Below are 130000 nucleotides of genomic sequence, written 5' to 3'. Positions count from 1 at the left end.
CTATAGCTAGCTGGTATGTGTATGGTGGAAAAGACCATGTAATTTAGGGGTGTATGCTATCTTTCAGTGGGAACTGTGCACAGGTCCAATACCTCATGTTTCTTATAAATTACAAGCATGCACAGTATCTCACTTAAAGAATTTATTAGTGCAATTCAACCATTATACAATTCACATTAGTGGAGCCTTACAAGGCATTTTAGCACCACAAGGCAGTGTCTCCCCCCCCCCCAGTCTGCCTACCTTGTGTCAAAGCCTCTTCCTCCTGACGTGTTGTACGCTATTGGGCGCTTCATCAGAGGAGGTGTGGCTAGTACTGGTCACATCCCTTAAATACCCATACGTTTTGTTTGATACATCCTGCGGGGTTAGTCATTTGGCCATTAATACGGAGACCCCGTCATATCAACAGACCTTCTTTTTGGCCCTTCAATTTGGAAACCTGGATAAATCAACTAATTACTATAATTACTATAGGAGTATTCTAATAAATGCATGTCCTGGGGGAAAAAACACAAAAATGTTAAGAAATGGTTTCAATTCAAAATGTCTATTCATTCCCTCAGGTATAATTGTCCCCAATCTAAAAATCCAGTTTGATTCTAATCTTAATAATTTTGTAGTTCAATTACCTCCACTTTTTTCGTTAATACTATCAATCCCAAACATCTTAAACTCTTGAATTAGTCCCCCCATGAGCTGCCTCAAAATGTTTAAATATTGGACTATCTTTATTATTGATGTCTTAGATGTTCTCCCAATCTAACTCGCAATTGTCTGACCAACATATAAGGCACCGCACTGACATTGTACAGCATAAACTACATATTTTGTAAAGCAAGTTATAGTTTTTCTTATTGTAAATTCTTGATTACTCTTTATTACAGAATTCATTTACCTTTTTGCGGTCGTTATTTTTACATACTACACAACATTTACAGGGAAAAAAATCCTTTTAACTCCAATCAGTATTTTTCTTTTTTAAATCCTTATTTAATCAATTAGGGGTGATTTGACTTGTAATAGAGATCTGGAACCTAGATAGAAATCTTATGGCACATATGCACTTTCTTGCTCATGAAATTTTAAGTAGGAATAATATCCATTTTTTTTTTTTTTCTCTTCAGTCTGTTGTCCATGAAGGTGCCACCACATTTACACACACACACAGAACAGAACATGGAAATATATTCTGAATTGCTTTTTCTTTTGCTTGTTTCCCCAGTCAGATAATGAAGAGAACCTTGTTTGGTAATGTTGTTACTTTTGTTTTGTAGCCTCTGGGAGCAAGTGACTATTTGGAAATGTGTAAAAGTTTTGACACCGTTTTCATTCGATGCATTCCACATCTGGACATGTCAAAGAGGTCTCAGGCTCGACGGTTCATTACTCTCATTGATGCCTTTTATGACCACAAGGTTTGTCTTTACATGGGATTTGTGCTCACATTACCGGCACATAGGTTCAATATATTGGTTTAAATAGTTGAATGGCAACGTGAATTGATTTATAAAGTGTTTGTCCTATGTATGTGTATATCTATCAACACCAATGACTCAAACTCACAGGACTTGCTTAAAAAAATACTGTGCAAAACCAATTTTTAAGCAAGTCCTTTTTGTATCCTTTTGTTGTTGATATATATATATTTTTTAAGGAATAAAGAGAAAAGCAGGTATTGTATTTCTCCAAGCAAATAACTCTTTTTACTTATTTAGGAACTGATGCAAAGACACTGCCTTCACAGGCGCGTCAGCTTATGCATACTTTGTACAAACCACATAACTTCAATGTGTTCAACAATAGGTTATAGTTTTCTCAAAGAAATATATTGAAGTTCTGGGGTAAGGTGTATATTATATGATACAAGCCACAACTGGTTTTAATTGAATCATGGGATGAGCAACGTTTTTGTTTGGTATATCCTAGATAGATGTAACATTCTGAGTATAGCCATCTGATTTTCGTGTTCATTATTAGCATGACTGGCTACATACAAGCATGCACAGGAACAATATAGTTCAGTCTGTTATTCTTGTAGAAGCAGCTGAACCCCCTTTAGCGGAGAAGGCTTTCATATTGTTCCCACTAAGATGTGCAAGAAGTTGCATTCTGTATAGTTATTGTATCATTTCTACAGAATGTATCTCTTAGAATAATTTTGCAAGGAATATAATTTCTTATTCTTAGGGTAAACCTGCTGTGTATGCTGCCTGCCGACTCTCTTTAGTGCTTTTGATTGTCTTTGTGACCTTTATTGTTCAGTTCCAAATAAGAGGATTTATATTGTCGAGTTCCTATTGTGATTTATCAAAACCGCATAGTTGTGTAATTAACAGAGAATTGGCCATTACAAACCTGGATGGACATCTGCAATTCAGAAATATACAATTATATTCTCTTTTATGGAGATGTTTTCAGCAGATGCTCCACCGGGGAATGGAATCTGTGTGAAATTATGTTATCAACCGAGAGACAATAAATACTATCCGCTCAGTCTAATATCCAAAATGTGCAATTTGCTGAATTTTTACCAATTGCAATGATCCTTAAGTAGAAAGGAATTAGTTGGGAGTCAGTGGGTTTTTAAGGGTAGATCATGTCCAAGTAACCCACTTATTTTGTAAGGGATACATCTAAGGCACGGGTAAAATATTACATTGTCTCTATATAAGCAGCTGAACTGTGAAATGTAAGTAATGCTGGTTATGAGTATGTAAGTTAGTTAGTATATATGCAGTGTCAGTGCTGCAGTTAATAGCATTATGTGACATCAGACGTAGACAGTCAGCAGAAGCCACGGAGTGTTAATGACTTGGAGCAGTGGCAGGTGGATGGTGCAAAACAACAGGCACACAAGCTAGGGAGCACCAGTTGGTATAAAGTGCTGCAGAGTCCTGGACCTGCGTTGTGTCCACAGCACCTTGTGGGAAACTCTATTAGCAAACAGTTAGTTAAATATGGTTTATCTAATGCATATGGACACAAAAGATTTAATTATGATTGATAGAACAGTATCATAGCAGATGGATGTAGAATGTTGGCAAATTGTCACAAAATGCTGTTATACTAGAAACAGCTAATCTGCTGGCCTCCACTCGCTCCTCTGCATTTTTGCCACAAAATCTGTTCCGACTGCAGGAGTGAGCACTAGCCTAAAGCTGGACATACACATTAACACTCACTTTGTTTGACAAGGTCAACAAACAAACTGATCTTTGTCCAACAAGCTGGAGCAATTCAGGCTAATCCTACCCTTTAACCCTTGGTCCAACAATCAGATCATAATGCACTGGTAGGCGACCATAAAAACAGGCCAATGTGATTCTTGCCCAAAGGGGAGTAGATTTAGGGCTAGTGGGCTCGGTTCTAAAATCCTATTTCGCTGCTGTTTCCTATTTCTCCATTATTCTCTAACAATTGTTACATTTTCCAGAATTGTGCTCAATAAAGGACAATACTTAATATAAAACTGTCCAGGCTATGCACAGACTAAAGAGGCTGTATTAACGCTAAGATTTGATGTCCATCTTAGTCATGGAATTATAACACAATAGACAATATGTTTTTTTTCTTCTAGTGTAATTCCCACGCATGTGTTTATTTCCAGGTTCGGGTTATCTGTTCTGCTGACAAACCTTTGCAGAGTTTATTTCTTCAGAAAGTTCCTGAAGTAGAAGGAGGAAACACAATTCTCCTGGATGATCTCGGTCTGAATGAGGTAGATCATTCCCCCCTACTTAATGATTGTTTTGGTTTTTACCTTCTGAACAGTTAATAGATGGTGAAAGGAGGTTCTGTGTTTATAGAATGGTTTAAATGGGGTTCCTTATGATCCTCTCAGTATTAAAATGGGTCGGGAATTCCCCAGTACTTTACCTGCTTTTTTTATGTAAATGTTTCTTGCTCCAGCATTGGTCCTGCAGTTCAGCACTACCACTAATGTGACTATTGCACACTGGGCTGGGACAAGGACCTTGCAACAATAGGGCTGTTAAAATAGGTATAATTAGGTTCATTTAGCAACACTGAACAGATTTGCACATGGGTAGTAACCATAGTAATGAATGAGTGATTAGGTTCGTTCAGCCAGCTGCAGGTAGAACAATAAAATAAAAATGTGCTTGGCTGCCAAGGGTTACTGCCCAGGTGCAGATTTGCTTGGTGTTGATAAATGAGCCCAGTGTGTTTTTCTAGGAAACAATGTATGGCAGTATTCTGATCTGTATATTTCTTTCTTTACAGGAGTTATCTGGGGGCCTCTCTATATTTACAGGGGAGGAGGAGATATTTGCGTTCCAGCGTACTTTATCTCGACTGACACAGATGCAGACTGAACAGTATTGGAGAGATGGCGACAGAAGTCAGATATAGTAAATGCTGCTTAAGACTAACAGAGGGGCACATCCCTGAGGAAAGGCATTTTATTTATCAGAAGTGTTTTATTTTGCACTCATCTCTCAGGACCAATCCAGGATTGATTTAAATCAACTGCAGACAATGGCAGAGCCAGAGACTGCAAGCCTCAATCTCATTTCACTGTAGGAGCACATGCTGACTGCTTGGTGTAACTATATTTACCTTGTACCCAGATTAACCTATGGAACACGGCACATTGCTGGTGCTTTGCCTAATGCATTTTCCACTATGTGGTAATCATATAAAAACACTGACACAGGATGACTGCTACCTGAACACTCTCTCATTTGGGGATTTAGCCTGCAGTCACACAAGTACTTGTAATATATTCCTCATACTGTACTGATTTTGTGGCGAGAGCCTCATTGGCTAAGACTAAGTTAATCTTAATCAGATGTTTTTACATACATACAGCGTGCAACAAGGCACAGCACAATATACATTAGGCACATGGGTGGGTACGGTGATGATCTTAGCCTCATGTGCCAATTAGGTTTGCTCCATCTATACAATGAGCGGCTTTTAGATTAACATTTTAAACTCTCCATGTTCTATAAAGGAATTAGCATTGCCATATTCGTTATCGATAGAGATGAAACAATTTACTCAAAACTCTCCCCCAAGTCCTATAGGAAGTAAAAAGAAAATAGTCTTCTACTCCAAGACTAATTGCTATGTACTGTATACTGGGGCATAGTGGCACTCCTTTAGTCTGTGCAAGACCGGAAATAAACCCACGCGTCATGTTATTGCTCCTGTTATATCAGCAGGATGGAGCATTCTCAGATATATGTCTCCAATCAAATATTTTTAAATAAATTAGTACATTGTATTAAATGCACAGAAAGGAGAAGAAAGAAGGTCTTTAATTGAGTTATGAACACCTCATTGATTTAATTTACATTATTATTTCCTTTTAAGTTAGTTTTATTCAAAAAAGCTACTTTAGCATAAATTGAAAAGAAAGGGTCATGGAAGTTATACCATAACATTCTTTCTTTTAATTTGAAACTCTCTTAAGCCAAAAGTACAATTCTGTTCACTAAATATTATATGCACAATGTGTAAAGCTTTAAATATGTATGAATACGATACATATCCATAGATGTGCTCAATTACTTCTGCTGCGTAGGTGCTACAGTGACACTAAGTGCAATATTTTTTTAAACCTCCTGAAAGTAGTGTTTGCAGAAGTGCACACTGTTGATGATATTGTATGATATACGTATATCATATTATTTATTAGCACAATATATCTTAAATAGTATTAGCACCAACCTGTTCATAGCCCCAGCAATCTCTTAGAAATGCAGGAAAGTGCCTGGGAAGAAAAATGTAGAACATAAAAAGCAGAGATAAACTACAGTAAAAGACTGAATCCAGCATTTGCACTCGGCATCAACCTGCTCGTTCCTTCTGATGATCAAGTGATGGTGCTGTGTTTTATTAAATTGATTCTGTATTGCTGTGTATTTATTTAATCTGTCAGACCTCTGTTAAGTACAATATCAAACATTTCCAATAAAATAAACCAGCAACAATCAATGCCCAGCCAAGTTGTATTGGCACCCTGACAATCCTCCTTCTCCTCTGCCAGTCCTTTTATTGCACCGACCCCCCACTGCGGGTTGCTCAATTATTTCCTCCTCCTCAGTCATTAGCTCACTGCTCCCCACCAGTTGCACCCCCATTCTGCTCTAGTGAGCTGTCTCTGTATTCTACCCCTGGCAACAATTATTGTAAATCTTTCCATAGTTTAAAAATCATACGCCTTGTTTTACTTTCCATAAATAAACTGCTAATCTGACTGTTCACCATCTTCATAATTTGTTTCAAATTTCCTTTCAATACAATTTATATTGACAAGCATTTGTCCTATTTTTGCATGTCCAATAGTGAAAAAGAAAAGTATTCTATTGTTCATTTTGCTCTGGAGTTGGCAATAATAATTGGAGACCTCTCATTTACAGCTTATAACAATCTTCTCATTCCCACTCAGTGTTTAGGATAGATAACCATATAACAGGCATAGACTGAGGATAAGAGGTCACTACATTGTACAAGGTATCTATATCATTTAATCCAACACACCATGGTATATTCTTGTAACTGCTGTACACTTGATGGGCTAAAGATTAATCGGAAAGATTAGCGACTTGCCATGATTCACTCTGGGCCCAGAGAAAGTGCCAAATTGTGCAATTATTCTAAGAATATGTTGAAAGAAGTCTTTGGGTTTGTAAAATATAATAGCATGTCATCAACATAAAGTGCAACATAGTTGCCCTTAAAGGAACAGTTCAGTATAAAAATAAAAACTGGGTAAATAGCTGTGCAAAATAAAAAATGTTTTCAATATAGTATAGTTAGCCAAAAATGTAATCGATAAAGGCGGAAGTGACTGGATGTCTAACATAATAACCAGAACACTACTTCCTGCTTTGCAGCTGGGTTCTGTTAGACATCTGCAAATGTAATCCCACTGTCATGGTCTGTATGCTATATTGCAAGAGAAAATATAAGCGGTAAGAGAGGACACACCTATCTCGTACCTCTTGTAAAATGGATGATTAGGTGAGCCTTACCGTCTGAACCCTAGCTTGTGGGGATGCATACAGGCTCTAAACCAGGGTCCTGGTCCATAATGATACAGTAATAAATATATATATATATATATATATACTGTGTGTGTGTGTGTGTGTGTGTGTGTATATATATATATATATATATATATATATATATATATATATATATATATATATATCCAAAGGAATGGTGCACTCCGTAGACAAAATTAATACCTGGGTGCCAGCATGGGAAATAAGCAGTGAACAAGGATTGCGGCACTCACAGGGTTTTAGTGAAAAAACAAAAAAATATGTATTAAGTCTTAAGAGGCTTAATTAAGAGGCTTAATAATAAAACATTTTTTCCCAAGCCACCCATGGCAGCATATCACCAACATGAGTATTCCCCGCCCCTCAGGTCACTGGACAGGAAAGGGTTAACTCCCAACCCTATAACATCCGCTCTGCACCGCCCCCACCTTGTCTTTTTCCTGTCCAGGTCACTTGTGTAGCTTACCGCTTCCAGGGTCTCTCTGCTCTCTCTCTGCCCTGATGCCTCCCATATGCTCCCCGGAGGGGATCGCGGTGGAGAAGGACCAATGGCTGGGTCACATTCCACCTATCGGGCCCACAGTTCATACTGGCCGTGTTGTTGGTGGCGAAGTGCGGATCCTCTGAAAACCGCTTCTAACAGACGCAGGAAGTACGTAATTTTCCTCCCAGAGCCAGGCAATCTTGCGTTCCACCGGCCGGATGTACGCGTCATTTCCGGTCGCGCGTAATTTTTTTGGTCGCACGTCATTTCCGGTCGCGCGTTATTTCTGGAGTGACGGACGCGTGCGCCGGCGTCTGACGTTGGAAGTGGAGCGTGGTGTGTCGGTGAGCATGGAGGAACATAAATTCTCATTTTTCTTTTGGACGCAAGGGTGCTTACTATTGCCTGTCTCATAGGTTACAGACAAGATGGATCAGTCTGGCTCTGGGAGAGGAGTGCAGCCAAAAGTTTCTAGGTAAGCGAATGATAACGGAGTTATTGTTGGGGAGAGAGTGGAGGCTAATGGTGCTTGTTTCTTTCCTGTTTAGCCTCTCTGCCTCTACTGAAGCACAGAAGGTGGAAAGTCAACAAGCAAGAAAGCAGTCGGTTGCAGAACAACCCTTAACGGCTGAGCCTCAAACTTCTTCAGCACCCCAATTGGATGCCTTAGAGTCCCTAATTAAGCAAGCAGTGGTGCAGGAAGCATCTTCTTCAAGCAGGAGGCCTAAGAGGTCTTGGGAAATGCTGTATGAGTCCCTTTCGGACATTTCAGAAGATGAATATTATGATCCTGCGGATGTTCAGTCGGATTTATCAGAAGAAGGTGAAATTTTCTCTGAGGATGAGTCCGCCTTTGATGCCTCGACAATAGAGGGTCTAGTGAAGGCAGTTAGGAAGACATTAAGCTTAACTGAAGAGACACCAAAGAGTTCTTCTGCAGACAAGTTGTTTCCGTCTGTGAAAAAGCGTTCCTCTACTTTTCCGGTTCATGGTTCAATTAAGGAGCTAATTAGCTCAGAGTGGAAGAAGACGGAAAAGAGAGTGGTTATTCAAGGTAAATTTGCAAAGAAATACCCTGTGGATGAGCCTAATGCAAAGTTGTGGGATAATCCACCTAAGGTTGATGCGGCAGTGGTTCGACTGGCTCGGAAAACTACCTTACCGGTTGATGATGCGGGTGCATTTAGAGATCCGATGGAAAAGCGGATGGAGTTGGATCTGAAGAAAGCATTTGTCTCTGCCGGGGCATCCTGCAGGCCTGCAGTTGCACTAACTTCAACCTCTAGGGCGATGAAGATCTGGGTAAATAATCTAGAAGATGCCATTTCGTCAAATGTCAAGAGATCTGTCTTGCGAGATATGTTGTCTGATCTAAAAGTGGCTACTGATTTCATGGCAGAAGCTTCCATCGATTTAGTCAGGTTGGCAGCGAGGTCAATGGCTCTTTCAGTAGCATCAAGGAGAGCACTATGGCTGAAGTCCTGGTCAGCAGACACTGCCTCTAAAGCCAATTTGTGTCAGTTGCCTTTTGAAGGAGACAGATTGTTCGGTGAAAGTCTGGATTCAATTATTAAAAAGGTGTCTGGTGGGAAAAGTGTTTTTCTTCCACAGGAGAGAAAATTCAGACGTCATGGGCCAAGAGCTGAATCGCCTAAGAATAGGAATTTTCGGAACTCAAGGCAGTACAGGCCTGGGAGGTCTCAAGGCAGACAGTCTCCATGGAGATCTTCTAGAGGGGAGCCACGACAACCGGCGAAGAAGGCAACTGGGTTTGGCTCCTCTTCACACAGAACACAATGAGATCAGGCCGGCTCAAACCTGTGCAGTAGGAGCGCGTCTGGCACTCTTCAAGGAGGTTTGGGCCGAGAATATTCGGGATCGTTGGGTTTTAGAGATTATAAAGGAAGGTTATCATCTCGAATTCTCCAGGGTCCCAAGACACGATGTGTATCGAGTTTCTTTGGTGCCGAAGGTTCAAGGTGCAAAGGAAATAGTCCAAGAATATATGGATCAGTTGCTAGAAACCGGTGCTGTAGAACCAGTACCCCAGGAGCAACAAAGGAGAGGGTTTTACTCCAAACTCTTTCTAGTAAAAAAAATCCTCAGGGGCCTTCAGGCCTGTTCTGGATCTTCGACCCCTAAATCAATTTATACGTTGCAGGAAATTCAAGATGGAGTCCCTGACATACATAATTGCAGCAATTCCGCCTCGAGCATGGTTGGTAAATCTGGATCTCAAAGACACATACTTCCATGTTCCAGTGTGCGGTCGCACAGAAAATACCTGCAGGTTTGTGTTTCAGGAACAACACGTGCAGTTCACTTGCCTCCCGTTTGGCCTGTCCACGTCTCCAATGACTTTTTCAAAGGTCTTGGTAACAGTAATAGCTTTCCTGAGAGTGAAGGGGGTCCCAGCCTTCCATTATCTGGACGATATCCTTCTGGTATCCGACTCAGAAGAAGAAGCTGTAAAAAACAGAGACAAAGCAGTTGGAATTCTGCAACATTTCGGTTGGGTAATAAATTGGCAGAAGAGTCATCTGGTGCCAACTCAGAAGATAATTTTCTTAGGAGCCAGTTTGGACACTCTTCAAGGGATAGTGTCTCTTCCAGAACAGAAGGTCTCATACGTCATGGACCGAGTGAGATCCTTTCAACAACTTTTCAACAACTCAATCCTTGACCTTTCAGTCAAGGATTGCATGTCAATTCTGGGTCTGTTTTCCTCCACCATTCAGATGGTACGTTGGGCAAGATGGCACATGAGACCCCTTCAAATATATTTTCTGGGTTCAGGGTCGACCAATCCCTTAATCTAAAGAGGCTTCTTCATATTCCAAATCAGGTGATGGCGAGCCTAGACTGGTGGTTGATCCCGAGAAATCTAACCAGAGGAATGCCGTTAACAGAACCAGACTACGTCACGATTACAACAGACGCCTCTCAAACAGGCTGGGGAGCCATGTTAGACGATCTGTCAGCTCAAGGGCAGTGGGAAGTCTCATCTTCCTTCCAATGTATTGGAGTTGAGGGCAATAAGGATGGCTCTATTAGCCTTCTCGGAGAGGATAACACACAGGTGGGTGAAAATCCGGTCAGACAATGCCACGGCGGTGGCGTATGTACACAGACAAGGAGGCACCAAGAGTGCGCGGTTGATACAAGACTGTCAACTATCATGTCGTGGGCAGAATCAAACCTCAGAGGTTTAGTAGCCTTTTTTGTGCCAGGCAAAATGAATGTGCAGGCGGATTTCCTAAGCAGAAATTCCTTGGAGCCAGGAGAGTGGTCCCTGAATCCCGCTGTGTTCCAGACCATTACCAAGAGATTTGGCAATCCAGAGATAGACCTCATGGCCTCGGATCACAACCACAAGTGCAGGAGGTTCTTTTCAAGGTACCCGTCCCGAATGTCCAGTGGGGTGGATGCCCTAAATCAGAACTGGAGAGGGATGTTCGGGTATGTCTTTCCACCTTTTCCATTAATTTGGAGGGTGTTGAAGAAAATAGACAAAGAGGAGACACAGGTGATTGCTATAGTCCCATTCTGGCCCAGGCGTCCCTGGTTTCCACTTCTAAGGCAGATGTCAGTGGAGCCTCCAATGAAACTTCCAGTTGTGAAAGATCTGCTGATGCAGGGCCCAGTTCCATTTCAGGAGGTGTTCCACCTGTCTTTGAGGGCGTGGAAGTTGAAAGGCAGAGGTTATCAGGTATGGGCCTCAAGAAAGATCTGATAGAATTGCTGTTGAAATCTAGAAAGCACTCAACGTCAAGTCAGTATTATCGTGTCTGGTCCTGTTTTGTCAAGTTTGCGGAAGATAAAGGATTTGATCCCAGATGTCCTGGGGCGTCAGAGTTGGTGCAGTTTCTCTTTGCTGGGTACCAGAGGAGGCTTAGTGTCAGCACTTTGAGAGGACAAGTTTCGGCACTGTCGGCATTAACTGAAAAACCATGGGCTGAGGATCCATTGGTCATTCGCCTGTTTAATGCACTTAAAAGAGTGTGTCCAGTAAGACGACTAGGGATGCCTCCATGGGATTTGCCTTTGGTCCTAAAGGTTTTGATGGCAGCTCCTTTTGAACCGTTGGAAAAGGCTTCGGATTGGCATGTTACTCTGAAAGCTTTATTTCTGGTGGCGATCACTTCAGCCTGCAGAGTAGGGGAAATTCATTCTCTTTCGGCGAAGGAACCTGATACGGTTGTGTTCCCTGACAAAGTGGTCTTGAGACCAGCGTTTGAATTTCTTCCGAAAGTTGTTTCACAATTTCATATGAATTTGGAGATAACTCTACCCTCCTTTTGTCCGGATCCCAAAACAGAGCGTGAACAACAGTGGCATACGTTGGACCTAGTCCGAATAATATCATTATCTGACCCGTACACAGGCGTGGAGGAAGTCAGAAAGACTGTTTGTCATTCCGAGGGGTCCTAGAAGAGGTTGTGCTCCGTCTAAAGCGACTATCAGTCGATGGATCGTTGGATGCATAGTTTTCGCTTATCACAAAACAGGCAGAGAGGTACCTAGAGACTTGAAGGCTCACTCTACTCGAGCATTGGCTGCTTCCTGGGCGGCGGAAGCCAGAGCGCCGCCAGACGTAATTGCAAGGCTGCAAGATGGTCCTCCTTGCATACATTTATAAAACATTATAAGTTAAATGTTTTTCTTTCCCAAGAGGCTAAATTTGGGAGAGAGGTTTTGCAAGCTTTATTGCATTCATAATAAATATTAAGCATCAGTTGTTGTCCCTCCCTTCTTTTTGGCTTTGGAAATTCTCATGTTGGTGATATGCTGCCATGGGTGGCTTGGGAAATAGAGAAATTTAATTACTTACCGTAATTTCTATTTCCAAGTCACCTACCATGGCAGCACTCACCAACTTCCCTCCCTTCTGAAGCTAAGAAACATAGACAAGGTGGGGGCGGTGCAGAGCGGATGTTATAGGGTTGGGAGTTAACCCTTTCCTGTCCAGTGACCTGAGGGGCGGGGAATACTCATGTTGGTGAGTGCTGCCATGGTAGGTGACTTGGAAATAGAAATTACGGTAAGTAATTAAATTTCTCTATTTTGTTTTTTCACTAAAACCCTGTGAGTACCGCAATTCTTGTTCACTATGGCGCAATTAAGTAGTAAAATTGGCCTATTAGACTCAAACGCAAGCACGAACATTTGTTTCTTCTATACGTTTGTGGGCAGATGAAGTCATTGTGCAGCGCATATAGTGACGTCACCTTGATGGGAAAACTTGGCTATTTAAAGCAAGTTCCGCAGTATGTCAGTGCCTGTTGTACGTCTATGCTTCATAGTTTCTGGGTGCTCTCCTGTTCTTTGACTTTGTCTGAACTCTGCCTGGACCGACTCTTGCCTGTTTTTAGACCATGCTTCTTTATGAAACTGCCATTGAACTTTATTTTGTTTTCTCTAAGTTCCCAATCCGCTACAAATTGGCCTCTTTGCTTGCCCAGAACTTTTGTCCTGTTCCTTTCACACTAAGTTCTAGTGGCATCTGAGTAGCTGAGGGCTCCTCCCGAAGCCAAAGGCGGCTGCTATAGACAGAAAAGTGAGCTGAGACTGGGAACTTGACTTCAGTTCTGAGTTTAGGGTGCCATTCGTGACACTGAACCAACAAGTATACTTTTTTTACTTGTAATATTGGTGTGTAGGCAACCATCCCGGTTAATTTTACCTGGTTGTATTCTTTCAGAAAGAGCCAGTGCTGCACTATGGAACTGCTTTCTGACAGGCTATAATTTCTCCTACTTAATGTAACTAAAGGAGTTGCAGTGGGACATGAGTTTTTACTATTGAGTAACTTTCTTATATCTATCAGGGAGCTGTTTTCTTGTGTTAGAGAGCTATCTGGTTACCTTCCAATTTTTCTGCTGATGGAGGGTGATAACACTCCAACTTGCAGTACAGCAGCAAAGAGTTACTAAAGTTTATCAGAGCACAAGTCACATGAATGAACCAATATGAAACAATACGGACAGAGACACACAAGAAGATTCGGGGAGATTTAGTCGCCCGGCGACAAATCGCCTTTTCTTCAGGCGACTAATCTCCCTGAAAAGCCTTCCCGCCGGCTAGAATCTCAAGGGGGATGGCACACGGTGCACTTCATTTTCCGAAAGTCGCCTGAAGTTTCCTTGTGAGGCAACTTCGAAAAACGAAGCGCTCCGAAGCCATCCCGCCAGAGATTTACATTCTAGGTTAGGGTGTTAGTCTCTGTTAACCTGCTGTCTCTGGTGAAATGCTGCAAGTCACAATGGTTGCTCAGTAATTACATCAAAACATTCCCTCTCAGATCCAGCCCTCTCCTTTGTATTTTATGGCAAACAATGGGGCCATCGATGTTCGTGAGAAACATTCACAGTTGCCTGTCCCATGTTTGTGCTGTTCATCTGCTTAATCCTAATATAGATTATGGGGCCCATTCACTAAATTCGAGTGAAGGAATAGAGGAAAAATAGTTCGAATTTCGAGTGTTTTTTTTGGCTACTTCGACCATCGAATTGGCTCCTTCGACTACGACCTTCGAATCGAAAGATTCGAACTAAAAATCGCTCGAATATTCGACCATTCGATAATCGAAGTACTGTCTCTTTAAAAAATTTCTTCAACCCCCTAGTTCGCCACCTAAAACCTACCGAGGCTAATGTTAGCCTATGGGGAAGGTCCCCATAGGCTTCCTAACAATTTACTAATCGAAGGATAATGCTTCGATCGATGGATTTCAGTGCAGAATTCTGCTGGAGCAGCACTATTAACTGATTCATTTTGAAACAAATGTTTTTTCCCATGACAGTATCTCTTTAACTATACTGTACTATCCATGGACTGTTTATATTTTGTGAAAAGAAGTGAATTATTAATATAATGTGTTCAGTAGATGGAATATTTTACACAGTAAGCCGTTTGTAATTTGGTTTTAGATCTTTATCATAATGATATTATATTATAATTGTGTAGGACTGCATGGGCAAACAAATAGATCTTTAACATGTGTAGCTATTAGATTTAACAGAAATTGAGCTGCGCTGGAGGAAGAAGGAAACTTTGTGCTCTGCTACATATTATGCATTAACTATGAACACAGATTCTACTTTATTCAGCGTGTGCCTACAGCTAACACATTTTGGCTTTTTACAATAATCCATTTTCACATTTTGTCCCACGTTGGAGTTTGTTAGTGTTTCTTTATTATCATGCATGTAGTGCCACCAAGTGTTTGGAATTGTAAATTGCAAATATAGCAAAGAAAAGAAGCTGGAAAAGATAGCAGTTATTGACAAGGGTTTTAAAAAATACAAAGCAGTTTACATTCCCATGACAGTATCATTGGGGTACAGTATTAATCCCTTACAATCTTGCAGTAAAATTTGGATACAGATTGCTGTTTTTTATCCCAGTATAGTTTTCCCCCCAGAATTCCTGCGTAATTTCATCTACATAATTTGTATCTATTGCTATTGCTGGGCCAAGCCAGCCGGCATCCTAAACAACCCAGCCAGCCACCTTAGCCACTATATGCATGTGTTGATGGGAAGGCGAAAAATCCAAATTGTAGTTTGATGTAGGGACAAGGACACACACTAGACATAGGCTGCATAAGAGGTTCATGCCTAGTGCTCCTCAAGCTTTAGCTCTAGGCAAATGCCTCTTCTGCCTAACTCTAGTTCCAGCCCTGTGTATCCCAGCTTGTGCGTTATGCACCAATAGGGATGCAAAGTGATGCCAATTTTGGTGAATTACCCACAAGTTGCAGTATGATTTACAGTTTAATTTGTAGGTGGCAGCAACCCAAGGCTGTGCACTTGGTTAGGACTTCTGTAGAAGTTTCTATGTACTGGGAATGTCCTAGGGTTCATATGCTTTATAAAGTGGTGGTGATAACATCAAAATAGGCGTCTTTCAATAATAGCACTATCTTGTGCTGGGTATGTGAGTGGAGCTTACTTATAATGTGACAAACAGCTAGATTGGTCTGTATAGGAACCCCTTGCCCCAGCAATGAGATGTCGGTCACAAATAAATGATGAAGCCACAAATAGGGATATAGAATGCAGAGTTTAGGTTAGTCTTGGAGATGCAAAAATGGCAACTGAAGTTGTGCAGCATGTCTCAGCTGCCACTCAGCACATCTGGGATGTCCCACTTAATAACCTTGGGACATTTCTATGAGCTGTTTTTTTTGGGGGGGGGGGGTCAGCCAGAAACCTGCAGGAACCACGGGTCAGACAAGTTCAGGTCGACCGATTGTCCCTGCAGCAGGTTGGGGCAGGTGGTGATCCAGACTTACTGCAAGAAAGCCCCCTCTAACCTTCCCAGCCCACTTCTGTGACCCCTAAAACTGCTTTATATATATATATATATATATATATATATATATATATATATATATATATATATATATATATATATAAATACAAGATTCCTCTGCACTCAACCCATTATCAATATATTTAAGACAGCGACATTTTGTTACTGAAAAATGCCTTACCCTTTAAACAAAACAGGGATTGTTTGTCCATATATTGCAATATATTTAAGCTGGCCAACTACGTCAAAGTCATCCCATATCTGGCCAGTCCTATGCTCAATTTTCATCTGATTCATTAAGAATTCTATGGTTTAATTATACATTTTATAAAAGGGACGAATACGTTTTACCTGCAACTTACTAGCTGCTTTCAAAGTAAAACTCCCAAACTTGGCTGCCCTTTTATTAGACACCAGTGGGATCACCTGACTATAGCTGGGAAGGGTGGGAGCTACAACATGGAGCTGATCACTGCTCCTGTATAACTATAACAAACAAGGGAAAGTTGTGCTCACCACTAGTTTTTAAAATCATTAGGCGGGGGTGCAATGAGGGTGTGACCACAAAAAACATAGACAAATACAAGATTCCTCTGCACTCAACCCATTATCAATATATTTAAGACAGCGACATTTTGTTACTGAAAAATGCCTTACCCTTTACACAAAACAGGGATTGTTTGTCCATATATTGCAATATATTTAAGCTGGCCAACTACGTCAAAGTCATCCCATATCTGGCCAGTCCTATGCTCAATTTTCATCTGATTCATTAAGAATTCTATGGTTTTAAAAACTAGTGGTGAGCACAACTTTCCCTTGTTTGTTATAGTTATACAGGAGCAGTGACCAGCTCTATGTTGTAGCTCCCACCCCCTCCAGCTATAGTCAGGTGATCCCACTGGTGTCTAATAAAAGGGCAGCCAAGTATGGGGGTTTTACTTTGAAAGCAGCTAGTAAGTTGCAGGTAAAACGTATTCGTCCCTTTTATAAAATGTATAATGAAGCAATAGAATTCTTAATGAATCAGATGAAAATTGAGCATAGGACTGGCCAGATATGGGATGACTTTGACGTAGTTGACCAGCTTAAATATATTGCAATATATGGACAAACAATCCCTGTTTTGTGTAAAGGGTAAGGCATTTTTCAGTAACAAAATGTCGCTGTCTTAAATATATTGATAATGGGTTGAGTGCAGAGGAATCTTGTGTGTGTGTGTGTGTGTGTATATGTGTGTATATATATATATATATATATATATATATATATATATATATATTCCCATATCTGACATCTCTGCCCAGTGTTGCTTACAATATGGTGTCTGAAAAATGGAAATTCTAGCTGCTGAGTTGCTTGATCTTATAGTCATCTAATATATTTGAATCATAGATATCTTAGAATATCTAGAATTACAACACTCCACTGTCCCTTTTATGTTACCAAATTATAATTCCTATTCTCTTTATTTATAGTTTCATGTTGCTGAACTGTTATTCCTAACATTCTCCAGAATCTGTGCTTTTGCATCCATGGAATTGCTTCCTGTGTTCATAATTCTCACATTTGAATTTGTCGTGAGCTGCATATTGTGTCACACTAACTGCTGTTGAACTACATTTCCAAGTATCCCTATAAACTGCTCTGATTATCCAGATTTTGCAAAATGAATCTGGTGGGTTGGGGGAGGATTGAAAAAAAAGTGGGAATTTTCTTGGATATGGATATAGCTGCTACACTAAGGGGCAGATTTATCAAGGGACGAATTTAGAGTTTATGGGAGTTTAAAAAAACATTCAGGTGAATGGGATCTACCCGCAGACTCAAAACTAAATCAAATCAAATTTGATTTGTTTTTTCCCCCAAAAAACCCCCTTATTTTCAAGATGCCACCAAACAACTCCAAATTGACAGGATATCCCACCTAGGCTAAAACAGCAATTCGGTTTATAGTGGTGAATAGTTGAATTTGAATTTTTAAAGGGCCAGTACATGATGCATTTCAAAATTCAGATTTATTTAAAAACTCAAATCGAATTTTGACTATTCACTAGTCGAATTACACTAAAATAAACTCGAAAATCCAAACTTTTAAATTCAAAAGTCTAATTTGACCCTTGATAAATCTGCCCCTAAGAAATTATCCACATTATTAGTAATGATATTCTTCAAAAATATCCCCTTCTCAAAACTGGCCACTAGACGTCCTCCTAGGACCGCTTATCAACTACTTCCATATCTTGGCTTGAATTATAGATCTTTAAAGCTTGAAATTTACTTCATAATAGAAGAAATGTCAGTATGGGACATAGCCCATTTTCAGGTGTGTATTTGAGTGTACAGGTATAGGATCCATTATCTGGAAACCTATTATCCAGAAAGCTCAGAAAGGCAGTTTCCCGTAGAGTCCATCTCAGTCAAATAATTTTTTTAAAATGATTTCCCTTCTCTCTGTAGTAATGAAACATTATATTGTACTTGATCCCAATTATCTCATGTGTAAATCCTATTTTAGTAGACTTAGGGGCAGATTTATCAAGGGTCAAATTTCGAATTCAAAAAACTTAGAAATTCCGATTCTAAAAGACCAACCAAAATTTTTTAAAAAAATCAAAGGTATTTTTACAGATGAATAGTCCAAATTCAAATCGTATGAATCGAAGTACGGTAACGCATTTGAATCGCATGAATCAAAGTTTTTCCAAAAAAAATAACTTTGAAGTCCACCAATTGACTCTAAGAGGCTAAAACAGCAATTTGGCAGGTTTTAGATGGCGAATGGTTGGTCGAATTTCTAAAGAGACAGTACATGATAAATGTCGATATTCGAGTTTTCCAATTTTTTTCAAATTCAAATCGTATTTGGACGATCAGAAGTGCCGAAAAGCCGAAGCTGTGAAAAGACCCGAAGCCACGAAAACAGCTGAAGCTAAACTCCCGAATCGGCTAAGAGACCCGAAGCCATGAAAATAGCCGAAGCCAAACTCCCAAAGCGCCGAAAAAGTCACAAAAACAGTCAAAATTGAAGTCCTGAAGCGCTGAAAAGACCCAAAGTCACGAAAGGAGGCGAAGTTGAAGTCCTGAAGCCATGAGTTCAATTCTACTCCACACCAATTTGTGTTTTTTTTTTTTATTTAATCCCCTGGCCACCAATGTATTATTTTAATATAAAGGCCGCTGGGGCCCGAATTTCTTTTTAACTTGTTGGGGGGGGCCCTGGCGTCAATGTTTTTTTTTTAAAAAAATATTCTTTGGGGCCTCAATATTTTTTTAACTTGTAAGGGGGGGCCCTAGCGCCAATGTTTTTTTAAAAAAAAATATTCTTTGGGGCCTGAGCATTCTGGAAAACAGGTCCCATACCTGTACACTTACTATCAGAGAGGAAGCTTACTGCAGAGTGAAACCGACTTAACACTCCCCAAATAATTAAAGCATCAGAATGAAGTCAAAGTTGTATTAATCAAATCACCGTTCCATCCGTCTATAAGACACAGAGACTATAATAGGTCAAAGATACTTCCATATTACTGTCAGAATTGTGCAATGACTGGAATTACCCTGTAACAGAAATATTAGCACATATACTGTAGGTTAGTAAGCAGGACATAGGTTACTCCAAAAAATAAATATTTCAATCCTTTTTGTGAAACAATGTTACTTCTCTATATAATTATTTTATTTGTTTTTGTGTCCCACGTTCATACCCAATGCACTTGAGATCCAGGGGGATAATATTATTACTGGTCTGATACATAACTATACAAGGAACACAGCCTAGAAAGCAAGCCTGTGTATGAAAACAAAGGTTTAATCATTTCATCATTGCAATTTTTCTGTAGTAACTGAAATAAGGATATCATGGCACAACACCAAAAAACACACTTATTTGTTCACATATTGTTCCATCATAATGCAAGTGGCAGAAAAAGACATCATATACTCGTGTATTAGAACAAGAAAAACAAGAAGATTGTTGGACAGCATTTCTCCCCAGCTGTCTAGGGTCGGCGACACCATTAAAATGCAAAATAATCCTTCATGTTCTTTGTTCCTAAGACTGGAATACTATAAACCGTACATACTCTCTTCTGATATTTGACAATATTGCAAAGTCAAACATTTCACAGTAATCTCTATATGTAAGATAGCAGCAGGGTGCCTGACATTGTTCTGGTAGGCCCTTTTATTGTCAATGGTCAGGTCTCTTGGGCATCTTGGAAATTCTTGCAGCCTCCTATGGCTCAATCAAGTTTCCAGTACGAGACTGAGCAGGTTCTGAGATACAGCTGGTCAGTGCTCCCATGGTTAACACAGTGTGATGTGCCCAATCTTAGCTTGAGGAGAATAAGAGAAGTCCATTATCTAGAACAGTGGTCCCCAACCTTTTTTACCTGTGAGCCACATTCAAATGTAAAAAGAGTTGGGGAGCACCGGGTCAGAATGTTGCCCTTTTCCGGTGGTGGAGTTCTAGCAATATTCTTAGAATATATGACTGCTATAACGTTAGGGGCCCACTTACTATAGCTCTCCTCCAGTCCCAACGGGACCTTCCGCCATCAGAAATTTTTAGAGCATTACAGGTGTTTAATTACATATCTTCACTGAAAAACCACTGGGAAAGGTCACAACACAGTCTGACATTTTTTGAACGGTGGTGTCTCCGCCCCTCCCACCGCACGGGTATGATCTCGCTGTTGTATTCAGCCTTAAATAACCTGTCAAACCCAAGAGATCACACTTATGTTAGGGCATGGGAAAATGATGTCTCGTTTTCATATGATATGGAACACTGGGGAAAGTGTTGGGAAATCACTAAATCCAGCTCTATGAATACTGTTTTGCTGGAGGCCTCCTACAAGTATTAATTTCGATGGTATTTGACGCCTGATAGGATAGCGAAAGGTGTTGCTACGGCAATCCCAATTGCTTTAGAGGCTGCCAACTAATTGGTTCCATGTACCATATATGGTGGACGTGCCCTAGGTGGTTAGATTTTGGATCAGGATCCACACTATCATATTCTCTGTTTTTAACATTAATGTGAGGAGAGAACCCCATGCTAGCACTTTTGAATGGTAAATGTGAAGGTTTCTCTAAATACAAACACAAACTGTTGACGTGTATATTTTTAGCTGCAAAACAAACCATCGCTAAGGCGTGGAAAGCTGGATCTATTCCTATTCTAGCTTTCAAACGTAAAATGGATTGGATTATGGGAATGAAAAATTAGCTAGTTTTCTCAACAACACCATTGATAAATTCCTAAGGATTTGGCCAGCCCCTGGTTGGAGAACAGACGCAGTGATCCCAATGTTTATCAGCTCCTTTCCATTTGACTTTCCTACTATCACTCGATTTTATTTTTGTGATGTATTAATATTCCTGTGACTTATTTTGCTATTTATCAGTCTTTTCCATGCAATCTTACGTATACAGTAGGTAGCTCTTTGATTTCGCTGTTTCATAGTTGTGTAATGATTAAAGTTGATAACCAATGCATCATAACAGACTCACATGGTCTCATAATAATTTGCAACGATTTTATTTTGTCTGTTCACTGTTGATATCTTACGTTGTGTCAATGTGCACTGATATTTTAATTGTGTCCGCTTTCGACTGTTTGCATTACTTTTGATAACCTGTCAAACTTTTGTAACGTACACTTGGCATTTGTTTGTGAAACAATAAAAATATTGTTGAAAAAAAAAAAAAGAGTTGGGGAGCAACACAAACATGAAAAAGTCCCTTAGGGTGCCAAATAAGGGCTGTGATTGGCTATTCGGTAGCCCCTATGTTGACAGGCAGCCAACAAGGGGCTCTACTTGGCACTATACTTCGTTTTTTATGCAATTAAAACTTGCTTTCAAGCTTGAAATTCAAAATAAGCACCTGCTTTGAGGACCCTGAGAGCAACATCCAAGGGGTTGGAGAGCAACATGTTGCTCGCGAGCTACTGGTTGGGGACCACTGATCTAGAACATCCACCACTATGCCTACGTGTCTATTTCTGGGATTTCTCAAAGTCTTGTAATATCCAAATTATATTGCAAAACATTTTTGCAGAAGTCACTGGTTTCACAGTGACTGGTAAAACTATGAGAAAGGGTGATACTTCAGCCTGGCCTAATATGGAAGAAGCAAATATAGTATGCAGGCAAAGCTAGATGACAGAAGTTTGATGATTTTTTTTTTGAATACCACAATCAGCACCTACTTTAAAAGGAGCTCCTTCTGCAGGTTACAATGGACTTCTAGAATAGGAAGCAGGTCTGCAATTTGCTTGGGTATTAATGACCTTAATCTGTTCTGCATCTTCACAACCAAAATATTATTTGTTTTGTGGGTTTAAAAAAAATATTGATGAATATGTTGAATTGATTAAATAATCAATGATGTGACACTTTGTGAGGATTTTTATCATTTTCACTTAATTCTGAGGCATATGACTCACATATGGTTAATGGATATGGATAACTCATGATGCCCCAGAACTAGGGTTGTCACCTTTTCTAGATAAAAATAATACAGTCCTATATATTCATTTCTCTTCCCTTTTAACTCTAATAACATTGGGATCAAGCATTAACGGCCAGGATGCTAAAATACCAGCCAGGTGGCCTAAATCCCTTTATTTTGCACTTAATGCCACAGAACATACACTACATAATGTAACAATGTGTTACCAGTTCTGCTAAGGCTTAAGCCTCTGAAATACAAGCTTGAGCTGTACTTAGTCCTATTACTGTGAAAAACAATGTACACAAAGATCATGGGAAATGTTTAAGGGTCAGGGCACACGGGCAGATTCGGGGAGATTAGTCGTCTCCTCCTCTTCAGGGCGACTAATCTCCCCGAACTGCCACCCCTGCCTTCCTGCGGCTAAAATGTAAATCGCCAGCGGGATGACACTTGGAGAGATTCATTTTCCGAAGTTGCCCAAAATTGCCTGGCGACTAATCTCCCAGAATCTGCCTGTGTGCACAGACCCTAAAGGGGAACTATGGTGAAAATCTCATGAAAATAAGGAACTATTTAAAAATAATCAATTACAAACCCTGTTCCATTTCTGAAATAAACAAGATAATCTTGTATTTAGAGAGTTTCATATTTTCATGAGCCGAGGTTCATAATAATTCAAATTATTTTTGTAATAGTTTAACAACTTTAAGTTGTCCATCCAAATTTAACACCATACAGATGTGGAAGCTTCACTTAGTAGATTTGTGTGCTACTAGTGCAGACTGCGGCTAATGTAGTTATGATGTTCAGCTGCCCTGTAATTTATTAGAACTAATTCTTTTTCTTGCCACATCCATCTTTATTTTGTGCAAGGAAATTCTTAATCAATAAGAATGTTATGTATCATCATTTCAGTGTGCCACACCTTATAATTAGTTAAGTGGCCGCATCATGAATATCTTCAACATGTGTAGGTAAATAAGGGAAGTGACTGTAGCAATCCTGTAAAACCAGTTGAGCATCACTAGAGTTCCCTGGGTTAAAATGAGAAACCAAATCTTTCAAAAAGAGTTTGGACAAGGATAATTACAAATAGTTTGTTGCACCACAGGCCCTCCCCCCATCTATGGTGACTCCCGTGAGCCCTACAGGGTGGGGCAGATCTGGGTTGCACCCCTTTATAAAGACTGGTGTAAAAATTGGTCAGATCAATAAAGCAAAAAGAATAAAAGAAAAATTCCCTTTTAACAAGATTATCATAAAATAAAGATTTTATGTGTGGCAGAAAACGATCTATACTTCTAGGAACACTCAGGGCTGGAACTAGGGGTAGGCAGAGTAGGCACGTGCCTAGGGCGCAAAGCTAAGGGGGCGCCAGGCACGTACCTGCTCTGTCGCGTACCCCATGTCTGGACCTGTGTCTCCCTGACTGGCATCGGTAATTTCGGTTTCACGCATGCGCGCCGGTGCGTATTTTTGCGCATGCACGCCGGCGCACACTAAGCCGGCGCCGTGCCCTGGCCGGGTTGGCCCGGCTCTGGGAACACTGACATCAGAAAATGAAAGTGTTTTAAAGTAATAAAAATATAATGCAGTGTTGCCCTGCACTGCTAAAAACTGCTGTGTTTGCTTCAGAAACACTACTATTGTTTATATGAATAAAGAGGGCCATAGACGCAAAGATACTATCGTACGAAAATGAAGATTTGTAAGATTTTCTGACCATGTGTGGAGTATCCATAGCGATTTGCCATTCAATCAATCAGACAGGTTAAAAGATTATACACATACACATACACATACATGAATGTATATATTTGTCGGACATAACTTTTGTACAATTGCTGTCTGTCGATTAGTGGCCCGAGCTTTGTTCTCTTTACTACTTTATAATAATCTGAATGGTTAGTTGCAGGTCAGAAGATTGGAAGGAACGTTCATTCATCCTATATAGCCTAATAATCTGCACGTCTATGGCCATCTTCAACTGCTGTGTAGTCACGGGGGCAGCCAGTCAAAGGAGAAAAGGTTCAGGTTACACAGCAGATAAGCTCTGTAGTATATAATGGTGTTATCTGTTATCCATTATTTAACCTGTGCCATACAGCCCTTTTTAAATTTCTGCCATTGCTACATAGCTGCTTTTTTATGTAAACATTTTTTGGTGTTAACTTTAATAATGAAAAGTAACTGCACTAATTTATGCCTAAAATTCTAGCAATATTTACAAAACAGCCTTTAGTCCCAGATTTGTGGCGAGGCCACAAAGGGCCGGGCCCAGCACAGCAACATTTTGGGGGTGGCATGCTGTTGAGCCGCGTCGTAAGGAGCACTGGGGACTCAAAGCTCCTCAGTGGTCCTGTGCTTCAGAGAGCATGCGTGGAGGAGGGGTTGCGAGAGATAATCATATGGTGCTAGGACCATGTGGGCGAGGGGCCTGTGAGAGCGTATGCCCCGGTGCTGCGACTACCGGCCTCGGGGAGCCACACTATGGAATCCGGCCCTTGCCATTGGTCATAGTATATGACTGATTAGCCACACTGCATGCACTGAACTGATACTGCATGAATGGCCATACACAGGGATGAGAAAAAGCTATGGCCTGGACTGTCAAAGGGATCTGAATGAAACTGAAGAGGAGCTTGGCGTCCTTACAATTTCACACCTATCAATGCAACATGTAACTGCAATTTCATTTTTATTCTGGAACATTGGTTTGTTAAATGAATGTAAAGAACTGTGTAACTTGGTATACGATAGAGGGAGAGGGAGGGGGGATGGATAGATGATACCCCATATTTGTCTGTTAAATCACAAAACAGAGAAAGCAATAACTAAAACAAAGTGGTTTAGTGGTACAACAATATGCACAAAACTAGAATGTTAAAACAGAACATTGTGGGATGCAATTACCCCTTTCTACTATGAAGTGACTCTAGGTAGCATATTGTTTTGCTGTATGCATTAACTGAGTCTGATAAAGCAGTAGTAGTGTCAACCACCATGTTTGTTTCTCCACTGTATTTTTGACATTGCTAAGGCCAATGGTATTGAAATAGAATCCAGCTAATCGTATTGTGCGTTTTAAAGATTAATCTGCAAACATGGTTTTAATTTCCTGTACATAATTAGTTTGTTAAAATATAAACATCTACTCAACTACTAAGGACAAAGCCTGCTCTCAGTTTTCCTACTAAAGAATCGATATAGTCTCAGCATTGTATGTAGTTTATTGCATATGAAATATCAACTACTGTGTGAACTTTGTCAGCCTCTGACCCGGCTGACACCCACAGTCCCACTGGGTATAATGCACCTTAAAAACGTTTTATCTCTGATTGAGTTTGAATGCTGAAAAACTAGCATTATGCAAGGTATTGTATTATTATGGGGACTGGCTCTATGATACATTTAAGACAATTCCAGAATTTAATCCCTGTGACATAAATATTCCAATATATTTAATTTTGTGGAGCAGGAAGATGAAGCATCCTGGTTTTAAAGGGGGTCGTTCCCTTTCCAAACATTTTACTCTGTTCAGTTGTTTTCAGATTGTTACGTAGAAATAAAGACTTTTCAATTTGCTTTCCATTTTTTACTGTTTTTCCAGAATTGAAGTTTAAAGTGAACGTTCCTGTCTCTGGTGTTTGTCTGGCAGCTCAGTAATTTAGGGGCAGGCTTTCAACTGTTACAATTTTGCAACATTTAGTTGAAACATTTGGTTGATACATTTCCCAGCAGCATCTGTGGATTAGCAACTATTGTATCAGTTTTACAAAAAGTAGCAATACCAATACATTTGTAGCCTTACAGAGCACTGGATTTTCAGATGGGGTCAGTGACCTCCATTTGAAAGCTGGAAAGAGTCAGAAGAAGAAGGCAAATAATTAAACAAATAGACCAATAGAAAAGTTGCTTAGAACTGGCCATTCTATAAAATACTAAAAGTTAACTTAACGTTGAACCACCACTTTAATACCATCACAGCCTATTGTACTATTTCCTTACTTATCCACTTACTTATCCAGGAGGCTGACTCATATATATTAATAAATTAATCATGTGTACTGTTTGTCTGATGGGTGTAAGAAGTGCAAGTCTATAATTAAATGCCTTTTGGATTGCATGAATGGTCACATAAAATATGTGAGTTTTATGATTCACATACTGCAAATATGTAGTACTTTAGATTACTCCATTGCATGCTTATTATTATTTGGCTTGGAACACTGCAATTTGCATTCATCTGTATATACAGATGAATATGCACAGATGTATTCTAGGCAGTGGTTTTCAATGGAGTTGTCTGAAATTGGAACCAGCTGAGAGTATCCACTGGGAGTAAGGCGCATGGCCGTGTTGTTTTGACTGCTGGTGTGTATACACAAGTGGAGAAAATGACCCATGTGCCATTAGCCTAAGTTTACCTTCACCTTTGCAACTTTGTCAGACAGATTCAGCAGAATGACAATCTGATCAGACTAAAGGTGGCCATACATGGATAGATCCGCTCATTTGGCGATGTCGCCAAGCGAGCGGATCTCCCTCCGATATGCCCACCTTGAGGTGGGCAATATCGGGCAGATCCGATCGTGGGCCCTAGGGCCCAACGATCGGATCCTAGCATTCGCAAACGGGCGGTCGGATCGCGGGACCGCATCAACGAACAGATGCGCCCGCGATCCGACGGGATTTTTAATCCCATCCGATCGAAATCTGGCCGGCTTTCGGCCAGATCTCGATCGGGGAAGCCCGTCGGGGGCCCCCATACACGGGCCAATAAGATGCCGACTTGGTCTGTCGGCAGCTTTTATCGGCCCGTGTATGGCCACCTTTAATTACACAATGAAATGTTCCTACAGGTTTTACAAAATTCTTAGTGAAAGGAAATCTTTGAAAGAAAACCTTGTGTTGTATCACTGATGATCTGACATAGGTTGGTACTGTTATCTCAATTTTAATTTGCTTACTAGGTTTGTTCTTTGTTTCTCCATTACAACAGGACATTACAGGCTCATGACCTGCCTGCAAAGCAACAAGGTGGCTGAATAAGGGCCTGGACAGACAGAGCGTTGGTGGATCCGCTCTCTTCTACAGCTCCATATAGCTGTATTGACAGGCAAAGCTTCCAGAGCTACATGGAGCAGAGATCGGCCCAAACATGTCTGTTTTTGTGTTTTTTGGGCCAATCTCCTCTCTGCTAAGGAGATGCTATCATCCAAGCAGAAACAAGTTGCTCACATCAAGGGATGAAAATGAAAATCGCCTGGGGGAAGGCACACGCGGCGCTTCATTATCCGAAGTCGCACGAAGTTTCCTCGTGAGGCAAGTTCGGGCGACTTCGGAAAACGAATCGCCGCGTGTGCTTCCCCCAGGTGAAAGCGGAGGGCAGAGGGAAGGCAGTTCGGGGAGATTGTCACCTGAAGAAGAGGAAATTTGTCGCTGGGGTGACTAATCTTCCTAAATCTGCTTGTGTGGCCAGACCCTAAACCGACAGTTTTCAGATTTTGTCTTTTGTATAACATTTTAAAGACATTTTTTCTGAATTTGTCTTTAGCTCTTGCTACACTTGTCAGTCAGCCATCACATTGGAATTTTTCAGGGGAGGGGGTTTATTTTACCTAGGAAAATTATACATCATTTTTTTCAGGATAACCTGGGCTTTCTAAATCTGGCTACATGTCTGTGTAATTCCACTTCTGTAACAAGATATAAGGGTCTAAATACAACAAATGCTAATAATATAGGGATTTTTTATCAGTAATCGTTTTTATTATCTTAGGTCTAGTGTCTAATAGCTGCCAAAAACTAAAATTGGAGGCTTTACTTTTCCTTTAGATAATATATTCACTCAAACTGCTAATATTGCCTCAATTATTAAAACTAGTAAAATAATGCAAGTGTGAGTTATAAACTTTTTGCATTTGAAATTGTATAAAATACTCTTTTTGTTTTATCAGTGTATGAATTGTTTTGTTAATGAGGGTTTTACACCTGTAGGGTTAGACAGAAACTTGTTCCCTGACTATAAAATGCTAATCTCTACTAATAAAATAATTCTTCCCCAATGGGGCACCTACAAGAGGTGTAAAATGAAGATTGGGTGAACCAAAGCAAAACAGTTTATCTGACACACGAGGAAGAGTTTTACTGAGCTCTACTCCATTTTTAAAATGTCGGGAGAAAATGACATTTAAAATGACGTATTTGTGCCATTTTTATGTCTTTGAAACACAAATTCATAAAAGTGTCTGTAAACTGTCTTTCTTTCACTAAAATATGAAAAGTGTCGGTTGAGTCTGAATTTAGGCAGATTTCTGATTGTAAATATGGAGAAAGTATTTTACACCAGTTTACCACCACTTTTACTCCAAAAATGGGCTAATTCCCCCCCTAGGAGTTATATGACACATTGGATAATCCTATCTCAGTAACTACACAGAATCAACACCTCTGTAAATTCCATATGTCACCTCTTTGAAGAGTTACAATGTGCTGTTGTGATTGGATTAGTGGAAGAGTTTACATACCGAGAATTTCCCACACCAGTCAGTTGAACTGAAGAAGCTGCTCGGTTGAGTAGTGAAACGTCTTCATTGATTACTCACAAAGTCCAGTTGTTTAAGATCTACCTATACTTCATCAGTTGATATTGCTCCTCCAGCATAATCCTGCATTGAAATACATTTTTTAAAAGAGCAAACAGATTTTTTTAAATTGAAATTTGAAATCTGACATGTTAGTTTCCCAGATGCCACGTGAGTTGTGCTCTGATAAACTTCAGTCACTCTTTACTGCTGCACTGCAAGTTGGAGTGATATCACCCCATCCTTTTCCCCCCAGCAGCCTATCAACAGAACATTGGAAATGTAACAAGATAACCGCTCCCAGACACCTGCTTTGCTAAAAATGCTCCTATGCTCCTCCTAGTGGTAGATATGAGAACAGCATCAAATAGTAACAATCCATGTCCAGCTAATCCAAGACACAACTCCTTCAGTTACATTGAGTAGGAGAAACAATACCTGAAAGCAGTTCCATAGGCTCTTTCTGAAAGCACATAATCAAGCATAATGACCTATGATGGCTGCCTATATAACAATATTGCAACTAAAAAAATTGCATTTATCGGTTTAAGAATAAAATGGTAAGTGGTAAAATAAATTACTTCCAATGTACACAGTGTAAGTTAGTAATAAAAACTATACAATAAACATCCGCTTACTTAAAGGGAAAGCCAGGGAACAATAAGCAAAATCTTTGTGTTTCTGGGCTCTATTATTTTGTGGCTATAAAGCCACAATAAGCGGACACTTGCAACTAAAGAAAAAGACAAAAGAGGAACTGCATAAAGCACTCCAACAGTTAATAATAGTTGGAACAGCAGATTAAGCAACATCCAACATGAGAAATTTCAGAACCAATAGCAGAAATTAAGGAACAATAGAAGCAAACCGTTATTTATAACTTGCACGTGCAGACGGTACAAGTACAATTCAGATATACCAGTAGAGCAATAGGGTTACTGGCTTCTGTATGGTGTTCTGCAAGAAGTTAGGCTCCATAAAGAAAAGACAAACTCAAAATGGTACAATTAGATGAATTGATTTGATCCACATTGCTAGAGCCACACATTGGACACAAATGAAAAGCATTTGATAGGGTATGCTGACAATAAGTCCAGCTAACTCTACATGTGGCAATTAACTATTAATTAACCATGCACGCAATAAGTATTGTTATCCAGAGTGTCCGGGACCTGGGATTTTCCAGATAACAGATCTTTCCATAATGTGGATCTTCATACCTTAAGTCTACTAGAAAATCATGTAAGCATAAACCCAATAGGCTGGTTTTGCTTCCAATAAGGATTAATTATACCTTACTGTGGATCAATAACAAGGAACTGTTTTATTATTATAGAGAAAAGGGAAATCACTTTTAAAAATGTGGATTATTTGATTAAAATGGAGTCTATAGGAGATGGCCTTTCCGTAATGCTAAGCTTTCTGTATAACAAGTTTTCAGATAACGGATCCCATATCTGTATCAGGCAGACAAAAGAAATAAGTCATCCATCTGACCACAGAATGGGTCTGTTTGCCAACAAGAAAGTAACAAAGCTAATTAGCAGACCCCAAAACACTACTTACCTTCTTGCTTTTTTATGCCAAGGAAGCTATTGCTATTAACTGGAAAGAGGAACATCCATCCACGATTGCCTTCTGGATAACTTTGGTGGAACAAGGACTTCCGATACTTGAACAAGTTTATTTTGCTAGAGGATGCCCCTCTAAATTTCACACTATCTGGACCCTGTGGATATTACAAAATGAATCCTACTCTAATAGGAAACAGGACACATCTCAACCTTTGCTCGACTGGCTAATTGAGCCGGATTAAATGTGGACACTAAAAAGACACACTAAGGCATAAGTCAATGGACAAGGAGACATATAATTAAGGGGTTAAATGTAACATGCGCAGATAATAGAAATGGTCAATCTTCATCAAGGACTTATAAACTTGACTGTATTAAATGCCTGCCTCATTTATCTACTCTCCCTTTTCAATCTCTTTTCATTTCCTTCTTTAATTCTACTTCTTCTTTCCAATCTTTAGTCTTTCAAATCTTTTCCCAGGGTTAAAATGGAAATTTACCAGTGCAAAGTGTTTCTGTACAAAATTCTCTTTATTATTGCAAAAAAATAATGCACAATACTGTTTGCGGAAACATGAGCCGGTAATAAAAAACAAAAAACAAAACAAAACTAGCAGACCCCACAGAAGCTGTACCTGAAGCAATGACAACACTAGATGAATTTAGAAGTCTCAGTCTGTAAAACACAGGCAATTAGTTAATACTCCCAAGAACTGTAGAAACATGTTTCAATGTTTGATCAGATTTATGTACATTTTCAAAATTCTCTCCCAAAAGTTGTTCTTTGATTACTCCTGAATGATAAAATCCAAATGGAAGGCTAGCTACATTTCATGGCATAATTGAATAGGCGATATAAAAAAATGCAAATTCTGTATAAAAAAAAAATAATTTCAACGACCCTTACCCTTCTCTATACCTAAAGCCTTTTGATATACGTGGGAATGAAGCCTGTTTAGGGCTGAGATGACGTTAGGCACGGTCCCCTCCCTTCTCCCAGGTGTGTCACAGCCCCCCAGGCTAGAACAATAGAGTGGTGTGAAAAAAGAGGGGTGGGCCTGGGGGCAGAGCCAGGGGAGTTGGTTGCTGGAGCTGGGTTTTTAAGGGAAGGTTGGTAGTTTTGCAGACAGACTTACTCTTGTTTTTGGTTTCCCACCCTCCCTCCCTAGGTGAAGAAGGATCCCAATGAAGGTGCTCCAGGGTACTTTGTGACCGATCGCCATGAAGGGGTCAGGAAGAAATTTTCCTCATAGTGCTAATTGGCTTCAAAGCACTAGAGTTTTTGCTTTCCTCTGTGGTACCATTATCTGTGTTGGTCAACAGTACTTACCTGGCACAGCTGCAGCTCTTGGGTTGTCGATGTGAGATGGCATCAGTACTGCTCCATGAGAAAAAAGATGATTACAGTGCAGGCCTACCCTTGTTGAGTCAGTGGTGTGTATCAGACTTTGACTGCACAGCCTTGTCTGAGGCATGCAAGAGGCCCGGTTAGCGCCATTTACGCATAATGTTGGGTTTTATGGTATGGGCAGTGAGCCCACATTTGAGCCACAGCTGGGATCAGGGTGTACCTAGTCCTTTTTTTCTAAATTGTTAAATAAAGCTGTGACCAGATTTTGCCACCATATATGTCTTTGTGTCTTTCATTGGGTATAGTAGGGACACACTATGAGGGGATGGGGGGGGTCCTTTGCCTAAACACATAAGCTGTTCAACAGCCTCATAACTAAAGGAGAGAAATCACAGAACCACATTAACAATACTGCAAAGAAGTAGGGATATGGGTCGCATAGGATTCCCCAGTACTGTAAAACAATAAACCCAGTGCTACACTAGGGGTTCCCAAGTAAATCTCACATCTATAAGGCCAATTCCCGGCAACTTAATATTAACAATATACATGGCATCCGCTCACCATTCCCCCCGCCCGGACCTGGCGCTTATACTTTGGAGCAGTTAAATCTCCCCAAACTTGCAGAGTGCATAAACCATCTGTTAAGAATCTTACCCGGTTGGCGTTGTGACCCAGGTGCTGCCGCCCTGAGTCCGTCACTAAGAAGAACGTATCCACTGCACACACCGATCATTATAGCGGAGCACTCCAGGGTCTTCTCAAAAGAATCACTTAATTCCAAATTATAAGTAAAAAAAGGTTACTTTATTGATACATCGGTAAAAACAGTGTCCAAGGTCTGACACGTTTGGTGTCACTGCACTTCTTCAGAGACCTTAGAGACTTCCCCAGTACTGTAAAACGACAGCATGTATTCTAGATCCGTTAGCTCAAGGAATATAAAGGAGAACTAAAGCTTTACTAAAGAACTACAGTAGGCTAGAAATGTTGTACATTATGTTTTAGGCTTATATACCAGTCCAATGTAGCACAGCAGTAAAGATATGTGCCTCCAAAGATGCCCCAGTAGCTCGCCATCTTCTTTTCTGCTTATTCACTGCACATGCTCTGTGCTGCTGTCACTTACTGAGCTTAGGGACCCACTGACAATATACAGTACACATAGAATATAAATATCCCAGTATAAGGCTGATTATTAATTAATACAGATAAGTATTACATGGCAGGATATAAACTAGTGCAGCTAGCATCAGAATTTAATAATCAGCCCTGTAGCATCAGTTTATATTACAGGCCAACCTCATTTTCTGCTTGATAATTTACGACGACCCCTAATCTTAGATTCTCAACAGTTGCTCAGAGCCCACTGAGCATGTGAGTGTCGCAGACATTTTCCAAGATGGTGACCCCCTGTGACAAGTTTGAAGTCCTGAATCATTGCTGCTATTGAGAAGCTGAAACTTAAGGCTGGTGCAATAAATTCAGTATATAAAATAACATTAAGCAAGGCGTAACTACTGGGGGAGCAGTGGGCGCAATTGCACCAGGGCCCGCGCCCTGGTGGACTTAGTTACGTTACTGAAATTATATTTTCACTGGCAATTATATGTGCTGTGGCTCCTACATTATGCAAGTGTCTGAGACATCAGCGGACGCATTAGTTGATGCATTCTACGTTACAGGGATGTGCATAATGCAGAGCCCTCCACTACAGTAGCCTAGTTTGTTAGTGAAAATAATTTACTATTTTTAGTGTACGTTATTTACCTTTTCCAGTGCTCTTCTACCTCACTGTACACATTATTTTCAGACACACATGCTGTGCTTGCAGACTGTAATTACGGGGGGTATATATTTATTACAGGTGCAAGTGACTTTTACACTTCTAAACCAAAGCGATAATTTTACCAGAGGTGATGTCAGCAGCATTGAAAGCTCTGTATTATAGTTCCTACCAGAGTTCAAAAACATACTGGTAGGTTAATTGGTTTCTTATGACACTGACGTTATGTGTTCCTGTTGTAGGTATTAGATTGTAAACTCCACTGGGGTAATGACTAATGGGAATGAGTAAACATTCTCTGCAGAATATGCTGGTGCTTTTTATAATAAAGGATAGTATAATAAATCTGGTATGCATCTCATGGAAGTCAGTAGGGTAAAAATTACATGTATTTTTTCACCTACCAAACCCAGTTCTACATACAGTTCTCTCACACAGAAAAAAAGCTAAGGTAATCAGAATTGAAATAAAAACAGTTGCCTTCCTTCTCTCGTTTATGAATTCATAGTACATCATTTAATGTTCCCAGATGGCAGCTATAAATAAGCTCCACGTGTTGTTGTAAATAATAAGGAGTTGCCATCAATAGCCTGTTCGCTCCTTGCAGCATTCAAACACTCCCACTGAAATGTGTTGGGTTTTAGGAGGCGTAAAGGAATGAGAGGGGTGGAAAGAGAGAGCTCTTGCAAATGCACTAAGTCATCTTTCAAAAGTATCAAGTGTGTTTTGGGAATGTGAAATTGATTCTTGAACACGATGCAAAGGGTATTGTGCGTGTGTATCCAGTACTGCTGAGATCACATAAAAAAGGGGGTTGCCGGAGCAGCTGAGAGCTGTGTTGCTGTATGGCTCCCCTCCCACAACATGTAATATGTCAGCATGAGATAAAAGGGCAGTGGCCATTTCTGTTAGAAATCTATGTGAGCTGTGTGGGGGAAGGGAATCCAGCTTTATAACTGCTGCTGCTAATTCCAGACTGTTCTTTGTGCTCCTGGAATAGGAACCAAAGGCAGAACAGAGAAAAGACCCCACCCTCACAAGACAGAAATTATGAGAGTGAATATGTGAAGCACTAACTATTTAACCAGGGAAAAAATAGGCCCAAAACAACTTCATTTTTCTCTCTCTTTAACTGTGACACAGAGATGGGTTTTCATGAGCCAGTCAATGATTTGCATAGCTCTACTGGCACAAGCCTTCAGCACTAAAATCATGATAACAGTAACAGGCACTCACTGCTGGGTCACTGTCTGTGGCTCCACTTTCCTTTATTACTGAACATATCTTTTACAGACACAACCAACCTTAATCAATGGGAAGCCATGTTTTTTTCTTGTGAGCCAACATGTGAGCTCTGAAATAGCAATTGAAATAACGGTGATCTGAAATTCTTATGAAAGCTGACCATTAATAGGTCAAAGCAGGCCAAGAATCAGCCCCTATACTGATATCAGCCTGCTTCCTTGCCTGAACCTGGAACCATTGCGTTGGTCTCAGTGCAGGGGCACATGGCCAATTTCAGCTCCAAAACTCGAACTCTAGTGTTTTGGTGCCAAAAACCAAAGAAACAGCCAATATGCTTTTGTCAGCCAACTCCTGTATTTGCAGTAACAGGCACTGTGTCACCTAGATGCAGAAACACGGAGCTGATTTCAACACAGAAACACGCGAGTATATATGTTCCCACCAAACCCGGCCGGGAGGTCTGCACAAAGGGCGATGCAGTGCCCATTAGTGCAAATACAGGAGCACAGAAGAGCAGAATGGCTGTTTCATACACAGACCAAGAAATATTTTTATGGGGCTTTTCCTAGCCTAGAAACAGATTTAGTAGAGGCCACGTTAACAGGACATGCTTCCTATATAAAGTGTTAGTTACAGTATTCCTTGTAGGGATACCACAGATCTGGAACAGGCCAGGTGTATAGAGAAATTACTCATGAAACATCAACTTGAATTATAACATTCCACCCAAGATTACAGAATGAAAAATAGTAACAGTTTCGATTACAGATCAAAGTGGTGGTTTACCTTTAAGTTAACGTTTAGTATGTTATAGAATAATTCTAAGCAGATTTTCAGCCGGTCTTCTTTTTTTATTTTGTATAGCTATTGAATTATTTGCCTCATTCTTCTGACTCTTTCCATCTTTCAAATGGGGGTCCTTGACTATCTAAAAAAGAAATGCTCTGTAAAGCTGCAAATGTATTGTTACTTGTATTACTCATCTTTCTATTTACGCCCTCTCCTATTCATATTCCAGTCTCTTATTTAAATCAATGTATGGTTTCTAGGGTAATTTGGACCCTAGCAACCAGATTGCTGAAATTGCAAACTGGAGAGCTGCTTAAAAAAAAAAACAACTCAAAAAGCACAAATAATGAAAACCCAATTGTAAATTGTCTCAGAATATCACGCTCTATATCATAATACAAATTAAAAAGGTGAACAACCCCTTTAACTTTTAGTGTGTTATAAAATGGCTTATCCCTGTCTCTATGGTAACTTTCTATGGAACCATACAGCAGCCCCTCTGGCATTTGCCAGAACCCACAGATTGCCAGTCCGGGCCTGACTACAACTATGTACAGTGAAAGTTTTAAAAACAAAACGTTAAAAAAAAATCCTCTACAGTGACTGATACAGCAGTTGTGGTCAACTCTTTCTAGACTTCTGTCTGTTCCTAACATACTTGTCTGCACAGATCTATTCTCAGTTCTAATATATAGCATTGTGAAAAGGGTTATTTAATTTTGTACAGTAACGGTTGTAACCTGATTTCAAGAAAATAAACATACATATTAGAGCTAGGGTGTAGCTTTCACCCCTGGTAAATGTGCTGGTACAGTCCAAATAAGTTCCCATCATTTATGACTAATATTTTTACATCAGAAAATGAAAGCTGTTATACAATATCAAAATATCATCAATTTTGATAAGTAAATATATAAAATAAGGTGTGACCAAAAAAGGGTCTGCACTGCTTATGACCCCAGTGGTAGGTAGGGTTAAACAAAACATACATCTACACCATATAAACTGGCAGATGCATGAAATGCAGTCAATGGCTACCCAATGATCCAAAAAGGCCTTTTTTAGTGCTCATGTCAGGATGATGGTCAGATTATATTTGGACTTCCATTTTGGCTGAAGAATCTTTTTTTAGTGCTCATGTCAGGATGATGGTCAGATTGATGAACAACAGTTTTTAATCAAGAAAGATCACAATTAGAGGTCAACAGGCAAGTATTCTAGCAGGCAAAACAGCTAACCCACAGTTAATCCTATAACAGCTCTAACACACCAAACATCATATACAACAAACCTGTTCATGCGACAGAATTTCAGTTGGAAGCAAATTACTGTAAGGATAAACAAATATGAGGATTTCTGAAAAGAAAAACAATCAGGGGTTTTCAATACGGTTCTTACAATAACAAAAATTTCTACTGCTGACTTTTTTTGTTTTACTGCCAAACACTTTTGTGCAAATATTTAAGGGATACTGTCATGGGAAAAAAATATTTTTTCAAAATGAATCAGTTAATAGTGCTGCTCCAGCAGAATTCTGCACTGAAATCCATTTGTCAAAAGAGCAAACAGATTTTTTTATATTCAATTTTGAAATCTGACATGGGGCTAGACATATTGTCAATTTCCCAGCTGCCCCAAGTCATGTGACTTGTGCTCGGATAAACTTCAATCACTCTTTACTGCTGTACTGCAAGTTGGAGTGATATCACACCCCCCCCCCCCCAGCAGCCAAACAAAAGAACAATGGGAAGGTAACTAGATAGCAGCTCCCTAACACAAGATAACAGCTGCCTGGTAAATCTAAGAACAGCACTCAATAGTAAAAACCCATGTCCCACTGAGACACATTCAGTTACATTGAGAAGGAAAAACAGCAGCCTGCCAAAAAGCATTTCTCTCCTAAAGTGAAGGCACAAGTCACATGACTTGGGGCAGCTGGGAAATTGACAAAATGTCTAGCCCCGTGTCAGATTTTAAAATTGAATATAAAAAAATCTGTTTGCTCTTTTGAGAAATGGATTTCAGCGCAGAATTCTGCTGGAACAGCACTATTAACTGATTCATTTTGAAAATTTTTGGTTTATGCCACTGTAATTATTTAAAATACCCTATAAATATTTTGAATGGCTTTGCCTTGAAGAGTAAAAGAAGGTGTTTGTATAAGAGGTGTTTAGTTCAAATGTTATTGCTCAGTAAATGCAAGCATCCTTCCATTTTAAACAAGTGTAATATTCAGAGCAGCCATAACTCCCTATTTGAATAAATACGTTGATAAATAGGGAGTACAGGGAATAATACCAAACAGAGCTGTGGAGTCGGAAGCAACTTTGGGTATCTGGAATCAGAGTCTCCAAAACTGTACCGACTCAGATTCTTAATAACTTTAAATATACGCACTGAACATAATCAAATCAGATATACGTGCTTCTATGGCAGAAGCAATTCTGTTTCTAAGAACAATACTTTAGTTAATTTTGGATTATATTTAACAGCTATTCTACAGCTATATACCAGGTTGAATTAATATATCAGTTGTTTTTGGTTTTCCAATTGTTTTTGGTTTCTGTAGTTTAACTTTGACTTTGATTTAGAATAACCAAAGGATGCTGTTTATATTTTTGAGCTTTTGCTTGCCTTGTATGTTGCGTACTTAACATGGAAAATACATTAATATATTAAAGGAACAGTAACACCAAAATATGAGTGTTTTAAAGTAATTAACATATAATATGCTCTTAGCATGCACTGGGAAAGCTTTGTGTTTACACCGGTTACATAACAAATAGATAAAATATCATTGTATTGAACAGGGCTTATATGTGCTATTTAACCTGTGCCTTTTCTCCAGCTTGACGAGCTGCCCCCAACACAGCAACTTCTTTATATAAACTATAGTAGTCTTTCTGGAGCAAACATGCTAGTTTTACCAGTGTAAAGCAATAGTACATTATATTTTAATTACTTTGATACACTTTCAACTTTTGGTGCTGGAGTCGGAGTTACCATAAAATGAGGATTTGGAGTCAAAGGATTTATGTATGACTCCACAGCCCAGATACCAATTTTAGTGAACATGTAATTTAAATAAACAAAATGCAAACCTACTTATAGACATGGTTTATTTTCCTTTAAAGGGGAACTGTCACCCCAATAAATAATTCCAAATGTTATTTTATGATGTTAGTTAAGCAAAATAAATTTATTTACACTATATAAATTATTTAAATCTTGTTTCTTTTAGTCTTGGACTTCACAAACAAATTAAGCAGGCAGTTGTCATTTTGTGGACTATTACTAAAGCGTGCTTTAAATCACACCAGAATCTTGTTTATGCACCAGAACAGGGCACCTGATACCCATGCACTAGCTACACATTTATGGTGAGAAGGGAGGGGAAATATGAGGAGTGCAGTGACATCTGGGAAGTGAAAGTAATTGCCTGCCGCGCCTATAACAATTATGGGTGCTTTAATAAAAAAAGGAATTTGGGTTTCATATTCAATCTGAAAAGGACTTTTATTATACAGCATTTTATGTCTGGGTGACAGGCCCACTTTAAAGTACTATTTCACTTTTTGAAAAAAATCCTAGCGATGACAGTCCTAAATGCTGCACTGCAATTTTGCAATATTAAAACCTGTCAATACATAGATGGGCCAAAACTATGTTCTGTCCTGCAAATAAATGCCTGAAAACTGGATGGCATACTATTTAGGTAGAAAAATCCTATGACTCGAGGATTCTAATATGCTCAATATGACCTACCACCTGGGGGGGAGGGGATCAAGCAAAGATAAACTTGTTTGTTGACAAATATCATCATCATTTATTTATATAGCGCTGTCAAGATACGCAGTGGTTACTGCAGTTATAGCAAACAGGGAATAAATGGTGGATAACAAACAAGGATTACAGAATACAATAGGGTTAGAAGGGCCTAGAGATTAGAGTTTACAAACTAAAGGTTAGGGTACAATTGAGACATTAGGATTATATAAACACTTTGTCATTTTATATCTTTACATGTAATTTACAAGAGGGGACCATACACACAGCAGGTCTGTGATAGTTAACATTAATTCCACTGAACCTTTCTCGTATAGCTATTTCATTTTCTGATGATGCTGGACCCTCTCTGGACATGCTCAGTGCACTTTTGGCTGCTTGTTGCTTCCTTGCAGAACAGTACAGCCTTTGAATACCAAGTGATAAAATATACAGTGGTGCGGAACAAAGAATCTATGCAGATATGGAGGTGATATAACTACTTTTTAACCCATGATCCTTATTGTCTGAGGGCTTTTATACCTGTAAGCTGATATAGCATCCATGTGCATTAGGCACAGTTCATTATTCCTAGACTAATCATTTGTGATTTTGTTCCATTTAAATGAACATTAACCAAAAGAGGAGAATTGCTTTTTTTCCCCACAAAATTCTGTTCATTTAGGAACTTGTTTTCTGAGTTACACATGCCTTCTGAGGTTAGGTTAAAAGAAAAAGATCAGTTTTGATGCATGCACAGATACAGAATGTACTAGTAATGAAATACAGTACGCTGGTCATCATCATTTATTTATAAAGGGTCAACAAATTCTGCAGTGCTGTACAATAAAAATGTGAAGACAAATTTAATGGTATGGTAAAATATAAAAAAAAACTATTGCTTAGACATACATCATGCATACTGGCATCTGAGGTTGGCTGGTTGTGGTCTGTCACATGGTAGTTAGAACTATGTTGTCATTGACTCCTTTTATCAAATAATCTTTTAGTAGGATGCAGACAGTAGTATTCCAAGAAACTGGTCTTTATTTTTTGCTAAAATTTGCGCTGAAATTAGAATGGAAGATAGAGAATTTTACTTACCTACTTGACGTAAATTCCTTTTCTTCTAGTCCCGACATGTCAGTACACATGGCATTGCCCCTCCCAGACCTGGAGGTAGGACCTATAACATAGCCAATCAAAATGAATCATGACCTATCTATAAGACCACATGACTTCCTCCTCACCACAGTTATACTTTTGCCATGCCATAGCAGTACAGTAACCAAAATAAATAATTGGGATGGGAAACCCTGTACTGACATGTCGGGACTAGAAGAAAAGGAATTTACGTCAAGTAGGTAAGTAAAATTCTCTATTTCTTCTACGTCCCTCCATGTCAGTACACATGGGATCTACCAAGCCATGCACCGAAAACAAGGGGTGGGAATAACCAACATAATGCAAAAACCAAACTGATGCTAAGGAGGCCCTGAGAAAAGGCCAGCATCACATCCATCCAAGAGGGGAGCTGATAAAATGAATAACTCCTGAAAAGGGTAGATAAAAGGCACAAGAACATGTCCTAGGACATGGTAAACGATTAACAAGAGCTACAAAATCAACCACAAAATTACAGAGACCGGTACTTGAGGATCAAGCATTGCAGATTAAGAATAAACATATTCTGTTTAAAAAGGTTCCCTCAGTGACTAGAGGGATACCTGCAATATGGTTCTCTGACAAAACCCCCCCTGGGGAAGAACAAAAATCCTGCAACTGTTAAAACAAAAAAGGTGCCTTAGGACAAAACCAGAATGATGGCAATAGCCATCTCAGAACTAAAACACCCTAGAAACCACCAGGAAATCAATCAGATCAGAAACTAAACACAACTTGAATGCATCTATCACCAGTGCTGGAGAAATACACGATCCTCAGCAATAGCAAGTGGCCCTAAAAAGACTTGGCCCACATTAGCCTAGTCCTGCATCTTAATGGAAGCAGCTCAAACCAGTGCTGACTGGAGTCACCTCTACACCAGAGATCAGTCCAAGATCCACTAACTCCATGCTAATAATACCTAATGAAGACTTAACTAAATGAGCACCAACTCTGGGTTATCATAAATCAGCATATCATTGTAACCATTGTAGAGCCATGCTGGTACAGCCCAGTAGCTCCACCAACCACCAAATCTAAACTGGGTATACAACAGCACAAGGATAAGCTGCTGAACCAACCAATGTGACTTAAAGCCATCTACCAGTAAGCTATGCTGTTGCCCCAGCCAACTGCTACACAAGCAAGCAATGGGACCCAAGCCAATTACAGTTCTAGAAAAACACCCACAAAAGCCGAGGCCACTACAGCTCAAGCTGCACAATGCTACAGTTTATGCAAAAACTGAACCAAACCTGTGACCATACATAGAAGCTACTGAACCAGCCAACAGCTGGGATCACAATCCAAAATCAGGCATGCCAGAAGCTTATAGCCTACAAAAACTGGTACCAACCAGCAATGATGCACAATCTACTGGCAGAGAGCCAGCCACCATACATGCAACCAGTGGTGGACCAGCCAGCTATTATGTATTCCAACATAGATGTGCAAGGCCATTGTCACACTAGCAGGCCAAGATGCCAGTCAGCTGAAGTGTTTGCAAAAAACCAGAGTGGAATTCGAATACACAAGCATAGTAAATAAGCCAGCTATTGTGAATGCCACCCTTAGGGACAAGGTAACCAACTGCACTGGCACCTGACACAAAAGTCAATTTCCATACATGCAACAACAGAGCACGTCAGTTGTTGAACTTGCAAAACCCTGGTCCACAAGCCAGCCTTAATGATAATAAGCAGTGGCATACAAGACCAAAAACAATGCATGTAAGGCAGAAGAAAAGGTTAGCTGTAAGCCAACATATGACCAACATCAGCTGCTGAATACCAATCAGCAACAAAATTAGCTATGGGCTGTGAAACTCAGAGCAAACACCAACTGATGGTACAACCCATGCTAGATCCAACCAAATAGTCAATCATGCCTACTGCTGGTGTAACCAGAACCATACCTGCAAGGATTGCAGACAAGACAAAACCAATGGCTGTTGTCCTGCCAAGGATTGCCGCAAGGCAAACAGACATGCCCACCAAGGGCCACAGCAAGAATAGTAACCATGCCTATCAGCTGCCACAGCCTGGCTGGTGACCTATGCACTATAGGTCACAGCCAAGACTGGCAGCCACAAGCCCACAAGGACTATAATAAAAACTAGCGGCCACCTTAGCCAGGGGCCACAGAAAAGGCCAACAGCCCAAGAACCCTGGTAAAAGGCAAGCACCTAAGTTAAGGGCCATGAAAACAGGCTCGCAGCCATAATAACCCAGGTAAAAGGACAACCAAACAAACGTGCCAAGGGTAAAAGACCACATGAGCCAAAGGCTCATGCAACAGGCCAGCAGAACAAGGGCCCTTGTAAAAGGCCAGCAGACCCAGGAGCCGAGGACCATGGTAAAAAGCCATGGACCAAAACAAGGGCTCTAACCCAAGCCAAGGGCCATAATGAAAGCCAGGGCCACACAAACCCAGCTCCCTGGCAAGATGCCAGAGGCCACACAAAGGGCCATAGACTACAAGCATGTTAAGGTGCCAATAGACATAACAGTAAGTGCCCTTTAATCTACCAACAATTAAAGAAGGGAAACCTACAGTCACAAAAACTCAGTAGATGTAGTATAACTACAACTGAGCTCCCAACAAAAGCCACCAGATGGGAATAGAATATCTAAGAGAAGGCCTACATCACACAAAAAGACCATATAACTCGGAACACTGCCTGTTAAGTGTGGAAACATCATAGGAAAAAATGGGGCACAATGCTGCTACAGCAGAACAAACCCCTAGCCGGTCCTGGAAATACCAGGTGTAATAAGAGCACACTTGCCTCTGTGTCTGCGCAGAGAACTCGGGCTCACAAACCTAAGACCTCAGATGACAAGAAGTCAGAGGAATACAGGCACCTAACCAGATAATATGCGCTAGACAGTAGGAATAATCCAGACAGATCCTTGGTGGCAGACTGCTTCTAAGGAGCAGACTCAGGGGCGTAACTAAAGAGGAAGCAGACCCTGCGGCTGCAGGTGGGCCCAAAAGGTATAGGGACCCATGAGGCCCAAATAAAGAGCAATTTCAATACGTATTGGTAAAAAAGCACAACCTCTGGATATGTTAGGGGCCCTAAAATGAATTTGCTGTGGGGCCCAATGACATCAGGTTACAGCACTGAGCAGACTCAATGTAAGGAAGGAAGCGGCTACCATACTGCTTCAGCAGTGCAAGCCTCCAGCCAACCCTGCAAGCACCCAGTGTAATAAAAGGCAAATATAACCTCTGTGTCTGCACAGAGGACAATAGAAACAGTAGCAAACTGAGGAGTATCTGCACATTACCTGATAGCAATGAAAAGTCTGCAGGTTGGAAACTTCAGCTAGAACTCGGATAGGTTTCAGCAGAGGGACATAATTAGCTTATTAACATGCAGACTTAGTACCTTGTGTAACTGCATTTTGCACAGAGGACTCCAGCTCACAACATACGACTTCATATAACATAAGAAGGAACACAGGCAGCTTACCAGATAGCTCAGACTTGTCAGCAGGAATATCCAGTCCAGTGGAACACTGCTTGTTAAGAGCAGACTCATAAGAAAGGAAGGAGGTGCCATACTGCTTGAGCACATGAGCCAATATAACCACTGTGTCAGCCAAGAGGATGCAGGTTCACCCATACAAAACAGCAATAGCAAAGGGGCCAAAGGAACACCTGCACCTTACCAGATAGTGACTAGTTAGCTTGATGGAAACTCCAGCCAAAGCCCTGATAGCTTTCAGCTGAGGGACATATTAAGCATATTAACATGCAGACTTCCCAGTGAAATTAATGTTTCAAATACACAATGGATACTGAGAAATCAAAATCTCTGGATTCAGGTACCACACTGCTTAGGCAGAGGGATTCACCAGCCAGTACTTAAAGTGTAGCAAGAGCCAATACTGTATTTTGCACAGAGGACGCCAGCTCAAAACATAAGACTTCAGATAATACAAGAAGTCAGGGGAACACAGGCACCTTACCAGATAGCTCAGGCTTGTCAGCAGGAATATCCAGGTGGAACACTGCTTGTTAAGAGCAGACTCATAAGAAGGAAGGAGGTGCCATATTGCTTGATCAGTGCAACCTCTAGCCCTTCCTGCACAGAGGATGCAGGTTCACTCATACAAGGCTTAAAATATTAAACAGCAATAGCAACGGGGCGAAGGCACACCTGCACCTTATCAGAGTGGCTAATTAGCTGGATGGAAACTCCAGCCAAAGCCCCAATAGCTCTCAGCTGAGGGACATAATTAGCATGCAGACTTCCCAGTGCACTACACACAGTAGATAATGAAGGATCATACTCACCAGCTTCAGGCAGTTATAACTAGCCCATATGCATACCCACGGCCCTTTTGCAGAAGTTCTGTAGAGTTCTGTAAAGTCTCACATAACTCAAAAGAAAAGGGGAGTCCAAAAAGCTCACAGGTAACAATGTGGGAAGCCCACACCTGTGTCTGTTCCCAAAAAAGCACTAGATTGAATCTTGTGCCTCGCTGGGCATATAGCAGGGGGGCTATTTTAGCACAGGGCTAGGACCATGGATATGCCCACACCTGCATTTCCTCCCAATAAGCGATAATTTACAGATTATGCGTCTTGAGGCATCAGGTAAAATCTTCTCCATTACCTGGGAATCACCCCTCTGTGTCTACACAGAGGTAAAAAACATAAATAAATAAACAAAAAGAAAATACAAAAGAAAAACAAAAAACAAAAACTGTTTTTGATTTCTCTCAAAATTCAACAAAAAATTGAGGAGGAAGATCCTACCTCCCTGTCCAGTAGGACAAAAAATAACTGTGGTGAGAAGGAAATCATGTGGTCTTATAGGTCATGATTCATTTTGATTGGCTATGTTATAGGTCCTACCTCCAGGTCTAGGAGGGGCAATGCCATGTGTACTGACATGGAGGGACGTAGAAGAAAAAAGGTATACGGCCTTAATAAAAATATAAGCATTGAAAAAAAATAGTAAAATATCCAGAGCCCATCGGGCTGCACCCCCCCCCCCTCTCCATTACATACTCCTCCAGAATACTTGTTCAAAAATGATGGGGAGCAAGGTGGGCACAGTGATTCTGCCAGCAAGTAGAGTGTGACCCCACCAGACAGCAGCTCTGGATCGGCAGGGGCCCACCAGGTTTAATCCCGGCCCACTTTGACCTGATGGCATCTCAAATCTACTACATAGATCAATTTACAGCACAAAGAATAACTCAGAAGGGACAGTTTAAAATGCAAACTTTGCTGGGCATCCCTGCAAATCATTGTAGGTGTCCCCTACCTCCCACACGTGCAAATGCATGGAATGAATGGTGTGGAATGAATAATGCCAGGAGACCAGGTGCAGCTCCTTATATGCCCCCCTCAATCCCAGGTCTAATGACAGGCAGTTGCTCCACTGGTACAATGAAACAAGAGTGATCTCAACGCATCACGTGATGGTACAATTATGCAGCCAGTGTCAAACACGAATAGAAAATGTACAATGTTGCCTCCCGTTTTCATGGGGACGCAATGCAGATCAGTCATGCATGCCGCTGAACTCATTAACCAAAGAGGCGGAATCTCCGCACACTGCAGCAAAATCAACACAAAAACACGTGGGACTCTAGTCACGTGACCGCACTTATACATCAACCTGCGGCTCCACAGTAACACTTTGTACATGTGAGGGTGCGTGATTGCTGTGACATGCGCTAAATATGCACCATAACATGACAGAACATCTCTCCAGTTACTGACAACGCACCTCGCCTGCTAACCCGTAGCGTACGCACATGCATTACAGCATCTCTGTATATGTACTCGCCCCGCCCTCTACACGTCATCGCTGAGGCTTCGCTGCTTCCTTGCCTGTTACTAGATTGTTTATTATTTGGGACTTGGCGCGATGCTGTGGGCGCGGTTTAGCCCCCTCTCTCTTTCCCACCAATCGCAGCTGTCTATCCTATCCGTGGGCCGGGCAAAGCCATCCAATCTCTTAGAACCCCATGGGGGTCACGGGTTTATTAATAGAATGACATCATCTGCTTGGATCCGTCAGTCTAACTTTGGTAAGAGGGGGGTGGGCTAGGAGGGACGGACGAGCAGGGAGATAATCAGTTGACGTGAATAGAGTGACAGGCGAGAATGAGAACGAAAGGTGTGAGTTAAAGGTGCAAGGTACGATACTACGTGACAATGTTTCACTGCAGCTCGTTTACTAACACTGGGTAATAATCATCATAAACCTCACAGCATTTAGCTTTGTTCATATACCTGACCTAAGAAAAATAATAAGGAACATGTTATTGGTTATCACAGGTTCCTGCACCAATGTCCCAGTGTCATTTAAAAAATGAGCCTCACTAGCACTGCAGACCCTTTCCCCATAGCCTATAACTATCACTTTTAGGTTTCCAATACATTAACAGTATAAGCAGGGATAATATTTGCTATAAATAACAATAAAGCACTGTGTAACTTCTCTCTATATGAATACATTTGTGATGCTGATAAATATACACAGTAATAAAGCAAAATTATGTAATTGAATATATATAGTGCAGGCAGGGCCATCGGGGGGCATATTTGTACCAAGCCTGAAGGGGGCCCAGCTGTGCTGCCCTTTTCAAATTAGCAGGGCCCCCCTTGACAGCGCTGAACCGATGAAGTCCCGAATTGCTGAAGATCCGAAATCCCAAAGAGCTGAAGTCCAGAAAAGATAAAGTCCTGAAGACCCGAAGCCGCAAAAGGACCCAAAGACCTGAAGCCTTGAACAGAACCGAAGCCATGAAAAGATCCGAAGTTGAAGTCCTGAAGCCATGAAAAGAACCAAGGCCACAAAAGGAGCCAAAGCTGAAGCCACGGAATGGCCGAAGCCACGAAAGTAGCCTATTGATCGGCAATGTGTTTTTTTTATTTAAACCCTTGGCCACCAATGTAATATTTTAATACTATATAGGCCACTGGCCACTAATGTTTTTTTTTAAATATTCTATGGCGCCAGTGGTTTTTTTTATTTATAGGGGGGTCCTAGCCACCAATGTTTTTTTGAAAAATGTTATGGGGGGCCCTGGCGCCAATTTATTTTTTAACTTATAGGGGTCCCTGATAAACCAATGATTTTTTTTAACTTGTATGTGCGACTCTGGCCACCAATGTTTTTTTAAAAAACGTTTATGTGGGACCCTGGCAGTCAGTGCTTCTTTTTAACTTATAATGGGGTCTTTTTAATGACTTTTTATAACGTGTGTAGGGGTTTACCATTTTTAGCGATGTCATTGTGGCCTTTTTACTGTGGTGTCCGGTGGGCAGGATTCAGGGTGGGTCTTGGGGACTGGGCTGGGGTGGGTGGGGACTGTTGTATTTTCTGTAGATGTAGATTTCTTTTTTGGGTGCTGAGTGCAGGGGACCCTTGGTTTAAAGGTACCATTTGCTTATAATGGGCCTTAGCACACCCACTGCCAATGTAATCACATAGTCCAATAAAGGCGCATCTGCACAAGCAAAGTAGCGACTCTTTTTTGAATTGATCAGCGCCGGACTGTGGGTAATGTTTGGAGTTTAGTAATTCCTTAATCTTGGGCCTGCCCACTCCCGGCCATCAGTCCAGTAGTTCCTGAGGGGGAGGGGAAAATTGGCTGCAGTATGTGGCGGTGGGTGACAACTTCAGTATCAGTGGCCTTGCGATCCAGTTCTCCAGTGAGCCCAAGGTACCCTTGTGTAAATACAAGCAGGATGTTGAATACAACTGCTCTAATGCATTGCAAATATTGTATAAAATTTCAGTGTTAGGGCAATGACAATTGTCGCCCATAAAGAAGCAGCTGTACCCATGGTCAACACATTTCCTTAAATATTGGAATTTCCATATGCAAAACACTTTATATGTGGCGATTGGGAGATATTGTAGTAAAATGCCTTCTTCCAGATTTTTCCACAGTTACAATGGACTGCCACATATAAACTGTTTTACATGCAGCAATCACAATGTCAGTTAATGCCTGTGGGAAGTGCAGAAACAATTTTCTTGTGTGCAATCACCCGTAAGCATTGGGATACATTATAGGAAGTGTTTCCTTGTGCTCTTGCTGTGTGCCTTTTGCCTAGGGTTATACACATTACACTAAATTCACAGCACTTATATGTATAACTTTATTTATTTATTATTTATATGTCTAGAGGAAAGACTGGTCACAACTATTTCAATGCACATAACATGGTGGAAACCATAATCCTGCAAAATAAAATGCATATTCCTGTATGTAGACTTTGCAGCCCCTTAGTAAATTAGCCCCAGCAATCAGAATTGCAACCATTTCTAACCATTATGCTTCCTGTAGGCATAACTATAACTGTCAATGTATCTATTGCTATTCTACAACAAATGACTATAATTCCTTACCAAATAAGGAACCACTTTTTTAAGGGAAATAGGAATTGTGTCTACCATTTACACTCTCCACCCCCCTTACTGTAGACTTCTGCTTGAGAAAGAAATCTCTTGTGGGGGCCTGGGCCATCAAAGTTACAACCCTGACATAAGTAGAATATTTATCAAGGGTCAAAGGGAAAATTCAAATTAAAAAATTAGATTTTTCGAGCTATTTTCAGTGTACTTCAACTATCGAATAGTCCAAAATTTGATTTGAATTTAAACATTTTTTTGAATATCGAAATTTATCATGTACTGTCTCTTTAAAACTTCAACTTCGACCATTCGCCATCTAAAACCTGCCAAATTGCTGTTTTAGCCTATGGGGGGCTTCCTAAAATCTCAAAAAAAAATTGGAGTCATTTGGTGGACTCTGAAAAATCGAAGTTTTTTGTTGCAAATACTTTGTTTCAAATTTGATCGAATGCGCTAAAACTTCGATTTGAACTATTCGAATACGGCCTATTCACCCGAAGTTAAAAACGTAGATTTTTGAAAATAAATTTAGGTCTTAAAACTCCCATTACTTCGAAATTCGACCCTTGATAAATCTGCCCCTGAATGTAGTAATTTAACAGTAACAGATGAGGTTGCTCCATCGGGGCAAAGTATCAGGAAACACAGGCTTTTAGTACAATTTTTGTTAAATTTCACATTTTATATAATGGCAAATTATAATATGTAAACCCAAAATGAAAAAAATCCCACTTGCAGTCTACTACATGTGACAGACGGTATGCAATGTGTATCTATTTAAGCATCTAGACCTAAGGCCTGGCTTTGCAGAGGTTTTATATGTGAACAACCGTCAGAAAATGTTGCTTGGGGTTTATGGGAAATGATACATTTACCAATCAATGCAATTACCTTATTCTATTCTGTGTCACTAGTGTGCAGGAACCTTGGATGTAAAGTTATGAAGGGAAGCAAAGCAGTGATTTATAGTCCTGTCACTAACACAATTTATCTGCCCAGTTGGTTTTTCAATGCAGCAGACAAGTGATAATTTTAGCACTGAAGGTGGGTTTTCTAATTCTCACTCTGATTCTAACTCTCCATTTCCCACCCCTTCTCTAGGGATGGGAGTTGAAAATCAAAACCAGCTTTAAATTACATTTCTCTAATTCCCTAGAAAGCAGCTTTACTCCTTTATGACCTACATATTTGAGTATTGACTCAAGGGCTCCCTGCATGCATCTCATTCCCCACTAAAAGTTGCAATATAAATAAAACTGTTATAATCTGTATATTACTCTATTATCAACATAATGACTTATTTACAGTCAAGCCAATTTCTTCTAGAAGAGTGTTAAGATAATACATAGAATTATTAAAATAAAGAAATTTGAGATGCATCTTCCACTAGTCTAGACCTCTACAGGTATTGCATAAACAAAATGAAATAAATATCAATATTTACACCAATATAAAGAGAAAAGGGGTTTAAAGCTGCAGAGGTAGAGTGCTGCATAACTTCACGTGACAGGGAGATACCAAATTAATTTGCCATAAGGGGGATGATAATAAGTATAAATATTATTTTTTAAGAAAATAAATAAATCCAAGCAATTGTATAAATAACAAGTATGATGCTGTGTTTATATATATATAAATGTGAAATATGCCTTTACTTAGAACATAGGGGATTTAGTTTTTTGTAAAAATGCCCAAACTGATGTTTAAATAACCAATAGTTCCAGTTATTTTTGAACAGCATTAATATTTGTGTTACAAGGCAGTAATATAATACATAAGGCCTAATTTACTATTTTTGATGCATTAGCTGCTGGAGCTACAAGGGGTCTTTAATCTGAATGTGTTTCCCTCTGCACTTGATTTTTAATGCAGCATATTTTGTACTACTGGAACATGGTCCACTGTGACACCAAGCTTATTAAAACAAATGCAGCTTTATTAATACATTTAAAAACAATATGATTGGGCAGGGGAACAAGAAGCTTAACGCATTCAAAGTGACTACTGTGTCAGTTCATCATAAGCATGGGAGCCCCCTGCAGGCAACACCTATATATACCCTCACCAATAAGAGCACAAAAAACACCGGTTTAAAAAGTCACAATGAATAAGTTAGTACACAATCAATTTGTATAGATGTATATATACCACAGCTAGCCACACGAATTGATAAATAGCAACAGGTTATAATGTATATATATATAATATTGAATAATTATTATCAAATGATAAAATTACAAAGTTACAATAAATAAATAAATAGATATATGTTCATTTGTAATAAATTCATGTATGATAAAATCTAACAATAATTATATCACCATGTTAATAATGAATAGATATAGAATACATAAAGTGGTAATTACTAGCAGCCATAAATGAAATATAGATTCATGAAACAGAGTTGTGTTGTCAATCCTGAAACCTTACTAGTCAACAAAACAATTTAGTTCCCATTTTCTATTAAGACCATTTGGTGTAACAGTATTTAACTTCATTATATAGTATATATTATATATTATATTCAGTATATAAATCCAGAAGGCTTTTTTTCTTAGAAGAGACATCTCGGTGTCACCCTTCTGAACGCCTGATACTACCCTATCTATAATTTGGAAAGATTTACAAGGTTTGACCTCATACTGGTCAATCAGATGTTTTGCAAAGGCAGAACTTGTATCATGACAAGATGTTCCGTTATGCGTTTTCTAATGGGTCTTATAGTTTTACCTATGTATTGTAATCTGCAGTTGCAAGTAATTCAATGAATAAATAACATTGTTTGTACCACGGTTTGCATAAAAATGTATCCTATAACGCCTAGGGTTTTTATAACCTGCAAATTCTTTGGATGGTCTCATTAACCGCATGCCCCACAACGGAAATCCCCGCACCTGTAAGAACCTTTAACATCTAACCGATGCGTAGGTCTGGTGGAGTTGGAGTCCGTAAATAAACTTGGGGACAACATAGATCCCAAACTCGGTCCTCTTTCGTAAGTGAAATTGGGTTGTGAGGGAAAAATATCTTTCAATTTCGGATGCTGTTTTAGGACTTTCCAATATTTTTGAACAACCTTACTGACAAGAATACTGTCACAAAAATAGGTGGTTATAATCCGGGGAAAATCCTATTCGTATCCCTCCTATTTGTGTGGTTCTGTTAAGTCTACTGCTCTTATTCTTGAAACTCAAAAGATCCTCACAATTAGTGCCTACTGCCCTATCATAGGATCTTTTGTGTTTCGAGAATAAAAACAGTAGACAACAGAACCACACAAAATCTCCCCAAGTGCCCCTGCCCTTAGAAGCAAACTCCATTATAAAGGAAGTGAAATGGGTTCTAAGGTATTTTAATCCTTTAAATCGAAAAAAATGCCTCCTGCACATAATGACGTGTGACCTGCAACATGTGCGACACCCCCCCCCTCGTGCCCCCCCCCCACGACTGTGTGGTCTGCTTCCTTTATAGTTACGCTACTAAAAGCAAAGATCAAAATAGCTGCTAGGGGTAACTGGAATGGTGATATGTTAGACAATTAAAGGGGTGAGTCACCATCAAATTAATTTTTAGTATGTTATAGAATGGCTAATTGTAAGCAAATTTTCAGTTGGTCTTCATTATTTTCTTATGACTCTTTCCAGCCTTCAAATGGGGTTTACTAGCCCAGTTTAATAACAAATGCTCCATAAGGCTACAATGTATTGTTATTGCTACTCTTTATTACCCATCGTACTAGTCAGTCCCTCTCCTATTCATATTCCAGTCTTTTATTCAAACCAATGCAGGGCTGCATGTTTTTAAAAAATTAAAACCATTTGCAAATTGTCTCTGATTATCACTCTCTACATCATGCTAAAAGTTAATTTAAAGGTGAACAACCCCTTAACACCACTAGTGCATACTTATAAAGATTGGGCTAATTTGCACTTGAGCATTAAAATATAGAAGCCAATCAGTGGTTAGATTTGATATCTGATTGGTTGCTATGGGTTAGTGCCCAGGTACAACGCTATTGTAAACTAGCAATTAGGTAGCCAGATTGAAACAGGTCAGATTCGCCAATCACTAATTACAAGCAAAGACCTTGATCTTTAGGCTGACACTCCTCTTTGCTGAAAAATGCAGTTGCCCAGGGTATAGGGTGTCTGCCTCTGTGGCCAGTGGCATAACTAGACATTACTGGGCCCCACAGCAAACTATTTTTAAGGCCCCAAAAATGTTTAGAGTTCAACCTGTTTTACCAATATTTATTGAAATTGTATATGAATTTGGGACTCATAGGGCCCCTAGACCTCCTGGGCCCCCCTGCAGCCACCAGGTCTGCTTCCTCAGTAGTTACACCCGTTTGCTGCAAAACACAGATAAAAGGGGAGACAAAAAATTTATAAATATAAATGTATATGTCATATGCCCCAGTGGAACTTACAATCTAAGTTACCTACCATGCTCACACACACTAGTGCCAGTTTAAGAGCCAATTAACCTGCCTATATGTAGATTAATAGAGAATTGCACTAAGAAACCTAGTGCTATAATGCAGCAGTGCTAACCACATATCCATTAGGTAGACCCTTCAAGCTATACAAATGAAAGAAGTTCTAATGTGTTTGTGTACCCTGGGCGTGTCATGGCTTGTTTACCCAGACATACAGTAAGTGACATGTTGTGACTTCCAACTTGGTTGTTGGCCAGTGAAATGAAAAGGGTTTGCTAAATTAAGCAATGCCTTCAAATAGCCATGCCTAGTTTCAGCTTCAGCAAACTCTTCTTTGTATGTCCTTCTTGATAGCACTATTCATCTATTTTTAAGGCATGTCCACCCAAAAACATGTTTTTTTTTACATAATTAAAGAAATGTGCTTCTGAGCAACATAGGTAAAATATTTCAGTGGTTCTAAATGTAACTGCAACTGAAATCCAAAATCTGTCTGCCCACAGTCATGCTCTGATAAAGTTCAGTTACATTTTATTTTTATAGTTTTTATTTTTGCATTTTAAAATAATACAAAAAAATGGATAGTGGTTGAGAGGGGGGGTTGGATGGGCCACCAAGTGTCCAGTTTACTGTTATTTATTATACCAGGTGAGTTAGACGGAGTCCATATAAGTGGTGGTTTCCTGGCAAGAAGTCCATGCATCCCAGATTTTGGTGAATTTTTGTATGTATGTCAATCTGTACATGGGAAATGTGTTGTTGATTAATTTCTTCCATAACGTTGTTGTGGGGGGATCCTGCAGCTTCCATTTTATTGCAATGGATTTCCTTGCATAAAAGAAAACTAGGTGAAACAGTTGTCATTTATGTTGGTGTGGGAAAGTCAAGGTAGGTTTGCAGATAGGTGACAACATTGTCCCAATAAGGGAGGATCACAGTACGGGACCGTAAGGCATGAATGAAGGTGCCCGGACTAGTTGACATATGTAACACAGGTTGTCTGGGGTCAAACCCATGTTATGAAATTGCACTGGTGTATAGTAAATCCTATGTATCATCTTATATTGTATTAGTGTGTCCCTACTGCTGATCACTTTATGGACAAAGGTATCCGTTACTTTGTACACACCAAATTTACGGACAGCGCACTCTCAGGAACCACATCAAGGAATCGTATGCTCATCAATTCATCGATAAAAGAACTTCATTTTATTTATTAAACATATTGACAAACTGTTAACCCTGAGCCATGAGGTCTGACGCGTTCGTGTCACTGCACTTCATCATAGACCTCATTCCCCATTGGCAAACCCGCCATTTAAACCCCACTTGATCCCTCCCAGTAATTTACAAAGCTAACCCCTTGATTACATAATGTTTAAAAGCAATTCAGGTAAACCCTTAAAAACAATCAGTTCATCAATTCTGTATATGTTAATTCATTACATACTGTATATTTTCTAAAAACGTAAATTCTCCTTTTTGAGTAAATAAATCCATATTTCAGTACCTGAAAAGACTCTCCACGATCTCATTAAATGACTAGTGTTAAATAACTTTTGTTCAAATCGATACTATTGTGAATACATTACATCCAAATAAATTACAATCTTCATGCCAAAGTGGATACAAATATTTGTTAAATAGTTCAATTCATTTCCTTAAATTTCAGAACTTTTCTATATAGCTATTCCTTACACAAACTTAATGCTCCTACTCCATATTAGAAAAAGCAACTAATGTCAAAGACAGAGTTCAGGCCCCTAGGCTGTCTCGTACATAATTTAAAAATCCATTTTGCCTCCGCTTTCAACAATCTAGCCTGTAAATCTCCTCCTCTCTGGCCCAAAGTTACTCTCTCTATACCCTGAACTGAAACCAACCGCAGATCACCAGATCACCATTATTGCAATACCCTGTGCGTGGATTTAATAAAATTTTATTTATGAAAAGCCTATGATTAAGTGTTTGTTACACGAAACACGTAAGGCAGAGGACACAAACCTTTTCCATTTGATTTCTACTATTTGATGGAGGATTGCCTTTATCTGAGTGCCTGCTACAGACTTTTTCACGGTTGTCCGCTCCCCATGCTGAGGGCTCAGGGCGGTGCACCTGGGCCACTTCCAAAATGTGGTGAGTAAATACTCCACTCCATGAAGACCCCTCTTTACCTAATCACAACATTGTATACATTAGACAAAATTTTTTCTTCTCAGGTACCTTGAGCACTGTCTCTAAGGCTGGTGTTTCCAGTGTGAGCGCATACGGGTATTGAGCATTAGGGCATGCCGGACCTGGAGGCACCAGCAGAGCATGGTGCGTGGTAGTTGGAATTCCTGTAAATGATTTAAGTGTTTGGTACTTATATAGCTGGCCCAGATACTTGAGTTTGTGTTTTGCCCACAGGTGTGGGTCTGGAATTGTTTGTAAGTGCAGCAGGGTTGGATTAGGTGAGATTTTGGGGGTATCACACTTATTTAGAGCCAGAGCTTTCTTCCAGGCGAGCGTGCCTTCTCGAAATGTAGAAAGTGACCACCCATTCTGAGTGTTTCTAAGGAAGGGTAGATTAGCTAGTGATACAAAGGAACCTGCCACTGCGACAGCAGTTATGTTGGCGGTATCTTCTGCCGAATGGCTAAGCCACTGTGCAACATGGGTAAGTTGGGAGGCTAAATAATACACAAAAAGATGTGGCAGGGCTAGTCCACCCAGGGTCTTAGGTGTGGTTAGCACTGCAAGTTTAATTTGTGGTTGTTTGTTTTCCCATAGAAAGGATATCACCATGGAATCCAACTTAGAGAACAGTGCTGTAGGTAGTACAATGGGGGAATTCTGAAACATATACAACAGTTTCGGTAGGATAATCATTTTTATCATGTTAATTCTACCTATCTGGTTGAGCGGAAGTGGTGACCAGACCGACAACTTGTGGCTAATGACAGCCAGTAATGGGTCTATATTCAGAGTGCCAAATTGGGACAGGTCAGGGTGAACCACTATCCCTAGTCCACAACATGTAGCATCATGTTGAGTGATTGATTTGTGTCTTTTAAATAAACTAAGATGTCATCCGCGTAGAGGGATATTTTTTCCTCTAGTGCGTCCACTTTTCAGCCAAGGACATACCTGTACCAGCCATCCATCATACTGCCCCCCCCCAAACCAAGGCTGAGGCTGTGCAAGGCTAAGAGCAGTAAGTACAAGCCACACCAAACTGGCCGCCAGCTCTCTGCCTCTCTCTGCCACCCAACTGCATCAGTGTCGTCATTGACATCCGCAGAAGGAGCTATTACTTGCTGGCAAGAGGGAGAAGGAAGGGAGGTGGATTCCCCCTGACTGAGTGACCATGATTACTTAAACAAGTTATTAAATAAACACTTGAAAAAAACATTAAAAAAAATTCCCTTAAAAGTGCGCCCCTCAATGATGGCGCCCTAGGCAGCCCCTACAATGACTACCCCTAGTTCCGGCCCTGTTTCTATACATTCTGACATAGATAATACACTGAGATCTAGACTATAGAACTGCACTCTACTAAAACACGTCATCATGGCTTACTCACTGCAGGAAGAATGTTAATTCACAGCAATAGGTATCTTACTGACACTTTAATAACAGCTGAAGGCATCTCATTCACACCAAACTCATAGCTACAAGCATTTCATTCACACCTTAGAACATTGAATATTCACTCACATGAACTGGAAAGCACTCATGCATGAAGAATTCTCAGGGCCACCATCATGGGGATACAGAGGGTACAGCAGGCAGGGGCCCTGTGGCATAGAGGGGCCCAAGAGACCCCTCTAGACCTTGAGCCTGGGTGGATATCGGGTGGGAATTTAACATAATGGACATGGGGGAGATCAAGGGCATGACAATATGTCTTTCTGCCTTTTTTTTTTTCTTGGGGTCCCATTCAACTTGTTGGCAGGGCCCTCTAGCCAGGTGACTAATTGGAGTGAGAGCTCTACTTCTACAATGCAGGAATTTAAATTAAAAAGCCTTTATTGGGACATATGGCTTCTGACATACAACGTTTCAGGCCTAATCTCGGCCCTTTACCAAGCAATTACTGAATTAATATGTTGGTGAGTGCTGACTGAAGTACACTACTTACTTAGCCCTTACTTATGCCCTTCTGAGTTCTGCTTCTTGTTCAACACCTTTTACCAAGTTCGCTTACAGATAAAAAACATCTTATATTTTAAGGCCCGGACTGGCAATCTGTGGGTTCTGGCAAGTGCCCGATGGGCCGCTTGCTTTAATGTGTAAATGGACCGCTCACCTAAAAATGCAAATTATGTATGTCTTTAATATGTAAATGAGCCAATCACTTAAGAAATGTAAATGAGCTGTCCTTAAAGGAGAAGGAAACCTAGTCGGTGCAAAAACCCTCCCCCCCTCCCGTGTGTTGCCCACCCTCCCCCCTGGCCTACCCGTCCCGCTGGGCAAATGCCCCTAACTTGTTACTTACCCTTCTGCGCAGGCAACACATGGGAGGGGGGGGAGGGTTTTTGCGCCGCCTGGGTTTCCTTCTCCTTATCAGCCAGCCACAGCTAAGCCTATGCCTGCATTTGTTAGGGCACATGCCAGTACTCGCATATGGGTGGAATTAGGAATTCTGACCAACTTTAGTTATTAATATTAGAGTTGTTTGATGGCAGGTATTTTTTTCAGAAAAGGTGGCAACCCTACTTGCTATATATCCAATCCCTTATGCTTATGATAGGTATGTTGGCAACAGGAGGATCCATGCTCGCAACAATCACTTCGGCCTGTAAATGGAAAACTGTGATGTGTAGCATGTTGCCATGTGATATATTGCATGAGGCAGCCTAGTCTCTTCAAGTATGCCACACTTCGGCACACATGGTAAATAAAGTCCTCTTATCTGCCAGGGTGCATGGTCTAGCTGTTGGCACACAAAGGAAAATGTAGAATATGCTGTAAGTATAGGGCCACTAATCCATCTGATAAAATAGTTGTGATAGAAACTAGGGTGAGATATTTGTTGCAAGGGCCAGTTCCAGAACATAGGGTGTATAATATTGCTGGGAATTATATGGTAATGGACTCTTAAAATAGCTATTAATAAACACTAGTTCTAGTTAACCTTGGTGTTGGAAATATATATATCATGCTTTGCATGTGCGTGAATACATGGGCTGCTTTGATACTTTTGCCAGGGCTGCTTTTTTCTTCCAGTCTGGCCCTGTCTTAAGGACAAAGATGTATGATGCAGCCGTGAGTATTTAGCTGCCAACGTGATGGCAAGTGGGCAGCAAAACACTAGGAACTGTCCGTAAATAGATTTGCATGGTAATAGTCTGGACCCTTCTGATGCATGGTGGATAAGATTATAGTAAACGCTCACTGGTGCATTTTTGAGTGAAAATTTTTCAAATCCATTTACTCATACATTATAAATCAGGTAGGAATGTGAAGACCAGACTGTTTAATACGGATATAAGGTATACATAGGTAAGATACATAACGCTAAAGGTTGAGCTATATGGGTCAGTTATATGAGACTGAATACATTGTTATGATTTTTAGCAGGGGATCCAGTTGTAGCCAGGCCAGCTGGGGATAATACTATGAGAACTTTTAAGTAAGGTGTGAGGGGCCAAATTAAAGGTGCTGGGAAGGCAAGATTGCAGGTGGGGTTGCACCCACAACTGTCTGGCTATAGTGACACTGGAGTTCTGCAGCTGAAGTAGAAACATTTCCAACTGCTTATAAAATCAAAGTCTATCTTACTATGGTATGATGTATTTGCCAACATTTGAAAACATTTTTTAAGTGCAAAATGCACCATGCATCTACATGATATGTTATGGAATCATGCAAGATGTGAGTTTAATATGTGTCTTGGAATTATTATTAATATGTATCTCTCTAGTAGTAAGCATAGATGGCTGTCTGGCCAGCTATTCCCCCCCCCCCCGACAGCCGGGAAGGAGAAATAGATAAATAGTAACATTGTCCTTAATATAAAAGCAAGATTGATTTGGGAGGAAAATCCTATTGACAGTGGCGTAACTAGTTGTTACTGGGCCCCATAGCAAATTCAATTTAGGGCCCCAAAATATTTATAAGTTGGCCTATTTTACCAAGATATATTAAAATTAATTAGGGTCTCACTGGGCCCCCTACACTCCTGGGCCCCCCCGCAACCGCAGGGTCTGCTTACTCTATAGTTACGCCCCTGCGTATTGAACAAGGAGAGAGGCCCACATTAGCTGTGGATGCTCTCGTTGTCAGAGGGGTCTGTAGATCTTTGTGAGGTATGATTGTTGCCCACTTGGATTATATATTTGGATAAGCTTGTTTACATCCCCCCAAGTTGTTTGTGGACAAAAAGGGCAAAATATTTGTTTTAATAGGAAAGACCCAATCACATTAGTATTCAGTTTCAAGAGCTTCTTAGTTATATTTGTTAGCCAGAAGAGTACAAGCAGGTGTCTGTTGTAGTCTACCCTCTCAATCTAGAAAAATTTGCTGACATCTATACAATAGGATTATTTTGTATTTGGAAAAAAAACTAAAAGGCTTCTCTAGTGCTGCTAACCACATCTTTTTTTTCTGAAATAATTTCAGATTTGAGCAGTGAAAATATTCACATATAAATGTGTGTCTTCTTGAATGGTTAAATATTGTTCTGCACCAACAAATTCTCATTGTCACAGTGTGATAACATTATAAAGTATTTTTTCAGATGCTGCAAAGCAATTATCATTGATATTTGGTCCCATCAAAGTTTTAAAGATTACAGTCTATAAAAGGTTGTCTGTCCAAATATTTATGGACCTAACTGTAAATGTAACCTTTCACAAAACCTCCTTTGTTGCCGCTCATTCTGCAGGAAAAAAAAATATAGTACTTATTGCTCCAGGGGGGGCATTATTTTTTACCACATTCAGATTTTGCTCTCCTACACAGTCATTTTCCAGAGTGTTGGTCCATCTTTATATGTTATTCCATTTACTCACCTCTATATTGATGTTGGAGTGCTGTCTTGATTGACAGATGATAGACAGATTGATATACACACACACAGTGAGGGATAATATAAACCATACTATGATTTTTATTTATATAGTGCTACTTGTATGCAGTACTCTACAGCAGTTCATAGAACAAAAAGGGGTCAATACAATCATAACTAAACAGTACAGTTAAGGTGGCCATGGATGTAGAGATCTGCTCATTTGGCGACATTGAAGTGGGCAATATCAGGTTGATCCAGGGGTGATCCTGGTAATTTTGCCGCCTTAGATGACCTTCCTTTTGCTGCCCCCACCCCTCTCCACTGCACACACCTCTTCGGTGCCTGAGGGGGTCAGGGGCGGTCCACGTTGCACAGGAGGGGTCGGGGTGGTCTACGTCACTAGTGCAGAGAACGCGATTGCGCTCTCTGCACTAGAAGAGCCGAATTTCCGGGTTGAAAAGCAGAAATTTGGCTCTTCGTTACCATGAGAGCCATTTTTGCTGCCCCTGGCAAACAGGGGGGCGCTGCCGCCTGAGGCGAGTGCCTCAACTTGCCTCATTGGTGGAGCGCCCCTGGGCTGATCCGATCTTGGATCATAATGCATCCGATACAGGTGGTTGACTGAATACACGAACAGATACGGCTGTGATCCAATGTGATTTTTTATCCTGCCCTGGCCAGATATAGATCGGGAAAGCCCATCGGATGGCCCCACACAGGGGCCAATAAGCTGCCAACTCGTTCCGTCAGCAGATTTTATCAGCCCGTGTATGGGAGCTTTAACATTAAAGATAAGTGCTAAAAGTTAAGTCAAAAGGAAGGAGGATCCTGCCCCACAGAGCTTACAATCTAAGGTTGAAGTAAAAAAAAGCAAGTGAACAGAGAGCTCTGTATTTACATTCAGCATGTTAGTACTTCAGCTTCACTAAGCAAAATAACCTAAACATTCTGCTTTGCCTTTTAATAATTGTAGTAATGTGCGAGTTGGATTTTTGCTCTGTTCATTGTTTTCCTTCCCAAATAAAAACTGAAAATAAACCGACCTACTGACAAAGGCATGGCCGCAACTATGTACAGGCAGAAGAGGCACGGCGCAAACCTTGGGGGCGCCAGGCAGGTACATCATAATCAGCCTACCCCACTGAAATAGGATAAGCGGGTGCAGCTCTCTGACTACTAAGCGTGCTGACGCAGGCCAGTCCACGGCCGCGGGGCGTGGAGAGGGAGAGAGGGACGTGGCCGGCGGGGCAAGGAAAGTCACTAGAGAAAGCTATCCTGTGTCTTTAAACAGCGACCGAGTGGGCAGTGACAACAGTGCCGAGGCTCCTCCCCTTCCTCGCTGTCTCCTCCCATTGGGCAGTGGCCTGTTAGGTTAGGTTGCGTTCCCCTGCGTGTACCTATCTCAGTGTTACTGTAGGAGGAATGTTGAAGTGAGCAGTGGCGCGCAGGGTGACAGGCTTTTAGTAAATGCAACCCCCTCACTGTGCGCTGTCACTTTCCTCGCTCCTCTAAGCTTGCATTTCAGCCGCAGCCTTTCCGCTCCCTGGCTGTGTCCGGACAAGCTATGGAAGCGATAGTGCATGCTCGGCCAGCCTGGCTCCCTCTGGCGCGGTGAGCCTGGGATTCATTCGCTGCGCTGTGTGTGTCACTGAAGCTCCTTCCTCACTGCACCAAGGAAAAGGGACCTGGGAGAGGTGCGGGGGGATTGGCAAGATGGCAGCGGGAACAAGAGGGTTATGTGCTTAGAGCGGGAGACACCGCGAATGAACACGGGGATCGGCTGCTACGGGACACGCGAAGCCGCCTGTGTGAGCGCTGCTACTGCTGCCGGGAGAGCTGGGGGAATGCGGTGAGCGAGGAGGAACATCCAGCCGCTGAGAGGGGCGAATGTGTACTTAGGGCGCCGCCGGGACAGCTATGGAGAGGATCTAGAGGAGAAGTGTATGTTCCATGCACTGGGGGCCGGTGATTGTGTGAGCTCGCACACCAACTCATAGCCTAGCGAGGGGCACCCTTGTGCCAAGACCCTTCTCGCAGCATGGCAGAAGCACTGCCTCCCCGCTCCCCGCCTGACGACGTGGACATAGACCCGGACTTCGAGCCGCAGAGTCGACCTCGGTCTTGCACGTGGCCCCTGCAGAGACTAGACTCCCAAGGCAGCCCGGGCAAGCCGAATAGTGGCGCTGGGGAAGCCGCAGACACGTCCTCTATGATCCCGGAGGAGGAGGATGATGACTATGAGGGAGCTGCTAGTACAGCCACTGTGCTGGGGACAGCGGGGGACAAGGGCACGTTGGTGCTGCTGAGCGGCGGAGAATCGGGACAACTGGCCGTGCTGGCGTCACCTGTTGGGGGGGTGGAAACGCTGCAGGTTTCGCTCGGGGGTGAAGGAGCAGGGGGCGCCGTGAGCGGTGCAGGAGGAGGAGGACAGCAGCAGCAGCAGCAGAGGAAATGTTCATCCCGCAGAAATGCCTGGGGCAACATGTCCTACGCTGACCTTATCACTAGGGCCATCGAGAGCACCCAGGATAAACGGCTCACCCTGTCCCAGATCTATGATTGGATGGTCCGCTCCGTGCCCTACTTCAAGGATAAGGGAGACAGCAACAGCTCTGCAGGCTGGAAGGTGAGCACACTTCCCCAATCCCTTATTATATGTCGTGTATAGTTCCTACACCTTATTGCTTACTCCTTCACACATATCGCTCTGTGACTAGTTCTTATATAGTCCTGCACATCCATCAAACCAATACAGCTGCCAGTGTGTACTGCCCCATTAGTAGCAATGTGATATACTAGCAGCTTACAAAATACACCTTTAGCTCTATATGTGGAACCTGTGTCTTGTTGCCGGTTGAAGTACCTTATGCATGTATGAACTGACAAGGGATGCTGCTTGTTGAACAGGTGGAGACAATACTTTCTGAAGCCCACTGCAATTATATTACACCACTTACTGAGATTCCCAGACCTTACTGATCATTTCCCAGAAACAAATTCTTATCTGTGGTTGTGTGTTTAAGATTACAGCGATCCAACTAGACTGCAGAGCAAAGAGTGACAATGATCAGAGCCAAACCTATGGCTCAATAATTATCTTGTATACAGTGCCAACATTAAGGGTAAGGGTAAGGGTAGATTCAGGGAGATTAGTCGCCCTGGAGACAAATCGCCTCTTCTAAGAGGCAGCAATCTCTCTGAGGAAACTTCGGGCGACTTCGGAAAACAAAGCGCCACAAGTGCCATCCCGCTGGCCAATTTTTTATTATAGCCGATGGGAAGGCAGTTTGGGGAGATGTCACCTGAAGAAGAGGCAATTTGTCGCCTGGACGACTAATCTACCCGGATCTGCCCATGTGCCCTTACCCTAAAACATATATTTATTAATATACATACCCAATTACAAAGAAAACCAGTAAGTAAGACGAGGTAAAGGGACCCCTTCCCAAATGAGCTTACAATCTAAAAGAAGTTGTGGGGATGGGAATCAGTAAGTATGCAAGGTGAATGATGTGGCATTGAGCATTGTATTTAGTAGCAATGCTTTACAGATATGGTTCATCATTCACTTTGTGTTACTCTGAGGGTTTATATTTTTCTTTTTTTGTGTGGTGCCAGACTATTGGCATTTCATTCCCATATTATAGACTTAAGGAAAAGGAACAGATTTACACAGTTACAGTTTCGCACTATTGATAAAAGTGTAAGAATATACAATCTCACTTTGTCCCTTTTTAAAACATCATTCATAATTGCACAGAGTTTGTCTGTTAAATCAATTTGAAATGAAGATGGTATACACAAAGAGGCCTACATTTAAGGATGTGTTACCAACACCGCTTCATTAGGTATTTTATAATATATATATACAGGACTTTAATGTACTCATTCTGCTGCAAACCCCATGCAACTGTTGTATAGTAATTAGAAATTTAGTTGAGTACATTGAGCATACTAAAATTGACAAACCAAACACATTGCCTATGGATATCACACTTACAACATATATTTTGAACTATAGCAACTGGTTACTTGTTTGCGCATGGTGTGCATTTTGCAGAAGTTTTGTGTGAATTGTTGTTGTAAGGTAGTGTCTGTTGTGTTGTGCACATCAGTGAATTACTTTTTGCCTCTCATGTACAGCTGTATGTTTATCCTCTGACTTGGGGCAGGCATATAAATCATTCTGTAGGGTCTGTAGATAAAGGAACAGAACACTGACTTAATGGCAAAACAGATGAAAAAGTTTAGCCTTTTTACCAGTTCCCAATATTTGGTTTGCATCGTTTTCATGTATGTTTAGAAACACAGGAATTGCATGACCTTTTACTGCTGTTCAACTTCTACTATCTGGAAGGGTGACTTGGCAGAAGGTAAATGTTGCCTGATCTGTAGGCAGGCTTAGGGCTTGTTTGGACTTGTGTTTTGTGTCCAAATGCTGCTGGACAGGCTTCGAGTCAAATGCTACTCCGGTCCAGTGATATGGGTGGATGTGATTGAGATATATATATATATATATATATAAAACATATATATATATATATATATATAACAATCCTAGTCAGGTGCACTCTTTTCCAAAAAACATCCGCCTGGGTGCTGGTAAAATAATACTATCAAACCCTCTCACAAACCGCACTCCAAGGACTTGTAAGGTGTCAAAAATCAAAATGCCTTTATTTCAACGTTTCGGCTCTCACTCGTGAGCCGTCTTCAGGAAAGTCATATATATATATATATATATATATAATACACACACACACACCTGGGTGCACGATTAACAAACATCTCCATACAAGCGCAAAAAGGGGATCAGCACTACTCAGGTCTTAAAAATTAAACAGAATTTATTTGGTAAAATAGCAGCAGACTTGAGAAAGGCTGAGGAGTCAGCCGAAACGTCAGTCTGCTGCTATTTTACCAAATGAATTCTGTTTAATTTTTAAGAACTGAGTAGTGCTGATCCCCTTTTTGCGATTCTATCTATCTATCTATCTATCTATCTATCTATCTATCTATCTATATCTATCTAAAGCCTGAAGAAAGTAAGAAAGTTTGGTGTATGTTTTCACATGTAGTCTGGCTATAGCAAAGTTGCACTGTGGTGAAATTTTTCTGCAACAGTCTGAGTTAAATTTTTTTCTCCAAACTTGCACCTGACTAGGTCATTGGATACAAGATCTGCTGTAGCAGTAGTAGCATCAGGCTGACAATCATGTTTTGAAGCACAAGTCTGAACAAGCCCTAAAGCAGCAGGGAACCTGCATTTTTTAACTACACAAGTACATTTTCTTTCGCACTGCTGGGTGTAATCTACTGTGGCACTAGGGAGGAATGTAAAGGCCACACTAGGCGATAGCGCCGCGATTTGACTCGCGGCGACTTTTCGTCGCGACTTTTAAGCAATCGCTGGGGAAACTTTTGCGCTGGCGTCTATGGGGAATCGCGTAAAATTGCCAGCGTAAAAACACACGCGGCGATCTTTTCCCTACTGTCGCTCGAAATTGCCTCGCTCGCTGATCGCCGCGTGTGTTTTTACGCTGGCGATTTTACGCGATTCCCCATAGACGCCAGCGCAAAAGTTTCCCCAGCGATTGCGGCTTAAAAGTCGCGGCGAAAAGTCGCCGCGAGTCAAATTGCGGCGCTATCGTCTAGTGTGGCCTTAGCCTTAAGGACCCTTTAAGCACAGACAATATATTTGTTACTGTATGTCAACAATAGGCATCATTTTATTTATTTTGTTTCCAGAACAGAATTCTGAGCAAGCTTTCAGCTTTACAACCATTCCCCCCTAGTTAAAGAAAAAATTATTTAATTCTAGTTCTAATTTTACAACAGCTGTTAATACATTCTCTGGTTAGTATAGACCTCACAGTATTTGGCTTTTAAGCACAAATCATTCTACATGTACGATAGCACTGAATTGTTTCACCTGTATAAATAACTCTCATGCTAGAATATATGCAGTGTACTCCTCAGATTTTAACCTGGAAATTCACCTTACATGGCTGCACAGGCCTCCTTACAGAAAACTAAAGTAGTAAATCACATTGCAGCATCCAGCTGTGTATGTGTAGTGTAATTTGTGCCTGTTTTCACTTTGGCTGCTCTTTGCAGCTTGTTTAGTAAATTACGGAAGTGACAAGGGACACTAGATTTACATGGGGGCTCAGTGTGGGCTAATGCACCTGTATAATGTGTCTGTGTTGCTTTCTGGCAGACCAGATTTCATAACCAGTGGATCGTGTGTTGTGAGCCCACAGAAATTGACACTGTGCACCAGACATACATTAGAGAAAATGTACACTAGCACAATGGATAGTCTTTATATTAGAAGCATTTTATCAGTGCTCTCTAGTTTTGTCTTTTCTGCGAAAAGACCTGCTAATTTATTAATGTGAATTTTGGTCCGTTATCCTGCCACAATTCCCAACATTCAAGGCTGGAACACCTCAAATCACCCTGCATTGACTGTAGATGTATGATACACCAGACAATATCCAATGTTATCATTGCTTGCTGTTTAGGAATGGAAGACACTCTGCCGTGGCAGATGAAGATAGGGACATGCTGCAAATACAGTGTGCAGAAAGCAGATATCTTGTTCATGTGTTAAGCCTTGCCCTTTACTTCACTGTAAATTGCCTATGTAAATATTTAAACACTGATTTTCAGATATTAGCATGGGTGGTCAACAGGCATTCACTTTTGCTCTTTAATAGAGATAAAATACTGTCAAGTGCCCTTTCCTCATCTTCAGCTGACTCCCATTTATTTCAGTGAAAAGGACTCTGTCTGGCAGCTGGTGGTGATCCGAAATCTATTTCCTATTTATATGAATAAGGAGAAAGTTGCAGGCAGAAAAATGCATTTTTCATGACCATTGTTGATGGCAACTGTTTGTTTCTTACTAGTTAGAAGACCTCTCATGTATGTTGATAGAATGCAAATCTATTCTGTAGAATGCCCTATAAACCATGATATATGGTTGTCTAGTTTAGTAATTTCCTAAACACATGAGATGACCATTGCTCAAATTATGTGAGTAGTGAATGCTAGGTCAGCCTGAGCAGAGTTTATTGCTTTGACCTTGCATTCCAGACAGCTGAGGACCATTGTCATTGTGTGGGAGGCGCCTTGAATGTCCTAAAAGCTGGAAATGGTAGCTACCTGCCTGTTTTCTTTGCAATTTGGGAACTCTGTCTCCATGAACGGCATTATTGCATATAATTGGGTCTTTTTACTGGTGGGCCAGAGAACTGCACTACGTTCATATGGAAGAATGTAATAAAACGTGTATTGTTTACTCCGTTCTAGTCACCCATAGCAAGTGATCAATTGTTAATCATCAAAAATCAGTATCAGAGACACATGATTCTATTGTGCATGTTGAGTGAAAGGTGAAACATTGTACACGAGCATTTACACACTTGTGTTCGCCGCATACATGTGACATCCTGAGGATGGGCTCATACATCAGAATTGATTGCAACTGGGCCTGCGGTTGAACAAATTGAAATGGAAAGCAGGGGAGCGCAGCCCAAATGCTTGTTTGTAATACCTCTAAAGCTGGCCATAGATGCAAAGATTTTACCTCAACATCGGATGAACAATCGTACGTCCTCATCTCCCGACCTGCCACTAACCATTCAGACCAAATAAAGCAGTAAAAGAACAGATCAGCCGATGTTCTCACCCTACAGCAATCTTACGAAAGTTTATGTCTGACCAAGCTGGTGACAGTCTCCCACTGAAAATCGTCTGATCGGCAATACATACAGAGATATGATATGAACCGACAAAAATTTTCTAACCTGTCTGATTGACTGAACGACTGATAGGCATGGCAAGATAAATGTCGGGACACTCCACACACGATCCGAAAATCGTACGAATCGAGGATTCTTCGAGGTTTTTGCTGTTGTGCAAATGCACATGAAATGATGAACACATGTTTTGCATCTTATAGATGGGAGGCAATTTAGTTTCATTTTTACAATACAGTAGGAATTTATTCCTAGTCACACCATACTGAATTTAGAGGACAAGGATAAATGAACTGAAAGATTAAAAGTACACACGACTAATTGTACCTTTGCATAAATAGGGACAATTGAGGCAAAATTTACAATACCCATGCACTTGAATGCTGTCAAAGTAGTAATATGATTGACCTGGTTATTAGATCCCATTAATATGTTCTGTTTGTAGAATAACAACTTTGTCAACTACCTCACCCAGACATGACCGTTCATGAATACTGTGTGTAGTACACCTCTTCTTAAAAAGGCTATGGGTAGAAAGACACACTGGATGATTTTTATTCCTTTAAGGTAGTTTTATCAATATTGGATTTTTTTTTCTTGCAAAATTTCCCCATTGATAAATGTTGAAGAGCATTTCTTGCTGTTTTTTTGTTCTCGTTTATATATAATTTATGAAATTCTTGAGTAAGTGTAGTGATTTTCACTCAGACATGTGCCTATTGCATTTAATGGATGTTTGCAAATGTAAGCACCCAAATGAGTTTTAGTCACTCATAAGAGAAAAAGTTGATAAAAAAATAAAGAGTAGCTTCGGTTTCGCTTTGTGTCCTGTTTAGCTAAAGAATAACAAAAAGAATATATTTTGTTTGTGAAGAATCAATAAGCATAATGTAGGTTCAGCAACGAGTTTATTTATTTATTGCACTCGTGCTAAATTGTATAGAGCTTAAAGGAAAACTATACCCCCAAAATGAATACCTGAGCAACAGATAGTTTATATCAAATTAAGTGGCATATTAAAGAATCTTATCAAACTGGTATATATATTTAAGTAAATATTGCCCTTTGACATCTCCAGCCATCTACAGCCTTGAACCACCATTTTGTGATGGTCTGTGTGCTGCCTCAGAGATCACCTGACCAGAAATACTTTAGCTCTAACTGTAACAGGAAGAAGTGTGGAAGCAAAATACTGTCTGTTAATTGGCTCATGTGACCTAACAAGTATTGTTTGTTTGGTATGTTTGTGTGCACCGTGAATCGTACGATCCCATGGGGCGGCCCTTATTTTTTAAAATGGCAGTTTTCTATTTATGATTACCCAATGGCACATACTACTAAAAAAAAGTATATTATTATGAAAATGGTTTATTTACATGAAGCAGGGTTTTACATATGAGCTGGTTTAGGCAATATATTTTTATAGAGACCTACATTGTTTGAGGGTTATAGTTTTCCTTTAAGTAAGTTTCTTCGCTTTCTACCTGTTTTGATCTGTGATGTGAACAATGATTTTCTGGAGCCTCGCCAATCCCCATTTGGATCAAGCTGGAAAAGGCGCAGACACAAAAGGAAAATACTATATATTTGCATATTCATACTCCTAATCAGAATGCAGTCTTCTTAGTTGTTTTCAATGAGTGCCGATTCTAAAACTGCAATGTAATACAGGCCACATTGCCTCACAGGTTAGATTACAAATGTATGGAGACTGCCAGGGGCACTTTGTAGTGAGCATTTCTGAAGTATTACACAACTGTATAGACAGTAGCAAACTCATTCATGGACAGAAACATTACACCAATCCATGTGATTCATGCTGTAGGAAAATGGGGTAAAGTGATTTTGGGTGTGAGAAATGTTGACATCTATTTTAAAACTAAATATAGTAGCAAATGGTACAGATACACCTTCTGTGTCAACATATCTACGGTATTAAAGGAGCACTCCTCAAATATAATTTGTATTTGGACTGAGAAAGATGTGTAATATTAAGTAAAGTGACGCTATATCATTTCTTTATTACCTGCCCTGCTTTAGGCTTTGTCACACAAGGCAGAAATTGCTGCTATCGTCCCATGTGAGCAGTAACTGTCATGAATGGAATACTCATTTTTTGGGTTTCTGCCAGTTTATGCACAGTTGAGCCTTTGTCGCTGAAAATTCACCTTTTGTGTGCAATTCAAATTGCTGTATTGAAGTAGGAAAAATAACAAATCATACATGATGTTCTGGCCATTTAAAGGACAGACCACAATCGTATGAAAGCAGAAATGTCAAACCCCCCTTTATTTTTTTTCTAGAATCACTAGATTTGTGCTCCATCCCCCCGATCTCCAATCACTGGTAAGCATTCCCACAATTTCTGAAATTTTCTGTGATTTGTGGGCAAAAATCGGACATGCGCGTGTGTGCAGAATTTTAGTGTTGTCAGCAGAGCAATGTGCGTATGCGCAGTAGAGATGCACCGAATCCAGAATTCGGTTCGGGATTCGGCCTTTTTAAGCAGTATTCGGCCGAATCCTTCTGTCTGGCCGAACCAAATCCTAATTTACATATGCAAATTAGGGTGGGGAGGGAAATCGCATGACTTTTTGTCACAAAACAAGGAAGTAAAAAATTTCCTCCACCCACCCCTAATTTGCATATGCAAATTAGGGTTCTGGTTCGGTATTCGGCCAAATCTTTTCTGAAGGATTCGGGGGTTTGGCCGAATCCAAAATAGTGGATTCGGTGCATCCCTAATGCGCAGCATGGAATCTGTGGCTTCAGAAGAGATTGCTCATGTGAACATGTAATTTCCGCGTCAAAAAAAAACTTTGGCAAAGTCCCCTGTAACATGATTTGGAAAGTTTACCACTCTGCAAAATTATGTCCCAATGACAGTCACCCATGGATTGTGTCAGATGGGCATTACATGGAAATATATTATTATTATCCAACAGAAATGTTCTAACCTGTCCGATCAATTAAACAAAAATTGTGAGCCTACATATGTACGAAATTATATCTGTATATCGCTATCTTAATTCTCTTTCAGTGTTCTTCAGATAACGCTGTAATGTTCTGCAACCACTTCCCATTCTTTTGAGGTTTTGGCTAAAATGTTACTTGAGGAACAGGCCAGGGGAGGCATATAGGTGGCTCCCTCCTTACCCAAAGATTTGGGTGCAGATTTTTTTTTTAAATCTGGGGTGAGGTACGACTAATTGTACCTTTGCATAAAAAGGGACAACTGAGCCAAAATTGACAATACCCATGCACTTGAATGCTGTCAAAGTAGTTATATGATTGCTCTATGTTCTGTATGTGTAATGACAACTTTGTGAACCACCTTACCCAGACATGACCGTTCATGAATACTGTGTGTAGTACACCCTTTCTTAAAAAGGCTATGGGTAGAAAGACACACTTATTTTTCTGGCTAAAATGTTACAGATCCAGCTGTTGTGCTGCATTTCCATTTTGTCACCCAACAAGAAAACCAGAATGGACATGTCCTAGCATCTAATCAGAGCAGCAAATGAAACTCTCCATACCGGTACAACTCACTGTTGGGTGTTCTATCCTCTACAGATAAGATACTGCAAAATGACAGAATAGGCAGTATTCTTGTATGTAAGTACAATTCTGCTGGAATATATGAGGGTATGGTGGTCCAAGTACAGACCTTTAATAGTTTAAACTGAATATGCAATGGTTTTCTTTCAAGTTCTTCATACAAATATATTCTAGAGGGTCTTTACACGGTAAGAATTCTTCTGCAACATAAATTGTGAAAACTATTCTGCCTGGCAGTAGTTAAAATTAACTGAATATTATTGGCTGTCATTTGACCTTGTAATAATTAAAACACGAGAAGTTGGAATCAGGTAAGACTTGTTTCGTGCAGAGTTGTTTTGTTAAGTTACATTTCTGGAACAAAGACTATTATTAAAGAACATACCTACCTGTTATAAATGGTTACACTGCTGCTACCTGGTAGATTGTAATTTGTATAGTACATGTGCAGATAAACCCACAGCTTTTTCCCTTTCTTTAGATATAAGAAAAAGGCTACATGATGGCACTGTTGAATTTTAATGCAACATGTGTAAGGTATGAAAAAAAGGAGATGCACTTATGCTGGATATGGGTTCCAGTTTGAAACTTTCATCTCTGTCTGTGTACTCTTGGGGCAAAAGGAATTGATTTGCCCATTTTGCCCAGTCAGGCCACTCAAGTGGCAGACCAAAAATGTACTTATTTGCTGAGGTCGCCAATTGAGATCTAACCCGTATTGTACACCACTGGATCTTAAAATTTGTGGTCAATGCTTGACATATATTGTTTTATTAACACATTATTGCTAAGGATATTGCTAAAAATGTGCTCCTCTGACATAAACCTGCACTGTCAAGAAGTAAAGAAACCAAGGCTAGTCACATTGAGCAATGATCCGTTTCTGCTTAATTTCATTAGGGTGGTCTCAGTCAGCCTACATTAGTGTGAGAGTAGGAAAATAGATTGGGAATATTATAGACTTCATTTATGATAACTGTATATATGTACATTATGGCAGATGTTTTATGCCCCAATTCTTTTCTATAGCTTTGACTGTCACAGAAATAATAGCCTGAATATAGTAACCACATCTAAAGAACAAACATGTGTGGTGGAGAACCTTGTCATTAAAGGCATGGAGAATGCATCAAGAGTGAGGATTATTAACCATTTGTTTAAACAGTTTTTTTTATTTTTTTATTTTTTTTAAGCTATGAATGCCATTTTACTTGAAAACTGTAATGATGTGTCAACATTCAACTCTCAGCACTGCCTGCTCTGTACCTTTACCCACTAATAAACACTGTGAAAGCATTCAGTCATCAGCTTAGCCTAGATATGGAAACAAATGACATAAAGCTCTTAAAAGAAACATTATTTATTTTCCTAATGTTTCTCTCTGCAGATGGTTTTAGTTGTAAAAACTCCCTATAGTTGTCTCTTGTGGGATAGATGTGAGAACTCAACATTAGCTTTTTTCAGTCTTCTTGGGTTCAACCTTACTCTGTTGATTATGATCTGGAATTTCTGTGGCGAACTGATACGATATAGTACATGCATGAGAGTATTCTCAAATTATGAAGTATTGTGAAAGTCAAAAGATCAGTATTCAGCTATATATTTTGCCAAACTTTTTGTACACCTTTTTTGTTCAAATAAAAGAAGGGGCCAATATGGTACTAGATATGCGTTATCACAATTTGTGAGGTATTTCCAAGTTGTTTCTTGATCTGTTCAGTTAAGATCAAAATATTGCGAATTGTCAACAAATTTAAGCCTTATCCTACAATTAATCCATAATTTTGGATTCAGACAAATATGAAATCACGGAATGATCAAATGCTAGCTCTAGTTTGCATATTGTCCAGAAATCGAAACGATAGTCACATGATTTGGTTTGGATGAAAACGAATGTTTTACGCAAATTTTAATTACATTATTAAATCCTTGCGTTAGTGCAACGCTAATATAAAGTGGTATAAAATACACTTTCTACTTTATACGGTGTCTCTTACTAAATGGTACGTTCTTAATCTCTGCATATTTATACTTTTTATTTATTATAATGTTTGTCTACCCTGTGTGTACTTTTTGAATATATTATAAAATTGTACAGCATTGCATATCCTAGTAGCACTTTATTTATAAAGTTATACACACATGCAAATCCAAGAATTGTAGCTCATGTTATTATTTGTTAGTAAGGGCTAAACTACACAGGAGATTTTGTAGGATGGTGTTGGATCGACAGATAACATCCTACAAGTCGTATGTTGTTGCATGGATCTTTAAAATATATATAAAAAAAAAAAATTGATATGTAAACTGCTTCTTCTTTTATAGGTATCTGACAGACTTTTCTCATTGAAATACATTTGGCTGCATGAACAAAACATACTATCTGATCTGACTTTACATTATAGCTTTTATAGGATCCAACAAAATCTCATGTTATTGAGTGGCAAGATCAGATAAAATCTGATAGTATCTGACAGACTTTTCTCATTGAAATACATTTGGCTGCATGAACAAAACATACTATCTGATCTGACTTTACATTATAGCTTTTATAGGATCCAACAAAATCTCATGTTATTGAGTGGCAAGATCAGATAAAATCTGACCCACAAAATATGAACAAAATCTCCTACATAGTTTAGCTCTAATGAGGAAGATGCAGAAGCAACACATTTTGTGTGCATGCATTTTAACAAAAGTTGGGCCTTTTTGGGTGCTAGGTTGGATAAAGCTTTGCTGTAAATTTCTTGAGTTCCTGGCAACTTGGACACTTGCTATTTAAAGAGCTGCTGTTTTTTCACTTTTTTGTTACCTTCACAGACAGATGAGCCAGAAACAACTTCTTCTCATTGGCCTGACATTCCTGTGTTGGAAAATTTCCTGTTAGTGCAGAACCTTTATAGAATTCTCCAGCTCTTGCAACACTGAGGGGGGGGGGGGGGGGGGTTAGATGTTGGACATCTGTTTCTAATCCTTCCAGTGCTTTTAGGCTACAAGTTATAAAAGGTATATAACTTGTATAAAGTCTGTTGAACAATCCAATAAATTAGTCTGTGATTACATTTAATTTGGATGGACATTCCTTTTTGTTGGTCATTTGATCTATGAGCTAAATGTTGTGTGTGTGTGTGTATACTGTATATATCAGAGAACACCACAGCTTCATTTTATTCAGCTTGAAAAAGGAACTAAAATGTTCTGAAAGCTTGCTATGATTATCTAAGTTAGCCAATAAAGGTATCACCTTTATACCACCTTTTTACTGCCCTGCGACTGGCTAACACGGTACAACAACTTTACATTTACAAAGCCCTGGCATGTACAACATTAATATGCAATTAATGTAAAACTAAGATACTGTTATTATAGCATGTTTGTTGTTCCTTGACGTTGTTGATATTGATTCTGATGTTTATTGCAACCACTCACTGTATACATGCACAGCTATGGGATCTGACCAAATGTAACTTATTTTTATTGCACAAAAAGCACTAGAAATACAATGAAGAGTCTTGTTGCACTATATGAAATCTTGTTAGGGACTGAGGTTGGTAGAATTTTAGTTTAGGCTATAGCATTCTTTGTACTTCTCAATGGTAAATTAGTTCTGTGCAGTCTTAGAGGCAGTTCTTAGAGGCCCAATTATCAAAGGTCGGATTTTGAATACATGTGAGTTTTTTAAAATTCTAATATACTCACAAGTTGACTTGGAGATTATTTAAGAAAACATTTGAATGGCTAATATTCGTTTGTACGGACCCAAAAATTCGAAAAGAAAAACCTTGAATGTCAGGAAGGCAATTAACCTCTCCAAATGGCTTGATAGACCTCTGCCATTGACTTGTACATTAACTCGGCAGGTTTTAGGTGGCGAATATTCGAACTGTTTCCATGTTCGAAGTTTGATGTGGTGTGTCATCCTGGCTGATGATGTAGCTACCCTACTTTTGTGACCCTTCTTTTGTGGTGTCACCTGTTAATTGAACACCTAAATCTGGCTACCCTTCAGTTCTGACCTTTTGCCCAGAAAAAAACATTGTAACTTGGGGAAAGGTTTCCTGCCTGCAGAAGCCCAGCTGCTCTATATAACAGGCAGTGTTATAAATAATCAGATTTGTTTTTCGAATGCTTAGCGTGCTCTGTTGATTCGTTTTTACATTTAGTACTTAAATTATTTCATTGTTTTCAGGATGACCCAGGTCCCTTCCAAGTATTATATTCTGATGGCAGTGTTTCTTTAAAGCTAGGAATAAAAGCCTGTTGCTAATCTGATGTTCCTTTCCTTTTTGCTGTGATTTAAGGAAAAAACTTGGGCTGCCAAGGTAAAGTACAGACGCTTGCTGAACTTGCCTTTGTTACAGTTTTCTTTGGCTAGAAGTCAACTGCAGCTAGCAACTGGAGAACTTTTGACGTATGCCTCTCATAAAAAAAAAATCTGCAACCCCACAAAATTGAGACTGCACATACAACCATGCTTACATGTGCAGATCATTGTTTACTTCCTATTCAAGTCCTGGTACATTCAGTACTAAGAAATCCAAGCCGTTCGTATAAACATTAATACCAGAGCTGCAGCCTAATCCCATTCTAAAAAAAAAAAAAACGAACTGTTAATGTGCAACACACTTGTTCTTGGAGAGAATGTTTTTTTTATTTTTATTCTTTGGTTTTTCCATGTGGCAATGTTATTTACTGACTTCAAGGATCATATTAAGGCAATTGGACTGCTATAGAAAAGGATAATTATGGTTGTAATGTTAAGCAAAGCAGGTATGCAGTTGTTAAAGGTGTATGTCACATTTTCTCCTGGCGTAAATACATGCCTTTATTTTATACTATGCTATCCGAATACACTATAAATACAATTGTTGCTTCTTTTTTTTTTTGACCTAAGAGAATTCATTTTTAAAAATGGGGAAAAGGTGTTATTTGTGGTTTACAAATTTTATGAAGATGAACTAACCCTATAAATTGTAAAGATAAATTTGTAAAACAGTCTTTGGCCATATTCGATCACTAACCCCCATACATAATATAAGGCACTAGGTTTGCCCAGGAGCAGTAACCCATAGCAACCAATTAGATGTTTGCATTTAAACAGGTGGCCAGTAAATTCTACCTGCTGATTGATAGATATGGGGTACTGCCCCTGGGCAATCTTAGTGCCTTTTATTACATAATTCCCTAAGATCCACCCCCCCCCCCAAAATGTTGCTTGACATCCTTTATGATATGTACAGGTATGGTATCCGTTATCTGGAAACCTGTTATCCAGAAATCTCTGGAAAGACCTCCTCCTATAGACTCAATTTTATCCAAATAATCCACATATTTAAAAAATTTATTTTTTTACTTTGTTTTTTTTTCTTTCTTAATATTTACATGATTTTCTAGTAGAGTTAGGGTAGGACTACATGGACGTTTTCGGCGCAATCCGACGTGCTGCAACAAAACGTGCAGCGTCTGCATCCGCCGGATCAACGCTGCGACTTCATCCGACATTTCTATCGCTTACCTTATTTCTGTCAGATGCAACTTGTCGCAGGCGTTTTGTCGCAGCGCTTCGGATTTCAACTAAAACGTCCATGTAGTCCTACCCAAATTACAGAAAGATCCGTTATCTGGAAACCCCCAGGTCTCTAGCATTTTGGATAACAGGTCCCATACCTGTACTGGAATGGCTATATCAGCAGTATTCTGAAAAGAATACACTTGCAGCTGGCCTTTAGTAATTCTGTTCTGTTTCTGATTCTGATATTTCATTATTTTTTCTTTTCGTTATTCTTTCTTTTTTTTTCAATCAAAGGTTTCATATTGTTTATGGCCCTCTAAATATTTTCCAGACAAATTATTTGTGATCTACAATCGTAAATAGACTTTGCGTAATAACACATGACTAAATGGAAAACATATACATTTTAGATAATAGTGTAAAATTAATAAGTGCGATTTTATGCAGTCTAAAACCGTTCTGAAATAGAAAACTGCACAATGTTATCTTAAAGCCTTTGTTAAAAACATACTAGGTAGCATTATTAAATGAGAAATAATGAGATTTTAAACCATGGCAGTAGTGCTATTTGTCATAGTGAATGGGGGGAGAAGGGGGAAGAATGCTGCATGTTTGTGTGTGTTTCTGTCTGGCCTGATGTATCTGGAATAATGAGGAGTGGTTAGTGGAAGACAAGGTGTAGGGTTACAGAATGTTCTCTGCTTGTGAAAAATGAGAACAAGTTATTGGCTTTGCATGGACTAGCAGCCAGTGGCTGATGCAATAGCTGTATGCGTACAAGGCCACACCGAACGTGACTACATTACTTTTCAGTTCATTTAGATTATGTAAATGTCCCTTCAGGTTTAGTGTATGCTACTTTTGAATCGTTTATAATTCCAGACCACTAAAGTACGCTAAATATTTAAATGGATATTAAAGGGATATTTCACCTTTAAGTTTCCGTAACACTACATATTTTATACAGCATCCTATTCTTAAAAGCTTTTCAGGTGGTCTTTTATTTTTGGTTAAATCTGTTATTCAGACTATTGCCTGTCTTGAAATTCCATAATGGAGAGCTACTGAAGAAAATGTTTAATTTATGTTTAATTGTCTCAGAATATTATTTTCGACATTGTACTAAAAGTTAATTTGAAGGTGAACTACCCCTTTAAGTAGATCTTGTATAAAATATGTGTTTAACAAGCGTTCATTTAGTTTTTATATGCAATATATGGTTTCTTTATGAATAGAATTTTCTCATGAAAATTATGTTTAATATTTAACCTTGGCAGCCTGTCTAATTAGCATGTTCATTTATTTGCTTGTCTGTGTTTCTTTTGCTTTAACTTTAAAGTTTGCAGTTTATATCTTCTGAAGTGACTCAGCTTTTCATTATAAAGTTTTAAGAGATTTTTTTAGTGGGCTTTTAAAGTGTATTTAAATCTGGGATTCTCCTAGGTATATGGCTTACGTGTATTTGAAGCAAATCATGGGATTGTGTAAAGCATTTTGTAGCTGCCATTGGCTAGGCACATCTGAGTTCCATTAGCACAACTCACGATTGGGATTTTTATCTAGCAGAATTTCTGTAGCATTGATAGTGATCATAACAAAAAGCATCACAGAAAGTACAATAGCCTAAAGCAAAACTATTTGTAAGGTAAAAAGTCTAGCTGTATTAAAGGGGCACTTTTTTTTTACTTTGCTGTGCCCACAACACCGCTCTGAAACACTGAGTACAGGCGAGACACAACATTCAGCAGCTCACTAATTTGCTGGTTCAGCTTAGTACAATTAGGCACAGGCAGCACAGGGAAGAATGAGTTCCATGAACTTGTGTTGCTGTGTAGTAAATGCATAAAAAAGCCACCACATGGTAACACATCAAGAAACAACCTGTACAAGAACCCTGTTTGGGAATTTTTCTGAAACTAAAGCATTTTTAGGTGCAGGCTGTGTTTTACAAAAGGTATTTTTCTTCTCATCTGCCTAATAATTACATACTGCTCGACTAATAAAAAAGTAGGCTTTGTCTTTTAATAATATATCCCATACTTGTATGTTCAGTTATAATGCTTTTTTATGATTGAGAGAACTCATGGTAATAAATACGGATTAGTGTGCATGGATGGATGACAAAAAGAATATAAATGTATGTACTGTAGTTGAAGGGCTTCTGTATCTTAATATCTTTCTGCTAGATTGTGCATGGCTAAGAAACTATACCTCATCTTACTATTCATATTTGACAAGTACAAAGGGATAATAGTAAATGATCGTAGATTTGTCCTAAAGACCAGCAAGAAAAAAAGCTATGAGATGCTCTAGTTTGCCTTCAGACTTATGGTCATAGCTGGGGTTCAATAAAAACGGGTTACTTTTAGAGATGAACTTACATGGGAGGTTTTGTAGGATGGTGTCAGATCAACAGATTGCATCCTACAAATTGGATGCATTTGCACAGGTCAAAATCAGAGTGGTGGAATAATCTGTATTTCTACATTAAAGGAAAACTATATCCCCCAAACAATGTAGGTCTCTATTAAAAGATACTGCGTAAAACAGTTCATGTGTAAAACCCTGCTTCATGTAAATGAACCATTATCATAATAATATACTTTTTTAGTAGTATGTGCCATTGGGTAATCATAAATAGAAAATTGCCATTTTAAAAAATAAGGGCCGCCCCCTGAGATCGTACGATTCACTGTGCACACATACAAACCACATGTAAGGTCACATGAGCCAATTAACAGACAGAGTTCTGCCTTTTGCTTCCTCACTTCTTCCTGTTACAGTTAGTGTTGTAGTATTTCTGGTCAGGTGATCTCTGAGGCAGCACAGATAGAGTCACGAAATGGTGGTTCAAGGCAAGGGATGTAAAAGGGCAATATTTATGTAAATATATATTCCAGTTTGGTAAGATTCTTTAATATGTCATTCAATTTGATATAAACTATCTTTTGCTTAAGTATTGATTTTGGGGGTATAGTTTTCCTTTAAAGATTTGCCATCCAACATGACGTGCTTGTCAGAAGGGGACACTGAATGCTGCTTCTGCATCTGACAAGATAAAATCTGATGGTTTCTGAAAGACACTTTCTTCTCACTGAAATAAGTTGCCTATCATGTAAATGCATGAACAAAATACTGTCTTACTTTATCTGATCCGACTATGGGCTCATATAGATGGGTGCTTTGTCATGTGGTCCGTTTTCCTGCGTTCCACTGCAGGGGAGCGCAGAATGAAATGCAGCCAGTTCTTCCTTATAATGGAGTACTGTCACAGGCGCATCCAAGAGTCGAACACAGGTGGAACGCATTGTGTTGCTGTTCACCTGGGTTTCGGTGCTTGGATGCACCTGTTTCAGTATGGCACTATAAGAAAGAGCAGGCTACGTTTAGTTTTGGAAGAGCGCAGGCAAACTGACTGCAGGGGAAAGCACGGTGAAACACCCATCTGTGTGACTCTGTAGGACTCCAGCCCTACTTGGGTAGCGGTGGTCTGATGTGTATTCTTATCTGGCTCATGAATTGAGTAATCTGGTCAGAACCAGGTGACACATCACTGTGGGGTGATCTGACCAGTCAAGCCCCTGCATTGGTCATGATCATCTGGGATCATCACAGGGAGTTTTGACAATCAACGCACATCTCAAAATGTACATCCATCATTAGTCATGGCCTGCTCAGTCCTCGTGTATTGGTGTTTTTTTTGCAGTTTTAGGTGGTGTATCAATGTGTTGTAATCAGTTGCAAACCTCTATTGATCACAAACAAATTAATGTTTACTGTGATTAATTACATCCAATATTACATTGCTCAAGTGCTTCACTTTAATAATTGGTTCCAGTTGACATGAAGTAGCATGGCACATCCAACTGTTTTGTAAGATTTAAAAAGTATCCGTACAGAGATTTACTGGCCCCTGCATCGTTTACACCTCAAATTCAGACGGTAAACTCCAGCATTGTTAACAATTTAAATCCCCCTCCATTGTTCACTCCTGTAACACCTCTATTTTTCTCACCCCTAAAGCCTGTTGTATTGTTCACAGCTCAGACCCACATTGAAAGTGCCCAAATTGTTCACACCTCATACAAACTGCTGTAGGGGCACCAGCATTGTGTCACTGTAGTGGTTCTGATAGGCTTGTCTCCTTCTGTATTCTGCCTTTCCTATGCCTGTGTGTGTCATGCTCAGCCTGCCCTACACTACCTGTGGGATGTAACTGAGTCTGGTACGGTTTGTTCTGGGGGCTTGTTAGCATTTGGAAATTGTTGTTAGGAGTCCCTGAGGTGTCTTCTTCATCTGCTGAGAGGTTGCAGTATTATCAACAGTGGAAGATTAGGGATATGGATTTAAAGGAGAGCTCTGCGCAGATTCTACCAGCGGAGTTCCACGCATCCATCTTCCGGGTCCTCGGTAATGTGACTGGGAGATTGGTCACATTCGGTAATGTGACTGGGAGATCGGTATTTCAGTGCATGTGCAGTTGGAGCAGTTTGCCAGTTTGTGACAACTTTGCATGCGTGGGATTACACAGAAATTGCCTATCTCCCAGTCAGCTTACTGAGGACCCGGAAGATGGATGCGTTGAACTCCGGTTGTAGAATCTGCGCCGAGGGGTAAGTATAAAGTGTGGGCCATTTCCCTGGGGGGGGCAGATAGCCTGGGGGGAGGAGGAGGAGGGAGGTCTACCTGGAGTGAGAGGTACTCCGTTTTTTTTTACAAATGGGTTAAATTTTCCTTTTATGGGTATGTTTTAATATGACTTTTCATTTTTCACATATGAGGGATGATTGATATCCCTGCAGTGAGCACCAACCATTTGGTTTTGTAGATGTGCTACCACGATTGATGTGGACATGATCTTTAAATTTCTTCTGGTTACGTGGGCGTGGCTTAAAACAGTGAGAGGTCAACACCACGTAGGCAAGAAAAATTTCGGCCCTCTGTACCACAGAAGACCGCACGCATGGTTTTTCTATTACTCGTTTCTTCCAATAAAGACTCCAAGCATTGTACATTATAAAGTGTCATTTGTTGAAACTGTTATTTATACATTATTGAGATATATGTATATCAATAGTTTCCAAACCAGCACTCCCTTTACTGAAAAAATGAAATTTTTATTGTTACATAGTATCTGCTTCCAACGTTTCGGTCCACATTGGGACCTTTTTCACAGATGTCCTTGAAAAAGGTCCCAATGCGGACCGAAACGTTGGAAGCAGATACTATGTAACAATAAAAATTTAAATTTTTCACTAAAAGGGAGTACTGGTTTGGAAACTATTGGTGTATGCAAAATTACCGTGGACCCCTCTCTTTATCTGGTATGTTGTTTTAGACCAAAATAAATGTCTCCCTTCCAGGCTGCATTGCCTCTGCATTCATTGTGAACTGGACAACCCTGGCATGCTTGGCTATGCACTGTTATGCAATTGCCGTCAGTTCTGCAGGAGTTAACTAAAGCTTTTTTATTTATTTTTTTTGCTGTGGTGGCTTATGTTCCATAGGCTGTCCTGCGTTCCCTCCCCCTGTGCGGATTGGCTCAGTTCTCTCAGCTGACTAGAAGTTAATATAGGTCAGCACAGCAATGTGGAATTGACTGGTTGTCCTGCCCGAATCAAGCTTTGTTTAATCTGGAACAATTCCAGCACTTTCTAAATACTACCCTACGCATAGAGGACATGCAACGTGACAGAAATAGGCCAAATCAGGGCAAAGTTTACCACATTTCTTTGTTCTGAAGCTCCAGATACTGCACCTTGGCAACAGGAATTTAGTTTTTTTTTGTGTGGTGGGGGGGTGTACATTTTTGTAGCCTTTAATTCGTAAGTTTCGTTAGTACTGAAGTGCATAGGTGTTGTAAAAGCTGCAGGCAGTCGTAGAAACACTCTCGGCAGTCATAATGCCCAGTGAACATCATTAAAACTAATTATGCCCATATCACATTTACAGATGGTTATTTGGACTAATAATCCTCTGCTTTAGGAAACACTTGTGCTTTACAGCATGCTTAACCAAATAACAAACGGTCTGGTACTTGGGTCATTTCATGGTTCATCACTTGATTAGAGAGACTTTATACGAATACACTGTATATCAGGCTGTTTGTGAGTGATGGGAGTTGTAGTGCAGCAAGATCTATAATGACTCCGATTGCCAGTTGCTGCCAGATTTAGTTAGTAATGTACCAGCGTTGTACTTTTTTTTTTTTTTTTACTGGAATAGAAGCTAGATATATTTAGTTCTGTCAGCCCTGTTACCCTCCCCCTTATCTATGTTTTGAGACAATTCTCTCCCTGCCCCCACTTCTCCCTTAAACTCTGGCTATTAATCGCTTTCTCTTGTTCCCTTTCTCCTTCCTTGGCTTGTTTCCCGTTCTTTCTATGTTTTGAGAGTTATATATACAGTTAAGAGATAGTCTTTTTGTTGTTGCAGTAAGTTTACTTTTTTGTAATGATTTTTAGATATGAGAGCACTCATTTCAACTAAATACATAATGAAATGTTTCATTTTGTAGGTGTTAACACAAACAGATTTAATTTAGCTTGTATAATTTGCTGGCTTTAAGATCTGTAACAATAGTTTGGTCATTTATTATCAAACTAGTGTTTATTATATTTATTTAATGCACTATTCATCTTATTTGGGCAATGTAAGTTATGATTGGTGGTGTTGATCCTAACTGCAGTGGAGATTACGCTTAGGGTATAAACACAGTACCCTGATACATAATAGATATGCCCTAGGTGGCACACAGTACACAGTGGTGTTATTATAACAAATGACCATCAAGAGCTTATCACAACCAAAAGTGTAGATGTTCCTCATGCATAAAAATTGTCAAAACTAATCCCCCAAATTATACATCTTGGTACTTAAATATGTGATCAGGCAGGCCATAGACCTTTAATTTTTACCATCACAATTGCTACAGTCAACGAGTCCATTAGTCCCAAAAATAGACCAATGCACATTTCGCCCTATCAGGGGGCACTGTAGGTATGAATGGGCACTAAACACAACATCTGTTGCACTGTCTCTGAATAAATGTTGGCAACATTATGTAATATACCTATTAAAGCATAGTAAATTCAGCAAATGTTCTATGTTCTGCTGCCGAAATTCCTAGAATTGTGGATATCTGGACAGTCTGTCTACATATTTTAAACTACTGTGGGCACTATTCCAGATCAGTATCATCTGTCTAAAGCTCAGGAAGCATTTTAGGGACCAACATGTTCTCAATTAGGGACTGGTGCTGATCCAGGGACTAATGACTAAAGCTGGCCATAGACGCAAAGATCCAATCGTACGAATCAACGTACGATCGGACTTTCCCATCTCCCGACCCTCCACTAACCATTCAGATCAAAGTCTTTACCATTCCGATCAAATAAGAACAGATCACCCAATGTTCTGCCCCTGACAGCAATCGTACGATACTTATGTCTGACAACACTAGTGACATTCTCCCTCTGAAAATCGTACGATCGGCAATACACGCAGAGATATTATCGGCAGGCGACAGAAATTTTCTAACCTGTCCGATCGACCAAACGACCGATCTCCGACGGACGAAAAATGTCGGGACTCTCCACACACGGTCCGAAAATCGTACGAATCCACGATTCGTACGATCGGATCTTTGCGTCTATGGCCAGCTTAAGAAACATTGTTAGAAAATCAATATCTCAAACTTTTCATACCTGTCCATTGCATCATCATGTTGAAGTTATTACATGCACATATGGTTTCACTGTGCTATTATTTCCAGTACAGTTTATTTAATTGCAGGTCTCTCCCAATGTGTATTCTTTGGTGACACATGGGTGGGTGGTAATGAAGCCTAATTGATGGTGATGTGACAATACAATGGTTTGCACCTTTAAGTGCTGTAGTGTCACCAATCACCTGTCCAGTTGTCTGCTAGTGTTACTGGTGGATGCTGGTGGCAATTTCTACTGTCTGGTCCCTGTTTTATATCTATTTGACAATGTGCAGTACTCCCTTTTTTATTATTATTATTTTTTTAGCATTTTAGGTTGCAGGGGCGTAACTATAGAGGAAGCAGACCCTGCGGCTGCAGGGGGGCCCAGGAGGTATAGGGGCCCCATGAGGCCCTAATTCATATACAATTTCAATAAATATTGGAGAAACAAGACAACCTCTAAACATTTTGGGGCCCTGAAAAATTATTTGCTTTGGGGCCCAGTAATATCTAGTTACGCCACTGTTAGGTTGCTTTAGAGTTGCTCTCATCTTCAGCTTTGCATAAGACCTCTACTGGATCTAGTCTTTTTTCCTCTAAAATAATATCCTAATGTTAATGTTTATAAGTCTACACATGTCCATTTGGATTGCTCTCTTCAGCGGCCACTCAAAAAGCTCTGATGATTATACATTTCTGGTCATTCTTTCATCTTGCAACTGTTGCCATAGAATGTGTATACATGGTTGTATAGATCTTATTATAGCCATAATGAAATCCAAACAAAGTTTAGAATTGAAGCGAAACAAGAATTTTTTTGCATAAGGTGCATGTGCGTATTACAGTAGGTAAATAACTGCATGTTAAAGGGTAACTTTCGCAAAAATGCAAATTTTATATATGCTTCAGCACACTGAAATAAGAAACTTTCTAAATAAATAAATTTAATATTCTGCATTGTTTCTCAAATAATCAAGTTTATCTTCACTATGCTTCTCTCAGCATCTGTTTCTCTTCATTCTCTCTTCATACAGCAGTTGGGTGTCAAATATTCATTGACTGTTAGATCCAATATATGATATAGGGGGTGCTCCCTTTCTTAGCAGATGAATTAGAGCAAACTTAAATAACTGATTCCAGTACAAGCAAAATCAAACAAAATAACTGCATTTTGCACATATCCTGTATGTAGAGAGACATGATGTCTGGTGATTTTAATAGCGTGATCTTGAATACATCTTCTAGAATCTAGACAAAAGGAGCCCCCCTATAAGATATATTGGATCTAACTGCCAATGATTATCTGACTCCCAACTGCTGTATAAAGAGAGAATGAAGAGAAACAGATGCTGAGAGAGGGATAGTGAAGATAACCTTGATTATTTCAGAAACAGTATAGAATTTTTAATTGATTTTATTTATAAAAAATTTAATTTTAGTATGCTGAAGCTTGTATAAAATTTTCTTTTTCGCGATAGTTCCCCTTTAAAATTGCTTCTGTAAATATAGCCGTTTGTCAGTAATGTCTTGATCCATGGCTGTTCAGCTGCTGCTGGACTACAGTTCACTGCATGCAGTTAGAACCGTCACTGCTACCAGACAACGTCTATGGAAACAATAGTGTCACTTTTAACTGATACAGACAAGGAGTTATGACCCTAACATTTCATTTTGTCATTTACATACATATAAAATCATAAGCAAAATATTTTTGTTTTCTGCTATCCACTTTCACCCAGTTTTCTTTATAACTCCTTTTCAATGATATTCCGTTGTGGTTGATGTTTCTGGTGGACCTGCTCCATCCAGTCATATTTTATTTCAGTTTTCCCCCCAGTATTTTCACAAACTATACAGTAGCATGAGTTATGTTTCTTTTTGTTTCTTCTGTGTATACAGGGTCAGTGATAACCTGATTAATTATTTCTTCTGACAGGCCCTGGATCAGAGCTGACTTTGGAATCTTTGTTAGAAAGCTAAACTCTATTTTAATCAAATTATTCAATATGTCCTTTTTCTGTGTAATAATAAAACAGTGCATTGTACTTAATTCCAACTAACATATAATTAATGCATCCATATTGGAGGCAAAACAAGCTTATTGGATTAAATAAATTATTTTTTAATAGCCTTAAAGTATGGAGATCCAAATTATGGAAATACCCCTTACCTGTAAATACCCCTGTGCATTCTGGATACAAATTGTAAATATTACTTATAAATCCATCTTCTGAATACTGAACTGTCAGTCGACACTTCTAAATAAGTCATATTGATATTGAAACACAATAAGTCATTGCATCTTTTTTTTTAACAATTTTTATTTTATTTATTTTTTTATTACTTTATAATTATAGTTTTTTGTATTAGTGCTTATACAGGGTGGGAGGCGAGATTGCGCTTTGACTGTGATCCCCAGGCTACACACAGTTCCTCTGTTCATAGGCCTTTTATAGCTTCCAGTTTCCTGGAGTTATGTGGCAAGCTGCTGACCAATCTCACCCAGCTGCAATTCTAAGTATCTGGGTAGAAAACTGTCCCTGTCAGCAGCAGCTGTCACAGCATTCTAACAGAGCCTTTAACTGAAGCAGCCTAAGTATGCCACCATCCCATGCATGGCTAAAGGGGCAATGTATAGTTTTTAACTTCAGCTCAAGATTTATGAAATTAGGTACACTGCACAAATAGTAGCAATGCCTCAATAGTTGTGGTCACATCATTCAATCCTTTACGGTACACACAAAAAAATGTATATCATGTAAGTAAAGTTTATTTTGCTTGACAAACACAATAGAAAAGAATTTGGAATGATTTCTTAGGGTAACATGTTCTCTTTAAACGAGAGCTCAACCCCTCCTCAATACCCAGCTCTCCATTAGGCCCCCTCCCACACAGTCTATTACACTCAAAATGGTTCACTATTTGTGAACCTGCCATAAAAAAAGTATTGTACGTGACCACATCTATCCCTATTCCTATTTTTTGTGGCCTGGCTGTTTATGCTGTCTGACACCCCACCACTGGACATCTGAACAGTGGATAGAGATAATTAGTCACTTTAAAAGCACTTCTGTATAAACCAAATAAACTAGCTTATTTTGTTAAATTATCTCTTTCTGCAATAAGTAAGCTGCTTGCAGAAGTCATCATTCCTGAAAAGAAATCTTAACTATAAAATATTTTCATTTTATCTCAAGTATTTCAAGTTTTTCCTCATTTCATTTGACAATGCATGTTGTGAAGAAGTAGAGATAGACAATAAGAGTTGGTTTAGGGTAGTGTTTCTCAACCTTGAGTTCCCACATGTGGCTGAACGACAACACACCTTTATACTTCAACTTAATGAAAACTATATCCTTCAAACAATGAAGGTCTCTCTAAAAAGATATTGTATAAAAAAAAAGCTCATTTTTAAAACCCTGCTTCATGTAAATAAACCATTTTCATAATAATATACTCTTTTAGTATGTACCATTGGGTAATCCTAAATCGAAACTTGCCATTTTAAAAAAACAAGGACAGCCCCCTGGGATCGTATGATTTACGGTGCACAAAAACATACCAAACAAACTATACATGAGCCAATTAACAGACAGTTATGTTTTTTGCTTTCTTACTTCTTCCTGTTAGAGTTGTAGTATTTCTGTCAGGTGATCTCTGAGGCAGCACAGAGAACATCACAAAATGGTGGTTCAAGGCAAGAGATGTAAAAGGGCAATATTTACTTAAATATATATTCCAGTTTGATATGATTCTTTAATATGCTACTTAATTTGATATAAACTATCTGTTGCTCAAGTATTCTTTTTTGGGGTATAGTTTTCCTTTAAGTGTTAAAGGATGACATGGGCACCCAGTATTGTGTAAAAGGGACTATAGTATTTTTTTCATGGTTACCTTTAACAACCCTTTATTTGTTCTGGTAGAAACTAAGATGGGAAATAAATCATTACAACCATAACATGGTTTCTTTTTCTGTAAGTGGTCAGTGTGTTATTTTTATAACACTAAGCTGTTTTAGTGCTTAGAGGAAGTGATTCATTGCCAGGTTTATAATATTTTTAGCAAATAAAGCTAAAAATTTATTTATGGGCCTTGGTCATAACATTTTGTTCCTAAATCAAACTGTCTGTGACCATCTTGTATATCTGTATGATTGGCATGCAGCAGACGGTAAGATATTTGCACAAAAACATATACATCTGGGATGTTCATCCTGCAGTTGTCCAGCTGTTAAAAGAACCATCAGCAACAAAAGAAAGGTTTAGAGACAACTTGTCTTATTTGTATGGTTTAAAAATGTTACAAAATATTTAAAAAGAAGACACTGTCACATACACAATATTATATTTGTTACATAGGTAAAGTGTAATTTGATAACCATGTATTAAAGGGCTGCTTTTTTATAATTTTTTTTATTTTTGAATAATGGAGATTTTAATACAGTGAAACCTCAATTTTACATTTTCCTGGATTTTTCACCATTTAAAAAAACAATTACAAATGGGGGTTCTACTGTAGGTTCATTTTATAATTAATTTCCTTTTGTTTTGTCTTAGCTGTTTTTTTAAGAAAAAAATTTAGTTATATATTCCCTTTACAAGCCAGAAGGCGATGAGACATAGAAGTATGGTATGGTGTATCTGGGTACAGTGATCTTAAAGAGGCTTACCATGTAAAAGATGCTGGCAAAGTAAAGAACTAACTTTTTTGTTTTACTAATTAGCTTTATTGGTAAATGTGGTAAAATTAAAAGCTAGATGGTGAATATATTTCACCTTGATAAATATGTATGTTGAAGAAGCTTTAGGTCTATAGAGTTTTTTCTCCTAAGCAAAGAAACTTTAACTGTATTTCTGTGCCACCTTTTAAGCTCTTAAATAAATATGCCATTGATGTTTTGACTATAGTCATGTTCGTCCTGATATGCACTGCTATACACCAGGTCATGTAGAGAAACTGGTTAAGGCGTTGCTTACAATATTCGTTAAATTGTCATGGCGTTTGTATTAGATCTGATCCTGGTGGCTGACTTTTCTGCTGAGGGGAAAGCTTATTGAGACTCTTACAAGCCATTAAAAGCAGCAGATCTTCATACCAGTTAATCAGTCTGGAATTGCATTCCAAGATCTTGTTGTTATGATCATTACCTGTTGACCTTTGATCAGTGTCCCAGTGACTTAATTTAATAACGGTCTGTGCCTTTTTTTTTAAGTCAGTATTGGAGTTATGTAATAAATGGTGCAACGTAAGCTCCTATAGGATCGAATCAGTAGGAGGAACTTAATGGTTAATTTTTAAAGGCAAACATTGCCATCACCTACCTGGACAATTTGCTTGTCAGCCCCCTCAAGTGATCGCTTCGTTCTTCACACTGACAGGTGCATCCAAATTGTCATGGCTGAATAATACACACAACAAAGTGTTATTACGCTTTCCCAGTCAATCACACTTTATTGGGGTTTTTATTCCCTATGTAATAGAGCCTTTCTCAAAAAATAAAATAAAAAAAAAGATCTTTGTGCCATTGGCTTACTCCACCATATTCCAAACAAGCACCTCATCAAGAGATATCATGCATCTATTGGCCTGTGATGTCCTTCATAAACATACTTCCATTGCCAAAGTGGGACTAGAACTATTTATGATGTGAAGCAAAGTCTCTTCCTTTCTCAATTCCCAAGATCCAGCGAAAGATCTCAATAAAACACTTTAGTAATGCGCAAGAAATCAGATCCTATCACCACAGGAGCAAGCCTCTTCAGATGGACAGGAGTCTTTCAAGACAGAGCCAAACAAGACTTTTGGCCAGAAATAGACACTTATCTGCATATCAATGTACTTGAAGTGCATGTCATCAGACATGCCTTACAGCATTGGACAGATCACCTATGGGGCTAACCATTAACAGTCCAAAGACCGTTTGACAGCTGTCACATACATCAATCACCAGGGTGGCACACACGTCCAGGGAGCCGGAAAAAAGGACTCTCACTTGGACAGAATTCTTCTGGCCAGGTCAATTGGGTGGTGGGATTTCTAAGTCTTCAAACACTGGACCTAGAATAACTGAAACTAAACCGAGACATTTTTCTACAGATTGTCCACAGATTGAAGGGGCTCAGCCTTTAACAATCAAGTACACTCCTACTGTCCCAATACAGTGAATGCAAAACCACAGCAATTCTATGACAATCCCTTTGGGTTACCAGTTGATATACATTCCCCTCCCCCTTGCTTCCTATGCTCCACAGAGTATTAAGCTAAAGTCTCAACACCACTGTCACCATGATTGAAGATCCAGAACACCAAGCCCACCTGGGCCAGAATGGTGCAGACTATGTCTGGGCCTTCTGTCTGGGCACACACAGGCTTTTCACATGATGTAGTAAATATTATACTACAAGCACAGAAAAAAATGCACCTACCACTGAATCTGGAAAATTTTCTGGTGTGCCCGAATACAGAATACATCAGGTCTGCGCACTTCTACTTGTATAATTTCTTCTACAGAACAGCCTGGACTAAGACCTGAGTACAAGTTCTAGGTGGGAGCATTCTTCATTCTCATTCCAGTCATTATTTTCACAAAATAACTAGAATGCTGCTGTCTTTATTGATTCTTGGCATTCTCCATTCTGTTCCAGAGGCAACTGGCCACAATGTCAGATATCAACTTTAAGATGTCAATTCACAAATGCAGGGTAAGCAGGTCTTTGTTGAGTCAGTACTAGAAATTTGGGTGGTTGTTACACTGAAAATAAGGAGTTTTGGAGAAAGAAAAATCAAGGTTTGGAGAGGACATCTGAACCGTTTTTGAATATTTGTTTGTATCCCTATCTCTTGCGCAACAACAACTTTTTGGCATAGGACAATGTCAGACATCAAGCTTACTTTAGGGAAGAAAGGGGTGAGGTATACTATGGCTAATATTGTACAACACCATTTAACTCTTTCCCTGCCTGCCAATTTTTCCTAGATGCGAATATCTACTGCCAAGCAGTTTTTAGACATTTTGTACTCTTTCACTTTAAGGGCCTTTCCGGGGGGGGGGGGGGGGGGTCTTTTGGTTCTAAATCATCATATCTGGCATAAATATGAATGCCAGGAGTCCACTGAACAGTTTGATCCCCAATATGTATAGGGTTACCTAAGCATGTGGCATATAGGGGCCACAAAATGGTCTGTCATTTCAGGTACTGCAAAATCAACACATTTACATGGTTGTGTGGGGGTTGGGAGGCAAAGGTAGAAAAAAGTACGTTCACCACAAAAAACCATATAGTTTCAGAAAGTACACATTCCCCCGAATCCAAATTGGGTATGCATGTCTTTCTACTCCAAAATCACCAAGCCGCAAACCTTTCCTAAAATTAGCGATTTTGGTGACATTTACAAAAATCATCTCAAAACTTTCAACCTGCAGCATTGTATTGCCCACATATTATTAGGTATGCCAAGGGTCTACAGAACAGTTTGATGCCCAATATGCATATATATAACAAAAACAGAGCCCCGACTGTGCGTTATGTGCTGTATGACCCCCAAACTGTAAAAGACCCCTGTTAAACCATATATTTTTGAAAAGCACATATTCTGATGGATCAAACAAAGTAAAATACATCTTTGAATGCCAAATCACCAAACAGCAAAACTATATAGTGAATAAAGTACCCCCTCTTGTAAAATATAAGGATATTATAAGTTACCGAGGAGTTTCATGATCATATAAAAACACGAGGCCGAAGGCCGAGTGTTTTTATACAGGTCATGGAACTCCGAGGTAACTTATAATATCCTCATATTTTACAACTGGGGGTACTTTATTAATTATAATACACAAATTTTAGTGAGTCATGTGACAGAAATTACATCACTACTCACCGTTTATAACTGATGACATCACTACTCACCGTTTATAAGGATATAATTTACAGGATATTCATGGCTTTTGTGTATTATACTAAAATACATATGGAACAATAATGCAGGGATAAAATAATAATAGAACCACAAAAATTGTGTAAATCGATGAAATAACAAAATAACTGACTTGGCCAAAATAGATTATGCAATAGTCACACTGCCAAAATAAACTGTTTTTAGGGGTAAAAAAACCCTCTTCGTGAGTTTTTTGTGTATACATGTGTGTACACTTCTAAAAGTTTTGTAAGTGTATATAAGTGTGAAAAATAAAAAATGCAAAACAAAAAATATTTACTAAAACGAGTGTATAAATGTATATAAGTGTATGTTAGTCTGTATAAGTGTGTAAATAAAGGCTACTTACCGTTCCTGGAGCAGGAGGGACAATCTGGCTGGAGGGGTCCTGGAGCATCGTCTCTGCAAGCGTCGGTAAGTAGGAAGTGCGTGGGCGGGCCCAGATGAAGCAGGAAATCAGGCAGTGCGGCAAGATACATGATCAGTGCGATCTCTGCCATCTGCTGCAATCACAGGATCAACATGACAGCCCCCGCAGCCTTGTTGCCCAGGGGGCTGTCAATGCTGCCCACTCTATGCAGAGGTGGCTAAAGCCGCTGATGCAGAGAGAATAGTGAGTTTCTGCAAGGACATACATTGTATGCCTTGGCAGTTAAAGCCCCTGCCGTACGTGCTTGGCAGGCAAAGGGTTAATCCATCAATGCTGCCCCCAATTGACTTTAATTAAAAACAAAAAAAATTGACACTGCGGTACATGTGGTTTTCGAAAATGCTAATCAAAGTGTTTTCTACCAGTGGTATGAAGTCAATTCAATATTGGGGTGGTTTGGCATTTTCCTTGCCAGTGGGAAACCGCCTTATGCAATAGCCTATGGGTGATGGTACAGATGGCGCACTGTCAAGTCAAGATGCAGGAGAATGCAATCTGTTGCAATTAAGTGCTTCAAAAGTGTGCCATGGAAGATTTAGACTGGCTTAAATGCAAGGGTAAATCCAACGTTTTATTGCTTAGGGTGGAGGAGATTATGCTAGGCAACAAAAAGTACTTTCTGCCATGGCCCTATTAATGTTTATATTGTGTCCTTATTGACATATGTTTTGCAAGGTTTAGGTCTAGTACAATAAAAATGCAGCAGTAAGCAAGCAATGCTATGTTGACAATATAAGCACGAAAAAGATAAGACGAGTTACAGGGAGAGGGCTCAGCAGTTACACTGTTGTAATCGACTAGATAAAAATAAACGCTATGCAGATCATGACATGACATTGAACTTTTTAAACTTGTGCTCTGGAAGATAGTTTTCCTTCTGTAAATCGTGCTTTTCTTTTCCAAAAGCCTCTAAAATACTCTATTGCAGATATGTCCAACTGAAGGCACACAGTTTGGATGTGGCCCAAGAAATTGACCCCAACACTGCTCACAGCCTCCAGAGTTTATGGCCCCAAAACTGCTCACGGCCTCCACTCACATGTTTTGATGACATAATAATTTTATTATAATCACACCCTAAACATCTGGTTTAGTAAATAATTGCCCCACTGTATGAAAACCTATATAGTACTTCAAGAAACAACACTGCCCTTGGTATTGCACATTATGGGTCTTAATTGGATTTCGGTTGAACAAATATAGTGAGTTTGATGTTTACACATCAAGGGGCATTAATATACTGAATTTACTGCCTGGGGCTGCTGTATTCACATTTGAGATCTCTGAATGTTTTATATCTGTTACGCATTAAAAGCATTCTGAATGGCCCTTTCTCTCTCTTTCTTGACTCAAAAGTAGAGCAAAGGTGACGACAGAAGGGGGGAAGGGAGAAGATGCTTCTGAAATTGCTGACTGCTGCTATATATTACTTTTACAACAGCTTACTGCAAAAGTTCCCATGAAATAAAAGGGATTTGGCCAGCCATGTCTCTTGTAAGCCTGTCCATATCATAATAAGTTGATGTCTGCTGCAGTTATCCATGTTGCACCAGAGGTTAGCATTAAGCAAAGGAAGGTTAACTGGAGCATGATAGTCTGCATGTCCAAATATGAGAAAAGGCTATTTGGGTTTGGCTGTAATAAAAAAGGGCTTTTGTGCTGATTTGATGTACAGGGGGGAGAGCACAGCAAACACTAATGCATCCCTCGCTTTCTTTGAGTGCAGTTGTCAGTGGAGATTTGTAACTTTTTTTTTTTTTTTTTCTTGGTTCATTGTTCCCTGGCCAGTGTGTATTCTCCATTGAGCCTTGCCAGAATTAAGATGAAGTCTGCTTGTTTCAATAAGCTTCTTTGTTGTCGGAATGGCAGCACTTGTGTAAAAGTTGGACTCCCTCCAGGAGAATTTGCACGATACACTACAAAACCTTTGTTATCGGATACTCTGGACTCAAAGCCTGTTATGCAAAGGGTCAAAAAATACTTTTTTATTATTTATATTCATTTGACAGTCTGATCTATTATAAATAATTTAGTGTACTCCTGAAAATAACAGGCAATTAAGTAAAGGTAGAAGTTGACATGAAGTTATTTTTCTCTCTTCATGTCGTGCCTTATCTGATTAATGGTAATAATAACTGTGCAAGCCCCTTGTGCAATATATAGCTTATTTATTGTGCACAGAGGAGATGCAAAGTATTACTTTGTTATTTATAAGTTTAATTTAAAAAAATGCCCATTCTGTTTATATGAATCTAATGTTCTGAAACGATGGTTTAATTTTTTTTTTTAAATTTGTGTTAATATGGCTCTAATTTACGCTTTTAATGTTGCATTTTTTAATATTTTGTATAAGATTGTAGCACTTGTTACTGACCCATCCTCCCACACCTCATGACTGTGCCCTAGGTGGTACTATTTAGTAACTGTTTAATAAAACTTCAGAATATCTTTGGAATCCTGGCAACCCATGTGAGGTCATGAAGCTGCAAACCTATAGTTTTACAGGTATGGGATGCTTTATCTGGAAACCCGTTATCCAAAATGCTCCGAATTACTGACAGGCTGTCTCCCATAGACTCCATTTTATTCAAATAATCCAAATTGTCAAAAATGATTTCCTTTTCTCTGTAATAATAAAACAGTACTTTGTACTTGATCCCAACTAAGATATATTTAATCCTTATTGGAAGCAAAACTAGCCTATTGGGTTTATTTGTTTACATGATTTTCTAGTAGACTTCAGGTATGAAGATCCAAATTACAGAAAGATCTACTATCCAGAAAACCTGTTATGTTGCTTTATAAGATGTCTGGTATGTAATCTTCACTATGAGTTCAATGAATAGTTCTGGTTCTAAACATACTGTTTACCTGTTATTTTAATCGATAGTTTTTTTCTTTGATCTTGCAAACGGCATTAAAGTTACTACGTTTGCTCCTTGTGAGTTAGATAATTAAACTAACAGTGCACAGATAATCCCCTTGCGTAATGGACTCCTGACAACAAAGGGAGAAGGTAGGGGTTATTCGCCTTTGATTAGATGTAATAAAATGAAAAATCTTGCCTATAAATATTAGTTTTGCTATGAGCACTTTCACAAAGCTTCATGAGTCAGTCGTCATTTGTTTTTTCTATTAAGGACATTATTTTACTGTGCAAACTGAAATGTGATTTCTATCATGCGTTACGTTAAATGTCATGCATAAAAAAACATTACCAACCCTCCCTGTTCCTCCATGTCTAGCATGCTCTGCCAGAACATACTGTACTACAGATACATATCAGTATGTGCCTCGATTGTTTTAAGCCAGGCATGTCAAAATCTATGTGCGCCATTATTTTGCCTATTTCCTATTCTTGTGAGACTGAGCATTTTTCTTTCTTTTACTGGTAGTGTCTGCAGGTGGCAATATTAACTTCTGGTATTTCTAATTGCATACTATTAAAATGTAATGGTAATTGGAAAATGTGCATATACGTTTCAAACTTACTGCTTTGTAACAATGCTTTAAGTAGCACAAAATAGGATGTATTTAGATCTACATTTTAGAACATAGGGCGAAAGAGTCCTCATTATAAATCAGGGCTATGGGTAACTAATGGTGCCATGCAATATAGAAAGACATGGTTTCTAAATTCAGAAAATACTGGAACAAATATGTCCATCCTTCAACTGTGATTAAATTACAAGTCCCAGAATCACATGAGATGGTCCATCCTTAAATTCACATGCACTAATTCATTATGGTACTTCAACAATGGCTCTCCAGATCACTGTTGCCTTATTATAATAAATAAAAGGCCAAGGATCTTTCTATAGCAAATTACAGCAGCAAGAACATGGAAAGCATGCAGTATAAACAGATTTGTGGGTGATTTGGAACCCTGTGTGCAGTGTGTTCCCAAAATACCAGACTAACAGAGCTAAACTGTTTTGTCTTGTCCTTTCTCCTACCTTGCAAAAACTTGTTGAAGCAGAGCACTGCACTGTTGCAGTCGGTCAATCAAATATTTATAGGAACTTAACAGTCAACTGATCTTGAGAAACTAGTGAAATATTTATAAATACTGGTCCATACTAAGATTTTGAATCATTTGTCGCTCATCAGCATGAAACATAGAGAATTTGCTTTTTTTAAATGACTGCGAGGGGGGGGGAATACTATTTTATTTAACTGTAAAACTGTATTATTCATAATAGTTAATGCATGTCCTTACATACCTATAATTCTTGTAACATATATGGCTGTTACCCTGCTCCAGCATGTAATAAATTGGATCCTAGAGGTTGGCTCACCATTTCAAATAAGGCCAGGGCTATTTTTCTTAATGTGAGGTCACCACCAGTTACCCAATCGTCTAGTCCAGTTCGCCATTTAGCCACGTCTTTAAGGGGACATGTAAGTGTTGCTAATAAGAATCTGCTCTTTCAGATTTACTGTATGAACTTTGGGTTCTTTGGGCACTGTATCACTGTACTGTAACTGGGATAACTATAAAGAAAAAGTATTCTGAAAGAGTTTACGTGTGGGCTTCCAATATGGGGCGTATACCATCTTAAGCTGGTCAATTTAGCCATATAACCTGATCAAATTTTGCTTCTAATACTCTTAACATGTGGCCTTTCACTAGTGTTTTTTTTTTTTTGACCACTTTGTATGAACATCTGTAATAATCCATAATTTCACTGCTAGATTTCTGTTGTGATAGTATCAGTGTTGATCAGGCAAATCAATCGATATACTGAATCATCTGTATGTGAATTACCTAACCTAAAACCGTATAGAGCTTCATTTCCACAGAGAGCTCTGATTGACTGATGGATCAGTCAGTCGGATCAGGGTAATATGGCCATCCATTTGGGTCTCTGTATTACAGTTGTGTTTAAAGAAAGTCCACCTTTGTGAAGCCAGATTGTTATTTTACGCATTAGGGAGCTATGGATGGAGAGATATATATATATATATATATAAATGTAGCTTAGTCATTTGTCACATGACTCACTGAAACTTGTGTATTAATATTAGTAATAAATAAAGTATCCCCTGTTGCAAAATCTGAGGATATTAGAAGTCACCTTGGAGTTCCTTGACTTTCGACTTGGGGTTTAATATGGTATTGGAACTCCTTGTTAACTTATAATATCCTTATATTTTACAAGAGGGGGTACTTTATTCGCTATATATTTTTTTACTTTATATATTTGAATGCGGCGTTAGTCACACCTGACCTGGTTATGTTAAAAATACTTCGAAAAAAAACCCCAGAGTGATTACAATATTTATAAAACTGTTCCTTTATGACTTGGTAACAGTCATCCTTACACGGCCTCTGGAAAATCATGTAAGCACTAGTTTAACAAGGCCTTGAAATGACTATACTTGTGGTGGATGTGCATACCCAGTGCTAAAGTCCTTTTAAAATCAAGAAAGCATGTGACGGGATTAGACAGTCTAATTAAGCAGTTCATACTTTAAGTAACATTTTATTGCCACTGTAAAATAGTCATGTAGACTGTCATAATTTCCAGTGTAACACTACTTTATATTCTATTGCTTGGTTAGTAGCACGGATCTGCAACACAATGGCAGATCGTGCAATTGCAGCATAGATGTGGAAATTGAATGTATATAAGATTCCACAGGCCAATTTTCTGTGCTACTAATGATCCAAACAAAGTGGCTTAGTCATAAAAAAAAATGCTGACATGTTCAGTGTAGTATCTTAGAGAATAATAATTTAAAACCATATTATTTTTTTAAAAGAATTCTTTGATGGCGCAGTTATTAAAACTGAAATCTATTAAACCATTTGAGATCAAATTTCCCTTGCTAAATATAAATGTTACTGCTACAAACTCTCTCCTTTTTTTCCATCTGTTGTCAACATGATAGGGATATGTATAATGGGTTCCCAAATTATCCATGTGCCCTTGGCCTTAGCCACCTAAGATTACTTATCTTGTTGAGTTACAACACCGAAGATCCCTGCCAGCAGATGTGCAGTGCTTTCGCTTGCCATGCATCGGGGATTTCAGACTTAAAGCCCTTGAGCAGTTATCGAAACGACTCTCCCAGCATTCCTATACATATGAATTCTGTGAAGTATAATCTAACATCTAGGCCGTAGGCCATAGGTCAAAACAATCATTTGCAGCACAGCAACACTAGTGGATTAGCTGGCAATTAGTTTGCCTCTCTATTCCTAGTAATAAGATATAATGTACAGTAAGAAGACAAAGCTGGGCTAATTGGAATGTTAGCATCAGAACAAAGTGCAAGGATTGCTTGTAATTATTGATGCTGAAAATGTGATAGTGCAAGACTTTGGTTGTAATGAAAGCATGTCAGGGTCCTCAATTCCCAAGAAGAATGTCATACCCTTAGAGATTCTTTGGCATATATTAACTGGTAACCATACTGGGTTTTTAGTAATACAAATACAATTCAGTGTGGCCCTGCACTGGAAAACCTGGTGTTTTTGCTTCAGAAACACTATTGTTTACATACAGTAAATAAGCTGCCGTGTAGTCATGGGGGCAGCCATTCAAAGGAGAAAAGGCTCAGGTTACACAGCAGATAGGAGATAAGCTCTGTAGAACATAATGATGTTATCGGTTATCCACTGTTTAACCTATGCCATATAGCCTTTTTCAAATTTCCACCATTGCTATACAGCAGCTTGTTTATATGAACTATAGTAGTGTTTCTGAAGCAAACCGGTTTTACCAGTACATTTTATTTTATTTACTTTAAAACACTTTAATTTTTTGTATTGACTTACCTGAAACCCCGGGCAGGTGCCCCTATCAGCAGAAATCTGTGCCGGCCCGAGGTTATTCCAGCGAGCACCAGAATGAAATAGCCGGCTTTTTAGTTTTGCTTTTCACTCTTATGCGCATGAGCAGCTGCAAGAAGCCAGAAGAAGATTGCTCCGTGGTGCTCACTGGAATAACCCTGGGCTGGTGCAGTTTTCTGGCAACAGGAGCACCGTTCCAGGGGTTTCAAGTAAGTAAATATATTCACTTGGGGGTGTCTAACATTTAGCAAGTGTGAAACGACTTTCCTTCTGCGTTAAGGATCCATTTGAATTTATTGATTTTGAAAATTACCTTCTAAACTCTGGATGCTTTGCAAACCATGCCTATGTGTGTGAGCTGCTTTATTTTAGGCCCCTCAGGCACTTTTGCTATTTATTGTCCTGGAAACCTGCGTATAGATTTCTAAATGCTAAAACTCACTGAGCAGTATCTTGTGTCGGTTTTAGCAGAGGCATCATAGGAGTGGCATTCTCTACAATGTCTGTGTGATTATTTTTCTTTTATACAAGTTTTGCATTCTTTTTCTCCGATAAAGCAAGAGAAATTAAGGCTACTGACATGACCGTATGTCCGTGTTCCTTAGTAGTGCAGAAACACAACACTAGGGTTGGACTTTGTTTTATGATATTATTGCTAAACTATATTGCTTTATTTGACACCTGATAAATGAACCTTCTACATATTTGCTGTGGTATTTTGGGTATGCGTGCCTCAGGTAAATGGCCATTCTCTCATATAAAACTGGCCAACTAATTGACATACTAATTAAAACTCTCTGTATAAAGCCAGTAAAGGAACGTTGGTACCCAAGGCTAGGGTGGCACCCCCACCCACACCACACACACTGTATATGAAGAATAAAACTGCAGTAAACCACAATAAGAATTTTCTGCTGTTGCACTTTTTTGCAAAATTGTTGCTGGCATGCAACAGAGTTTAACTTCATGCACCAAATTTTAAATTCCGTGCTGGATGTAGACAACACAGTTTGGCCTCCCGAGGCAAGTTCTGGTTAAATGAACTCTGGTTAAATGAACTCATGGGGGCATGATTTTGCACCCCAGCACTTATGTCTGGACCATTTGTAAATGACTTCTTTAAATTAGTCAGTCTGTAAAGCTCTGGGCAACTAAATGTGACACGATTTGTGCTAAGAGGGTGCAATATATTGATTTATTTCAAATCTGAATATGCAAATTAGAGTTCCGACTTTTAGTATTTCTCCAAGTCTTTTGTTGAGCACTCAGTATTCAGAAAATCAAAAATGATGGTTTCAGCGAATCCCTAAAAATAACAAGAGGAGCAGTATATACTTGCTGATCTTTAAATGACTTGTGTGCAGATAATTCTCTGGCATCTGTTCCTGCTAACAAAACAGTCACAAGGGTAACTGGAGTGGTTTGTATAGTGGTAATTTAATTATTACCTTGAAAGGACAAAACCTGAGGTAAATTCAGTTTACCTGTTTGCCTTGTTTAGCACAAGAAGACATCTTAAAACAGTTTTTTTTTGTGATTAAAACAATAGGCAAAAAAGTATGTACAGTACAAGTATTAATTGGACAAGGTGGCTACACTTTCAAACCTGCTGAGATACCATAGAAGTTAATGGAAAATGTATCTTCAGCTTTCAAACAATGTTTTAGCTTTTGCGTGTGTTTTTCCTTTGACTTTGTTGGCCACTTTTTCACTTTGCCTGAAATGCAACAGCTCCTCTCCTTCCTGCTGTTCTGATCATTAGTGCGGCTTGCATGATTCAGACAATAGAAAGGCGGCCATAGCATGTGCAGCCTTATGTATACCATCCTTCCATTCAGCATTACTCCTTAAAGTGCCCTGTTAGGCGAACTTGTTAATAAAAGCTGCACATTTACTTAGAGCAGGTCTGGAGTATTATGAAGGAGTATTATAATTTTCTAGAATAGCAAATATCCAAAATTCTCATATCCCCTTTTATTTAAGAATGGATTATGATCCATTTGAAAGTGCCATCATTAAAGCGTTGCAATACATAAGAAATGAAAAAGATGCTTATCCTTTTATGTGACTCCATATCTGTATATGACAGGCAGCCCCTTAGGGATCTGCTTAAACTTTTTCATTTGTTCTACTCCATTTCTGCGCATTAGCAATCCTCAGAGTGGTACCATTGATATCTTGCTTCCTTTTGAGAGAGAAAAAGACCCAAAGACTCAGCCCATCTTTCTCCTCCTGCCTATATTACCCCTACAGCAGACTTAATAGCAAGCTTGTTATAGTTTTTTGGGTGAATCTGCCTTGCCAGCTTTTTTTATATTTTTTTATTCATTGGGGAGTTGGTGGTATTGTTGGTTGAGATATACAGATTGTTATACTTCCAGATGTATTAATTCCAGATTGGGCACAGTTATTTTGTGACTGCAACATATAGCCAAGGTCTTCTAGATTCTCCACTATGGATGGGTATATGCAGATAAAATACATAGTGGCAGACAAAATGGTTATGCTATTCATTTCTGGTCCATTTTTAACATGCAACCATTGTGGTTTTTTTCTGGTTGCTAGAAAGTATGGCCTTTTGTACACTTCGGGGTTGGAGTTTAGCTAGATCAATTAGGTTCTATAATTGCAAATGTAAAAAGTTGCATTAAATGATAAATGAGGGATATCTTTCGGGGTCCTGCATTTCGTTTCATACAAAAATGTAAACATACAAAAGGGTGAATGTGATTTATAAATTAACTGTCCCCACATCCTATTTTATTCCAGAGTACAAGCAGTCTCTTTATATTATCTTAATAGTGTCTGCAGTTTCAGTCTTTGGACCATATTCTGTTACCTAGGCAAAATGCAAAAAAGTGCTTTTACCTGTTTTTACTTTCCTATAGTTTTCCAAAATGCAAGTGTAATTGTATTTACACAAAACAAGAAAAAAAATGTTAAGTTTTTAAATTTTTTTGCAACAGACTAATGAGTGGTACACACACTTAGGGGCACATTTACTTAGGGTCGAATATCGAGGGTTAATTAACCCTCAATATTCGACCGTCGAAGTTAAATCCTTCGACTTCGAATATTGAAGTCGAAGGATTTACCGCAATTCATTGGATCGATTGAATTTTATCCATCGATCGAACGATTTTCCTTCGACCAAAAATTTGTTAGAAAGCCTATGGGGACCTTCCCCATAGGCTAACATTGAGGTTCGGTAGGTTTTACTTGGCGAAGTAGGGGGTCGAAGTTTTTTTTTTAAAGAGACAGTACTTCGATTTTTAGTTAGAATCGTACGAGTCGAAGTCGATGGTCGAAGTAGCCCAAAAAATCATTCGAAATTCGAAGTTTTTTTTTATTCTATTCATTCACTCGAACTAAGTAAATGTGCCCCTAAGTCATGTTTTTATATCTATAGGTTGCATTAGTAATTTGTATTTGAGATGACAATATTAGCTTTTAAGACTGCTGATAAAAAACAGCAGATGAAAATATACAAATGGTTCCTAACTCTGAGTTTGTTAAATAGAGAACATTACCACATTAATTAGTTTGAATGATTTTCTACTTAAAGAGAAACAAGGTCCAACAAGGTAATAAAATAACAAGATAATAAAATACTCTGACAAGATGGTATAGGCTGACTGAAACAGTAAAACTGGAGTCTAGTTTACCCGATTGTTTTCGTCACGCTTAAATGAATGCTTTAGTTTGTGTCTCAGCCTTTTGACATACAGAGAAATTGGTGTGTCCCAAGTTGAACTCGTTTGTTTTTCATGGTTTTTACTGGCAGTACAACAGTAGCAAAGCTAGATTTCAGATTTTAAAAAATTTGCTTTATATAATAAGCATGTCTCTCCAGTTCAGAGGCAAGTCTCCAAAACAGAAGCTGATTGTTCCAATGAAGCACAGCAAACAAGCTAGTATCATGGCTAATGCTGCTGTTTGGGATATGCTCATCTACATTGCCTTACAACCTAAAGGCTTGTCACTGGTCAAGGTGGCAGGTACCACAAACCACTATCTTTCTGTCAACACACTCCCTCTAACTCTGTTATGTTGCCAGAGATTTCTACTGGGTGAGATAAAAATAGGTACCACTTTGTTCTAGGTTTAACATTCCAAATCAGATGTTTTGTGTTGCTATGTTCTCTGAAATGATCATTTAGAATAGGCATATAGGTTATTTCTAAGAGTAGTGCTTACAATGTTGGCTTCCTACCCAAAAAATTGGGCAGTGGCGAAAAAGTATTTGTCAGCTAAAAAAAAATTAACTACTTCCCCCTCTACTCTGGCTGAAAGAGAACTGATTTTATAGAAGCCAATAGGACTATGTGGCTCAGCAAATCTAGGCCGCAGCCCTACCTTCCTCTGTAACTGTTCTATTAAATTTATTTAGGTGCAGGCTGCTGGCGCTAAGCAGGACATCTAAGGAAAAATGCTGTGCGGCACACAAAGCAAAAACACCTGGGGAGAACATTGGTTGGGAGTATATAGTTGTTTCAGAAGAATTTATATAACATAATATTGCTTTGGGTGTTTACTTGAAGTGCCATTTAGCTTTCCACAATGTACATTATTTAGGCAAGACACATTTTCACAAGGACTTTGTTGTGATTATGTAGGTGTATATTGCCACCCTTATATATGCTGTACGGTAAGATTGCTTAGCGTATTGTCTGCTCAGAATATTCCAGCTGCTTGTTTGCAAATATAAACAAATGGTTGGAGGAATGAATAGTCAATTATCCCAAAATGTAGTTCGTTGCCAACTATTGTCACCCCAACTACAAGCTTACATGCTAGGTTAGACAGTGAATTGTATGAGTTCTGTTTTGTACTCCCACTCTGCTTCCTGTTACAGTTAGAACATTTGTTATGGTTCTGTTCCTGTCAGGTGATCAGTAAGTGAGACACAGAGTATCATAAAATATTGCCTCAAGGTAAAATGGAAATATGTTTAAACCTATTTGATAACTTTCTTTGATGGGTCAAATTAGTATATACATTGTAATTATTACAAAGACATTTACCGAACGGTAACATATCAAGCATTCAACTTTAGATACTGGTGGGGTACTAATTGTACAACTGTTTTGACTTTCATCTTTTATTTCAGATGTCTATTTTTCATTCCTGCATGTCTTGAGTAGTCTGGCTGTTTTGTTGCTGAGAACTCAAGAAAGGATTTTATGCAAAACTCTTGACCCTTCCAGTTTAGATACCTTTGCATCATAAAATGCCATTAATTCCATAACAATTTCTTAAATGATAGGGCCGAGCACAAGTGGCGGTCACTAAGATTCCTTTGGGATACAACCAATGCTTTTTATTAGAAGGGATTCCGCATATACAATTATCTTGATCACTCATCAATGAATTTGTTCAATTTACTTGTGCGTCCGTGATTACAATTTGTTGGTTAATCTGAGCTCAGACGTACTGTACATATTTCGAGTGAACTTGTATTTTACTGTTTCATAATCAAATTTTTTCTCTCTGTTTTTACTGAAACCAAATAATTAGAAAAGATTTCTTCTGTCAGTCTTTTGTGGGCCAATGCATGGCACATTCCTGTAACAAAAACAACTAGTTACAGCAGAATAAAATATTTTCTCGAAAGAGGCAGAACATTTGCCATTATTCTTGGGAGTTGGAGCAGCAATCATTGCACAGTATTTTTTCTTTTGTTGGGAAAAATATCAGATTTGCAAGACCAACAGTGATGAATAGTAGAAGCAAACTGCAAGCACTTGATTTACAGTATACTTTACTTTCCCTGTTATTCTGTGTTGTTTGTTTTTATTTATTTTAAATTCTTCTACTTGAAATTAACTTTCAGAACAGACTATCAATCTGTTTTCTTAGGGATGTTTAAGATAACATTTAATTCTGTTAAAAAATGTAAAACTAAAGTATCTACCATGAGCAAGGTCGGTCACCATTCACAAGTCTTGAAGACAATAGCTACATTACTAATACTAAAATGTTAACATCCAATGTTTAGTTTATGCATGAACCACAACTTTAATTAAGACCTGTAAATAAGATCTGTGTATGCCAGTGCACATTTTATGCCGCTGTAGCAATCAATTTATCTAAATTATAGTACTCCTTCAATATACAGTCACACCAAAGCTAGCATTGTTGAGAGGGTGGCACTTCAAAGAGGCCACCATTTATTGGATTGATTTAGGTTTTGAATATTTGTCAAGGAATTTATAGAAGGGTGGGGCCATAAATGAGGGTGTCTGAAAGAGGGTGCACGGTGGCAACATTTATCCCATGCTCATAGTGTTTATTTATAGATGGTTGATGCCTTTTTGTACTGCACTGCTCAATAAACTGCTGGGAAATGCAGACCATGATAGCCCGGTTGTAATGTCTTTAAAGGGATACTGTCATGGGAAAAAATGTTTTTGTTTTTTTTTTTTCCAAAACTTATCAGTTAATAGTGCTGCTCCAGCAGAATTATGCACTGAATCCATTTCTCAAAAGAGCAAACTGATTTTTTAAATATTTTACATGAAATCTGTAATGGGGCTAGACATATTGTCAGTTTCAGAGCTGCCACCAGTCATGTGACGTGTGTTCTGATAAACTTCAGTCACTATTTACTGCAAGTTGGAGTGATATCACCCCCTCCCTTTTCCCCCCAGCAGCCTAACAACAGAACAATGGGAAGATAATCAGATAGCAGCTCCCTAACACAAGATAACCGCTGCTTGGTAGATATAAGAAAAGCACTCAATAGTAAAATCCAGGTCCCACTGTGACAAATTGTTACATTGAGTAGGAGAAACAACAACCTGCCAGAAAGCAGTTCCATCCAAAAGTACTCTTTCTGAAAGCAAACGACCACACACGGGAGGTGGGGAGGGTTTTTGCGCCAACTAGGTTTCCTTCCCCTTTAATAACATTACTCCAGTTCTCTCTTCACCAGTAAAAATGAAATCATGTGCATACGTAATAAATTTCTTGCACATAAAAACGACAGCTCCTGGAACTGCTTTGCTTAAGCAAAGTATAAGTGCTAAAACTAATAAGGTAGTTGATAAATAGGGGTATCTTACATTGTTACATAGTTAAATCGTGTTGAAAAAAGACAAAGACCATCAAGTTCAACCCCTCCAAATGAAAACCCAGCATCCATACACACACCCCTCCCTACTTTCACATAACTTATATACCGTATAGCCATATCTATACTAACTATAGAGTTTAATAACTATATATAATAATGTATATTGTCTTGATACAAAGTATAGCCTAGTGACATACCCTGACGAACTGCTGGTTGATGGTTACATGAAATGGCATTATGTGTGTGGCCAATCAAAAATTCCTAAAATGCCACTTACATGCAAAGGTGCTGCTTTAAGCTTTTGTTATCCTCCGGTAATCTGCTTGGTGGACATCATCAGATGATGTCTGTTTAGTAATCACAATACTGTATTACGTGTTTTGAATGACTATCTTTTCAATACAGAGGTATTTTTCAGGTGTTTTGTTGCCTACAGAGGAGACTATTTTGCATGAGTGACTAAATGCCATTGCCATAGGATATCTGAAATTGTATCTTCTTACAAGAAATATATTCACAGGGAAGCCAAAGTCCTATGCTTCATATTTTATTGCAGCAAAATTCCCTTCCACTGTAATCTACTAGGTCCAGTCAGTTCCATAAGTAAACTGCACCAATCAAAATCCCTGATGAGTCATTGCATTATGCAAGAGGTAGTGGTTAGGTATTGGGTCTGTTTCTTTAATAAACTTGGCATTCACTGTGTGTTTGGATTAGATAAGCAGATGTGATTCCTCCAAGCTATAAGCATTATACGGATAGCATGACACAGGGACAAGCTGATAAAGAGACACAACCAGTGGAGTAGCACAAGACTGCATATATTTTAATAACAATGTATTTATTCATATAAGAGGGCAATATGAGTTTCTTGCTGTGTAACAGATTTTAGTCTGACAGACAGGTAGCTCTTTTTATTAAGTTAAATTAGTGCTACAAGTTAATCTTAAGGTACAGTAACACCAAAAAATGAAATCTTATTAAAGCAATGAAAAACATCATGCACTGGTAAAACGTGATGCATTTGCTTCAGAAACACTTCTATAGTTCATATAAACAAGCTGCTGTGTAGAAATGGCAAAAATTGAAAAGTAGCTATATGGCACAGATTACATAGTGGATAACGGATAACACCATTATGTTCTACAGAGATTATCTACTATCTGCTGTGTAGCCCGAGTCTTTTCTCTTTTGAAATGGCTGCCCCCATTGCTACACAGCTGCTTATTTATATAAACAATAGTAGTGTAGCAAACCCAGCAGTTTTACCAGTGCATGGCAACATATATTTTTATTACAGGTACTTTAATACACTTTCATTTTTTGATGTTACTGTTCCTTTAAATGTGACCCGGGACATGAAAATAGCTTTTCTCAGTGCCAAGTGAGGCCATCCTAGGCAGCCTAGCCAGTGGCCGAAGCCTCCAGTGTTGTTTGGAGCCACAAACAACCAACATGGTTTTTGTTGTTTTATACAATTTTGTATTCTTTATTGAACTGTATTAATTAATTTTTTGCATTAATTCTTCTGTCTCTTTAAAGCTAACTGAACCTCGTGCCACTGTATGCAAATATTTTCCTTGTATTGATATTGGTGCATTTGCTGGCTACCTATGTAGACAAAGTCTATCCTCTGCATAATCCAAAGGCAGTAAGATTATTGTAATACAATGATCTCTAGTTATAATGTCAGTTTGGAGGTTGGGTCAAAAGTGAAGTTATAGTGAAGGTGACATTAGTCTGAGGGAAGTGTTACAGTGAGCTGTTAAACGCACATTGTTTTATTGTGCTTTGTGATGTTAAATGAGGGTATTGTAACTGGTGACGTAACGGCAACTAAGCACAATATTAGTCACACTTAATAGCTCTAATAAATGTTAGATTGATTTAATCATAACTAACCTAATAGATCTCCACTCTTTTTGTTGAGTTGATCATTATGAAACACTTGAAGCTCCACTTTTAAATACGCTACATTTTTTATTTCTTGTGTTTAAGTCTGACATGTTCATGAGGTTTCACAGATTTCGTGCAGTAGGCAGGCAAAGGTTGAATATTAACCCTGTCAGCAAAATAAATAAAGTGCTTGCCAAACATGTTGCATCTTTAAGGGTTTTAGAAAGACAATCACTGTAGGCCAGAAAATGCATTTGGATTTGTATATACCTAGGTATTTTCAGATGTAAAATGCATCTTTTACTTCTCAAAGAGTTTTGGCAGTCATTTTCTGCCTTTAGGAGAAGCACATTCAACAATGTTCGTTGCATGCCCCAGGTCAGGTTATTACATCAAGAAGTGTTGCCTGAACACATTTTGTGCTACAAGGGTTCTTTTGTTCAAAATTGTCTAGAAACTTCTGTCCAAATTAGACTCATAAGTTGCACCTGTAAAATCAGTATGCCTGCGTGAGACATATCTCATTTCCAAATTAAGGTTCATGGAACATGGTACACTTTGTTGCCCCGTTACATCTCCTCCAAAAGTCCAAGTGAATTTCCAAAACAGTTCAGCCCTACAGCAGCTGATATTCCCGGCACTGGCTTCCGTGTTGAACAGGGGAAAATTGTTCTGAACCATTTAAAAGGAAAATTGGCAAATGCAATATACTGGCTGCATGGGGGTACAAGTTCCTCTAGGGCAAGTTTCCATTTGAAAGCTACTTTTGTGTAACTCGGTCTACCTCTGTGTATAATTGTTCAATGAATGACTAAAGGTGTTAATGTCAATTTAAAAAGCTTACAGTTTATTTTGGTGAGTGTTTTACTTCTAAATTATACCTTATCATAGTGATAAGATAATTTGGCCCCAGGGACAAACAACTGGATCAACTAAATCCGCTCCTTGGCAAATGAGCGTGTCTTTCAATGTATGGCCACCTTAGGACCCGGCTTTCAGAACTTAAATTATCAGATTGTGCCTTTAAAGGGCCAGCAAATACTTTTTATTAATACATTTTTCTGCATAACTGTATTAAATATCTTTTATAGTATATGAACATTTTAAATAATAACTTTATTTATTTAATTATTTTATCCTCTATATTGTTTCAGTAGTGCTTTTGCAATCAGTTCATGATCCTGAGCAGTCCATTACAGCTCTTATATTGGACACTTTCTAGTTATCTGAAATTCCTTTCATATGTTAAAACTAAGTCAACATGCATGAGCAAAGTGGGTGCAGTTATGCTTTATGAAGGGATCTAATCTGCAAAATCATGAGATCATAGGGGGCCACATCAAATAATTTAAAAACTGTAAAGAAAAAATAATCGTAGAACAATTGAAAGGCAATTCTGTAACATACTAAACGTTAGCTAGCTTAAAGGTAACCCCCCCCCATCCCCTTTAATTCAAACTTCAAAAATGTTTGCTTGCTGCTGTAATTTAGTACAGAGGTTGCTTAATATAACGGTGTTCTGGTTTTGAGATATTGTTTACTTTAATACAGACAATAGCACTTTCTGTATCTCAATCTATTTCAAAAACCATAATTATAACCTACAGTATATAAAATGTATTAAACATTTTCAGTGCTTTTAAAGTTATTTGAAAGCAGCATTTGCTTAAGTCCTGGTTGACTTTAAAACAAAGTTGCAAAAGTCTTAGTTCCCCAAAGACTGGTCTGTTAAGGTGACCATGCACTGAGAGATCCGCTCGTTTGGCAATGTCGTTAAATGAGCGGACCTCTCCCCAATTTGCCTACCTTAAAGGGATCCTGTCATCGGAAAACATGTTTTTTTCAAAATGCATCAGTTAATAGTGCTGCCCCAAGTCACATGACTTGGGGCAGCTGGGAAATTGACAATATGTCTAGCCCCATGTCAGATTTCAAAATTGAATATAAAAAAATCTGTTTGCTCTTTTGAGAAATGGATTTCAGTGCAGAATTCTGCTGGAGCAGCACTATTAACTGATTCATTTTGAAAAAAATTTCCCCATGACAGTATCCCTTTAAGAGGGGCAATATTGGGCTGATCCGATCATGAGCCCTAGGGTCCAACGATTGTATCATAAGGAAGGGTAAAAGGGCGGTCGGATCTCAGGACTGCATCCCCGCACAGATGTGGCCATGATCTGACAGGATTTTAAACCCTCTCTGATGGCCATCTGGCTGACACGGGCCAATAAGCTGCAGACTCGGACTGTCGGCAGATTTTATCGGCCGTGTATGGCCAGCTTAAATCAGCTGCCTTGTCTTACATTGTATCAGCATCTTGAGCCACCAGGGCAGAGAATAGAAAGGGATAGACATACACGGCTTTCAGTAGAATTATATATACAAATAAATTAAAACCCATAGAAAATTTGTAACAAATCTATATTGCAAAGTTGCTTCGATTTTTTTTGGGGGGGGGGGGGTGACATTCCCTTTTAAATTTAGCACTTTGGGGTTAAATTTTATATTAAAAAGTTTAGCACTGTATTTATCAGTTTTTGGGTTATGCAGATATGCAAATTTTAAGATTATCTTTGATTAATTGGCCACAAGCAATCTAGTGTGCTCCAGATCTGCCTGTTTGCCCAGAAGAACTAGAAAATTTTGGCTTCAAGAGCTTATGTATGTATTAGGGATGCACCGAATCCGGGATTCGGCCAAGATTCAGCTTTTTTTCAGCAGGATTCGGCCTAATCCTTCTGACCAGCCGAACCGAATCCTAATTTGCATATGCAAATTATGGACGGGGAGGGAAAACGCATGACTTTTTGTCAGAAAACAAAGTGAATTTTTTTCCCCTTCCCACCCCTTATTTGCATATGCATATGCAAATTAGGGTTCGGTATTCGGCCGAATCTTTAGCAAAGGATTCGGGGGTTTGGCCGAATCAAAAATAGTGGATTCGGTGCATCCCTAGTATATATGAAGCTATGTGTGGAACTATTTTCTGGTTCATTGCTTCTCACATGTTCTACATGTTTTCCATGGTTCCTTGTCAGCCTGAAAGGCCGATGGGGAGCCATTTTGTTAATCTGAATATATATATATATATATATATGTATATATGTTTTGTAATGTGATCCTCTTGTTGCATGGCTTGGGAAAAATAGGAAGAAAATATCCCCAAAGTGGTTGAGATGCCAGCAGCTTGTAGGTGTGACAACTAAAAGTTTGAAATAGGTTTAACTTGTTTCTAATTACATATTCTGATTTCCATTCAGAGGCATTACAATTTTAAAGGTTTTCTGTGGGAACTAAAAATGTGTTATATCGCTCTGCAGTAAAGCACTGATAGTTTGTTGTTCAAGTTCAAGGCTGATTTATCTTCTAGGAGTGATCATAGCTAGTGCCATATCATGAGAGCATGCAGAAATGTTAACGTTTATGGAGCCTAATATTCTTTATGTTTCAAGGTTATTTCAGATAAATGAAACCTCACAAAGCCAGAAAAGTTACACTGGTATAAAAGCCCTTTTGATACCATACACATTTATTTGACTTGCAAAGAGAACTGTGGAAAAAGCATTTGTGTGACATTATAGCTTGGCAATACATATAGCCATGTGTAAATGATGTTTTATAATGTTGCTTATGTAGCTTATCACCTATTCAGTCTTTTATTTCAGTAACTAAATATATTGTTGAGGTATACTATCTTGAAATGGAGGGGTAGATTTTTATAGCTGCGTATCTTTTACATGATCAGCGCAATTAAGAACACAATGCCAAAGCCTTAAGGTGACCAAACGATCGGATCTCTCCCTGATGTGCCCACATTGAGGTGGGAGATATCTGGCTCATCCGATCGTGGGCCCTAGGGCCCAACAATTGGATCAGAATGGAGGCGATACAGGAGGTCAATTGTGGGACCGTATCAACGAACAGATGCGGCCGCAATCAGACAGGATTTTTTTCTGGCTGACTTTCGATCTGTATCGATCGGGGACACCTGTCAGATGGCCCTACACACGGGCCAATAAGCTGCCGCCTCGGTCTGTCGGCAGCTTTTACCGGCCTGTGAATGGGTGCCTTTATACTTGTTCCTTATATCAAGGGGCAGATTTATTATTGTTCGAGTTGTTTCCCACAAAAAATGTGAGTTTTCAAGGTTCAATTTCAAGAGTCAAAAATCTATTTTTCAAACTCATATTTTGAGATTTATTATATCTCAACCGTGGAAATAACTGGAATCGAAATTACACCATCTGAAACCTGTCAAGGTTATGTAGAAGTCAATGGCAGAGGTCCGTTGAACCATTGGAATATGTTAATAGCTTTCATGTTTGTTTTTTTTTGGAGGTTTTCACTCAAAAAATTTTCTTTTTTGCCAAAAACTCGATCAATTCAAGTTTTCTGGTTGTTAACCCCAAACTCACTGATTCAGGTTTTTCCCTAAATTAGAAACCATTCAAGTTGTGAGTTCATTCTCATTCATTTGAGGTCTAAAAAAAACTCTAAATAACCCCCTAAGTATATGTACCCTGTTAGGGTTCACTGTAACAAATACTACAAGTGCAGTGTGCCTTGTAATATGTGACCAGGATTTTCTTATCACATTTAGAATTATGGCAAACAGAAGTTACTCCTATTGCATGTACCAGTTGCATCTGTTGGTCTGTGCCACAAGTGTTTTTTCCCATTTAGCTTAAAAGGGAATGGATGTTTTTTTGTTCTCTGCTGGGAAAATAGGAGTTGTAATTGTTTATTCCACTCTTTCAAAGCAAAGCTTGTACAGATAATATTATTAATAGCACCCTATATATGTCAGACCAAGGCCCTTTTATATTATAGCTTTTGATCCAGCTGATGTATTGTCTGACCCACCTGAATTATTCTTTCCTTCTTTATAATTGTTTCCTTAGTAAGGATCCACCTAAAATCATTATATGCAATTCCATTGTTTCATTTTGATTTCCTTGCATAAATACACGTATGGGTACAGAATGCTTGGGGCCTAGGGTTTTCCGGATAACAGATCTTTCTGTAATTTGAATCTTCATTCCTTAAGTCTACCAGAAAATCATGTAAACATTAAATAAACCGAATAGGCTGGTTCTGCTTTCAATAAGGATAAATTATATCTTAGTTGGTATCAAGTACAATGTACTGTTTTATTATTACAGAGAAAAAGGAAATATTTTTTATAAAATGGAGTCTATGGGAGGCAGCCTTTCCGTAATCCAGAGCTTTCTGGATAATGGGTTTACGGATCCCATACCTGGGATATATTTTTTCTGAAACACATTGTACTTGTACATTAGTAATGTTGTGACACATAACACACTCTTGGAAGTATGTAAATAAAAAGGCTATTGGGCTAGCAGCAGCTGATATCTAGCTGACGTTGATACATGTGGGTTTTTATGTGAATGTCCCAAGTATAAACTATAAATGGCTTTCACTATAGGCTAGAAGTAAATGTGCGTCTGTGTGGAATGGAATGTTCTCTGTAGCTCTCCAGCGGGCACACACACCAAACAGCTGGGAACGTCCTGAAAGGTCTTTACCAGAATCTGCATTCGCTTACACACACTGAGGTCCTAGAAAGCAGCTATATTCTGTGACTTTGCTAGACAGCTTTTCCTCCTTTTTATTTCAACTTTTAATTCTGTCAGTACTAGAGGTTTTTACATGATTTGCCTTATTTTCCTTTGACATAGCCCTTACTTCAGGATGAAACATCAGACATTCTCTAAGCTTGTCCCTTACAAGTGTTATGGTGTTGGGAGAACAGATCACAAATGCAGTTATCTATTAATTTGCTTAAATAGGAGCAGAGTTTTCATTTGAGGGTTAACTAGCCTGATGGTAGGGTCTAGGTTGACTACACAACACCTATTGGCATATGGAAAGCCCAAACATACAATTTTCCCATTTTAATAAAATCTTCGTTCAGTAAAATGTTTTAATTCCCATTGGATCCCTACTGTTTGCTACCTCTCAAACATGTATCATATATTTTTAATCTCTTAACTGCACTTATCTAAACAAGAATATTTTTTGCTAATTTTATCGTGGGTGGATTTTAATGAAGGTTTGATTAAGCGCTATATGATTAGAGAGGAAAATAAATTCCTTTTTAAAAATAAAAAATGGTTTCTTTAAAGAGGCTGCTCAATTTTAAATTAAATTTTAGTATGATTCATGTTTTCACTATTTATTATTTGTGTTTTTTGAGTTCCCACCTCATACTATTTGTAGTAAACAGGGATGCACAGAATCCAGGATTCAGTTCGGTATTCAGCCAGGATTCGGCCTTTTTTAACAGGATTCAGTTTCGGCCGAATGCTTGAAAATGTTTTTAGCCGCACGCTACTTTAGTCCACATTTTGTAGCAATAACCACTTTTTAACATTGTTTTTCTAGCATAAAAACTGATACACTGGATACAATTATTTTGTTTTCAGTGATTTAACTTAAAAATATCTCTCAACAATATTTGAATGTAGGATTTGTTGTTAAGTAGAAAAGAACAAACAATACTTTTGCAAGGAACTAAATGTGAGATGTGATCTATTAAGCATTTATTTGCACCTCTAATTTCATACTAAATACTGTCCTGTTGTGTTATACAGTTGCCTTGCTATATAGAAGGTATGAAGGAATGCCATTCTTCAGGACAGGAAGTGAAAAATACTACTAAGTAGTGCTGACCTTTTGATTGATGCTAGAGTTCAAAATGCCTTGTATACCATAATCAAATGTAACTAAGATATTTTGGAACATTTCTGCCTGTCTAACATATTCCCTTAATTTTATCTCTACAGAATTCAATCCGGCATAATCTGTCACTACATAGCAGGTTTATTAGAGTTCAGAATGAGGGCTCTGGAAAAAGCTCTTGGTGGATGATCAACCCAGAGGGTGGTAAAGGTGGAAAGGCACCAAGAAGACGTGCTGTTTCAATGGACAATAGTAACAAGTACACCAAGAGTCGCGGGAGAGCAGCAAAGAAAAAAGCATCCTTGCAGGCATCTTCTGATGCTACAGATGATAGCCCTTCACAGCTGTCAAAGTGGCCAGGTAGTCCCACCTCACGTAGTAGTGATGAACTTGATACCTGGACAGACTTTCGATCTCGTACAAACTCTAATGCCAGTACTATAAGTGGTCGGTTGTCTCCAATTCCAGCTACCACTGAACTTGATGATGTTCAAGATGATGATTCTCCCCTGTCCCCTATGTTGTATAACAGCCCAGGTAGTTTGTCCCCATCCATAAGTAAACCATGCACAGTGGAGATGCCAAGAATAACTGATATGGCTGAAACCATGAACTTAAATGACGGATTGCCGGAGAACCTCATGGATGACTTGCTGGATGACATTTCTCTCACTTCTTCACAGCAATCATCTCCCGGTGTCCTCATGCAGAGAAGTTCCAGCTTTACATATGGCACTAAGGGCTCAGGCATTGGCTCTCCATCGAATAATTTTAACAACACTGGTAGCTTCAACTTTCCCTTGACATCTCTACGCCAGTCTCCCATGCAAACGATCCAAGAGAACAAACAGGCTACATTTTCTTCCATGAATCATTATAGTAACCAGTCTTTGCAAGACCTGTTGAATACAGACACCCTCAGCCACAGCGATGTGTTAATGACCCAGTCTGATCCGCTCATGTCACAAGCCAGTACTGCAGTAACTGCTCAGAATAGCAGAAGAAATATCATTCTGAGAAATGATCCTATGATGTCTTTTGCAGCCCAACCTAACCAAGGAGGAAACTTGGTTAATCAAAACTCGCTGCACCAGCAGCAGTCTCTTAACTCTTTTCAAGGTGGCAGCCGTGCCTTGTCAAACAATTTAAGCAACACTGGTTTAAATGACAGCAGCATCTTGGAATCAACCAAACACCAGCAGCAGTCCTCAGTGAGTCATTCTATGCAAACCATCTCCGACACGCTCTCAGGATCCTTGTACTCCTCAGGCGTGACCCTTCCAACACTGGGACATGAAAAGTTTCCCACTGATTTGGACCTGGATATTTTCAATGGGAGTTTGGAATGTGATATGGAGACGATAATTCGCAACGATCTCATGGATGCAGATGGGTTGGATTTTAATTTTGACACCCTCATCTCAGCTCAGAATGTCAGTCTATCTGTAGGCAGTTTCACTGGTGCTAAGCAGACATCATCACAGAGCTGGGTGCCAGGCTGAAGAAAGCCTGGGAAGATCAGACTCACCAGGTCAGTACCCAGATGTGGAGACAGAAAAATGTAATAAGGTCTAGTTATATTTAGGATTATGTGTTAAAGGGGAGCAATCGCAAAAATGAAAATTTTATAGAAACTTCACTATACTGAAATAAGAAACTTTCTAAATACAATCAATTATAAATTCTGTACCATTTCTGAAATAATCAAGTTTATCTTCACTATTCCTCTCTCACTCATTCAGGAGTTAGGTGTCAGACGAATGATCCAATATATCTTCTAGAGGGATCTCATTTTGCCTAGAAGATATATTAGAGCTCACTCTATTATAATCACCAGAAATCCTGTCTCTCTACATGCAGAATTTGTGCAGAAGGCAGTTATTTTGTTAGATTTTGTATAATAATAATAATAATAATACTGGAATCAATTATTTGAGTGAGCTCTAATACATCTGCTAGGAAAGGGAGTCCCCCTATAAGATATATTGGATCATTCATCTGACACCCAACTGCTGCATGAAGAGAGAATGAAGAGAAACAGATGCTGAGAGAGGAATAGTGAACATAAACTTGATTATATCAGAAAGAATGCAGAATTTTTAATTGATTGTATTTCAGTATGAGGAAGCTTATATAAAATTAAAATTTTCGCAATAGTTCCCCTTTAAGAAGATACATGATACTACCATTTGTGCATAATGATTCATATACAACATAGGTATGTCTGTAAATTTACTATATATAACTTAATATGCTTTTTTTTTTGGCGAGGACCAGTTTTGATGATTTGTAGCTTTCAGTATGTCATCTGTTGTATATTTCTCACCTAAGATAATTTGTCTGTCAGAATACAGCCCTTGCTCTGTGCAACTGTCCTTGAGGCAGGGTATATAACCTAAGACCAAATAAATGAGCCACAGGCAAATTGTTTATCAGAATTTTTTTGTTATAAGCATAGCAAGTAGATATTGCCTCAATAATGTGTACCCAAGAATGAATCCTTTTCAAAGCTTGTTCAAATTGTTAGAGTTAGACATGCATGAAAATACTTCAGCAGTTTTATCTTAAAGATTTCGTTAGATAGCATTTGTCACATGGCACATGTTTAACAAAGGTTAATATTTGTGTTTAAATTGTGCAATTTTTGAGCCATTGCTGACCTTGTTGCTAAAATGTCACAAATGCTTGGCAAATTCTGCAGAAATTGTTCAACCCTCCAATTGCATCACTATCAGGCCACAGGTAGATTACAATCTGTATGTTTCTATGGTATTCTTGGTATTTTAAGTGGCCAGAAATTAAAAGGCCTGCTTGCATACAGGCACAGTGTTAGTCTGCACATTATAGAAATTCATTAAAGTGGACCTGTCACCCAGACACAAAAATCTGTATAATAAAAGTCCTTTTCAAATTAAACGTGAAATCCAATTTCTATTTTTTATTTAAGCATTCATAGCTGTTTTAAGCTGATTTAAAAATTTCAGCTGTCAATCAAATATTGTCTGCCCCGCCTCTATGCCCGTGGCATAGAGGCGGGGCAGACAATTACTTTCACTTTAAATTCAGCACTTCTTAGATGTCACTGCTCCCCACACATTCCCCCAGTTCTCTTTACCATATAATTGTGTGGTAAGGGCATGGGGATGGACATCGGGTCCCCCATTCTGGTGCACAAACAAGATTCTGAGATGATACAAGGATTGTCTTAATAACAGTGTCCACAAAATGGCTGCTGCCTGCTTGCTATGATTTCGAAATCCCAGACTGAAGGAAACAAGATTTAAATAATTTATATAGTGTAGTTAAAGTTCATATTCCTTGACTAATTTGATAAAATAGGATTTTGAATAATTTTTTTGGGTGACGGGTCCCCTTTAATTTATTTTCTAGAAAGCATGATATTTTTCTTTAAACATTCATTTAGTTTTTATTGTGAAGGGTTTTCTCACCCAAGTCATGAATAGGTATTGTCTAGATCAGGGGTAGGGAACCTGCGGCTCTAGAGCCGCATGTGGCTCTTCAGCCTGCTTGCTGCGGCTCAGTCTTGCGGCTTTGCCTGTCAGGTCGTATTTACAGCCCTCGCACATGCTGGTGGCTTCTCGAGTGTGCAACCGCGGTAAGCACACTCAAGAAGCCGCCAGCAGGTGCGAGGGCTGTATAGACGTCCCAGGAGTGACAGGCAAGACTGAGCCACAGCAAGATGATTCATCATGGTCCTTACCGCGGTCACACACTCAAGACAAGAGAAGAAAGATCAGCATGGAGCGTCAGAAACTGAAGTCACATTAAACAGATGAGAACACTAGCATTTAATAGGGCTATTCAGTGTTTAATTTATTTCAAAGTAGCCCTGCATATACACAATGCACTTCTGTTTGTTGTATTCTGTTGTTGTAACAGTTAAGATTAAAAAAAAGTTTATAAGCTGTGTTATGTTTTGCGGCTCTAGACTATTTTTCTTTAGTGGGAGAGGGGCAAAATGGCTCTTTTGATAGTAAAGGTTGCTGACCCCTGGTCTAGATTCTAGAAATTACTCTTCACTGCAGCCACCTGCACTGTCTAGACCAGGGATCCCCAACCCTTTGAACCCGTGAGCAACATTCAGATGTTAAAGGAGTTGGGGAGCAACGTTAGCATGAAAAATGTTCATGCGGTGCCAAAAAAGTGCTGTGATTGGCCATTTTGTAGCCCCTATGTAGACTGTCAACCTAGTTGAGGCTCTGTTTGGCAGAATATGTGGTTTTAATGCTACAAAATCTTGCCTCCAAGTCCGTTATTAAAAAAAAATTGCTTGGTTTGAGTCTACCGAGATCAACATCCAGGGGTTGGAGAGCAACATGTTGCTCACAAGCCACTGGTTGGGGATCACTGGTCTAGACCTATTTCTTCCTTAATCTTTGGGGGGGGGGGGCTAAGTGACTGAACTCTACCTCTGACTTTTGCACTAAGGCCTTCTCTGTCACGCAGAACCTTTTCTATCCTTTTCTATTTAGCATCTACATACCCATTCAGGCTACTGTAAATTCTTCTACTGTCTCTACCAGGGACAATTCTGCCATGAGGCAAGGTGAGAACCTTTTGCTCAAGTGATAGCGCCCAGCAAGTTACCAGGGGTGGAAAAAGCAAATTGTCTATAGTGTATCTTCTCTAAATTTACCTGAAAACAATGTAAAATATTGTGTAAAACTGTCATTCAGAAATAAATATTTTATTCTACAGTTTTGGTAATGTTGTGGTTTTATGGGGGAATATAGTTCTTGGTACTCAACTGATATCAATTTCCTTCTAGTAATATGATCAAGATGTAACAACCCTTAGCTTGGTACGGGCAGTTTCACATCTACCTGCATAGCTGAACTTTACAATATGTAACAGATAAGCCTCCAAGGTTTAGTCTGTGTTTCTGGTGTATTAATATCTGGGATGAAATATTTTACTGTATTTATGGTAGGTGTAGGTTCATATGATTCTGCAGAATGTAAGAATAGCTGGTTAAATATCTGGATAAATTTGAATTGTCTTTTGAATTATTTGGATAAGGAAAGGTTGGACGTTTCCTTTATAACTGCAAATTATCATGCATGTTTCCCTCTTCTAGGTTTATATATGGACACCATACCTGACAAACAATGAACAAGGAATGTTATAAATTGCTGTTCAAGAATTTTTATATAAATTCATCCAGTCTCTCCAGCTTCTGTTTATTATATTCTTGTAACAGGCATTTTTGCTACATTGAGCATAGAAATCACTAAAGATTTCTTGAACAGGGATACTGGCTTGTGTACAGTGGAACCTCAGTTTTACTTTTTTTGGTGGCCGGACAAGAGAAAATGCTGTAAAACTAAGGAAAAGTAATTTACTGTGTTAATGACAATGTTATACAGTACTATGAAAAAGCTTTAGAAAGACCACTCTGAGAATCAGAGGCACAACCTAACACAATATGTCTACACTATGTACAGAAGGACCCAGGGCAAGATATGCATGTGATTGTGATTTTTATTGAAATTAAAGGAGAACTACAGGTATAATCACCAGGGTGCCCAAATATTTATGTGGAAGATCATTTGCCGCAATCTTCTTCCGCTTTGGTCTTCTTTTCTCTAAGCCCAGGCAGACAAATGCACATTAAAGGGAAAAGGCTGGCATTTTGCATCTAAGTTTGACTTTTGCTCTACTGAACATGCACCTGCATTGAACAAAGGGAACAAAAACATACACTGCAAGTCCCAGTTCTGGCCCACTCCAAATTATGGATGCAGTGTTATATGCTATATACTTGCCCAGGAGGCTCTATATTTGCTAGTTACGTGGTCACTGGCCATTTTAAAGGATTGCCCCCTACCAAATGAGGATTTTCTTTTGTCGCATAACCGAATATATAATGAAAAATATTAATGAATGCATAATAAGTTATTGAAATAGAAATGACAAGCAGTTTGTCTGTCTTTTGCTGTTGCCATCTCTATTTTGCAGGCTATAGAAGCAATGTATCAAAAATCAGCCATGATTCAATTCCCACAATCCCTTGCGCATGTTTTTTTTTTGTTTTTTTTTCTTACACAGGCCTGTTAATCACAGAACATGCGTGCATTGTGAGAAATAATGAGAAAAGGGAATTTTAAGACATAGAAACTTACTGCTTTCAGTAGCAATTACAGATTAATTTTAAAATAATTGAAAATGTTTACTGTATTCTGGAAAGTTTCTTAGAATTACATTTTCTTTCATTATAGACCCATTATGCAATTTGTTACTTCTTCAGCAGTGCTATCACTATCTTGCAGAAAAGCCTGTGGTTTGGGTTGGGGGTCACACAAAGCTTGCGGGCCTCCTGGTGCTCCACTTACACAGGATGTGTTCCTACTTATACACTCGAACGGCGACTTGCCCCGCCCCCTTCTGTGACATTGGGGCGGGCTCCGTTGTATAAATAGGAGCTCACAGCAGGTTAGGGTTCTCTAGCGTCAGGCTAGGGTCGGATGCGGGTTGAGATATTCTCGACCTGCTCATCACTACAGTATCCTGAAAAAAACAAAAATACAAATCCAACTCCAAAGGTGCAGAGAACTATTTTCCCATTGTGTCAATCTGTGGTGCTTATCGATATAAGCATGATGCAGGTTTTATTTTGAACAACTGTTAGAAAAAGCTAAATCCTTAAAGGATATGTAAGCCTTTTATTTTATAAGGCTTTCTTATTCTTTAAGACAGTCTTGGCACACTGCAACGTATAGCTAAACAAGTTTCCCATATGCTCTTAAAAGGGTAGTATAGACTTATTAATGGAAAAAAAAAGCATGTGGAGCTCTTCTGAGCCTTTTATGTAATCTCTTTCCGGAAAACCAGAACAATGTGTTCCAAGATTTTAATGTTATTGCCCTTTCTTCAGGTAAAATGAACACTTGCTGCAGTGAGTAGTTAATATTTACCCAACGTATAAATCATGTAACCGTTAACAAGCAGTCACTGTAACTGGGACGTTTTTATACTTGGTATAGAAACTGTTGTAAAGTGAGTAATATTGGAACCTTGTGAGATGACAGAAGAGTTGTTTATTGCATTACTAACCTGAAATTACAAGAAAATGAAGGAACCAGAAGGTCACTAAATGTCTTACTATCAGAGAACTCTTTTGATTAAGGTGGCCATAGGCATTACAATTACGATCTTTACTGGAAAACATCTTTCCAGGAAAGATTTCTTGTTTCTAAACAAACGTGTAGAGCTGAATCTTCAGATATACAAGTAGGAACAATAGAATTCTACCTGTATCTAACAATTCAGCACTAACAGTGGCCGATGTTCGGGTGCCTTCAAAGGCTCCTGACCAAAATTTTCTAGTGGGCCTGATCGACAAGCTGAATGATATCCAAGTCTTCTGCAGATATGGGTTGTCTCCCACCATAAATGCACTGTATATAGTATGAAAATTAGTTTTGTGTGATATTATCCATGTGTCTATGGCCACCATTAGGCTAAATATTTCTTTACACATCAGGAGTAGAGCTGCATCCCCAGGTGTATATTATATTTCATAAAAGCCTTGAAAAATATTCAGCACAAATTGCAGACCCAACATAAATAATACTTTCTGTCTATCTTAAGCCACAGATGCAAAGATACTGTCATACCAAACAAAGGTTCCTATGATTTTCTGGCTGTGTGTGGAGTGTCCCAACATTTTTCATACCATGGCGATCGGTCTTCAGTCAGACAGATTAAAAGATTTATGATCTCTGCATGTATTGTATCTGACATCAGTGGGAGATTGTCACTGCTATTTGTCAGACATAAGTTTCGTAAGATTGCTGCCTGAACATTATCTGATTTGTTAGTTACTGCTTCTTTTAATGGTTGATCGTTAGACTGAAACAAACCAGCATTCGTCGCTTTAGCCCATTCACCCCTAGTAAACAATACATTGCTTACCATAAAAAATCTGCACTAGAAAAAGGGAGAATACGTTGCTTGTTGAACAACTTTCTGATACCAATAGGAAGCTGCCAATTGCACCCCCAGGTTGGTTGACAGTTCTGCACAATATGAATTGAGAATTTGCATCACAGGTTAATTGTTATTGTCCAAATGAAAAGTTTATACTTATGCTTCACACAATGCCTAATGTTTTTGAATGCTTGTATAAGAGAGCATTTAAATAAATATATATATATATATATATATATATATATATATATATATATATATATATATATATATATATATATATAATGTGACTCTTTCCTTCTATTTATTATTTGACTGATGTCAATGCTAGGGAATTAGTGTGGGATGGTCCTGAAACCCACGGGTCGGATGGGTATGGGGCAATTTCCGCACACTGTTTGCGAGTTGCTGGTGGAAGTTGAGCTCTTCTTTTCACTCTCCCCACCTGTGACTTTACGGTGTCGGCTTCTGTCTCCGGCAACTACTGTTTATAAACATGTCGCTGCCCCACCCTGCCCTTTTTTGTGATGTTAGAGATGAGCGGGTGAGGCACGTGTCTATAAATAGAAGTGCCGGTTGGATTCAGGTAAGGAGCAGGCGGGAGCTCCACATCACTATAGGAAATATAATATTTTCTTGTGCACATTCTCTCATTTACCAAAAGCACTGGTGCCCACCATGTCTAAAAGCCTAGTGATAGTCACTGCACAAAAAAAATGGAGGCACACAGATTGCTCTTATTGGGCCAAATAGAGCTATATATTTTATCAGCTGAGAGCAAGGAAAACCACACATACTTTTGTTAAGGTCCCCTTTGTCATGGACATGGGAAACATTCATGTTCGGAGGACGTTTTACTTAAACCCAGTGGCAAAATCATTCTGAAATGCTTGTTTCTATTTACTGCATAGTAGCTGGATTTGTCTTTCTGACTGAATTTCATCCATTTTACAGGTGTTTAATAATGAAATACCCTTTAACCATATCCTTTCTATTTTTCTTTTTCCAGGCTTGAGAACTGACAAGAACCCCTACAAATGAAACCCTTTGCCAAAACTGCTGTCAGCAAGAGGACAGTGATACTGTTTACAGCTTATGACCTTTTTTTGTGAAACCTGCATCATTTTCCTCACCTTCAACAAAGACTGTTAGCAGAATCCTCTCACATCCTGAGCAAAGGTCCTTCCTGGATTTTTCCTTATTTTTTCCCTCTCATTTTCAAGTATGCAAAATTGTCTACATGGGATGATTAAGTACCTACTGTGGAGACTGTACTATTCTCCTTTTGTGAACACTCTGTAGCCTGTTATGCAGTGGTATTTGTCAACCTGTTTGCAGCTTCTAGGGCCTGCCTTGCATTGCATAACCCCCTGCTCTAGAGTGGTTAATAATAAACATTGTGTTAGGTTTTATTCTTTAAGTGGGGGGGGCTTACGTTTTTGTAATCCCCTTTGGGTATGCTATTTCATTTTATGTAATACATATTTCTTTCTAGCTTTCTGTAACAGAAATATTCTGCTAGGCCTCCACCATTCACATAAGCTAACAAACTGACCTGACAAATTTCTGCCGCGTCCATGTTTTTGTCGCGCTGGAAGACACAACTGTCCACAGAAGACTTTCTGTGACACTATCATTTCCGTTTCAAACCAGTTTGTATTGCTTTGAAAAAAAACAAGACACATCAGGGATAAATATTTTGCTGACATGGTACTTTTCCCTGTCACCTAAATCTGTGTACACTGCTGTATTTTACTAAGATTTCCTGAAAGTAGACAAAAAAAACCCCAATCTATGTTCTTTTGCCTTGCAGTTTGTTCAGGTTATTCTTTGCTATAATTTTCTTCACCAAATGCACCACCAGATATGTCTGGTAAGGACTTAGGAACACAAATCTCCAGTGCAATCGTTTAGCTATTTTATATGTTTTACTGACATAATCGAAAAGTACTGTACTGATTTGTTTTTCACTTTGGTTTAACATGGGTCTTCCATAGAGCATTCAGTATGGATATATCTGCCTTACAAGGGAAAAGCCTGCCTTATGCCATCTGGGAATGTTGTTTTGGTAAGGATGATAGGTAGGGTCTGATGGTGAACTTACATCGTCATGGGTGGTCAGGGTTTAGACTGCGAGGTTTAGCGATTGGCAGGAAATGGGCAGGTTTGGGATTGGGTGGAATATCTGGGTACCCAGAGGAAATGCCTTTGCCCAGAGACAATATTCTTTTAAATTCTGTAGTCTCCATCACTAAGCATAGGACTTCACAGGTATGCCAACTAAAACCCAGAGCGATTGCTGACCTGTACTCTCTTGAGTATGTTAGAAATGTAACCCCATCATTGTGAAAATAATTACTTCCACTTTAACTCATAAAAACCCTATACTAGTAGATTATAATACAAAAGTGAAATTTGTGTTGCTTTTATTTAGTTTTTGTTTTTAAAAAATGTCATTGGTGCTAAATATGGCCCTTCTTATGTATCCATCTGCATGTTCTCTTCTTTTTTTTCTTTCTTTCTTGTTCTTGAGGGTAAAGGGGCGGGGGGGTGAACAAAACAAAGGTACATTATTATTATGAAGTAGAAAAGCTTTTAATTTACTAATGCATTTATACAGTGCTTCTCAAGAGTCAGGGACAAGGAGAGTTTGGTGCTCCAGCTGTTACAGAACTACAACTGCCAGCAGCTGCAACCAGCTTATCTGGCGAGGCTGATTCTCCCACTTGCAATTTTTGCAGCAGATGGAAACCCCAATGTTGCCCATCTCTGTAAAAAATGATATATGAAGAGTTTTCCCCATAACATATGGCATTCAAATATAAATATATAAATATATTTTGTTATGTACAGAAATGAATCATTATGCATGGGTGTTGGGAAAACAAAAAAGCAAACGCACATTTCATCATAAAGTCTAAGCGCATGTGTTCCTATGGAAACATTTACACCATAGATTGTGCTTTTACTAATGCTGATTCCTTCCTCCATCTCCTGTTTCATATTTCATTGGAGTGTGTATAAGTAGGAATAACCATGCTCATACATGGAGCATCTCTGGGGACTGTTTAGATATCTGTCCTCGCCCATGTACAGTACTCCGCTCTGTTTATTTTCCAGGGAACATAATCTGTTCAACTTGAGCCACAACACACGAGTGATTTGTTTCTGTAAAGCGCATGCTGGACATGTATCACCATGCACCAGTGATTTTATTAGATTTGTGACTTAATTTAACCCTTCAGAGTGATGCAAGTAAGTCTATTACACAGTGGTAGAAGAGTGGTAATTATCAACATTTACAGGTTCAAGGTCCCTAAATTTAGATTCCATGTCTTTTAAGATATTTCCAGGCCTTGCTGGTTTACAGTATGTTGCTGGCTGCATTTACTTGGATCATTGTGCAGATGAGAGTAACAGCAGTAAAGATACTACTCTGATTCAAGATGAAACCTAAAACGTTTTAGGGACCCTCAAATTCCAAGTTTCTCAAACCTCTCTTGGTCTCATTAGTTTTGCATATGTTGTTGATACCTACACAGTGGTGCAGGTGGGTCAATAAGTAGCATTAAGTGAATATATTCGGATCTACTGCCCATTCTGTATTGTGTACATCTGCACAGCATGCGCTTGGACAGGCCTTAGAGAGGGTTTGAGAGTCTTTGTTGATTGTGATCCCTGTGCTGACCTCTAAAATCTAGTATGAATATTTGGTGTTAGACAGTAACTTGAAACCCCCATCCATCTGAGGGAGAATGTTTTGCTTAATTGCAGTCGTAGGGTTCACTTTGTGACCCCCTAATGCAAATGAAGTGGCATAAAAATAAAAAAGAACTAAATAAATGTCTAACTATTTAACGCAGACCAGCAATCTTTCTATAATGGATTATACTGCCCTTTTAATTAAAATTTAACATGCACTTATTTAAGAGAGTGTGTTTTATTTGCTCTCAGTAACCGTTTTTTGCATTCTAGCGTGCACTAATGGAGCAGGAGTGGTACAGGTAAGTTTGGTTTGCTAATGTGGTGAAACAAGTATGTGTACGATAACTCTTTCACAGCTTGATTTAATAAACATCCACATGACATCAGCAAAAAGAGAAAAAAAAAACAAAGCAAATATCAGCTATTTCATATATTCATGAGTGTTACAGTAATGTTGGCTCAGAATTTACTGTAAATCTACTGGGAATCTCTGAATAATGTCAGCTGTGTGTTTAATGAACAAAACTTTTTTCTTTCCCATGTTTATGCTTTTCCAAAGCCACATGGTTCTTTTCACTCGGCAATTTAACAAGGACAGATGTTTTGACTTTGGGCTATAAGGCTTGAAGGTGGTCAATATTGTTACCAGCCGATTGTCTCTGTGAGGTCAGGGAGTTAATAGGATAGCCATATTCCTTCCTGCAATTGATAAAGCAGCCGCATAAAGAAAATATGTACATTCCCAGGACTCCTTGAGTAAGCTATACATCATTCATCCCTTGATGCAGACTTTTTTTTTTGTGGATCAGAAAGGGAGGTGGGTCTCTAGTTAAACTGAAATCGCTGCTGTTTTCATTCACCTTTTTGAAGCGGTTTATTTTCCAATTTGGATCAAATGAAGATCTTTTTCACATTCAAAAGTAGTAAATCCATATATTAATTAATCTAGTTTTTTCACCTCTGCCTTTAAAGGACAAGGGAAGGGTAATACACTGGCTGGAGGGGGCAATGTTTTACTCAACCCCCCAGTGTATTTAATTGCTTACTTTTACACTAGATGGTCCACTAATCTTTCTTACTTAGAGCTGTGCTGCCATCTTACCTATATTTGCCAAGGCTCCCTTGAGGCTTATTCACATTCCCAGATTTGCTTTGGGAAATACTGAAAGAATGACAGCACAGCACTAGGCCAGAAAGATCGCTGCAAGGTGATGCAATTGTTAAACACCGCTGCCTTGCAGCACTGGGGCCCAACTTTTGATTTCAGAGCTACCTTCTCCTCATGTTTGCTTTTTCTCCAGGCAGGTTAACTGGCTTTTGATGAAATTGCCCTCGGTGTGTGTGAATGTGATAGGTACCTTAGATTGTAAACTCACTGGGGCAGGAACTGATGTGAATGATGTATCATTGCTGTAAAATATGGAGGAAGTGAACATACACTGGACCACAACCCAAAAAAAATCTTAGGTCGGTTTTTAGTTAAAAATAAAAATGTTGAACAAAAATTTGCAAACTTAAGAATTTAAAAAATCGCAATGTAATACTGTATATGTCACTTTATTGTGAATTTAAATATTCGAAGGTGGATATTTTTTCAGTCGCCAGTAGAGAAATCTTTTTGTTTACTTTGCACATATTTTGCTATTAATGTTTATTTGCTTTATTCCTCCGTTAGTCTTCCATCAGTCCCTTAAAAAAAAAAAAAGCTACCCTGCTTTATTGAAGCAAGCTTTTATTGGTCATATATTAGTCATATGTACATATTTGGACCTTGGAGAACAGCTTTTCCATGGATTACGTAATAGTCCAGGTCTCAGTGTTACACTGTAAGAGAATGATCTCAGCAAAAGCAACTGTTTGGGGCCATAGAAGAATAACCTAATACCTCTCTCTTTGTGGGGGTTTTTTTTTTTTTTTAATTGACAGCTGTAATCTCTTTAAGAGAAATCGACAGCCTTCTTTAGGAAACTAACCCTACCTATGAACAATCCGGTACTGGTAGATCATGCTAGTTAATTAATATGTTAATCACAGAGCATTTGCCCTTTGGCTGCCCTTGAGGCGTGTGCTCATGATACTGATCTAGTTAAGTGATGCTAAAGATTGCATGTCCACAACACTGACAGCTGACAGCAGCCTTTGCCACAAACATAATTGATGTTAAGGAAACGGCTTGTGAAACAAACAAAAAACTATATGGAGAGGGTTAGTATGCTGCTCGCAAATACTGCTTATTCTCACTAGGTTAGTGGTGCTAGAACTCTGTTGTGTCTATGTCGAATGTATATTTATGTATGCATATTGGTTTGTTTCTTTAATTTAGAAAGACATTTATGAAAGACCTTTGCTGATAAGTTGAAGGAAACATGCTATAATTAGTGACCCATCGCTGGCTCTGTGAGGCACATAAACTGTGAGTCACCAACATGTAGCTCTCCAGATGTCACCAAGGGACCCTTCCCAAGGTTGTTGAGTAATACTCGGAGCCTGGTTTCATTAGAGCTGCAGGTTAAAGAACCTAATTCTCTCTGAATATCTGCACTCACACTTATTGAGAGGGTTTTC

General features: G+C 39.1%; 2 protein-coding genes across 4 annotated transcripts in view; both read left to right on the top strand.

Annotated features, from left to right (window-relative positions):
• The window catches only part of afg1l.L (AFG1 like ATPase L homeolog), a 47896-nt gene extending 41665 nt beyond the window's left edge, over positions 1-6231 (top strand). For both annotated transcript variants that reach the window (XM_018263327.2, XM_018263328.2), the window contains exons 11-13: positions 1278-1418; positions 3611-3721; positions 4246-6231. In XM_018263327.2, the coding sequence (XP_018118816.1) occupies positions 1278-1418; positions 3611-3721; positions 4246-4374 (381 nt within the window). In that variant the 3' untranslated portion in view covers positions 4375-6231. The remainder of the gene's footprint in view (positions 1-1277; positions 1419-3610; positions 3722-4245) is intronic.
• Positions 6232-62401: 56170 nt separating this feature from the next.
• On the top strand, positions 62402-127654 carry foxo3.L (forkhead box O3 L homeolog). 2 transcript variants are annotated; one of them, XM_018261926.2, is made up of 4 exons: positions 62714-63016; positions 70460-70502; positions 115885-117311; positions 124740-127654. In XM_018261926.2, exons 1-3 carry the CDS (start codon positions 62859-62861, stop codon positions 117280-117282), a joined length of 1599 nt encoding a protein of 532 aa, XP_018117415.1. In that variant the 5' UTR covers positions 62714-62858; the 3' UTR covers positions 117283-117311; positions 124740-127654.
• The last annotated feature ends 2346 nt before the right edge of the window (positions 127655-130000 follow it).

The sequence above is a fragment of the Xenopus laevis genome, chromosome 5L (assembly GCF_017654675.1).
Source record: "Xenopus laevis strain J_2021 chromosome 5L, Xenopus_laevis_v10.1, whole genome shotgun sequence".
In the NCBI taxonomy this organism is placed as follows: domain Eukaryota; kingdom Metazoa; phylum Chordata; class Amphibia; order Anura; family Pipidae; genus Xenopus; species Xenopus laevis.
This window is presented reverse-complemented; position numbering and strand designations above follow the sequence as displayed.

Coding starts and splice junctions, on each gene's coding strand:
- foxo3.L (XM_018261926.2), top strand. CDS start 62,859: ATGCCTGGGGCAACATGTCCTACGCTGACCTTATCACTAGGGCCATCG. Junction 63,017..70,459: donor ACAGCTCTGCAGGCTGGAAG/GTGAGCACACTT, acceptor TTTTTTTTCTAG/AATCACTAGATTTGTGCTCC. Junction 70,503..115,884: donor CCCCCGATCTCCAATCACTG/GTAAGCATTCCC, acceptor TTATCTCTACAG/AATTCAATCCGGCATAATCT.